The sequence below is a fragment of the Dermacentor variabilis genome, chromosome 6, assembly GCF_050947875.1.
Source record: "Dermacentor variabilis isolate Ectoservices chromosome 6, ASM5094787v1, whole genome shotgun sequence".
NCBI lineage: Eukaryota > Metazoa > Arthropoda > Arachnida > Ixodida > Ixodidae > Dermacentor > Dermacentor variabilis.
The window spans coordinates 54,492,776-54,636,954 of record NC_134573.1 but is presented as its reverse complement, the minus strand read 5'-3'; the positions used below and the strand labels follow the sequence as shown (position 1 = coordinate 54,636,954).

The 144,179-nt window shown below is 46.8% G+C and overlaps 2 protein-coding genes across 3 annotated transcripts; both read left to right on the top strand.

The window, feature by feature from the left end:
- Positions 1-23,702: 23,702 nt before the first annotated feature.
- Positions 23,703-99,704, top strand: LOC142584794 (uncharacterized). Of its 2 annotated transcripts, none has more exons than XM_075695064.1 (14): positions 23,703-25,078; positions 28,210-28,339; positions 31,376-31,537; positions 51,375-51,469; positions 56,223-56,271; positions 64,958-65,070; positions 66,268-66,351; positions 69,915-70,059; positions 74,774-74,856; positions 77,750-77,797; positions 80,470-80,694; positions 86,298-86,549; positions 86,776-86,955; positions 99,354-99,704. In XM_075695064.1, the coding sequence occupies exons 1-14, from the start codon at positions 23,909-23,911 to the stop codon at positions 99,561-99,563; spliced, it is 2,946 nt and encodes a 981-aa protein (XP_075551179.1). In that variant the 5' UTR covers positions 23,703-23,908; the 3' UTR covers positions 99,564-99,704. The 2 variants fall into 2 exon arrangements, with proteins under 2 accessions (XP_075551179.1, XP_075551177.1); XM_075695062.1 differs by having other exon boundaries at positions 64,952-65,070.
- On the top strand, positions 35,162-43,775 carry LOC142584795 (uncharacterized). Its single transcript, XM_075695065.1, has one exon. The coding sequence runs from the start codon at positions 36,106-36,108 to the stop codon at positions 37,741-37,743; it is 1,638 nt and encodes a 545-aa protein (XP_075551180.1). The 5' UTR covers positions 35,162-36,105; the 3' UTR covers positions 37,744-43,775.
- Positions 99,705-144,179: the final 44,475 nt, after the last annotated feature.

The following is a 144,179-nucleotide window of genomic DNA, read 5'->3' as shown; positions in this document are numbered from 1 at the left end:
CACCATAAGCTGTAAAGGTGTTATAGCAAAAGTTCGGTTTCACTTTGAACACACCTCGTATGCACGGAAAGGATGGGGTTCAAGACAGGTACAACAAGAACACAAAATGTGAGGTCAAATGTAGAGTCCGATGTCCGAACCATAGTAGTAAGCTGGTAACCTTTAAACGGTAAGCAGAACAGTAATGCTACGGGAACTGTCATGCCCTTCACAATTGCAACAACAGTCTGAATGTTGAATTGTCTTTTCAATGTTCCATTAATTTCCACTATTCTCATTCTAAATTGGCAAACGCACCTCCATTCATTTACCATAAGACATCTTTAAGAGATCAAACCCACAAATGCTTGTTCTTTCTAGGTAGCTCCAGCAAAATAGCATTTTGTTCAGTCGGTATTGATGCAAGTTTCCAAACACTCCTATCGTGAAATAGCGCAGTTGTCCACCTTGAGCAAGGCAGTTATTAGCTGGTATAATGTCAGAATTTGTTTATCATTTACCGGTAGACCTGCTGATGCTGGTGATAATGTAAGCATGATGCTGTTGAGACCACTGAGAAAGTGTGAAAAGAAAGTAATTATCACATTGTTCCAGCCATCATTTCCTAAGGTGTCCACCCTGCCCCATCGCAATCAACCACTTCACTTCCCAGTATGCATATCTTGCTGATTTCTTTATTGCACTCTTTCTCTGTTGTGTAGGGCTGGTCATATTAGCTTAAAGCACTAGAAATAAATAAATATGGCATCAGCATTGCCGCTGAGAAATGACTGAAGTTAAAGAAAACAGAACAAAATCATACAAGGAAACTAAGGAACACACACGAGCCCCTATTCACAACTCCAAGTTTATTGGTGAAAATACAGGGGCAACACAAGTTGATAAGGAAACTATGTTCACAGAAAAACTGTACATGTGTAACAGAACCTCGTGGGTGCATAAAGAAAAAAAACTAAACGTTAACCTCATCACTCAAAGGGTCCCTGAAACGATTTTAGTTGTGTGTTACCTACACATAAACAGTATCTCTCCTTGAACGGTTACTCAAAAAAGCTTTGACACCATGCTATATAAAGAGCTGAAAGTGGTTAAAAATTTCCTCCTCTAAAGCCTTTCCTCTCCAATGTCACTTTTATTCTATGTGGCCTTGGCTATGTCCTGCCTCGTTGGGCACGACATCGTACAGTGACAGTATTGTTGGCTACTTGCAGTTTACTTGAACCGAGTGTGTTTCCGTGTCACTTAGAGATGCAGTTTTTTTATTGTGGAAATGGTGGCCTCGAAACGATGTTTACATAGAGCGCTTATGTTTTGTACAGCGTGCAGTCGCGATAGCTTACTCTCTGCACTCACCTGCAGTACAAGAATATAAGTGCAATAGGTACAGTGCAAGTTTCTGCCACCACATGTACCCTTCTGCTGCTTTGCTTCGGTTGCTGTCGTCACTGTGCTATTGTTATACATTATTGCATTATTTTTCACTATTTATTTGCCTGCACATCTACAGCCTGGCACATCTACAGTAAACCCCTGCTTTTTTGGAGAAACTATAATTGATACCTCCCCTACCACACACATACAGATGTACTATCGATCAAGAAAGTTTACGAACCAAGGGATCTGACAAAAAGCTGAATATCTCCGCAGCCTCAAAACGCAGCCTGGTATTTCCATTTCCAGCCTCTACTGGTATATGCGAACATTGTGATGTATGGTTTTACTGGCTACTTTTAAAGGCTGCTCGAATATTTAGCGTTTTCTGAGATCCCGGGGCCTGTAAACTTTTTTGGTCGATAGTACATGCGCAGACAACAGTAGCAGACAATCTGCTATCTCAGGCAAGTCTATCATTGGACTCAAGAAACATCTACATGTCTTACATTAGTGTGTTTACTTTTACAGGTACATCAATTACTATGCCTTCATATCCCACTAAAAATGAGGTTAATGGAGAGGCTTGCTTTGTGTATTTTTAATGATGTCATGTGGGAAGCCGATCCACTTCATAAAAAAAGATCACCTGTTTGTTCTACTAGAGGTGGCTCAAAACCTGGGTAGTGGTGCCACTGTGGCATTTAGCAATGGATATGTTTAACACCTAATAATTACACAATTGATGCAGAATACCTAAATTTTATTTCATCATTAGTACACAAGGAGGTCCCGGAGCTGCAAAAACTGTCAGTGGGACCTATTAGTACTTTAACAATACAGTAATTAATACATTATGGTAACATAGGAGTGATACAAATCGGAATACACGCAGTTAAAGAAGCAAATAATCAAATACAAGGAAGGTGCTTACAAATACCAGCAAATGAAATAGATACTGCGTATGAATAAATAAAAATATAGTAATTGGCACGTTATGGAAACATAGGGATGACACATATCAAAGAACACAAGGTTAATGTACCAAAGAATTAAAAACAAAAATATGCTTACAATATGCGAAGTACAAGTGAAATATGTACTGTGCGACAAAAAAACTTAAAATTTCTAAAAAGAACGAAGAAAAGAATAAAGAGAATGGGCGATAGAGAATAAAAACAATACATTAGGCAAATACAGAAGCATTGAAAGTGGTAAAATAAATTTGTAATACAATATATGTTCACAATAATAAGTCTGTAGCCTGTAGTGTCAATAGTAAATATTTCTTGATATCTCTCTTGAATGTTAATGTGGTGCGGCAGGCTTTAATATCTGCCATAAAAAGAGCATTAAACATTGATAATTAGTTTTTATTCGAGGTAGGAAATAATTGTTGTTAGAGGAAAATCCCGTATTGTTAGTGTTGGTAAGAGCAGATATATTACGTGCTGAACGCTTGATGATCACCAGTAGGCACCCTACTGACGGTGCAGTTGCACAAAAATGAAAATAATTTCAGAGCCCTGGAAATGAAGCTTTTTTGCCTACTCGTCAGGTGTTTCACAACCTGCACTGATGGTGTTCTTCTCGAGTATAGCTGGAGTATATATTTGTGCTGTGCGAATATTCAAAATGACAAATGTAAATCAAATAGCTGTTGACCATTTGGCTTGTGTTCAATTGGAGAACACACAATTAGAAGTTATCATATTTTCCTTTCTGTCAATAATAACACATCCTGGAATCTTTAGGGAGAAAGTCAGGTGCATGTGGTGACCATTCTCAAAGGGAACTGCACTTCCTGAGCGGACATATACAGTAGGTAATTATTGCTTTGCTAAGTAATTTCTAGTCGTGCCGTAACGATGCCTCGCCTTTAGACGGCCAACGGATTTGTTTTCTCAACTGGGCTGTAAAAATGATCATTTGGACAATGTGAACACGTTCCTGATGTCATCTTGGTGCGGCAGATACTATCACCTTTCAGTCACTCTCATTTACAAACTTCTCAGTTGACCAGAAGCCTGGATGTGACTGGCATTGCATGTATCAAACAATCTAAAAAACATCTCTTATAGTTCTTTTCTAGGTTTGTTTTCCCCCTCTCAAGTGTCAAAACCCTCCATAGTACCTTTGGCATTGTGTGCTGCTAAGCCCAATTCCGACTGCGGCAGCTGCATTTCCATGGGGAAGAAATGCAAAAACACCTGTGTACCATGCATTGAGCGCACATTGAAGAAGTCCAGGTGGTCAAAATTAATCCGGAGTCCCCCACTATGGTGTGCCTCATAATCATTTCGTGGTTTTTGCGCATAGAACTCCAGACTCCCCTCTTGTATTCCCTGTAAGTGGCATTGATTGCATGCATTTAAGGCCGTACTGCTCCACTGAAGGCCCATATGTAGTAGGGGTTTTCATATTCTGATATTTCTGGATAGAATTAAATATGAATGTTTGAGGAAATTGACCTACTGAATATTGAACAACAAATATGATCACATTTCAGAGAAGCGCGGAGTATTTTTGGAAAAAGAAGAAACTTTAGATGACAAGGATTGACTTTTAACATTGTTCGTACATTTTTTAGTGCTTAGCGCAGAAACCTTAGACTATGCAGACGAGAGAAGGGACACATACAAGTGGTAGTTTCAAGAATGATTTATAGGAGGTTACATTACGGGTTCATACATGCAAGCATTTGCTAGCATTCTTGATAAACCTGACCAGATTGATGTTATATTCCTGTATTGGAGAAAAGCATTTGAGCTTGTTTGTCACTCTAAACTAATTGAGAAGTTCGAAATCACAAATCTTCTGCCATACTTAATTGGCTCAATCTCTGCATACTTACCTAAGCACAAACAATTCGTCAGCATAAGCGATTGCCCTTCCCATGAAGTGCCAGTTATTTCCAGTGTTCCTTAAGACAGCATGCTTGGCCTCTTGTTATTTTTAATATATAATATTGATATTGTAGAACTAGGCTGTCACCCCGTTCAAATAAGTTTGTTTGCTGATGATCTTTTTTATTTAATGAAATACATTTCTATGGGCCCAAATTTCTGTTATTTCAATCTCAAAATTGGCCTTCGCCGGATAATTCGAACCTCACTGGTCAGATTCGCCCCAATACAGGCCTGTTATGCGCTGAAGCATACAGAACTTATTGTGGTGAAGCATACCAAGAATGGAAAAGGGCCACTGTCACAGGACATAGTATGTGTTCTTTGGTTATACAGGTACGCAGTCTCCTGTCACAGTAGGAGCACCTAGCTACCTAATAAGCATACTGGCAGCCATTCCGAGCTGTTTCCTACGTTTCAGTTGTAATTTGAGTCCTTGTTTCACCTTCCATGCGTGTCTTGTATATGAGACCGTTAATGAGGCCTAGTACGTGTTCCTTAATGAAATGGGCCGTGCACGGAGAAGTGCAAAACAATCGTGTTTTGGGAAAGCTAGCGAAAAGGAAGGCAGTAAGTTAAAAAAACTGCGATAAGTCAAGGAGATGTTAAAAGCCAACAAAAGAGTGTGAATCTATCTGAAACACTGAAGGCCTGCCCGTACACGTCTTGTTGCTCATACTGTGACTGGAGACTGCACATGTGCATGTACATAAATTAGGGAACACGTGCTATGCGTCGCAACAATGGCACCTTTCACTGCTTGGTATGGTTCTGTGCATAACATGGCTGTGCTGCAGTGAACCTAACATTAAAAAAAATAGTAAACTGGGCAAGTTGGTAGCTGTTCATGGTTGCAGGGGTAGCGCTAAACTTAAACGTGACCAAAGTTAACTATAAAGACAATTACTGCCAAGTGAAGCAGTGGCATGTCTCGATGTTTGTTTATGCCTTTTGTTTAATTTGACCAGTCTCAATGGTCCCGTCAGGATCGAATTAACGGGCGTGCCACACAAACAGAACTGGTATTGGCACGTAAAACCCCAGAAAGATGATCGAATTAACGGAAGTTGACTGTATATATGGCTCTTGAGTAGAGTCACACTGCCTTAAATGCATGCAACCAATGACACTTAAAGGGAATACAACAGCTTAATTTGGGGTTTTACATGCCGAAACCACGATATTGACACGTGTACTTATTTATCCTTTTATGGGGGACTGCATTTCACCCGCTAACAACTTAATGTTATCGCTCAGCGCAAGAGGCACCTGCATGATGAGTAACTTACTCAAATGTTATTGTTGATTATACCTCTTATGTCTGTTCTCGCCTAGCCTAACCTTGTGTGATTAGATTGTATGCACGACACGAATTGTGAAGTACTTTCTGGAAGGCATGCGGGCACCAGTGATTACCCTGGAACCTTCTACGAGTCATGTATAAACACTCACACGCCTTACATTTCCGATCATATTTTCGCAGATGGCCGACTGTGCTTGCCGCCGTCGTTGTGCTTGACTGTTGCTTGTTGTTTCCGAGCTCAGGTTCGCCCAATAAAGAGTTACTTTCATGATTCACAGCTTTTGCTACTGCGCTCTTCACCGTCACTACACTGTGACAATATGATTATCAAGCACTCCGTAGTGGAAGACTCCAGGTTAATTTTGACCATCTGAGGTTCTTTAACGTGCACTCAATGCACGGCAGCCAGGGGTTTTTGCATTTCGCCCATATCAAAATGCAGCCACTGTGGCCGGAATTTAATTGCGCACCCTTGGGCTTAGCAGTGCAAACCAAAAGCTACTATGTCACCATGGGGGGTTTTGAAACTTGAGTGGTGGAAAACGTGTGTGGTTATGAGTGAATTCTCCTTTCTTTATGGGTGGCTGAAAATGCGGGAAACGGTGCCCCTTCGAACTCTAGCGATACACATTTTTTAAACATATAATAGATTAAATGAGCACAAAAGATTTGCTGCTTTACACGATTTTTGGATGATACGGTTTATTTTACAGTTCTCATGAAGATCATATCAATGAGATTCCACTGTAATTTCAGTGGTGTTCACAGCAACAACAAATTTGGTGAAGTAAGGGACAGGCAGAGAGTGAAGGAGGACTGTGAAATCTATCAAAAGGATATGTTGAGCTAACAATGTGGACTGATTGCATAAGGCGAGCAAGCTGCCGGGAATAGCTAAGCTCGATGTGCAGACCTCACAATTCTTAGGCAAATAAACTGTGCAATGTCTTGTTTATTATTGATGACTGCTCTGCAAGTCTGCCTGAGTTGTCATTTTTTGTATTTATCATAAAGCAGGCACTTTCATGTTTTTGCGGTTGTGTGACACAGAGTCATTTGTTTCTTACAGCCGTCATCTTTTCGGAAGCAGGCACTCCTGCTTGGAGACCTGCAGTGCACGAACTGCAGCATGTATGCCGAAATAAACAGCTATTGATTATTTCAAATAGAACTAATATAGGGCAAGACCCCTTCTTGCTGCACTGTCCTTGCAAATTGCAAAGCAATGATAAGACACAATGTAGAAAGAAACATTTTCTTTTATTTGGCAGACATTAGAGTGTCATCACAAAAAGAATATTGAGCAGCCCCAAGTCAGTCACTACACTAAGCAGCTCCACTGCAATTCACATGACCTAGCAACCCCAGCCATACAACCTAATGATTATTCGTATAAATGACGCTCAAGATCATTCTTCAATTGAATGCCACAGTGCGCTGTTTAGTAACAACAGCCAGTTTGTGCCCCTGCAAGCAGGAATATTAATTCGTGTTTTGGCTATTGGTGACATAACAAAATTTATAGTTTTCTGACCCATCAGATATTTGAATCAGGCATAACTTCTCCAAAGATGTACACCTTGTCAGCGGTACATGGAGGATAATTTGCGGTGGCCAGAGATTTTTGAGTGGGGCTTCGGTGTCAATGGAAGTATAATGTGTGTGCATGCTTCAGTACATGGGAGATTGGAGGCAGCATCAAGGCAACCTACAGGCACTGTGTGAAAAATCTTGAAAGCTATGGTATTTGCTAATGCTCTTCTGCCCTCTGCACTTGATAGAATGCGTTCCAGGTTTAATTTCAATCAGAAAAGGTATTTAATACTTTCTGATGCTACCTTGACATGTAAAGTTTTTGTCATGTAGGATGGGGGGGGGGCGGTTAAACTACAACACAACGTATTTCATCTAGAAGTTTTTCAGCATCCTATTTCATGTGTGGTCCACTTTCTTAAATTTGCCTTGCTGACCTGGCAGTCGCGTAGTCTCGGGCCAGGGATGACTGGATGGGAGAAGACGATGAAGTGTACTGTTCATTGTTTAATATGCGTTTCTGTACTATAAGATGTAAAAATAAAAAGGAGTGATATTTTTATACTTTAAGCATTTTGCAGAGTGAAGTAAGGTTATAACGAATGTTTTTTTTTCTCTAAGATGAGAGAAGATGGCGTTGCTTGCTCATTATGTTGCTGGGATACCCTAGTACCTAGCTCATAACTATTTGGTGCAGTGAAGATCACCAGGTAGAAACCACGTCAATTTGTAAGAGTTATGAATCTTCAGCATAAAAGTAATTTAGTGCTTTATTTTATTGGATACGTTCCCCTTTTGGAAAGTTCTGAGAACAGAATGAAAATTTGCTAAAGGAGCAAATAAGAATTTGCAACAAGCATGCTATCAACACAAGTGATGCAGAAGCAGAATTTAGTTACACTGCATACCAATAAGGACAGTGTAGGTGTGAGAACGTTGCTAATACTTTACTTTTCCACCTATGACAAAGGAGAAAGGGTACTTTAGTAATTCAGATGAAAGCGCAATTCTTATTACACCATCCTTATAATGTTGTTTAATACAACGGTTTACTTGACTTGGAGGCAGCTTTATATGGGGAGCTCCTATCTGAATACATGGGAACAGATAAATAGTTTTTCTCTGAAGTCAGCCCATGCAATTGGATGAGGTTGGTTACATGTACTAAAAAAAAGCTGAAATGTAGAGACTGTTTCAAGAGGCAATTTCCTGTGACAGGAAATGTTGAAAATTGCGAAATTTATACGACTTCTGTATGAAGTTTACAACTTGATACAAAAGCTATAAAATTGTAAACTTCGTGCTTATATCTTCTTAAGCTTACTGACTTTCAGCAATTTTTCCTAAATATTCAAGGTCCTCAACAAAATTGTGCTGCCTAGAATCATTAAAATTTAACTTTCTCTCTCAAATGCAACAAATTTCATTAAAATTTGTCCAGTAGTTGTCTCAAAAGCATTTCTGCATTTTACATGTATTTGAATAAAGAGATTAGAGCTGGCATTGAACTAAAGCGTCCTCCTCAAGGTAAGCGCATCATTTCTGGCCCTAAGGCTAGTTATCAGTCGACACTCTACACTATAAAAGAGAATTGCCTTTTTTACACTTTTCCAGTAATTCCAACTTAGTAGCACGCTTAACTGAATGGAGCTAGGAAGAAGGAAATTTGACAATTTTTAGTTTATGTGCAGAATTAAAGCGTTTGTATGTCACTGAATTTTGGCCTTCATAAGCATTCAAATCCTTGAATTTTCTTTGAATGTTCAATCGAACATTCCGTACAATACCTGAAGCAGCCATCAGGCCACCAAGCAACATAAGGGCAAATAGGAACTTCATGTGGAAGCACTTGAAAGGTCCGTTCGATTCGCCTGCACCACTGTGAACAAGTTAACGGTGGTTCACGAGAAGTTCAGAAATTGTGCAGCTCTATTTCTGCGGTGCAGGCACAGCGCAACACTCGAAACGAATGCCAAGGTGCAGATGCGTGCAGGCGTTATGTTATGCCCGAATAATGTGCACACGGTGCGTAAATTTGAAAGATCCTGAACTACAAGTATGATCGGCTAGTGGGCCGTAACTACAAACCACACTTGTAGACACATCAGACGTGCGTAAGCGGGCTTTTAATGGCGCTCGCGCCCGTGTGCTGGGTTGTCTGCTGCTTCGCACCTGTACGCCTGCACGAAGTCGGCACCGACAGCGGAGTAGGCGCAGCAAAATCATGAACCAGCCCTGCACCTTTTGAAACGAACGGAGTGGTACAGCGGGCGCCATTGCTGCACCGCTGGAACGAATGGCAGGATGCAGCACCTCGTGAATTGGTTCAGGTGGTGCAGGCGAATCGAACGCACCTAAAATAAAGCACGTTCAGGGGCGCTATAGCGTCAAATTATTCCAAACTGTTTTGATTTTAATCTCCTGACGTAAAATTTACGTAGCCACCGGCGCAAGCATCGGGCGGTGACCTGCAGCGTGGTCTGAAGAACCCAAACACTCTTCTCGTTTATAGGTCACCTTTGTTCGCTTTCAAAACCAATAACATTGCCTACACTCAGCAGTTTTTCTTATCACTAGGCTGACAAGAAGCGAGGAGCACGGTCTAGTGGAGAGTGTTTCGATGGGGCCGAGCCAGCACAGTGAAAATAGATACCGCATGAAGAAGGTGGTGCCGGCTTCTCCGATTGGTCCGCTTCGCCTTACTTAGCTTGCGGTGTCCCGTCGAAAATTGCGGCGGTGTGCAACTGAAGGATAAGAATGCCATTAAACGCATCCTCAGCAAAGAAGAGTTGGCAGAGCGAAGCCGTATACGTGCCGCAAGGGCTCGATAACGTTTTACTGCCACGCAAAGAGGTTTATCATGTGCAAATAAATACATGCTCACCGGCAAGTGCGAGTAGCGAGGGCCTGAACGATGAACGGGCAGCTATCTTCTATTCCTTTCGGAATGGGGAAGACTCTGGCTATTCAGAAAATTTTTCAGTGTTGTTCTTCATATTAATGCATTTTTTCGTGTACACGTCACTTTGACGCAGTGAGTTTTCGCGGTGTTGTGAGGTCGCGTGACAGATAGGCGAAGTGGGTGTAGCCCGAAAACATTGAACCAATAGCAGAGGGCTAATGATGAAAAGGCGTCGAATCAGGAGTAATTATTTTTCTTTTGTGCGGTTTAATCATGTATAATCAGTGTGTACACGTAATATCACATGGGGAGCTTTCTCGGTTTTCGTGATCTCGCGTGACAGACAGGCGAATTTGGGAGTAGCCCGAAAAAGTTTTGACCAATCGTGGTGGGCTGATTGCAGAATTGGAATAGAAAAGTTTAGAATCATTTTACGTTATAGCGCCCCAGGACTCTGCAGGAGGCCATAGAATGTAGACTTCCATGCAACATGGTCAACCTCACAAGGCTGACGTAATGAAGTTGACCTAAGCTGATCTCAACTTCCCAACGTGATGCGACGTTGTTTGGCTGTTAAAATTGTTTAGCTGTGGCAATGGCAACCTCATGGACGAACTTGAGGTTGAGCGAGGTCGAATGCTCGGTGAGGTTATGATATTTCACAGCTGCTGATGTGCGCATTTCCTCCTCATAAATAAATATGTGGAAAGTTTTATAATTTTACTGATTTGAAGCGGTAATTATTTAATACAATAGCCCCAGGCAGGAATCTGGAAGTGGGCTTCACCCCAAGCCACCTGAGGCTTCGTTTTCAATATGTATAGACAAGTCTCATCATATGTGAACCATAGGTGTACATTTCTTTTGCTTTACGTCACATGCGTGCCACCACCGCACTTGGATATCTTGCATCGGCCTTGCTTTCAAAAGACAGTGAGTCACGTGCCAAACTTTTTCCTCGTCGAGTATTCCTGCTCTAAACCAACAAATGACAGTTGTTACCTCTCATTCAGTGTTGGCCAAAGACATCTAGCCAGAATCTTGGTACTCAATAACGAACCTAGGCAACTAGGCAAAATTTTTTTTCTAGTATGTTGCCTGTAGGCAACAATCGTCAATAAAGGTTTAATAAGAAATAAATTAAAAACTGAAATACAGTAGAACCTCGTTGGTACAATCTTCACATGAACCGGAAAATAAAGTTTATCATACGAAAATCATACCATCCAACATATTATCCAGCCAAACCAGATTTTCGGGAGAAGAAAAAGAAACTTAACATCCCGAAAATCGTATTAAGCAGAATCGTATCGAGGTTCCACTGCATAAAAAGCAACGACACTGAAACTGGCTGTAGAAAAGTTAGTAAATTACTAACTGCGCTCTGAAGCTTGTCACAATTTTTTCTAGAGTTTAGAAGTCTAGGACCCTGATTTAACACAAGAAATGAATAGTCAAAAACATAATGTCAGCACCCCTTTAAAGTTCAACATCTTGAGACATATTTCTGCACATTGAGAGGTAATATTTACCTAAGCCATGACTCTTAACAAAGCATGTTTCGCAGTCTTGCAGGCAAATCGAACATTAGCAGTGGTGCACCTTCAAATGGTGCAGTCAATTCTATGGACCTAACGTTTGCATCTTGCATACCTGCTCAAGTCAGAGGCAGGAAATTAGGACAACCTACAAAACACTTCAATTATCTTTTTCTGAAAGAGAGAAGTGTGTTTTATCCAGCAATTCTTGACATAGCCAGACTGGTCTAAAGGCAAATTGGCAACTATGTTCCTCATGAAGGCCTGATTCACACAGGTGTAATCGGCCCCATCATAATATCCGCGTCTGTCAGGACAGAGCATTTCCTGGCCGATTTCTCCGCAGAAACAAGACGCTATCGACATTTGCTGATGCTCTAAACAACATCAGTGTCCTATGTTAGAGGAAAGACTGGTGTGAAAACCCTCTATTTTCACAGATACAGGTTCCGTAACATTTGGTGCCGAGACATGACAGGATGGGTCAAATGTGCGTGAACCAGAATTAACTTACATTGGCACTTGAACATAACTAAGAAAAACATTGCTGTAAACAGGTGGCAACACAGGTGAAAAGTTTTAGATAACGATGCCAAAGGACCGACACCATTGCTTGTAATGCTTCAGTAGAAGCACAACGTGAGGTTTTCAAGATCATAAGCTGAAATCTAAACTACGCAAGGCAAGCAAAGCCCGCCTGCCAACGGTGTTCACAGCAGCTTACACGTATTGTCGACCCACGTGACGTTTCTGTGGACAACATACCATGGCGGTTGTGCCAGGATGACTGTGGACGCAGATGGCAATGTGCCCGAAGCATTCTCGCCTTGAACTGGCATTGCAGATGCAGCCGAGTAGCGCCTGCTGCATAAATCCGTCTTGCATCTGGCAGCGTCCGCAACCTCCGTAAAAGTGCTACAGACAAAACAGACGCACCATACATATTTACTGAATATTTACAAAAACTGTAGCAGCTGACAAGGTAGTAGTTAGCACGCGAAGTCCAAAAGTGTTACCTTCTTCATCAGCCTTTTAAAATATGCTCTCTAGATCACCAAACTTTATCTAAAGCAGGAACAGTCGATCGATCCTCTTCAAAGACAATACAGCACTGACATGGGTACTCACATGAACGAGCCCACTTCATGTGTCGACCACTCGAATCTGTTTTAAACACAGGCCTAGTTCCAAAGCCCCAACTGCAGTGCACTTCCTTTCATGAGTTATATGTAAATTAATTTGGGCTAGTTGATGGGTCTTAACCTGAATGCACAGTGCAAAACAAAATATAGGTGGAAGTGACAAAGTGGACAGAACTGTCTTCCAACTATTTCTATTAGAGCATAACCTCCCTATAGCGAAGCAACATATAGGGAACTGACAGTTATAGTGAAAAAAGTGCCACTAATTACACTCCCATAGGCATTCCCATATTTTTCAGTGATATCCCATTCATGCACTGCGTGTACAAGAGACTATTTGAATATGACACGTGCCTTTGGTGTAACTTAGAATGATCAGGGGTTCCCTGTAGTGCGATTCAGTTTAGTTCAGTACATATTGATTGGTTTGATTGCATGGTATTTATATAATTGTTATTTTACTAAATATTTCGCCTACTGCCTAATGTGAAATTTGAGTGCAGCTCTATACATGTTTTCATTTTGCAATATATTAGCTGGCGCGGACAATCTGTCTCGTGTGGCACTTCGCAAACGAAGTGAAGTGTGGCGCGACTGCCTTGCTAATTGGAAGACCACGAGAGCAGCACATGGGTGATATGTCGGCGCAATTCACAGCAGCTCCCGCAGACAGACCTCCGCTCATGCAGTGCTTTGTTTCCATACAGATGATACACACTAGTGTGGTATAAAGGCATCCAAGGTTTTCCTTCCTAGGAAACATCTAATGAAGCAATAGCTCCTAAGAAGGCCACTATCCAAAATAACCAAGAAAGAGCAATACAGAAAAATGTAACAGAAAATCACATCAAACTAGGTGAGAGCACTAAAAATTGACCAACATTCTAGGCCTTGCCATTGAAAAAAGTCTTGCAGCAAGGTCAATAGCAAGGTTAACTGAGCACAAATGATATGCAGGTATTCTATAAAGTGATGTCAAGGCTCAAACACTGAGCTCTGCTCTTCTGCAGGACCTTGGTAATGCACAGTTTAAATGTCATTCTCCTGGCTATTATGGTTTCCAGGAAAATTGGTCATCCTTAAGAGGACAGGACATCACCATAGCACATTTTCAGGCATTTTACTTGCGCTGGCAGACAAAAATTCAGGTCTACTGACAATGAACATTTGCCGCAGGAAACGATAGCAATAACAGTATTTGGCAGGATGTTTAGACAACAGACTAAAAATAGTGGACCAGAGGTGAAAGCAGTTCTTTTGGTGAAGTATTTAACTCAGCTTTCAACAGTGCATTGCTTGCATATAGGGTAATGTACTTGTCATATGTAAGTTTGTAACAGTGTACTTATGATGGAAAATTCTGATCAAAACCACACAGTGGCATGGTGAGGCGAATGGACAACACAGCGGTTTTAAAGCATTGTTTGGTGCTGAGTACTAAGTAGCAAGTTCGGTATACCCGCAATGCAGCCAGGTTAATGTGATCAAAAATGCGGATAAAATGCCAAACCAAGTGACAAAGTATGAAGCAAGACCTATAAAGTTTCAAAGTGCTCTGAGTCGTGTGTGCACCTTGTTGGCAAATGTGTGAACTTTTGACGTAGAAAAAATGTCATTGGAAACAACTTGTCCAAAATAATTACTTGTTTATCAACAAAGCGAGATTTTATCAGACAAGAGTTCAAAAAAGCCTGCCTAAAAATGAAAAACACCAGTAATTCTAACGCGCTCTTACATTGAACTCCCTGTGATTAATCTGTCTATGGCATCTCTAGCATGTCATGCGGACTAGCACCTAGGCAAGAGACAATGCCAGGAACTGCTGAAGAATAGGCGAAGGCAGAGAAAACAGTAATGGCGCGAAACAGACTAGCATTACAAAAATAAAATGCACAAGTTTGATGATAAATTATAAAAAAATACAATTCAGAGCCCTTCCACTATGTGAAGATGGAAGACCGGCTGCAGGTCTACTTGTTGATAGTATATTGAGTTATATATGGTTAATTGCTATATTGATTGAATAAAGACACATACACATAACTTCGTTGTTTTCTTTTATTTTCTATTTACTTTGTCACCATGGTAACCATTGCTTTGTGGTCACTATGATATAGTGCAATTGGTCGCCGATGCTTTCGCGCCCACTCCCGCTTCTGTTCGCAAAGGTGATCCTCACGGGCACGCTGTTCTTCATCGGTCACAGAGCAGCTATCCAACATTACGGATCTGCGGACAAGATGCGTCCGGCTATAGCAGCTGCCCGTCACCTTCACGCCCATTCACGCTGTTGCTCACACCGGTGCTCTTTACATGCATATTTTTCTTCTTCAATATGGACTCCGTGTGTCCTGGCCATAGCAGAACCAAAGTAAAACTGCTGATAACGTCGCTAGAGCGATGGCGACGTCACAGGAAAACGAGGCACAGACGTTGGTGGGTACACAACGACGTTTTATTATTCCACCATCCACTCCGGAGCCACTGAGCAACGCCGGTGCACAGCAGGCTACTGGGGATTCAATTTTGTCGACGCAACTTTTTTCTACACACCCTGTTGATGTACGCACTTTTGGTCAGAACCTAGCCATATACAGTTTCGCTGTAAAAATAGCAAAGGAAACGGAAGCAGACACGTTCAATGCATGACAAAAGAATGCAGCAGGCAAAAAGGTGCGGTTTCTGCAGCCGTTAACGCGAGCCATGACCTTGTACAGCCTGTGGCAACAATATGCAGCACGAGCAGATAGCTCAATCACTTCGCAGTTCTTCTAGCGTTGTAATCTGGAGCAACAGGCTTTCTGTTCAGGAAGCACAGGCAACAACACAGCAGATGTGTTGGTAATATCAAGCTTTGATGCAGACATAGTAAGCTGTGGTGAGGAATGAAGTGTAATCTTTGTTTCTACTTCTGCATGAATTTTGTGGAAGTGCCGGAGGGTCAAGGTGTTATACAGCACTTAATAATTTATGTATGTGGTCTAATAAACCATTGCAAAGTGAATGTGTGGCATCTGCAACAGATAGCCAGGCACTATCATAAAAAAGTAAAATAATGCTGGGGAGTGGTTGTCGAAAGTTTCAGGCTCTGGAGGAGAGACAAAAGGACGAGACTGCATCGATCAATTGGACATAACTGAAGGCATGTGCGGTATGTCGAGGAAGAAGCGGACAGAAAGAGTACAAGGAAACGCATGAAGGAGAACAGTCTGACAGTGTGAAGGCAAGAAGATCACATAAAAAAAATTGGAAGAAAGTAGCAAATGAACGGGGAGATCAGATGCCAAGGGAGCAAGTATTTTTTGCTAGAAATGTTGTTGCTGTTGTGCCTCTACCCTGGTGCTGCAAATGGAAGGTGGAAGAAACAAGTATAGTACAAGTCGAAAAAGTGTTGTTGCAAGAGTGAGCGGCATTAGATCGGTGCCTCATCAAAATGATTGAATTTGCAGTGCTCATCTGCACTCAACAAAGTGTGGTAATCTGTACTGCTGGAAGTGTGTGAGCTCTCTCGAGATGAAATGTGCAATCAGCCAGCTCTTCCAGATTCAGGAAAGACTTAATACCAGAGGAAAATTTCTAGTACTACAAGACGGCAAATTGATTAGGTAAATCATAGTTTGAATGTTTACAGTAGAAGCACCTGCACCAACGGAAAATAGGTTGCAGTAAAAGTTGGACTTCAGAAAGTAAATACGTCAACATTACATCAAGGATAAACGCAATTCCACTACATGAATGACTTGCCTTGTATGAAAACATTGTTTTCACCTTTTCCTCTCCTGTTCGCCACATAAGCATTGCGGATTAAGACGAAGTCTTACTGTTTAGCGCAATGCGTTTGTCACTGGCTGACCACAAATTAATCGCTATCAATGTCGTATAAAGAGCATTAAGAACTTCTCTTCAGCTCCTACTTTGTGACTGATGAGCCGGCTGTGCTTACATAGGTGCGGATCCACCTCCAGGGTTCATCACTGAATTGTATATTTTTTTTTTACAGGAGCATGAACACCTGCATAAATAGTGTTTTTTGACTGACTACACATAGGTTACCAGGCTTTTTATCAATCTTTTAAATCACCTACACAGGCGTACGTTATCCTATTCATTTAGTAAAGAGGGGTAAACATCGACAAAATGATGCAGCTGAAATAGCTTGAACGTTTTCTATCCGCAGTGACGGACAAGATGGCTCGAGCGTTGCATAATGCCGTTTGCCTAAAGTCAGCTTCGCCGCAAGGCACCAACGTCGCGCAAACAAGCATGCGCTGTGTATTGCGGCAAAGTATACCAAGAGTGGAAAGCGGCCACTGTCAAAGGATGTAGTGCGATATACGTGCGCACCTGCCGTCACGTCTCCTGTGGCAGTAGAAGCACGGAGAAGCCGAAAAAGTGTACGGGCAGGCCTTCAGAGCTATTTCGTACGCGGTTGTAGCGATCTGAGCCCCTGTTTCGCCCCCATGGAGCGCCCCGTATATGAGCTAGACATCGTAACAGCCGGGGTTAGTAATACGCGCTCCTTAATTAATTACCCTTGCGCACAAGCACCTCAGAATTGCTAGGAATCTGCACCACGTAGCCAATATCACTATTACTGTACAGTTTTCACAACAGTCTACTGCTATGAAATTGCATGACGACCATTGTTCTTTAGCATACATATGTTCCGTGTTCATCAGCAGGGCGTAGTGTTTTGCCGTGTGGCTGTACAGCTCTCACAACGATCTACGGCTCAGATTGCATGGCGACGCCAGTTTTAGTACTTTCACATACAGAATACAATATGTTCCATTCCCACGAATCTCCAAGTGTGTTGTATGCTCAGTTACATTAAAAACTAATGCATCGGCACGGCAGTTGAATTCATAATCTGTTTCGGTAAACTGTAATCTCAAAATAACGTTCATTCATTCATGCTGAAGTGTGCAGTATGCTGACCTCGCTCAACGACACTTATGAACAATGCATCGGCCCGATGTAATGCTTTGCCACTAAAGTCATCCGAGAAGACACCTCACTTCCAAACGTATCTCCCTGTGACTATAAAAATTTAATATGCTACCCTAGCAAGAAAATACCAACAAACTCACCTCGGACACGGCTTCTTCGTCTTGCCGGCCACACATTCTGTCTGCCAGCTTGATAGAGACAAACGGAGCTAACAACTTTCTTCCCCGTAGTACCTAGGCAAAGAGAAATCTCAAGGACCGAAAGTCCCCACATTTCTCTCTCTCGCAACCTCGCCACCACTGCTCCTCGCGCACGCGCAGAAAGAGCGGAGAAATCCAATTATGATGTGCTCTTGGTCGAGTTTGTATGCGTTCGGGCGCTCGGACGCTGGCTGCCGGCGTGGTAAAGTAGGCGAAGCAGCCGGATCGTAGCTTTCTCGCGCCTTACGGCGATGTAAACAACATCACAGATGTTTCTGTGGGAGCAGTAGCGAACGTAGTAGAGCCGGGGCCGCATATATTGAAAATCTAGAAGCCAGAGCGGCTTAGCAACCGCGGTTGAACGCAAGTGGCTGAAAGGCCGCCGGTGACTTACCCAGCACTAGCGCCGCAGGCGCTAGAAACTCTGCCCGGCGTACCTTCAGACGCAAAGTTCTGACTGGTGTTGCAGAAGTCGCGGCGCGCGGTAGTGCTGGACGTAGCGTCACAAGTTGGCGGCTAGACCTAATTATATTTATTCAATTGTTTTTTTTTTCACTAATTGTAACAACGTGTTATTATTTCGCATTATTGGCGGCGCCTCCAGGACACCAAAGCTTGAACCCGGCTGGTTGAGGGTCGCCGAGGCCTGCGCGTGCCTGGGATGTAAAAGATCGGCTGTCCGCTATCGCCTATAGCCAATTGTTTATGCAAACACCCCTTGGCACGCTCCGGCCTCAACGGTATCAACCCACGGGCCGCCCTGCTTCCAGCTTTGATCAATCACCCCGATACCCCCTTGGGTGCCCTGAAATCCTGCACCGCCTACTTTAACCTCAGGTGCTCTCGTGGGGCCTCCGTTTGCCGGTTACATGTGCCCTCTTGGAGTAGTGCTTGTAAAATATCCAATCTATTGCCGCGACGAAAAAAGCGACCCGCGACTTATACAACACCAGTTGAACCTTGCCCCTTCACACACAGCGATCACCAAACGGGGCCCGTGCCCACTGGCTCACCGCGCGGGCAGCCAGTGGTGGAGCGTAAAACTGTAAACTCGACCGCACCAGTGCACGCGAAAATGCCGGTAAAAATTTTAAATCCAGGCCAGAGATCACGTGAAAGATCGATGATGCTGAACGCTATTCGCGTTTATAGTGAAAGAAACAACAAACATACTAATAGACAGTCAATATCTAATTATGAATTATAATTTTGTCCTCTTTTTTATGTAATAAAAATGCTTCGGTAATTGTGAGAGAAAGTTTGTAAAATAAAATTGCGCTTATTACGGCGCCTTTAGCGGAAAATATTAGAACTAACGTAAGCATCCCGAAGAGATTGTACTATACCGGTTATACTAGCAGTGACGCGCGGCGATTTTTTCAACCTCTGTGGCCGTTTGTTGAACTTGAAAGTGTGCGGGCCCCCTCCGTGCCGGGCCCTGACCGCACTGCATGTCTCGCAGCCAGGCGCATACAACACGCGCTAAGAAACCTCCGTAGTGCCTAGGCAGAACCGTATTATATTCAAGGAGCAAAAGTCCCCAGATTTTCTCTCTCGCACCCGCTCTTACTCGCGCCTGCGCACACACGACTAGCGATCCCTCAAATGAACGTCTCGTGTGAAGCTCCGCCCACGCCCCATAACTGCCTGCCAGCGTTCTTCCGCGAGGCTTTCCCTGTTACCTAAATAAAGCGGTAACCCACGGAGTGCGGTAACCACACAAATAAAGTTATAAGCGCTTAATTTTATACATTTTCACTCGTCTATTCTAGTGAAAGAGTGAAAGCCTATTTTTTTTATTTTACTGAAATAAAACGCTTGCTTCGCTGCAACAATTTCGGTGAATTTTAATTTCAGTTGGCAGTGAAGTTTCACGACTAAAACGGTATCAGCAGCGAAATTAACTGTACCGCGGACTTTTGAAGAGTGAAATGCTCAGGCTCCATACACTTTGTTCGTGTCTCTTCATTGCTTTTGCACACCTCATTGCTTAGCTGATGAATGGCTCTTCATAAACAGCAGACGTTCCGGGGCATGGAGGAAGGAAACTGAGGAGAGGCCGTGCGCCCTCCGCGCGCTAGGAGAAAAGTGTGGAGGAAGTGACGTAGCGGTTCCCCTCCTTTTTTGCTGGTTTTTTATTTCTTTGTCGAAGCGGCCACGCCTTTCGGGCCGCAACGGCGGCTCTGTTTTGGTTCTGTGCGTTCACACGTACATACGTGTTGCTCCGTAGGTTTTGTACCGTGGCAAAGGCGCCCTGCGGGCAGGTTTGCGTTGGTCTCCGTGTTTTGCTGCGCTGCGTTATCTGGACTGTGCTCTCCCGGATGTTGCTGTGGCCAGGTGGGACAGGAAGAACTAAAGTTCGTGAAATGAAAGCGCATGCAACGCTGTACGCAATGTACCGTTCCACGTCAATGGCAACGGACGAAGGAATATCCGCGGGAAATTTTGCCCTCTTTGGCGGAATCATGCTAACGTGCTAACGATTGTTTAGTATTGCTGCGGAGCGCACGGGTCCGAGCAGCACGGTTGCGCGCAGCGCGGCGTGGTTGCGCGAGAAATGTAAACAAGAGAGGGGAGCTGGCCCGATAGGCAGAGCAACGCTATCCGCAAAACCAACTTCCGGCTTCACTTTAGCTTCACAAGGAGTGACGTCAGGGCCTCTCCTGCGTTTCCTCCCTCCGTGTTTCGGGGGAATCAAGTACGACGCCATTTTGAAATGGTCGCATGACGACGACTTTTTCTGCTTCTCTGATTGGCTGGCGGAGTAACAATCCTGCGCGTCCGTGCGCCTTGGTTGCCAATGAACTGCTGCTTTTTTTTTTAAGTTGTATTCTATTATAGAACAGAGCGAACGTGGGTTTTCTTCGGAGCGAATCGGGGCTCGGGGATGCGCCGCCGTGGCCGCACTTACGTGGGCTTTTTTGCTTCGGTTCGCTTCCCGAACCAATGCTTTCAAAAGTTTATTCTCCTTCTCTCTCTGTAAGGAGGGAGAGGGCGCACACTTCGTCGTGCACAACTATGTGCTGCGCCGACCTGCAGACCTTCATCGACAGAGTTTCAGGCAAAGGCGTCGGTGTGTCTATACAAGGGGGACAGTATTGCAAAAGGAATGGGGGGGGGAGGGGTAGGAGTATTAGGTGAGACGGCGCGCAAGCTGGTGGGCGAAAGCTTGCAGTGAACACAAGCATCGCGTCATCGTCCCTGCGGATCACAACTTAGAAAAGCGCTTTTTCGAATATGCGTCCTTGTCACCGACGGCGACAGATGGAAAAACAGAGAAGTGAAGGGTGGGGATACAGTATAGGCGGCCGGGACGAAGATACTAGTACACTGTAACGAAGGCACCCGTCGAGGTTAAAGGGGGGGGGGGGGGAGGGTGAGGCGGGTTGAGGCGCCGCCGTAGTTCCGCACGACGGATATCAACGGCATAGAACCGCGGTTACGGGAAAAATCAAGACAAACTTCGCAGCGACTCAGTCTATAATGACAGAATTATAGTAGGCACGTTGCTTATAAATGTACCGTGTTTGTAATCAGCCAAGCAATTTAAAGATACTGATTTATTGTTAAATTCTAGGCTCTGACTTACTGATGTTTGAACGTGCACTTGTTGATTCTTCGGCATACAGTAAACTCTCAATTGTACGAACGTCGGTTTATCGAATATTTCAGAATAACGAACTTTTGAAAAATCCCCGGCAGTTTTCTTATAGATTCTATGCAAAAATGTTTCACTTAAACGAATTTCGGAACAGTCAATATTTCAGTTTAACGAACTCGCTCAGAGGACCAAGGCTTATTTTTACGATCAGAACCGATGTCCGCCCTCATCAAACCGCCACTCCAACGGCAATGTAACGTCGCTGCCGCTACAGCGCCCCTGAGGCAAAGCGGCGGCGTGGAAAACCAACGGCAACAAGGCATGGCCTCCGAGATTATACGCACAAGACGAGCAAACATGTAATCTCGAAGGCCATAAACAAAGTAACATCGCTGGCGCTTACAACGCCGCCAGAGCAAAGCGGCGATCTGTCACACCATAAACCACGTGGTGTGTGTTTCTGTGTGTATAGTCGTCGTCTCCTTTTGAAGAAGACGAAGAAGAGGAAGCTGCCGAGCCAGTTTCAAGCCCTATAACTCTAGCTGAGGTTGTAGGGTACTTGGAAAGTTGAGAGAGTTTGTGTGTCAACAGCAAGCTGTGCCAGAAGAAGTGTACAAAAACATTGACTCTTTGGACAGTTTTGCTACTTTCTGTGCTTCAAAAGTACAAATGCAGAAAAGGTTACAGATATTTTTCTAAGTGATAAAGGCAGCATCATAACTGTTATGAACCTTGTACTTGTTGATACGTACAAATTCCATTTCACGCATTTCTAACACTATGGATGTCATGTCTTTTCCTCAATGAATTGCACTTCAAACTTTTGACTTTGTATGCCATGCCTTATGTTGGTCTAGTGACTATTCAGTTTAGTCAACTTTCAGTTAAGTGAACTCTTTCCTTCGGTCCCTTGAAGTTCACTCAAGTGAGAGTTCACTGTATTTTGACAAAAAACAGCGCGTAGACAAAAAAGCGCTCTATTTTCGGAAAAAAGGCGTAATTCCATTTAAATTCCATTTAGGGCAAAATGCGCTAGGTTCTTTCCTCCAAGCGTTGTCGCCATTCCATTCCCATTACGTTCCGGGGAATCGAAAATGTGGAACGATTCCGGAGTGGTAACTTCTTTGTCAGTCTTCCAAGTTTCTGCCCCATATGTTAGCAACGGTAGAATGCACTGATTGTACACCTTTCTTTTTAATTATAAATGGTAAGCTTCCAGTCAGGATCTGGGAATGTCTGTCGTATGCGTTCCAACCCATTTTTATTTTTCTGTAAACTTCCTTATCTTGATCAGAGTTCCCTGGGAGTAAATGACCTAGGTAAGCGTACTCCTTCACAGACTCTAGAGGCTCACTGGTGATTGTGAATTCTTGTTTCCTTGCCCGGCTATTCAACATTATCTTTGTCGTCTGCATATTGACACGTGTACATGTTGATCTTTTCCGGGTGACCATGTTTCACCGCTTAACAAATGCTATCGCACAACGCAGGACGCGCCTTCATGTATAGAAAGTTTCTGGAAAGTTATCGATGCTTCTATCCGCTGTCTGTTAGCGCCGAACCTTGTGGTATCTGATTTCATCGCGTGACGCGAATGGTGTTGAACTTTGTGGAAGACACGCGGGTCCCAGCGATTAGTCTGGAACATTCGACGACTGCTGTATAAAAGCCGACGCGCTTGACCCGCTGATCAGATTTTCGACCATCGCCGACCGTGTTCGCCGCTATAGTTGTGCTATAAGTGTACCCTGCACTCTAAGAACAGTTTACACCCTTTGGCTTGCCCCTTCTGCCACACAAGGATAATCGTCATCTGCCTTGATGCGTTTCCTTTCTTTATCGCTGCAAGCCCGGAACTTTCCAGTAACGAATGGCACGCGCGTTATCAGCATAGAACAGTTTACACCCTTTGGAGTGCCCCTTCTAACACATCAAGGCAGATGATTATTCTTGTGTGGCAGAAGGGGCAAGCCAAAGGGTGTAAACTATTCTTAGAGTGTGTTTTTGTGGGCCCAGGTTTACCCAATAAAAGTTAGTTTTGTCCTTCACAGTATTGCTACTGTGTTTTTCAACGTTACCACCACGTGACAATATTAATCTTGAAGTTACGCGTCTACAAAATTTGTCCAAACCGTTTCAGGGACCTTCTTAGGGGGCGCTGTGTGCGGTGAGAGCGTAATCATTCATTGAATCATCCATCCATCTAGGAGCCGCTACGAGCCGCCACGTTTGCATTCCCGCACGCGCGTAGTCAATCCAATCCGTGGAACAAACGACGCCAACAAAGCGTTCGCGTTCCATTTTGTCGTTGGCGTGTCCCGTAGCGTTGAGTTACGGAAAGTTGAACTCCAGCCCTCGTGTGCCTCAGCTACTCGGAGTCCGTGACTCCCCTTGTGCGTTCAAGTAAGTGAGGGCCACGTTGTGGACCGTATCCAGTCGTTTTCAGGCGAGATAACAGTACAATGCCCCCGCGCAAAAACACGGCGCGCCGTGGTCGGCCATTCAAGTTCGGAGAAGGCGGTGATAGGACTGCGTCGCAGGACGACGCTCCCTCGGATGTAGCGGCCGTCGCTTCTTCCGATGTTACAGAGAAGCCCTCGCCCCAGGCTAAGAAGCCGGCTGTGCCACCGCGCAAGGGGGCTGCGCCCAAGCCCAGCCCTGCCAAGCCTCGGGCAGCCGCCATTGAGCCCGCCGCTAAGAAGCGCGCCATCGCCGCCAAGCCGGCAGCCAAAAAGGAGGATCCGACGGCGCGAACTATCAGCGACGCTTCCGAGGCCGATGCGGAAGACGACGGCGCCTTCGAGGCGCTTGTTCTCGATGCGGACGACGACGACGAGGTCCTTGCCGAGACCGCCGGGGACGGGGAGACAGGCGTCGGCGACGACTCGGTGTCCGCTGGTAACGAGGAAGGCGTCGCAGAAAGTGCCGACCAAGGCGCCGAGGGAGGAGACGCAGGGGCGGGCGAAGCCGACGAGGCGCCGGGCGATGACGTGGGTGCCGAGGAAGGGAACGGGGACTACGCCGGCGAGCCTGAAGAAGGCGCAGAAGGTTGGCAAGGGGACGCCGATGGTGCCGACTGCGAAGACGACGGTGCCGCAGAAGTAGATCCTAACGAAGAAGGCGCAGAAGAAGGTGGCGAGGCGGAATACGCGGAAGGCGACGAGATGGGGGATGCCGAGCATCCGGCAGAAGACGAGCTGGAAGGTGACGCCGCAGGTGACGACGCTCTGGGGGCAGATGCAGCGAACGATGCTACGGAAGCAGGAGCCGACGACGGAGCGGAGGCTCTCGAAAACGGCGTATCTGCTGATCCAGAACATGAAGAATCTGGAGATGTTGCTGCAGCGGCTACCGGAAGTGGCGAGGGCGAAGGCGAGACGATCGTGGGCGATCTGGCGCCTTCGGAGCGCGACTTTGTGATGGCCGAGGTTGAAGAGATCAAAGATGAGCCGACGACCGAGGTCACTCGGCTGTGGGACCTGTGCCCCGACGTGGAGCTCGACAGTGCCGAGACCATTACGGCATCGGTTCACGATACCATTCAGCGGTCGGTACGCCAGTTCATCGAGAGACTTCTGCGGGACGCCAAGGAAACGGGCACGGTTCCCGACGATGCGAGCGCCGCCGCACAGGTGAGAGCAGCGTTGATGAGATCTGCTTGTGCCTTGAAAAACAGCAGCTCAAAAGGAACAGGCAGAGATTCTCTGATCCCCGGCTAATTACACCAATGACTGAATAGCTAAATGTAGTGACTTTAGCAACCTACTCTCTAAAACGTTAAGATTATCCAATAGAGAGGAAGTGGTCTTATCTGTGCAGAACTCTGATAACGTCACCCAGTAACTAACAAGTACACTGCAACGAACCCTAAAAGGCATTGGCATCATGATGCACCATGCTGTTGGTGTGTCCATTTACTAGGGGGCAAAAAGTATTGCTGGTGTGTGTATTGACTACCTACGAATTTCCATTTTGTCCACCTTATACAGTAATAGCACTCTGCACACACTAATTGTGATATGAGCAAGTTCGACGATTTTACAGTGTGGCGGCACATGTTTCCTGCCCTAGCAAATTAGCTGCGAAACGTTTTGGAAGGGTTTTGCGCGCAGCCACGCGGCCCGATCCCAAGGGAAGGCCCCCCATAGAAAGAAAACGCGTTCAGGCGCATGCTGTTGCAAACATCTGTGCCGTTCTTGTGCTTGAAGCAGGGTTTAGGCCAGGAATCTACCTGATGCAAGGATGAGTTCGTCCGGTAGTAGGAATGAAGGAAAAAGGATTTATTTCACATTATTGACACTGGCTCCAGATAAATAAGCCTACTCCATGTAGGAGCATAGTAAACAACCGAGTTCACATCAGGACACGTCAGCAATCCCCTCACTGTGCCAGAAGTCTCCGCTTCTTAAACAGTCATCTTCCCTAGAAGAATAGTCTAGGGAATCTGATGACTATATCTCGGCCAATCGCAATCTTTGAATCTGTCACAAGATTCCTCCCATGCTCCGCTTTGCCCACTTTCACCGGACCCTGCCTGCTATGTTCCGTGTTTGTCCTGGAATATGGCACAAGTATGTTGCAATCGGGGAATCTGAGGTTGACGCTGTTCCCACGGTAGCCTTCGACGTTGGCCCCCTTTCATAAATTAGTTCAGCTTGTCAAGGTCAGGTTCTTTGATCTTTGCCATAGTTACCCCCTCCACGGAGGGTGGTAGTGGTTGCCTCGAAGTGAGCTCCTTTGCGCGTCACCATCTGTGTTGAACCTCATCACCGTCTGGGTGCATGCTGATCAAAGCACAGCCTCGTGGGAGACGTCTAAGGAATGCGCATCGCCGTATTGAGGCATAGCACCATGTACTGCGTTGAAACTTGACTGGTAGCTCGATATCATTGCGGTGCTGAAAACTTGCTTGGCGCGAGCCTGCAGCTCCACTTTAAAACAGAAAGCAGCCAGTGCCCCATCCAGCCACTGAATGATCCAGACTGCACCGTGAACCATGTAGTTGCTTGCTGCCTTTCATTGTTGGCTAAGAAATTTAACAAAAGACCTTTGTGTACACTTGGGCGACACTTAAAAACATCACATTGCTAATTAAATCTTCTTCCAGCGTCGGCCCTTACTTGCTGGGGTTGGCAGCGCATGCTTGACTTTGCATGGTAACACTGGGTTGATAAGAGACCGACAGGAGACTCATGGCAGCGATTGGCCGACTGTTCAGCACAGCATGTCTCGAGAGTCCATTTTGTCATACCAGGCCAATGACAATGCAACCGACGAGCGCTAGGTGTCTTACTTCAGTGGACTTTCTTGGTGACAGCAGCGATAAAACCAGCGTGCCGTGCGATGTTCAGCCGCCATACTTTTTATGCTGACACCTTAATTCTAGAGATGCACTGTTTACTTCTGCATCAAATGGGAAACAAGAGACTGCATTTGGTGCAGCAGTGTAAAGAACCACCTTGCTCACTTGATATATATGCACATGCACACAATAGTGTCGGCAATTTCATCCGCATTCTCGTGAGAGAATAGCACAACCTATATATGAGTGCTTATGCAAGCATAATTTTTTTTAATAATGCTTTATGGCATGCACAAACTGTAAGTATGATGGCATGAAAGAAAAGCGAGAATTTGTAATAAATTAACAGCCCCTAATATATGTATCTGTATCTTAGTCGCCGTTGTTTAAGCAGCTCAGCCGCTTATATTGACTCGTCACAAACAGAACAATGCGGCTCATATGCGCAGATACATATGTTTTGCTACATTTTGACATTATTTCATATATGCGATGTACCTGTTCCCCAATAATTGACCCTGACAGAGATCTGTAGCTGTGGATGTAAAGAGGTTCACTGCTTTGGTAAGTCCGATGCGGAAGGCTGCATTCGAAGACTTCAGTATTTGAAATGTCTAAATAATGTGTAAAAGCACTACAAAAAATGAGAGGCAAGTGCAGAAATTAAGCACAACAAACTCCCAAGGCAGCCGCTTCGGCAGAGAGAGCTTGGTGTGCCTTTATTGACCGTACTTTTTAGCACAACAGCGCCCTCAGGCCTGCCCGCCTAGTAGTCGGTGAGTGCTACATGGCTTCCAGGAACGACACTTTGCACAGAAGAAGCCATTAATAATTATTCGTGATCCACAGAATGCACAACCAACGCGCACTAAACTTGGGTGCAGGTACACAAATCAACCGGTGAAAGTCTTGGCACCCTACCAAAATGTTTCCAGGGGCGTACAGCAGAGGCCAGCACAGGAAGATGAAAAAGGCCGATTGAGAATGTAGCCACGTTTTGATTCATTCGTGCTTGCTGAGCTTGAGCTTGCCTGTGGGACATTTTGTTTCAACAAGTGCTTCATCTGCTGGTTAGTGGCCTTGTGCGAGGCACCAGGCTTTGAGCCCGGGTGGTATGTACACAGGGTAAAATGAGTGGTGTGGGAGTGTACGTTTATATTCCAATACAAGCCATTGGTTGATGGGCCATGTGCATGCAAATATCGAAGGCCTGCCTCCTGGAGTTGTGCAGCTGAATAGAGGAAATGCGCACAAAGCCCAGCAGAATTCCGATGCGGTCAGGATGCAAAAGCACCCATGTACGTAGATTCAGGTGCTTTCTATAAAACGTCCCAAGTTATCAATAAATATCTAGAGTTCCGTACCACAATGTCGCTTATAGCCTGTGTGTGCATGTTAAGCCTTGTAACTTGATTGTATCTCAAGCCCCTCATTTGCCCCTCTCTGGTATCTATCTCGCAGGATGGGAAGCCAGTGTATGGCTGCAACCTCTGCAATGTCCAGATGGACCAGCCGGAGCTGTTTGACTGCCACGTAGAAAGCCAGCGCCACATCAAGCGCCTCCGCTGGATGTACTTCATGGGAATGAACAGTCAGTCAACTTGTTACTGTGGTTTTCTTCACATTTGGGAGCATTTATATTAGTGATGCAGAACTATCGACATCTGAGTCATTACAATACTGTTGACAGTAACAAAATTGTTTATAGTACTATCAGGCATTCTACCGACAATACTGTATGATCACGTGATGTGCCACATGCTGCATGTAGACACTGCAACACATATTTGTAAAGTTTCCCTGTCGCTACTTGCGTGAATCGGGTGTTGCTCGTGGTCAGCTGTCAGAAAATTTCTGGTCCAAGAACTTGCAAATTATCGCTCGCACCGTCAATTGTGAATTATTGCTATGCTATCAATTGTATTATCGATAGTACTACTATCAGTGGTTTTTCTTATGCTATTGATAGTTCTATAGCAAAATACTCTAATTATAGCGGTATTGGCAATAATACTATATATTGTATATTTTACACTATCAAAATAGTTGCAAAGAATATTCAATTTACCAATAGTTTTCTGTCACTAATTTATGCCACCACTCAGTATTGTGGTGATGTGTCAGACCTATTATAATGTAATAATATCCTTAACAGCTACTAGACTTCCACATTACAAGGCATCTCATCAGAAGCCAACAAACACTGACACCAAGGACAACATAGGGGAAATTACATGTGCTTAAAAATGAAATAAAGAAACAATAAATTAATGGAAATGAAAGTGGGTAAAAAACGATCCCACAACCTTCGCATACCCAAGAAAGTGGATAGGAAAACGGCGCTGCGGTAGCTCAATTCGTAGAGCATCGCACGCGAAATGTGATGGTTGTGGTGTCGTTCCCGACCTGCGGCAAGTTGTTTTTTCATCCACTTTCATTTCCATTAATTTATCATTTGTTTCATGCATGTGTTATTTCAATCACATGTAATTTCCCCTATGTTGTCCTTGGTGTCAGTGCTTGTTGACTTCTTATGATATGACTAATAAAAATAGGGCCCCTCGGTTAACCCCCTTTCTTCTCACATTACAGTAAAACCTCGTTAAACCGTACCCGCTTAAACAGTAGTTTCGTTTTAAAAGTAGTAAAGTCAAATCCCCGACTCAGCGGCCATTGTACATAATGTGTTTCGTATCCGCATAAACCGTACCAGCTTACTGCGTACGCATCGGTTAAAACGTAGCGTTTGAACTTTTCGTCGCGCAAACACGACGCTGCGCCGTCTCCATCGGGCGGCCCGGCAGAACAACACGCCTCAGAGATCGGAACAACGGCCTCCAAGCGCCCTGTGCGTTTGCGCGTGAAGCCACATCAACATCATTTCGACGCGGTGCCAGAGAGCGTTATGGCGTCGTGCAAGCGAAAACTCGCGTTGTTCCGAAGCTTGGATAAAAAAGACGCCGGGTGCTCAGCATAGAAGAAAAATTAGACATCGTCCGTGCTATCGAACGTGACACGAAGAAGTCGGCGCTGACACGCAACAGGGATCTGCTGTTGACTACAGTGTGTGGCATTTGGAATGCGAATAAGTTGCTCGGCAGCGCTGCTGCGACCGCGAAGATATGTCGGCTACGAGGTTCGACTTTTCGCCATCGTTGCCTCTGTTGTTGCCGAAGTGTCGACTAGCGACAGTGACGAGGACGACACGGAAAGCGATAGCACGGGCGATTCAGGCCCGACAGTGGCATAAGCTGCGCGTTGCGTCAGCCTCATGAATGCAATCGTCGCGACGACAATAGGGGCGCGATAACGTAACTCTATTCCAAATGAAAATTATTCCATACTCCGGCACCCGTAATGAAAAAGGCGCCCCCGGGACTTCTGCAGCACTACTGCGCACGTGCACGGTGAATACGTAACGCCAACGAGGAATCTGCCATGCGAGGGTTTGCCGAGAAGAGGGGGCTGGCTGAAAAGCTGGCACGCAGCTTCAGTAAGTTTGAGGCCGCTGTTGTCGGCGTGCTAGGCCGCCGCGGCATCAAACGAAAATAACGCTTTTGTCGCGCGAAGTGAATAAATACTGCATATTTTTTCCCCTTTCATCGCACTTTCTCTGAGTTCCGTTTTCGACAGGTAAGTGGGCGATCTCATGCTATTCGGTTAAACAGTACTACCGTTTAGTACGTACCTTTCCCGAGCTCCGGCCAACTACGGTTTAACGAGGTTTCACTGTACAAGGCTGGACTCGTACCTTTATGGCCCAGAAAAGATGAGTCCAGTGTTTTGGCAGAGGTTTCGCTCCGCCAAATGAATTTCCCATTGGGTGTGCCGCCGTTCTGTAATGTTCCCGCATCTTAAGTTGCCTTTGCATGTGTTGGTCATTTAAAGTTAGTGGTGCAGAGGCAAATTTGGGAGTATGAAATGCTGGGAGGTATGCAGTTGTCAGTCCCGATAAGAGTGTCACGGCATGGTTGTAGTTTTGCCAGCTCCGTGTAGTCAGCTTCGTCACAGTACAGTTGTGTTATTTGGTGAAGTATGGGAAGCACTGGGAAGAGGCCATTCTCACAGAACATAGTATGTGTCCCTTATTTATTATGTTGCTTTAGCTATGTGTGGCCTTCACTGTTATGTTTTCCCGGCTGTTATGTATTTAACTTCGTACTTCTGGCTTTGAACGATCTGCTGGTTGCTTGTTTTATCCTCGCATTGCCATCTCAAATGTGCCATGTGAGCGTGATTGGCCTAACTTACTGTTTAATTTCTACCACCGTATACTTTTCAGAACTTTAAATTCATAAGACACTTCAAAATACCTAAATTAGTTGTCCACGGGGAGCGTCACTGTCTAATATCCATCCTTATCAAAATGGCGTTCAGCAAGTCGAACCATGCACCGGTCAGAGTCGGTGCACGGTGCTCTCGATCGAGTTGGCTCAAGGAGTGTCCGAAAAATCAGACGAGAGGTTGCAAGGTGTCCGAACTTTCGGCAGTTGTTATACATTATGGTCTATGGGGAGAATGGCGGTGCCACAAAGCAGACCGATTAATCAAGCATGTCCAAATTTTTGGAGTCCGGAAAATCAGTTGGCGACTGTATATATATATATTTTGTCTTTCCATGCCACAGAGGAGCTGAGCAAGTTCCACTGCCGGGTGTGCCACATCTCGGTGCCGTGCAAGGACCACCTGGTGGGCCACCTACGCAGTGACCGCCACGTCTGCCTCAGCAAGTCCCTGAACGTGCATCCCAAGTACTCGGAACACCTGCTGTCCCAGCACTTCCCCAAGGGTGAGTTGTGCCAAGCCGTGCGGGCACTCGACCCGCCCTTTCTTGTCGTCCTTTTGGATGCATGGGTGCAGGTGGCTGGGCGCTATCACTCTCGCGGGCTTGTGCTCACAAATTATAAACTTTTAAAACTGAGAATAAGGTCCCAGCTGAATGACGATAGAGTCGGGGGCATCGGAGGATGGATTGGCATGAATACAGCGCTGTACCATAATGAGTGGTTACGGTGAAGTGGGTATGGTAGGAGCACTAGCCCGTAGCTCCGAAGCTTAGCTGAAAAGAGTGTTTTGTAAATGATCAGCCAGTTACAGGGTGACACATGCACACACACACTGCATAGAAAACTTCTGCACACATACAATGAATGAATCAGTGTCACGCAGCTAGTGGAAAACATGCAGTACAGTAAAACCTTGTTAAGTCGGACTCGTCCTTTGGTTCCGTCAGGATTAGGGTTTATTTAATGCAATGGAACTAATTGCAGTACGACTCCCTTTAAAACGAACTCGAAGGGACCATGAAAATTTGTTCGTCTTATCAGAAGAATAATTGGCAACACAGCCAGGTGCACCCAAATATGTCGCTTTAAAACGGTAAATGAAATAGACTTAAATCTGGGGGGAGTTGACATAAAGCGCATTTATTTAAGGTCTATTCGACTCAGCCAAGTTTCTCCGCACCTTCTGCACCTATTCACCGCGCGCTGCACCTAGGCCTTCGATTCCCCGAGGTGCAGTGGTGCACCCTACACCCCCGTGCACGATTGAACGGGGTGCAAGGCAAGGTGCCGCCGCGGTGCAGTGCACCCTTGAATTCTGCAGCGAGTGGGTGTAGCTCAACACACCATAACTGGCACCCCCTGCACCTTTTCGTTTGTGGTGTCGTGCACCTTTTTCTGAATCGAACAAACCCTTTAGCTGAACTTAATGGAAAACTGTTTTCAAGTGGTACTCTTGCTTCGTTTCATCCAGTCCGTCATGGACATTTGGCGCTTCTGTGCAAATCGGCGAGCAGCCAAAAATGATGTCATCTCTCCTAATGACCTTAAAAACTATTCTGTGCCTTCGTGCTGCTGGAAAAAATTAGCAGTGGCTTAGCTTGGCTATGCCAGGATATACGTAGCGTGAGCTGAGGCACGTCGCTCAGCCTCCTGGCGACGCCGCTTTGCTAGACATGCCCCCCTTTGCTCCAATGTCTCTGCAGCACATTTAGCCTTCTTATGTACCTTCTTCCTACGCTCAACCGCTAATTGCCAGGCTACTACTTGGGATTCGATGAGTTAAGCTTCTCCACTCTTCTGCGCCCCTGAGCAGCAATTTCGCTCTCCTTCTCCACGGATATACCACACTGGCAAACGCCCCGCTATATGCATACCCGCACTGATACCTCTGCGCATGCGCACCAAATGAGAGGCGCTGTCAAGCGGCTCCGACGCAGCGTCAGACTTGGCTACTGCGCAACGGAGGTGCACAGCTGGGCACGCGGCGACACTAGTGCGTCTGCCGCGGTTATGACATCACTCCTCTGGAATGCGCAGACCGGCGAGGCGCGCGCGGCGGCTCCGGCGAGCTAGCTGTGCGCCGTGTGACGTCACTGCTCCTCGCGCATGTGCAGCACGGCTCTCCAGGAGCCACGCGAAACTGCTCAACCTCAGCCAGTGTAGTTCACGCTACAAAAGTTCACTAGGGAGCCAAAGCAGGCATTTGCCGCCTCACAGGTCGTCGGTGCAGGCTTTGAGCTAGCAAAGGTATGAAGGAGCGCACGGCAAAGCAGCGCATCCTAAGTGAAAGTCTAGATTACGTTGAGCGAAGTGGGGAAGGAGAAAAGAAGGCGTCGTGAAGGAGGAAGGCAGGCAGACGTGCACTGGGTTGGCATCCTCCGGCAGTTGCTACAGGTTTCGTTTCCGATACGGACGTTACCGGGTTTGTCTTGTGCACAGTGTAAAATTGGTCTCACGGTAACATCACGCATGCTTGCCGTACGCTGCGTGTGTGAGTGAAAGCGTGTGACGGTGAGCTGACAATAGAGCTCAATATTGCGTGCGTGAAGGAGGAAATGTGGAGGGGGGGGCGGTAGCCCGCCGTCTTCCGTCGCGCACATAGCACTGTTGGGGGGTGTGAAGGAGACGACTGTTGCACTTCAGTCGTGCGGCTTTAGCTTGAACACGATCTGCTATGGGGGCACAGTCAGGTGGGCCTATGGCTCACAGCTTCGCATGCGCTGTGTTCTCGCCGCTCATTTTTCGTCGAAGCAAGAGACTGTGTGAGGTTCACTTCGCTTGCTGCTGCTGCCGCGATTCCTCACGCCAGCATTTTGACGGAGAGCGTGCGCGGTCATCGAGTGTGATGTGTTCATGTTTGCCTGTGCACGCTGTCACTAGGCTTGTTAATTTAGTTAGTAAACGAAGGCGTTATATTTAAGCAACTGCTGCGTATGGCACGGTTGTGCAGGCCCCGTCTTGATTATGATCTGCGATGCGGACAGTCTAGGCGCACCGAGGGTCGATAGCTTTGTATGTGCTAGCAGCACTCGTACGCTTGCGCATCACCCGCATGCATGGAGTGAAACGTCACTGCCTTTTTGTTTCCTCCTCTTGTTTTTGCCTCTGTCCACGGGCAATGTGCACCGCAGGCCTCCAGTAGGGTGCCTTGATGTGCCCGCCCCTGGGCATGGCTCATCGAGGCACCGAAGCCTTTGGCAGCGGTGGTGATCACTCCGAATGTCCGTCTTAACTAAAGAGCACGTCTGAGGCAGTTTGTCCTAAGCAAATTTTTTTTGCATTGAGTCTCTGGAAAACCAAACGTTTTCATGTTCGTTATATACAAGAATTCAACTTGACTGAGCTCGTCTTAACGAGAGTTCTCTGTAATTTGGACGGATTTGGCAGCATGTCAGTTAATTCGGACAACTCTCCGAGCTTAGCGAGCGCGGAGCACCTTAAATGTGCAATGAAACAACGCAGAAACGGCATTAGCACCCACCAGAATGAAACGGTGGAGTTTGCATCGCTGTGAACATTAGTGGAAATCGTACGTGGATGCGTGATTTACAGCAATGCCAGAATGCTTCGTGTCTATATGTGTCGTTAAAGCCTTTATTTTTGTGTTTACAGCCGAGCATAGTACCATGTTGCCCACATGCCTTCATGGCTGCGTAGTCGCCATCAATGATTCTGTCGAAAGCAGCCACAGTTTCGTCTGCAGTTGCAGAAAACTGTAGTTTTGTTCAGACTCGCTGCGTGCGTCGGTTGCATGCCTTTAGAACCGCAAGGTCGCCGCCCTTGATTGCATCGACAGTGGCTGTCGTTTTGTTCACAGCGGCTGAAGCAAACTGCAGTTTTGTTTTTACTCGGTGCAAGGCTGTCAAGGAGGAAGAACACGATCTGCATCACGATGGGCGGCGACACTGGCGTAAAAATAATCGGGATGTTCGCGTGGTAGTAAAAAGTATGCCTCTGAAGACGAAGCTGCGCGCTGCGGCCATGCTGGGAAGAAAGTCGTGAGGCCTTCCTCACGGCGTGCTCTAATCAGTCAAGAGAAGACCCGAGTTGCAGCTTCCACACTGATTTTGTGCAAAATAGAAATGGGATTTGCCGCGGGGATCAACTCGGGAAAAACGACCAAAAAATCGCTTTTTAGAAAGTTGCAGATTTCGAATGTTTGACCCCTTTTCTATAATATTTTCAAGTATTTCCGCTGAAAACGACTGCTAAGTACCATAAATAAATATATACGTAAGGCAATACAGCGAAAATTTCGTGAAAATCGGTGGAACAGTCGCGGTTTTCGAGCGTCCCTAGCTCCGGAACGGCAGTACGCAGCGCGGCCATGCTGGTACCGTTGAAGAGAGTGCTTCTTCGCCTTTTGACTCCTCTCTTTCATTTCCTGATAGAGAGAAGAGCAAGCCCAAAAAAATAAAAAGTCTGAAGGTCGTAGAGCTGCTTGTCACAGCCGCTGATTGGCTTGCTTCGTCACGTGCGTTCTATGAGGCGCCCCATTGGCCGAGTCTGGTAGCGAGCTGCTGCGGCGTCTGCTTCTCCCGTTTCTTCGCGCGCTGGCCGCTGCCTTTGTATACGCGTTGGATGCTCGAGGTACGCTGCCGCTTCATCGCTTTTTTCGGTTTTGAGTTTTTTATTTCATTTTCTGGTTTCGAGCATGACTGGGCGGACGTGGACGACGAAATTCGCTACCAAGCACCGCTTCGGCAGCCGCAAGCGCAAGCCACCGAACATCCGAAGGACAAGTAGGCCTAGCGGAGATGCGTCCGCGCACGAGCTTGCAAGAGAGACTGTCGACGCATTGCCGGGCAGTTCGCGGGCTGTTACAGCCTTGTGTTCCAGTGGTGACAATGCCGAACTGATAACGACCTTTTCCGATGCTTTCGGGCCTTCGACGTCCTGTGAATGCCCCGCGACGTACCCCGATTGTGCCACCGCCGTCACCGAGATGGACGACGAAAGTGCGGTCCAAGCGCGTGCGTCTGTCGGCCGTGAGGACGAACCGTGCATCAGCAACGGCCGCACCATACAGTCGCATCATGAGCCACAATTCATCTTGTAGGAGGAGTTGAATATGACCGCTGCCTCTGTCCGCGTGTCACTTGTTTCGGTGCCGGCAACAGAACGGAAGATAGGGTTGACGGCTGGAGGAGCATGCTCGGTGGCGACGGACTCAAGCGAGTTTTTGCTTGTGCAAGTTGCCGTACTGAATGCACTTCTCAGCAAAACACGGTGCCATCAGTGCTTCCAGCCGGGGAGAGCGGTAGTGCCGGGAACCAGGCTTGGCCTTGCCGTGAAGATGGTTTTACATTGCTCAGCATGCGGTGCTTCGGAAACACAGTGGTCGTCGCCAAGAGAAGAAGGAAGCCGGGCCTTTGAGGTGAACCTGAGGTCCATGCAAGCAATCAAAAGCATAGGGAAAGGTGCCACTGCCCTTACAGACTTTTGGTCTGTGATGAATGTTTCGTACAGGGGGCTTCATCAGAAGACATTTCAAGGGCACCTGAAAGCGAAATTCAGGCCTGCTGCAAGCAAATCTGCAACAAACGCGTGCACTGATGCTGTAGCAGCTGTCAAAAGAGTCTACACCGAAATGGACCCAACATTCCATGAGAACATCACAGTCATTTATGATGGCACGTGGATGACTCGGGGTCATAGTAGCCACATTGGTGTAGGGGCTGTGATTGAATTTTACAGTGGCTTGGTGCTGGACTTCCTAGTCCTCTCGAACTACTGTCATGGGTGCATGTTGGGGCCAAAGCCAGGTGACAGTGACTATGATGTGTGGAGGCAGGCACATCAATGTCAGAAGAACACGGACGTGAAATCCGGCAGGATGGAGGTGGAGGCGGCACTTGAGCTCTTTCGTCGCTCCTTGACAAAGAATGATCTGCGTTACACCAATATTGTGTGCGATGGTGATAGCTGGACGTACTTGGCGCTTTGTGAGGACCAAACCTACGGGTTTATCCAGTTCTCTAAAGAGGACTGTGTAAATCACGTTGAAAAAAGGATGGGGACAAACTTGCGCACTTTGGTCACTAAGAGCAGTAGAGACCAACCACTTGGTGGCCGAGGGGGCCTGACACAAGACCTCATAAAGAGGCTGACCAGCTACTACGGAATGGCCTTGAGAGGGAGCGAGGATGTGAAGGACATGGAGAGAGCAGTCATGGCAACGTTTCATCACGTCACCTCTACAGATGAAGAACCGCACCACGAGCTCTGTCCTGTGGGCCCGACAAGTTGGTGTAGGCATCGAGCAGCAGAAGCAAAACAGGAACCGCAGCCTGCTCACAAGTACAGGTTGAAACCGCATGTAGCTGAGGCCATGTTGCCAGTTTTCCAGCGTCTCTCTGAGCCTCAGTTGCTGGAACGTTGCAAAGGAAAAAAAACTCAAAACACAGCAGAAAGCCTGCACTCCGTGATTTGGTCAATCATGCCAAAGGATAAAAATGCTTCCCTGATTGCTGTAGAGACAGCCGTAAGTGAGGCAGTGTGTCGCTTCAACAGTGGCACCCTTCGAGCTTACACGGAGTTTTGCACCTCGCTTGGCGTGAAACCTGCAGGACATGGACTCCGTCGAGTGGCCGAGAAAGATGCCTTGCGCAAAAAGAGGGCACAGAAAGCCCATGAAGAAAAGCATAGAAGATTCAAGAAGCCAAGAGATGTACCTGACACCTGCAACTACAAGGCCGGTGGTTTCTAGTCGAATAAACATGGCCCAAAACTTCGAACACCTTTTTCTCAAAACTTTTTTCTACCACCAAGGTCAGCTTGCAAAGCCAATATCTCAGCCACCATTATGAATATTTTTACACCGTTTGTTTTGTTACACTCATTGTGCACCACTGCACACAGTGACATGTTTTGTTTTCAAAATAGTTGCTTTAATAATTTGTTATCTTTTGTTTTCACAGTCGATATTTTCATGCAACTGAAGTAGCTGCAAAAGAACGAAAATATAAAAAAATTCTGTTAGGCTAAAAAAATTACAGGAATGTCACTGTGTGGAGGATACATATAGGAGTGCTATCAATGTTTGTTTGAACTCCTAGCATCAATATACAGGTGTGCAGGCATTTTGCAAAAATGAAAGCAGACCAATTTTGTAAACAAAAAAGTACTTCAGATATTGCAGCCATATTTTCACCATATTTTCACAGTTTTGTTTATGTGATATTATTAACATCTGTGCAAAATTTCATCAAAATCGGCTGGTAAATAAAAAAGTTAGCTTTGATCCCCATATCCCCCCTTAATTCTGGCATCTTTTTTTTTTCGGTCCCATGAAATCCGAATTAATGAGGTTTTACTGTATATCCACATGTTATCAAGATAGAACAACTGTCCTTCAGAGAGTAATAGTTACACAAAGTGACTAATTGTTTTCAGAATAGGAAATCTGTCTACGTAGCATGGAGTCTGTTAACACAAGATGTTACAATGCATGGCTTTGTAGTGTTATTCAGTTTCCAGCAAGACAGGGCACCACTGCTGCCGTGAAAGGCCATGGCTCTGCAATGGACCTACACAGGCTGATGACAAAGACTACGGCCACTTGCAAGAACCCTAAGGGGTGTTCACTAGGGGACTTCTGTTGAAGATGAGAAGAGGGGTCATCACAGACGTCGTTTTCGACAAGCCTCCTTACTCTCTCGCCTGCGAGCAGCAAGGTTGCCAGCCGCCACTGAGCAGAAGCACGCACCAAGGCTGGACACTTGCTCCTCCCCGGATGTCGGGGAGCATTTGTAGCTTGGGAAGAAGTGCTTCCTTGGCTCCACAGAGAGGTCCCTTAGGCTGCACTGATTGACAGAAGCGTCATCACCACGTGGTGCGAGGAGGTGGATTTCTCCCTTGTGTGAACACCCTTGTAACGATTGTTGCACACCTTTGGCACTTCAGCAGGATTATGGTGCAGAGTCCCAACTGGGGGATTTCCTCACGATGTTGCTGCAGTTGTTTGGCAGCCCACCATTCAACGTCGCCGTTCATCTGTGTGCCAGATCTGCTCACCATTTCATAACACCAACTGCTGGTGCAAGGGCCAGCAACACTGTGCAGTGATGTACAGACGCCAGGTGCATAAAGAAAGCATCAGATGCACAGCTCTCAGCATGCAAAGTGTGTCATACTTGCCACGTACTTGTTGGCTGTACAGTTGCGAGTTGGGTGCACGCTTCATCTGTTACTGTTGGCAGTCCTTGCACTAATGCAAAGCACAGTTCTCCCTCGTTTACGATGTTCTTGCGGTTACCTATAAGCTACACATATGAACCTGATAAAGTTAGGTTGAGTCAGCTTGTTGGACCAAGGACCAGTTTTCTGTTTCGTGTAAGCTTTGCTAGTGGGTTGAAGCTTTCGTGTCCATTCCACCCTCGGTGGCTTGCCAAGATAACTTTGGGTGTTGCTCACAGTGATACGACACCAATGCTCCGTTCGCCGCACCGCTGCTCTCCACATAGTCCAATGAACGCAGCATGAACAGCCGTTGGATGCTGCAAGAAATGTTCACTTTAACATTGCATGGAGGCAAGGGGACAAACTGAATTTTGACAACTTTGTTTTCTGTTTTGCAACATAGTGCGTGTATCACGTCAAAAAAGTTGAGGAAGAAGCCATGTGGTGCTCAAGTCTCTGTAGCCATGCATTGAATGAAGTCTTGTGAGCTGGTTTTCTCGCACAACACCCACATGGTTCTGCGGAATACTGGTGCTGCGAGTACGTGCGAGTAATAAAATCTGTCGGGTGCTTCGGTATATCCAAAATTTGTTTCAGAGGCACTGAACTCACCTAAAATCATCTTATTTGCGCTAAAAATATCCATCGTAGTTTCAATTGCTTAATTTGTCCTTTCTTTTTCGAGTCGAGGATAGGTTCTTTCAGCTTCTTTCGACTTCCAGATTTTGAAGAGGGAGTGTTCTGTGGTATCCCAAAACGAGTGGCAACATCCTTTTTCCTGCTTGTCAAGACCTCGTGCAAGACACCCGCCTTGTCCTCAAGCAATAGGGCATTGCATTTAGCCCTACCGCTACTCGTGCTTGTCACTTGCTACACAATGCAGGGAAGGGAGCATTGTTAACAGTAAAAACACCGAATCGGGCACTGGTGGAAGGCATCCGCACAGTAAGCAACTATGCTGCTGCACAATCCACCGACACATGTTCCGCGTGGTGCCTCTGATGGACTTGCCAAGTTATGGCCTTGGACATCTCTCGGTGTGTCTCAAAGGCCATGACTAGCTATGTTCGCTGATGCCAAAGCAGAGGCTGTTCTGCTTTGGTGATTCCCCTCTGGCACACGGCACGCGATTTTAAAGGTGCGCTTGCAAAGAACTGCATGTAATTCATTTGACCACTGGCGCCCACGGTAGTTTCTGTTATTGTCTCAGTATTCCTTTGTGAGAGCTGTGAAATTTTCCTATACAGTAAAACCTCGTAACGAAGTTGAAGGGAGGGGTCATAATTATTCCGTTATAACCATTAGTTCGTGATAGCCACTGTCTATTTCTATCCACAATTAGCAAGCAAGAGAGGATGTACTGAGCACCAAATCTCGCAGCAGCCCACCACGTGAAAAATAAAACTGCTGTCGCATGGAAAAAAATGTCAAAAAAAGAAACTGCAAGGAATTGGTACTTTATTTGGGCCAAACGGCTCATCACTGATTGATCAACAGCGCACCAGTTGGCGGTTTACTTCGCAGAAAAAGAGTTCTTGATAGATTTTTGCTGCATCTTCTTCAGGTCAATGATGGCTTTTTCAGCTGCAGCCACTATTTCGAGTCCGTCCTAGCTGTCATCGTGAGCGCCAGAGAAGTGGCACAGCAGGTCTACCGCATCCAGCGTTTCTGCAGGCATCGGTACGTTGGGTTCACCAAGATTAGGGTCCGGGCTCTCATCGACACATTCGTCACTGTTGTCATTAGGCACCCCCGTCACTGCGTATACAATTTCCACCTTCGTTAGCTCTTCCATCGTCACCGCGTCAGCGTCGACACTGACGTACGTGCAGAAGGTGTCGCAGTCGGGCACAGCGCTGGCGTCAAAGAGAGCGTCCCACGACACTGGGGCTTGTTTGCCCACGGCACCCTCATTGGTGGCGGCACCGAGATCTTTGCTGTAACCGCCACTGCTGATGACAAACAAGGTGTACCGGAAGCAATTGGCAATCGTGCTTGCCGGTACACCCATCCAAGCAGCCTGTAGCACCTCGATCGCTATGTACAAGTCAACCGTGGACTCGCGTTTCATGCTCATATTGAGCAGAATCCGGTTGATCACACGCTTGCGGTAGCCCAACTTAAAGTTCGCGATAACTTCTTGGTCGAGTGGTTGCACAACTGCAATGCAGCTTGGCGGCAACAAGCATAGCTCAACATTTTTGAGCACAGCGGCAGTGTGGCGGTCCGTGCAGTTGTCCAGTACGAGGCGTATCTTCCTGTTCAACTAGCCCAGCCGCTCGTCCCACTCCCGCACGCATTGTGCGAAAATTTCTCTTGTCATCCAAGCCTTACGGTTAGAGACATAATTCACTAGGAGCTTTAGTTTGCCTTTGAAGCATCGTGGTGATGCACTTTTGCCAACCACGAGGGCCGGCACCTTTTCCGACCCATCCATGTTGGCACAAAGCAACGCTGTTACGCGGACCTTGCTCTTGCCCCCTGGCAACGTTCACCTTTGAGGGCCAAGGTTATTTTGCGACAGCATCTGGTAGAACAGGGTTGTCTCATCTGCGTTGAACATTTCCTTGGCACTGTATTTTTCTAGCAGCTGTCTAACGTTTGTCTCCACCCATACCACTGCAGCTTTGGGGTCAGCAGACTGCGCTTCCTGCCGCCAGCCGACACTCGCCACAAAATCGTTGTGCCCCATGATGCACGCGAAGTCCCTCGCTTTGCACTGCAACAGTGCCCCACGCACAGGAGGGCTCCTTGCTCTTGCGTCCAAAAACCACTTGAAGACCGCCTCCTCTGCAGCTTCGAAAGCGGGGGCTTGCAGCTTCTTTCTGTCGCCTTTTACGCCACGTGCGACAGCACTGGCGGCATCTTCTTTGCTGCTCAAAATCGTCGACACCGTGCTCAACACTGGGCCAAAATCTTCCCCCGCTTTCTTCTTCACGCCGAGCTCAACGGCTTTCAGCGTAGCCACCTTCTGCTTGATTGATATCATTTTGAACTTCCATTTGCCGTTGTCCATCTCCTTTCTGGCAGCGGGAACTCGCACGAACGAACTGATAGTAACGCTAATATTGTTGATGCACACGGAGGCAACGACAAGCAACAACAAAACTGCAGTCGGCGACGCCCCACGCATGCAGCGGAAGAGCGGGCGGGTCCACCAGTTCCACGGGAAAGGGGAGGCCGGGAGACGCGATTGTCGCATGCTATAAGACATTAGCCTCACTGGTACCCATATGGTCAGTGAATGCTCATTGTGGAAAAAAAAAATTGCCGACGATTACATTACTTCCTAATGCGAAATTTGAGCACAGCTCTTCAGTTCCGGCTTTTGTATATACTGAGGCAAATAATTTGAGCAAGGCAGGTATGTGCAGCTATAACTTTTTAATTTTTCACTTCTTCAAGGAACACTCCACTCCCAATTCTTGATTGTCATGAAGGTAGCATTGTGGTTGTAGAATAGATGGATATATGCTAGACTTGCTGCACCAGTGCCTGGTTCGGTGTAGCGCACCTCTGGACTCTGGAGAGGCGACGGCGCTGGGCCTCTGCTTGGGCAGCTCGTTTAGCAGCAGCAGCAGACGAAGGACTTCCACCGGTTGCCTCCCTCGTGGCACTGAAAGAACTGGCTCAGAATAAACTATGTATATAGGCAGACGGATTATATTAAACATCGTTACAATATAAACTGTCTGTGAGCCTGGGTCAATCCATCTGGTGCGGAACATTTCGCACCAGCCACCGCAAACAGAGTGTACCGTATTTACACGATTGTAAGTCGACTCGAATGTAAGTCGACCCCCCCATATCGCTTGACCGAAAAAAAAGAAAAAGAACCGAGGGCGCATTTAATAACGAAAATTTATTAGTAGCCAACATGGTCACTGGACTACTCGTCTTCACTAGTGCTGCCATTGTCATCGTTGCTGCGGTCCCACAGCGCGTCGTGGTCCAGCGAAATTTCAAATTTGGCAAACGACCGCACCAGGACATCTTGCAGAACAGCAGCCCACGCCAAATGCACCCAACCACACGCAGCCGTCAGGGAGGCTCTTTTGACAGGTCCGGTTGGCGTAATTTCGCAGTCTTCTGCCGCCAGCCACTCGTTGTACTCACGGCGGAGCAGAACCTTAAAATTAAGGCGAAGGTCCGGGCTTGTTTCATGACCATGTCGCACTTCAATGGCAGGGACCGATCACGCATTTCAGCGACGTACGCCGCAAGCTTAGCCTACAGCTCCGGAAAGCGTCCAGACTTCGGCACGTGGGAAATTTCTCACTTGCCGCCACAGGGTGAAAATTTCGCTTCGCTGCAGTCGCCTCTCGCACCACCCGTTTAGAAACATCGAAATTGCGGCCCGCTGCGCAGTGATTTGTTTCTTCGGCGTAAAGGATGGCAGCTCTCTTGAACGCTGCTGTGAACGAGTGCCGAAAGATTAGTGGGCCTGCAGCACTCGTGACGACTGGGGAAGCATAGAAGTAGCACGTAGCCGGCAGTCAAGTGGAGCGCATCAAAAAGTTGGTCAAACCAATACCAATGCCTTTAAACAGAGAAAGAGAAACCCGCGAGCAGCGTCTGCTATTCCATGAACTACCGATACTCCCCGCAAGCGCCGCCGTTCTGAGGGTGCCGCCGCAAATGGGAACAGCGGCGCTTCCATCAACTATCGACACCCCCCCGTGAGTGTTGCATGTACTGTAAGACTCTCAAAAATGTTGAAAAACCCTTCCGAAAAGCGAACAAACACGCGGGAAAGCGAAAAGATACGGGTAGGGCGATAGAGCAAACATAAAATTGTAACTATGTTGTAGCTCTCGTTGGTATCGCTTTTTTTTTGGCGGGCCATGTTCTGGTTTCGATTGTAAGTCGACCCCCCAACTTCATACTTTCAAATTTCAAAAAAGGGGTCGACTTACAATCGTGTAAATACGGTAGCTTCACGCAGCTGCCTCAGTTATCGGGAGGTTGTGGGAGGCAATGCGTGTGGGAGGCAATGTTGTGCGGCGAAGAGGCAGCAGCGACTGACGCGGCTAGCAAGTCAACTGAAGGTGGCTTTGCATTTCAGATTGGGAAGCGCGCACCATGACCCACTGATGCCGAGCTAGAGCTCAGCAACCTTGGGGGCAACTGCGTGCAGTGGCCACCACGGAGGAGAGGAAGGGGGAAAGGAGTACACACAGTGGCGAATGGCGGTGGTTATGCTTTTTGGCTTGGGCAGCAGCACATGATCGATATCAGCCGCCACCGAGCCGGCGCTCTGATTTCCGTCGCACAGGGGGCGGCATTGGAGGAGCAAAGAGAGCAAGGGTCGCGCCGTGCGCGAGAGAATGGCGCAACGAGCATGCGCAGCTGGAGCGGTGCGCTGGCCCCGGCTACGGAGCTGGTTATGGCGAGGCACGACGGTGCCTGTGATACGCAAGAAACGGGCTCCAAAGAGTTGCGCTCTAAATGAAGGTTCGTTAATTTAACTTTGTTAACATGAGGTTTGCAATACATTGGCATCCATTGGAATTTCAAGGGGAATCACGATTGCTTCATTATATCCATTAGTTTGTTATATCCTGTTTCGTTATAATGAGGTTTTATTTTATTGAAATCGCACATAAATACGTTTTGTTATAGTTAGGTTAAAAACTCATTGTGTTCAATGGATGTGAAATTATAAAACCTTAATTTACAGTAAACCCTCGTTAACACGAGCTGTGATCTCCCTAAATATCGGTAAAGTTGAAAATCTTCATTGACTCGGTGTCAGCTCTGCGTATTTTTCACCTCTTGTCTCAAGAATGCCTTTGTGTCACAACTCCAGATATCTTGAAATGTCGACTGTGAAAATGTTGGGGGAAAAGCCACTACACATGTTTCCATACTTTGTGCACAGCTGCGAAATCGCAAAAAAAAGCGGCAGGACCCAAATTCTGTAGCGAATTCCACTTCGTTCTAAACCACCGCTCTTGTATTCTTATTATCCACCTTTCATGGCCGGCCACAATCCCATTCACAATGCGGGCGGCACGTCACCCTGACCCCCTGACAAAGCGCGATAAACGCAAGAACGTACATGTGGCCTCTGAAACATGCATGCTGAAGTGTGCATGGAGGGTCATCAGTTTGCTTATTCGCCATGCTTTGCGTTTCTATGTTTGTGAATTCGTGCCCTGCACTAGTCGCAAGGGAGGAATTTTTGATGCCGTTTCTTATTGCACTTCGTCACGGGTCATAGCGACGCTCCGCCTGCGTTACCAGTGGGATAAGCCAGCCGAGAATGCCAGATTAAAGAGTGGCATGTAATCGAGCGGAAGGCATGGCTGCGGTGTTCTTTTGGCCGGGAACACCGCGCTGGGGCGGTGTTCCCGCCAAATACTTTTATGGTATACATGCAACAGCCTGTGCTTGGCCCTGTGCAAGGGTCCCTGTTGCCCGTAGAGGCTTGACATGTATAAGCACCAGCTTGTCTAAAAAATTTTTGTCATTTTTTGTAACTCTGAGGCGACAGGGCTATATTTGTTATATTGAGGAAATTATTATGTTGCAGTTCATTGTTATCCTAGCTACACTTGAATCTAGGCCAGCTCCTATTCTAAGCCCACTCCCGAATGTCCAAAGGCAAAAAAAAAAAGAAAAAAGCTTACCTTGAATGTAGGCTAAATAAAAAAAGTGAGGACTGCATTCACAAAGTGAAAATGGCATTTATTGAATAATAAACACGCCGAGCTCGTTCTATGTCATGATCGTTGCTTGCTTCTTTGCTGTCATCTTCAAGCAGTAAATGCCATCCTCGTTGCGGCACATTCAAAAAAGAATCTCCTATTGCCCCCTTCAACAACAGACATTTTTTCTCATCTATACCAAAGTCCCGCCCGGCTTGAACATTTGATGATGCCTCTGCGGCTAGCACAACTTTGCGTTTAAAAAATGCCTGTTTAATGCCGTTACGATAATGCCACGCTGCGTGCCGATATGACACAGGTCAAAATGGTGACGCTGCTCGTGTACTTCAGTTGGCTACTGGTGCAGCTCGTAGCAGCTGCGGTACTGACTTTTCTAGATGGCGTTAGCTATGCACCATATTTATAATATTCGATTAAAAACTGCCGCGTTTTTTGAAATCCTCAAACCTAAGCCAACCCTAGAGTTTGGTATAGGACAATTTAAAAAGAAAAAAGAACTGTCAGCTTAGATTCGAATAAGTACGGCGTATTGAAGTTTAGCTACACCAGCCTATGATTTCCTTCCATTCAGTGACCACTTTACCAGCTTTGTTCACAACAGGCGGTTAGGACCGTCTTTCGAACAACTCACACCAGCATCAGCACACTCTATAGTCGTATTGATTACATTGCTGGGCCAAAACATTCCTCAAGAGTTGGTGGCTGAAAGTGACCGTTCGGTGCATAGTCGATGCAGGATTTCTTCACAGCAGCTGGATGGCACTTTGAATGCAGGGAAATATCCCTGCCGCTGAAGTCAAGGGTACATGTTACAGCCTGAGTGGCGCTGGCTTTGTTCACAACATTATCTTTGCGACGTTGTTTGCATCTGAAAAATGTGATGAGGCACCATATTGCATTCAAATCTCCGATCGCCGCTACTCGGTAACTGTGGTACAGGAAATTTCTAATAATTTAGGTTTGACAAGTAGGACATGTGGAAAATTGGTTGTCGCCCAATCATAAACTGCATCTTATCTGCAAAAGTTGTCTTGCCTCAGGAGCCGTTAATGAGTTTCCTTGCAGCTGTAGTCCACAGTGTGTATTTGAAATTTTTACTGGGACGGCGATTCATACTGAACTTTCTTTGATTAAACTTGCATGCGTAAGCTTCTACGGATCTCTCCTTGTTCTGATGGTTTCGGGTGCCCCTAACCAACTCACGGAAAAGCAGTTTGCATCATTTGACTTCCTTTATCTCTTCGTGACTCGCCATGCAGGTAACACTTCCTTACTTTTGCTTAACGCGTTCTTGAGAATAATAACTGTCATACGAGAGTAGCACAGCCTTCAGGTATTTTAGAGTGCGTTCTGTGCACGATTCCATTAGTTGATACTATTTAATCTTGGGAGGAAATTGTGTACTTTTGTGCTGCTGCTGTGAGCACTGATAAAGGTGAACACCTTGACCGGGCAAGGGGGGTGGTGATCAGACATGCAAAGAACAGGCCTGATGACGGCACTGGGTATGTGGGAGGCAACTAGCTGCGAAATCTGTTCTGTGCTTGAGTACGAGCGTCTGATAACTCCAACTGTCATACAACTGTCCAGGCAGTTTGTTGTTTGTCCGGCATCCTGTTCTACACTGCATTTCGTTGGAACTTGCTGGAAATCACTGGTGTGCGGCTCTTGGTAAGAGAAGTCCAACACTGGATTTTGTGCCTGTTTATGCCATGCGGTTCCTACTTCCGTCGCAATCACCACTCGTGCAGTCACATTCACTAGCACTTCGCATACTTAATGTGCTCACAGAACACAGCACAAGGCGTGCGAACATCAGCCAAGCTATATCAAACGGTGGCTGTCCGTGTCTGTATGTTGTTGCCACTGGTAGGCGTGACATCATGCCTGTTGGCGCGCAGACCAATGCGGGTTGACTTGCAGCCAATGCGAGCCTGTCAACCTTTGAATAGGACAGCTATGCGTTCACAAAATATGTGATATGATCACTGTGTTTCGGAGTGATTGTGTGTCCTCGATGCAATTCCGATGGGGTCTTCATCTACTTAATGTGTTTGTTCAGTATTCTTTAGTACCCTGCCTACATGGGGCACGTTGGATGATTGAGCCCAATCAGGATTGAATTTGTCTGTCATGATTGGCTCGCTTATGCAGCTTGCACAATGAAGCCAATCGTGATCGAGAAATCTGATTTCAATTGAATTCGGTCACAGTTGAAAGTGCCCTATGTGACTGGTGCACAACAAAGCCTACTTCTATGGCAACACTCATTTTAGTTATTATTTAAGTTGATTTTTCTTATGTTGCTAACTTTCACAAATGCTGAGCTTTTGCTCATGATGGTGGCGCTACAATTGATTGGTCTCATATTTTTTAAAGACACCAGCAGCCGTTGAGTCTCCCAGGTAGCAGCGATACAACTCGTGCAAGTCTGCAAAATTAAGATACATTCACACCAATGAGCCGCAAATGTCGTGCAACTAAGTTGGAAACATTTGCAATGGTCGCTTGGTGGAAAATCCTATCATCTCACGTCTGTCGCATGCCGCACACGTTCTCAGCTCCGCGACTGGCATCGCAACACTGCTGGACCAATCGGAGCTACAGGAGCAGGACGTTGGAATGGACTGACGGTTATCTGATACAACAATCACAGCGTGAGCAGATGTGAGTGACGGCTATTGCGAGGTGTTGCGGTTTGGATGACAGGCAGGTTGCACATGCCTATGTTTACACCGGTTGCCTTGAGTCTCTTCTTGGTCGCGAGTTGTGGGCAGTCGTGCTACTTGTGTCAATCACCAGTGTGAATGCACGAGCCCATTGGGGAATATCGGAGGCAGTTGACTCGATAACCATTTAAATGTGCCCATGTGACATGTGTATAACACTTTGAAGTGCTTGATATGGGCCTGATAGCGTGCGAGCAGTGATCGGTCATGCCACAATTTGTAGACGTGTGGGTAGATTATGTGTGGGTAGACATGTGGGTGTGGGTCATAGCTATTGGCTTTGATCACGTTTGACATAGGGCTAAGTAGTCTACTACCCTTGCTGTCAAAGTTGCGAGACGCTGAACAGGTGTGAATACAATTAGGTGTGATGTTGCTGCTGACCTTCTTGCAGCTGTAGTGTTATTCTGCTGCAAGGGTGCATGCCACAGTTGGGAAGAGTCCTGCAGTGGTTGGAGAAAGTGACCTGTCAAAGACCCTCTTCAGCAGCCAAGCTGTTGACGGGAGTATCAATAATGACCGATCATTTAAATTCAAGTTACAGGCTGTATTCAACAGCGGTACCGCTGGTCGCCTCGTGTATCACACCTGTTTCCGTGACACGGTCCTCGGTAAAATGTAGGCAGACGTCGTCTCTACCCACTGCCAACAGTTGATTTGGAACTTGGAGCAGAAGGTGCCTACTTGGCATTGATGACGGATTTGTATTATTCCAGCTTGCTACCAGCTTAGAGGCTGCTGTTTGTAGGTGGTTGGGGGTGGTGGGCCAGATGGATTGGTATTTTAGCCTGTCTGGGATTCCTAGAGTGGTGTGTGACTGTTTATACTGTTTTTTTTTTTAATTTTATCTTGCACTGGTGCTTGAAAGGCCAAGCTTGTGCAGTGAAGTGCCATTTGGTATGGCGTGCGCGTAGGCTTGTTGCAACATGGTTTTTTATTTGTGCAGGTAGCTGTTTGGGGAAAAGTATCTTTCTCTTGTTCATACACCATCGGTGCTACGGGAAGAGGAGTAAGCTGTGAAATTAATTGTTTTTACCCTGCCTGTGATGGGCAGAGGCAACAACCTTGACTGCCTGTTATGGTGGCTCAGCAGCTATAGTGTGTTGCTGCTGACTGAGAGATTACTGGTGTGATCTTGAGCTTTTATGGGTGCATTCTAGTGGAGGCACTGCGTGAAAATTCTCACGTGCATAGTTGTAGGTTCCCATTAAACGAACCCTGGCACTTTTGTCCAGCGCAGCTTCCCTTGTAAGATAATGTGCAGTTTTAGGATGCTAGACCTCGAGTATCGATAACCTCTCTCTGTACTGGTTTGCGGAGATGTGAATAGCCGTTTATGGATCAGTACAGGAGTGGCAAAGGTCATTCTCGCATCTGTTTGCCACGTTTGGCACCATTGAGGTATTGAGGCACTGCGGCGTCGTAGTTGCTCTGCCAACATCTGGGCATGAGATGCGAAAGATTTTGCGGTAATGGGTCTTGCACAGTCAAGTCTTTAAATTGAAAACAGATGCTTGGGTGCACTTATGTCTGAGTGATCTCCAGGCATATAAAATTGCTGGGTAGGGCATGTCAACAGACTTGTCCTGTTCGCAGGCTGGCACCACTCAGCCATATACTGTTTGTTGTAGACCAATGACAGCACAATGACCTAGTGTCCTGCCTTCTCTGGAACTTTTCAAACTTCATGCGCTGCTAGATCCTTCAAAAGATTGGCAATCACATATTAGGGTGTCACTGGCCTCCGGAAAAAGCGACCACCACCATGCAGCGATCCCTCTGAAGACTTTGGGATGGGGACTGTAGAACCATGCAGTTCCCCACGTGTTGGAAAGTGGCATGGTTTCACAAGAGGTCTCATTGTGGAAAGAGTTGCCAATTCTGTCCTCTCATTCTTTATTACGCGCATGTGAGAGAGGGCGAAAGCACTTCGCAGTGATCGTGGGTAACATGTGACATTGCGTGTACTTTTTAACGGTTGGTGGTGTTGACAAGTTTGAGTTGGGGAAGATACCACCGTTTTAGGGCTGCACACCACCTTGGAGATTCAGAGGGCGTCGCAAAAGTGCCAGATCTCTGTGCTGGCAAACGTTAGTGCTTGGGAGTGGATGGTGACTGTCTGAGGAGGGCTTGCTGCATGGAGGAGAGGACAGGGTTTGTAGTTGTAGCGCGATTGGTTGCCCGAAGGCCAGTCTGCAAACATTTGTCTTCGATGTAGCGTCCTGAAGCACTGGCAATGGTGTTCGCAGTTGTATTAGTCGATGCTTGTTTGTCTGTCTGCCTGTAGAATAATACAACAGCTTCCCAGCTGTGAGCAGCACAGCTTGGAGAGTAGAGGAATACTGCAGCAAAGGGCTCGTTCCCTGCTGGCAGCTGAGGGTCATCGTGATTGTTCGGAAGCCGCTGTGATGTCCGTCGTACAATGCCCAGGCAGCTTCAGGTTTTTCTTAGCCCTCGAAAGGCATCTCGAACGCTGTTGCAGATAGCATTCTCAGCTGCCGAACTGCGGGCGTGCTGTAGCATGTGGGCATAGGAGTGCCGTCCAGCGACATTCACAGGGGCTCCTAGAGGGCAGCGGTGGGCGCTTATAGTTCTGCGGTCAGGACCCACAGTGTTGCTCCCTGGACCTGGGCTCTGCGATTAGGGGTGCAGAGACCCTCGCAGTGGGGAGCAAGCACACCTGACCTTCCTGACGGCGCCCGGGCTGTGCCTATCTTCCGAGATGCTCATGGTCTTCTCGCTTTTCTTCTGCTTGACAGCCAAGGTGAAAAGCTTGCTCCAGTCACAGCAGCAACAGCAGCAGCAGCAGCCATCTACAACCGCAAGTCAGCCATCGGCCACCGGTAAAGGGAAGGTAAAGCTCGCCACTCGTGCTTTTCTGGGGTTGCAGGGGGCGCGCGCCGTCACATGCGGCCTTCAGGTACCAAGTGTCCACAGTGCACCCCGAAGACACACGAGCCAAGTCGATAACACATTATTCGTGCGTACTTCACCTTGCGTCCCATTGCCGCAAGGGAGTGTGCTCGCTGAACAATACGTCGGGTTCGTCACTGCCTCTCTAATTTGGGTAGTGCATGGGTGCAGGCAGTTTTTTATTTATTCTCTGCCTACGCTGTGAGCTAGGTAAGATCCAGGGTGTTACCTTTTTCTGTTTTTTTTGCTCAGGTTTCAGCAATTCGAGTTTTACAGTGGCTGCGTTGTTAGAAATGACACAATATGTTCACCATTCATGACAACTTGGTGTTGTTTTTTCACAAGCCATTTGAAGGGAATGGTCATGCAATGACAAATACAGCGGGCATATTATTCTCGTCGAAAAAATTTCGCTGTTATTTATGAACTTCATTTTCTACATGCTTTCTACAGCCATTACCACTTACATTCGCCTTAGAAGGAATATGCCTTATACAGTGCATTTGTATTGTGACTGAATGATAGCACTACATTTGCATCATAACTAAATAAGACAGGTTCCTGAAGATTGCCGTTGTTTGCATGGTGTCTGCAGCTATTGCCTCATTTCTGCTTGGCTACTAACAATAATTTTTTCTAGCGTACATTGTCATAGCTTTTATTTAGTTTCTAGCATAACCTAGTTTATTTTTTGTTCTACATTCTGCTTAGAATGTTGAGCCTATAGCTAGAGTGTTATGCGAGTGCGTTTGCTGAAAGCATTTCAGTTAGTGCATTGCCAAAGTTTTTCGCAAGGGTGAATAAAGAATGAAATGTGTTTTGTCATTCAAAGTCCTGGATCTCCGAGTGGAGCGTGGGACATAGTTTGAGCCTTGCCTTTCTTTCTTCTTTTCTTTTTTTGCATGTGCAAAATGTCTGTGTCTTCTATGCGTAACCTTGCAAACCATGAACCTACACACTCTCTCAGCTTTCTGTCGTTCTAATATTTAAGAGTTTCTGGATGAGGATAATGACATTACATGTGATGTGACAAGTGGGGTTTTCCTTCCTAGTCTTCCTTGCAAAGTGCTTGGAAGAGGTTGTAGTGGCAGCAGCATTGGAATGCGTTGTTGGGCAATTTGGTTCATTGTATTTGGAAAGATTGGATACGCTTTGTAGATGATCACAAGGAAGAAGTGCCTGTCCCGTCTTCTTCCTTGTGATCATCTACAAAGTGCATCCAATCTTTCCAAAAAGCAGCATTGGAGTTGCATTAAATCAGTTGCATATGCTTGCATCCTCATGAGTGTTGATCACGACCTACTGTATAAAGAGCGACTTGCGCATCCCGTGGTCGCCTACAGCAGCGCGCGGCCGAAGAAATACCACGTGATCATTGGGTAGGGACCAAGGTAGAGGCCGCCAGTGCTCACCCTCATAGCAACGTCCGAAACGCTACAGCCCTGCCTTCAGGAGCACGGCGATGACGGTAAAAATTCGCAGAGGAGCTGCAGTAAACTCGGCATTTCACATTATTGACAGGGTGCGGCTAGAAAAATGCACGTCGATACATGCGATACATGCCCCAGATAATTGATATCTTCGCTGTTCAGTGCAATTAAACTACTTTGAAGGCGCGGCCGCTAGGATTGAAATAGTGTAATCCCTTGGAGCTTTTTTTTCCCTCATTGGTCTGCTAAAATGTTGGTTAGTGCTGTGCTGCCAATATGGTCTGGTGTGCACTATCTGCGCTAGCCGGGACCTGAGCGCGCCCGCACTTCATTCTAACGTAGGTTTCGCTAGTCCCGAGCCAGACGCAATGAACGCACTACGTACCGCTTTGCAGGGCCCACGTATTCCTTTGCTGCATTCGGCATGTTCACTGAAGTGACGTGCTGTTGAGTAGTTTTAATTGCAGTGCATGCCACAATCGTAAAAATGTGCTGTTATTAACGTATTTATTTACGCCGCTTTACCAAATCATAACGAAAGTCTAGCTTGAAAAATTCCAAGGGCGCTTTATTGTGCCATCACACAGATAGTCTTTACACTTTAAGCACTTTTCTGGAGTTGGACTTTTGAAACGAGTTGGACTTTTGAAACGCGGTGTTGACTATGCTAATCAACACCGCGCTTCGTCTGAATTGACTCCGTAAGCGTGTTTGGAGTCGGCGCAGGTGGCCACTGCCGCGCACTATGCATCGTCGTTTGACGTCCGCCGCAAGCGCGTGTTTATCGCGGAGGCCGACCATATAACCGCTTGCCAGAGAACAGGCATGCGCATTCAACATGGAAGGAGAAGAGAGTGATACTACCGATACAGAGAGCTGTGTTTATGGCTACAGAAATCGCAAGACAATGTGCCCAACAATGATGAATAAAGAAGTTTAATAATCCTGCATAACTTATGGTATATATCAGTGATAATTGGCAATTTGCATAACTACACAAGGCACATGTATAGCATAACCATAAGCTTACCAAAGCATATTCATAAGTGAAACCGTAAGTATAACGTACCATAGGCTAAATCATAAAGCATAACCTTATAAGCTAAACCGTAAGCATATCCATAACTTAAACCATAAGCATATCCATAAGTCAAAGCATATCCATAGGCTAAATCATAAAGCATAACTATAAGCTAAACCGCAAGAATAATCATAGGCTAAATCATAAAGCATAACTATAAGCTAAACCATAAGCATCACCAAACCCTTTCGCTTCGAGATGTCCAGGCTTAAACTGAGCTAAGCCCCAGCCAATTGTTTTTTTTGTTCAGGTTTCAACAATTGGTTCCTAATATCGGTCACGGGGAACTCATGAAATGAAATTCCTCTCGATGGTCAGCCGCTTGACTTTCACAACGGCATGCAGCAGTAAACCATCGTGCATGAAGAAGCTGCAAACGCGAAAGCCGGTGCCCACGGGTCTGAGAATCACAGTGTCACTGAAATAGAATCTGGTAATCAAGATCTAGCGACACCAACAGATCACCAAGCACTCAGCTAATCGACTGTATCGCGCGCGCGCGTTTGTGTCCTTCCGTGCTCTCACAGAAAATGCTTGCTGCCTGTGCGTGCAGCCGGCCACAGGGTTGGGGTAGATGGGGGTGAGCACTAGGGCCACTGTTCGCGGCAGCGGTTTGGAAAACTAAAAAAACAAGCAAAAGCAAATCAGTGGCGCTGGCGCAGTGCCGCACGCGCAGGTCGCCCCTTATACAGAAGGTCGTGGTGTTGATGCATCGCACAGCATGTGCCAGCATCGGGTAGATGTATCCTCGGACGGCTGCTTTCGGCGATATCGCTTTCGTTGTGTGCTTATTGGCTGGTTGAGTAAAATGGGATGAGCTGATTGGCTGGTTGAACACTATGTCACGCAAGGGTGATAATATTGCCGAACAAGAGCGTCCGAGAATACGTCCCACGAAAGCTGACATATTGATGGCATTTCCTGTCTGCTTGCTTCGAGGGCCTGTCAAGACCTACCAGTCAGCCCTGTCACTCTTCGTCACAGTGTTGGACAGGCATTTTCTAGCTATGTGTTGCGCTAAGACTGTCCAATATGGTCTCGCGAAAAGGTCCATTAGTGTAAAGAATAGGCAAGGCATTGCAGCAACGTCTATTGGGGTTTGTGTAAAAGGTTAGCTGCAGTTCCTGCAAAGAACATGGTGTACTGTATGGGCAAGGAATTGCATAAGCATCAGTTAGGGTTTGTATAGTACCCGTGTCACACGGGCACCCACAAACTCCTTTAGGATAAGGGAGCGCCTAAGGGAGTTCGACCTCAAGGATGTTGTGCTTGTGTCGCATGGCCAATAACAAGAAGCCGCCAGAGACCCAGTCAGCGGTGTTTGGTCTTGGTTCAAGTACAAGAATGTAACTTCTAATTGCACTTGTAGCTATAATTAACGTTCTCTCCATCAAAGGAACCATCCGCGTTTACATGCGTGATGCACAACGGGTCAGGCTGGGTCAACCTACCCCATGCAGTCAGGCTGGCTCATCCCGACTCGACACTTGTTCAGTCTGATCGGCTAGTGTTTACATGAACTAGACAGGCATATTTGAGCCCGACAAGCTGGCTCGAACCGATTCCGTCGGGTTCGTGTAAGCGCCCTGAAAGACAAGAAAAACGTGGCGCCAAGCGGCGTAGGCTAAGAGTATCGTGCAGCAGCAAGCATAACTTTTGCTGAATTGTGCTTGAACTTTATTTATTTCACTAGAAACATGCTTAGCGCACGCAGCATTAATTTTAATGCTGACAATAATTGTCAGTTTAACAACCACTGTGGGCATGATAGTACTCCCTTCAGCTGCCAAGGAAGATCGTCTATGTCCCTTGACCAAAGGCTCCGTTAAACTCCCTTAGCGGAAGGGCGACCGTGTGACATCTAGTGCATCTCCCTCAAGATAGACCGTGTAGTTAAAAGGAGTTTGCGGGTGCCCGTCTGACGGGGGCATAAAAGGTCATATGTAGTTCCTGTAAAGAACATGCAGTGTAAGGTGTAATTAAGGCATTGCAATGATATCTGTTGGGGTTCATGTAAGAGGCCATCTGCAGTTCCTGCAAGCAACATATTCCATTTCTTGGTGCTCACAATGTGATGCCTATTCTCGGGAAAGGTGTGTATGACAGTGGAGGCACACATTAGCCTGTCTTTTCCTTTTCTTGTTACTAACTCCCCTTTTGTCTACACCCCCTTGTGATACCAGGAGCAGAAAGGTGCGGATAAGCGTCCTGACAAAGGCAAGGCAAATGCAGGTGAGTCGCAGTGCTTCGCTGTCTTTCTTCAGCCGGACTTTAAAACCTCGAATGGCTGAAGTTTTTAAGTTATCAAAAAGACACCTCACCAGGTTTGGGTACTGCAGGCAGACAAGTGTGGCGAGCAGATTGCGCCATGACAATTGTCTGCAAAGTCTTTCACAGATTATAATATTCGTCGCAGTAGCAGCCGATCGAAACGAAAGTCTGCGTACCCTCCTTAGACAGGACGCTCTCCCCTTCAGCAGAGACATCACAAGTGTCAACTCTGCGTCACCTGTGCTGCCTCTGGCACGCAAATCACCAGCACTGACGCGAGACGCGGTTATACAGAGTGCACGCGAAATACAGAGTGCACAAAACTGCCACCAAAAGTGATCTGTGCGGCAGCAAGGGACAGAACGAGGCGAGATGGCACTGGGTTCATGACGTAAATGTCATGTGGGCCTATCATCTGAGGGTGTGGTAAAGCAGCACATGGTACATACACAACACAGAAAATGGGAATAAACAGACAAAATTGTTTTGTTTGTTTATTCTCCTTTTTTTTCTCTGCCCTGCACTGTGTGCTGCTTTCCATGTTTTAAAAGTGATTGGCCACCAACTCACCAAACTGTTGACTTTGTTCAAGTTGCATGGGCAGCCCTCTCTATGGGCCGACATGATGGAAGAATTTCTCGTGCCGGTGCTGGTCTACACAGTGGTTGAGAGAGCGTCTGCTGCAGGGGAGGGTAGTTCACCTCCTTGCACCATCGCATTGAAAACCTTTCATTTTCGTCTGTCTCCTGTCTTTCTAAACCATTCTTGTAAGTTCTATGCAATACTCCCTTGATGCTGCTTTCACTACTTCCATCGTTTAGCCAAAACTTGCGCAAAAGGCCTGGTGAGGGGCCCTTTGAAAGAAATAACCAAATTGCACTTGATTGTTGATGCTTATTTTCTCTGTGGATGCATTAAAAATGTTTTTAAACATTTGCGCCTCATAGCAGAAATGGTTGTTATAGATGTCTAAGTTAGGCTGGAGGCTACGTATATTATTGATAGACCTTAACCAGATTTCCATACCTTGGGCACCTTGGGCTTATGTACTGTAGAAACTGAGCTCTTTTGTATGGAGAAGAATTGGCACACGCACATGCGCACACACACAGTCTAAGGTGTGCGCTAAGGTATAAACCAATGTCCTAGGTCAAATTGAACGGGTTTAGAGCCCATCAAAGATGCTGAAGAAAAAGTGCTATTGTGACCTGTGAAACATTTGACTCATTAAAAAGAAATGTTCAAAAGAAAGGTTTCCACTAAAGTTGGGCTGAGGACACGCTCCATGTGTCATCTTCTAGGTAAAAAAATGTAGGGGTGTGCAAATATTTCAAAATATCAAATAGTATGTTCCTAATATTCATATTCGATTTGGAAACTAGGTGTTCGAAAATATTCAGAAGGAATCTAATATATTGCCATCTGTGTCGAAGCAAGCATGGTTCTTAGCGTTTATTTCTATGTAATCTGAGAAATTGTGTTTGATGTGCTGAATTTTGCTACAATTTCATGCTGCTGGTGAAATTTTGCATGTAAGACACGCTTAGCCACTGGACGTGTAACCTGTGCAGGAAAGCCAGCCTCTCAGTAGCAAGGAGCACAGGTTTGCAAACAGCGAGGGTGCACTCATTTGCAGGTCCTACCCCCAATCCTGAGCTTATTGCTCGACAACAAATGCGATGAGTGACAACTGGCACAGGGTCAAATGCCTGTGAGCTTTTGGGAAACTGATGCAGTATAATAAGCCACATGTTGGCGAGAACAGACAACTAGCAGAAATTATTCAATTTTCCAAAGCTAACATGAGCCTAATAATACATAATCTTATAGTATAACGGCTTACTAGTTTAACTTTTTTATCGATGACAATGTAATTACAATGTTTCAACATGTAAAACAGCTAATACAGTCGAACCCGACTATATCGAACCCGTTTACATCGAATTATTCTATATATCGAACAATTTCTGGACACGATATAGTTACAATGAGTATATATCGCAAAAATTACGCTTACATAGAACAAAAATAGCAGCGACACCCGATATATCGAACGTCAAGCGGCGGAAAGTGCCCCCGGAAGTTGGCTTTCCCTCGCGGTGGTGGAGAAAACCGGCTGCGCGGCTCCATCCAACCGCTCTCCCTACCGTGACCGCGCCTGACCACGCTGCCTCGGACGAGCCCTCGGCACCCCCCCTGCAAAAAATGATCCTGGCCCGCCCACAGTGCTTGCTCAGACAGCCAATCAGATGCTCTTGTGCCCTCGTCATGCAAGATGGCGAAAGTGCGACTTGTCTCGCTGTTTTTGCGTGTGCCTTGTAGGCCTTCTCTCGCAGTGTTGCCGTGATGAAGCGAAAGAACTTGCCTTTCGTCGTGGAGCTCGCAATCTTAAATCGTGTCGAACGTGGTGAGAAGTCGGATGTCCCCGCAGAGCACAAGATTCCGAGGAGCACTCTCGGCACGATCTTGAAGAATAAGGGGGAGATTAGAGCTAAAGCGTCCAAACTCGCGACCGGTGCCCGTGGCGCCCGACCCGTACGCACGGCCGTGTACGAGTGGTTAATCTGAAATTGCTTAAGCCGTGCCGACTTCCGCATGCTCGGTGATGACCGTAAATTTTGATGAATGCGACGAAGCCGTTGCCAGTGTTGCCGAAGTTTGGAGCGAACTGTCAGAATTTCCTGAAGCTGTTGACGAATCAACGGTGGATGAGTTTGTGAGCACAAATGATGTGTCGTGACCACGGGAGAGCCCGAAAACGAAGACTACATTGCCAACATCGTACCAAGCACAAGTGAAAGTGGGCACAATGAGGAAAGCAACGACGGTCCTTGGCCCACATCCTCCGAAGTGATTGGTGCGCTCGCACTAGTCCGGTGCTTCTGCGCGAATGCGGAAAGTTGCGGCCTCAGCTGCTCAGACTCCTTAATGTGAAAAAGTGCGTGCGTCGCAGGCAGCGAAATTGCCAAAGCAGAAGAAAATGCAGGACTATTTCGTGCGAAACTAAGCTAGTTTAATCAATAAAGTGATTTTATAAATGGTATGTGCTTTTATGACATCCAATTATTTAGCGGGCTTATATCGAATTATGCTCTATATCGAACTGATAGGCGTTTTTTTGCGAGTTCGATATAGCCGGGTTTGACTGTAAACGCATGTGCATGACATTATTCAATATTTGATGCTAAGCATTTGTATTCCGATTCATATTAAAAAATTTTTGCATTTGCACGCCTCTAAAAAAAAAATTATTACAATGGCTAAAATAGAACAGAAAAGCTATTTTCTCTCCAAAATGTTGAAGTCTCAATACTCTTGTTTTGGGAAATCAAGGAAAAGCATTCCAAAGCATTTTTATTGGGACAAAACGTGTAAAATCTTACAGAAGTGCACCGCCTTGGATTATTGTGGAATGAACCTTGTGGAAATAAAAAGCCTTGGGAGCGCAAAAATTATAACTGAAAGTACAATTTCCGGGCCAATTTTCAGCCTTTAGGTGCACCTCTTGCAGTCCCAACCAGCACATAGTGTGTCACCTGCTAGTTGTAGCACAAATGTGCATAAGTACAGTTGAGCCCCGATTATATGACTTTCTCGGGACCGCGAAAAAGCATCGTAAAATGCGGACGTTGTAAAATCCGAACATAAATTATGCTTATAAATATACTACTTATTTCGCGCGACAGACTTACGAGCAACTTCAATGTAAACTACTCAAATGCTCTGCAGGGCTTGGAAACCCAAATTACCAAAAAAGTAAATGCGATAAGAATTAATGCTGCAGTACAGGCACCAATCACGCTTTGTTCAAACGAACCTTTATGGCACCCCACTGCCCACTGCCGCGATTCCTGCCAACCGGCGCGAATGTTAAAAAAAGTCTGGAAGTTTCTTTTGGACCCTTGTTTGATCCGTGAACCAAGAGCTTTCGCTCGAGTTGGACAGCATCCAAAAGGAGATCCTCTGCGGTGTTACGTGAACAGATGAAGTTTCGGATGTCGTCAGTGTGCTACGTGGTAGGCACAGGCACGGCATCCGTGGCGTCGTCCTCGTCCGATGTCGCAGTGGTGTCGGCACTAAGCAAAGCCTCCTCGATGGCATCATCCAGCGACACCTCGCCGTAGTTCGCAACATTGTCGTCGGCCTCCGCGTACTCTGCAAAGGTCGTGGTGACGTTTAAACCCTCAAAATTGTCGTTGCCAAAGCCTGCATTGGCCTCGAGCGGTGTTGAGGTTGTTGCGTCCCCAGCAGAGGAGGCAGTCTCTCGCTTAAAGCCACGGTGCTTGAACGAGGTAGCGATTGTGCTTTGCGACACTGCGTTCCACGAACTGGCAATAAAATGCATGGCGTTGAGCGCAGTGACGTTTCTTTCCGACTCGCTGCGCTCCATAGCCGCCAGCCGACACTGCACTGACCGCTTCCCGTACCCTTGCTTGACGCACTTAATGATGCCGGCATTCAGCTGCTGCAGCCAGCCTGTGCAGTCGCGCGGAAAAAAAAAACAGCCTTTATGTTCCTCAGGCTGGACGTATCGGGTGGGTGGCATGGTGCGTTGTCCACGAAAAGCAATGCTTTCCTCGCCGTAGCACCCATTTTGTTATCCAGCTGCTGCAAAAAATTGCTGAAGAGCAAAGACGTCATCCATGCCTTTTTGTCAAAGTTGTAGCTGCATGGCAGCGTCTTCAAGTTCTTCAAGCACCGTGGCTTTGCAAACGTTCCAACAACGAGCACGGGTAGCCTCTTAGAACCGTCTTCGTTAGCACAGAATGGTGCTGTCACACGCTCTTTACTATGATTGCCACCATGACAGCTGTCACCCTTAAACGTAAGGGTTTGCTCGTGCTGCATATAGTAAAAAATACCGTTCTCATTGGCGTTGAAAACGTCGCAGGGCTTGTATGCAGCACTCATCTCCGGCAACGACTCTATCCACTTGTTCATGTCGAAACGTCCATTGAAGTGCTTTCTCTGCAGAAGCGGCTGTACACAATCCTGTTTCGTTTGTTAAAGCGATCCAGCCACCCATTCTATGCCTGAAAGTCGTCGATGCCCAGACGCAATGCCACAAGGTCCGCCTTTTCTTTTACAATGGCGCTGTCAACGTTGATCGCAGAGCTCCGTGCTTGATGCAGCCACTTGATGAGAACATTTTCTAACTTCTCATGCTGTCCTTTTTTTGCCACTTTCCGCTTGAGCCCGAACTTTTTGGCATTCTGCAATATCACCGCTTTGTTTGCCAGGATCGTCTTAAGCGAAGATTCGGGTATCTTAAGGGGGGATGAGGGTCTTGAAAACTTTTTTTTTATTTCTTAACATATCTTTCTGAAAATTGGCATGCAGATATATCTTTGAATGCTGATCCCAAATATATATTCAGATTTTATATATCTCATCTAGAAATGAAGATATTGCAAAATAATTTATCCCACATAGGTCTTTTCTTACGGGCCATTATGATAATTTCTTAATTAAAAAAAACTAGTTTTAAAGAATAGCTGTCATTTCCAAGGGCCCACTGCACATCCTAAAGCTAAAGAAAATTTCAAAAAGTCATCATATAGGTCATGAATGAATAACAAAGTAGGAAGAAAAAAACAATGTGGGAGTAGTTAGCTTACATCTGACTTAATTGCTAGTCTATTGGGTTTAATGAAAAATGGAAAGCTTTAGGATGTAGCTGAGGTCTTACTGAAAAAAATGATACCTAATTCAATAAAATCAGTTGATGCAAACATTATGAAAAGTTCTGTAAGGCAAAGGCATTTGATCGAAAAAGGAAAGCTGAGAAAATTGCATTCAAAGTTTTGCTTACTCTACCACTTTTGTTTACCTATCACATGGAAAAATTTCATGCTTTAGCATGCAGCCCAGTCATTACTGAACACAATAACACCAAACTCGCAGAAATCTGTTCATGTAAAGATTATGAAAACCTCTGTATTGCATTGGCACTTGACAAAAAAAAAAAAAAAAAAAAGCTCAGAAAGTCACTTGCTATTTTCTTTGGATCTGCCACACATTCACAAAAGTCCTGGGTAGTAGTCCTGGGTTCTGTCAGGCTTGTGCTTCTTGGCCATCCTCTTCTTCACCTTTTCAGCATTGTTGTGACTTTTATCAGACCTGCAGAGCCTCTGTTTATCTTTTTCAAGGCTCCTACGAATGAGGTAGCTCTCAGGACTGTAATCAAGCTGTGCTGCAACAGCTCTGCTCTTTCACTGCTCTCTCTCACTGCACTTTGCGAGTTGGAGAGTGGCCATCCCACACTTGCTGCAGCTTGAGGACGCAAACAGCTTCTTTAGCACAGAGAGATCAACGATGATGTACTCTGTGCCGCGATCGTCGTCTTCACTTCCTGTGTCGACGTTCATTAGCTCGAACTTGCGGGAAGTCGCGGAATTCTTCGCCAATGAAGTTTTCATGTTGTCTGCGTATTTTTTCGCGCCCCGCGCACTCCGCCTCCGTGAAAAACACTATGTCGAAGCGTAGAGCACGCGAGCTCGCTTCAGCCGCGTCCGTCGGCACCGAAGCGGCGTGCGGAAACGCCGAAGTCGACGTTAGGCTTCGGTCAGCCGGCTCGGCCGCTTCCGACGACACGGAATCCGAAGCGACTTGCTGCGTCTCAAAAGTTGGCATTTTCGACGGGCTTAGTCCAGGCGCATCCACCGGCACTGCAGAGACTTGCGGTAACACCGAAGTTGATACCGATCGGCAATGTCCAGCCGCGTCCACCGGTGAAGCTAGCTAGCTAGCGTCGATGGGGTTTGTTCAGCCGCGTCCTCCGGCGAAGCTGTTGTTGGCGAGCTCAGTCCAGCCGCATCCACCAAGGGCACAGCAGCTTGCGGCATCACCGAAGCTGTAGTTCTCGACGATGTAGCGCTCTTCTTATTCCATGCGCGTCTCTTTTTGCTGACTGCTTCGAGTGCTTGCTTTCAAGCGCGCGTCTCGCGCCATCGTGACACGCGGAACATAGACACCAGCCACGCAAAAGCAAGAAATTCGTGGTTAAGAGAAGCGACTCAATAGCCAAAATATCTACAAGAACGATAAAGAAAAAGGCAGAACGAAAAATACTAGGAAACAAAGAGGAGCGCGAAAAATGACGTGCATGCAGGCGAAAGCAGACGACGCGGAGGAGTCGAACAACGCGGCCGCGGGGCCGCGGCAGGCGAAGCATGCGTCAGGGCCAATCAGAGGGCTGCCCTCGAGGAGGCGCCCGTTTCACCCAATCAGCGGCTGTCTCGCGACGATTTCCCGCTTGAGAACGGGTGCCGATCGCTCCGCTGCACGAGGGTCTACAGCGTGCCGAGGGGCGCCAGAATGGAGAGCGGGAAACCAGCTTTCAAACGAGACCAAGATGGCGTCGATCGGTTCGCGTCGCGCGGAGCTACGGCAGCTTGAAAATGAGGCAAACCTTCGCGCTTGGCGTTCAATTTCGGCTCACCGACGTTTCTAAATTGCCGTTTTTCTTATACTTCGAGTAGGAATTGAGCCATAATATATTGTAGAGGCATAGTTGGGACATTAAAGACTTCAAAAACGCAATTTTTGAAAATTGCCATTTTTGACCATTTTTCGCGATTTCAAGACCCGCGTCCCCCCTTAAGGTCTTGAGCAATGCTGGATTTCGTGGCTCCATGCCGCTTTTCCGCTTCCTCGATAATATTAAGCTCATCGCCGAGTGACAGAACTGTCCACTTTCGGGACAACATGCATCGCGTTGCTCCACACAACTCAAAACCTCCGCGGAACGCAGGTCGCTAGGATTACAACGAAGAACACGTGCGATAAACCTAGGCCTCTCCACGCTACCTTGTCGGCAATCTGCTGCTGGGAAACTGGAAGGAGAGAGACGGTTCGCCAATGCGACGAGAGGCGACGCTGCCGAGAAGAGAGGGAGGAAGTGATTGTGGAGAAGGAAAAATGCTATTTCAGCACAGCTAGCATCGCGGGCGGCTGGTGGTGCGGGAGAGAGAAACGAACGATGAGACGAGGTAGGGAAGAAAGGGGCACCGGAGCGAACCGGTCAAGCAGTGTCAAACGCTCCGCATGCGGAGAGATGGAGCGAGGAAAGAGACCCGTGGCACTTTTCTTTCGTCTGCCGTTCTGTCTCGCGCTTCGCCAGGGTCGTCGTATAATGCGGGTCAGGCATAAAATTGCGTCAGATAACTGCGGTTTTTAATGCATTGCTTCTATTGGGGCTTTGCCGGGACTGCGCTAATCCGTCGCAATACCGGTGGACATATAAGTGGGGTTCCACTGTACATGCTAATAAGTGATTTGACATGAACTTGCGTCCACAAGTTGTAGTTGTAATATGTGAAGTAGTTATTCTGAAGCGAGCATGTCTGACCCAAAGTAAATGCACTGAAAAACGTGTGGAGGGAGGCTTTTGTGGCTGCCCTACCTGCGTAGCTTCCGCAGTGCTCCCTGTTGTGTATGGAACGGAACATAAGCCTTGATTGCTCAAGGAAAGCATAACTGCTATCGCTGTGGAAAAATGAATGCAGTATTGTGCCATTCTAGCCTAATTTAGTGCCTTGCCTTTGTTTGGTACCCCGTTATCAAGCTGTGTGATTGATCTGCATTACTCGTGAGTCACGTGGTCTTTAACGGTGTCGGCGCCTTTTGCATCTCGTGGTAGGAACAGGCAGTGGACAGCAAGGCAAGAGGGAGCAGTCGCCGCCTCCCATCAACTCCAACTTCATCTTCCATTGCGAGCTGTGTGAGGTGATCGGATACAATGAAGACCAGATTCAGGAGGTGAGAGAAAGGGCACCATTGTGATGTACCATATTTACTCACGTAATTTTGTTTGTGTGTTTGTGTGGCGGGGGGGGGGGGGGTTGCAGCACCCTATTTCAGAAGTTGGTGCGCAATATCTATTCACTTTATTTTTGTGTGATTGCCGCTGCAGTTGACAATCGCAGTGACAGATTGTCTCTCTTGTTCTTGCCTGGTTGCTCCTTCCTAAAGCAACCTTGAATGCTCGTTTTCGGCGGGAAAGGGAGAGGGAAGGACACGTTTTCGAACGGGACCAAAATGGCCCTCCGTTGATCAGTTTTCGAAACTGTGAGCGGTACAAGATGGGGCATTTTTGGTGCGTCTTGCAGATGAAAATGAGCGTCTCGCGTGATAAATACGGCGTCCTTTTGCCCAAAGACTCATTATTTTGCGTTAATTTTTCATCTACAAGCGCGTGACGACTTCTAGATTGTGAAAATAACAAAACTGAATACTTTACTTTCTAGCAATTTTTTTTTCGTCTCCAAGACCCATGTATCCCCTTAAACGGTTATCACACTGGGGACTCCTTGCAGCGATGATGGGTGGGGCCCACCTGTGATTTGTTTCCAGTGAGCTGCTTCTCCCTCCCTGGCAAGCATCTAGGTTGCGCGTTGCCACCGAGCAGATGTACACGTGAAGGCTAGGCACTTCTCCCTCCCTGGCGAAGGGGGGCGGTGCAGCGTGACGTAATGGTGACGTGGTGCACTCTCCCTGCCGCTGGGAGTGGGTTTCTCCCTCATGTGAATACCACTGCTTAAGCTCGGGAAAACTGAGTCACCTGGTACGTGTTCGTCTTGAAGTTTGTGCAGCACTCATAGTTGGACGAAGGACAAAGTGTTTTTTTGTGATGAGTTCTATGTGTTATTTTACTTTCTTCATGTGTTTTCAAATAAAAGGCACTTGAGGGAAAAAACTACATATCGACTGTACTTTCTTTGTCCAGCTGTGAGTGCTGCACAAACTTTAACATGATATATTAAGCTTGTTTATGCGTTTTCTGATCAATTGGGGTTAAGGGAGCTCTCACTTTTCTTTTATCTAAAATGGCTCGTGTTTTGGGCCATTTCCATAGCAGTGTTGTCGTAAACAAAGTGTAATCATTTGCCTCTCCCTTCTCGAAATGCGACATTGATATCTGTTCTCACTTGCATTTGCCTGCCTTGCCTGTGACAGCACTACAGGGGCAAGAAGCACCGAGCCAAGATGGCCGAGGAGCTGGAAAAGCTGTCCAACAAGAAGCAGGACACCACGAAAAAGGTCAGGACTCTTCACAGTGTTCAGTGAAATGTTAACTGCAACAGCAGCATATGGCTCCTCCTTACTCGATGGTCCAGTGCTTGTGGTAGACGTTCATTTGTTCGGTATTCTCAGAGCTGCCAACTAGTCTGTTTCGGCACCATAATATAATTTTTTCCCTTTGTTTCACCCTTGTTGGCATATCTTCCGGGTACAGCTTGCTGTTTCCCATCTGTAGTGCGAAGCAGGACAGCTGAAACACGATTGACAATATTTTTCCTACCTGCCTCATTATGCAGACTTCCCGTGATACTGTCTCCTCCTCCGTAAAACTAACACACGATGGCAGCTCATGCTGTGCTGTGCTTCTCGGTCATTTGGGCATTGTGCGGTGTTACTGAGTATGGTGGCCAGGAATAAAGTTAGCGCCACTTAAAGAGTGGCCCCTGCATTTAAGGGGGGACACGGGTCTTTGGGATAAAAAAAATAGCAGAAATAACTTGACTTTTTGAATATGATGTTTCTGAAATCTACAGCCCTTTTTACACAACCAGACCGAATTTCTAAACCATTCGATCAGTATTTTAGCCATAGCATTGCTTCATTTCATTGATACTAGCAAAATTTGAGCCGAAATTAATACTAAAACGGCACTTCTCCTGCGAAACGCAGCTGCCATTTCACACATAGTAGCGCGGACATCTTGATCTCATTTCAAAGAGCGGTCTTTTTTCTTCAATTTCCCGCCAATGCAGGCTCTATGCAGCCATTGGATTCCTTCAGTTACCGTGCCAAAGAAGTGTCCCAGCGCGCTCTTATTTGTTGTTGAGTGCGCATGACTTGAGGGCGCGATACGATTGGCGGAATTCCTTTCTCGTCGCCTACTCCCCGCTTCAGTCGGCCGTGCACCATCTGTCATATTGCCCTAGCATCAGTGTCTGCTGAGCGATGGCCCTTTTGGGAAGAAAATTCCACACGAGGAACAAGTTTGGTGGAAGAAAGGTGCGACGTACATTGATTGAGAACTGCAAGAAGCGCTCCGCAACCCAGCAAAGCATCGAAATCGTGGCGCCCACGGGCGCTATCGTCGATCTGATCGCCGATAACGCAGAACTAGGCCTAGGCCTAACAAGCCCTTCGCCCTCATCATCTGCCGGAGGTACCGAAGGTAGTGTGCGTCACGACACGAAGTTCCTGCAGCGCACAGAAATAGAAGAGGACAAAAGGAAAACGCAAGAAAAACTGCAGCGCCTCTCATCAACTCCCGTGGCGCGCCCCGTTGACGGGACTGTGTTTACCGTTATCAGTTTAGATGCAGGGAACACTATGCTTGCGGTGGCCAATTGCAACATATGGTAGTGGGGGCTTAAATATAGTCAGAGAGAAGCATGAATACGGACTTGCTGTCAAGTTGCTTCTTACGTGCGTGAACTGCGGTGTGGTGTCGTCGAACTGAAGCTTGCCGCGCGTGCGCGGTGTACAAAAAGTGAACCTGTTTGCTGTGAATGTTCTCGCCGCACGCGCTATGCAGGCAACTGGAAATCGCCAAACAGCCTTGAATGACGTGTTCTCAATAAGGAACATAAGCCGTTGCGGACTTTACACGAAGACATGGCAAAGGTACGTCAAGGGAAAGCTGACACTTGCAGCCGATCGCGCGGCCCGCAACCTGACAAGCGAGTGTGCGCGGTCGGTGCACGATCTTTACACTGAATTGGGCCTTAGCAATCCCGGAAACATCGAGGTGTGCTGAAGATTAATGCAGGCAACTACAGAGCGTCGGCGTCTATACTCGAAGAGCTGAGCCTCAATTCCAGCAGAGTAAGCAATGACCGCATGAATGAGAAAGATCAGCGGCGAATGAAGGCTTCAGCTCGAAAACATGAATCGAGCCTTGAAAAAGTGCCACACAGGGAACAGTTCCCAAGCTATCTGCCAGGGGCATACTAGCCTGTTGTGGCTGGTATTTCATGATATTCCTGAATAAATGAAGTTGTGTGTGTTTTTTGCAATTTTCTCAAAATGAGCTTTTCATTCACCCTGCTCGTTTGTGGCGACAATGTCTCAAGATCTAGGACAGCCTAGAGCTGCAATTTTTTTTGTATATACAGCTGAATGCATAAAGCTTGAAGTGCTGCAAGCAGATTCTTGTTTTTCATTTTCGTATAATTTTTGTTCTTGTGACCTAGTAGCCATGGTGTAAACAACGGACTTTCATGAACTGCTAAATTGCTAAATATTGTTGGATTTGAAAACTGCTTGCAGCATTTCACTCCTTAAGCATTCAGCTGTCCACTCATGCATTAATTATAGCTTTCTGTCCAGAGTTTTTTACCTATTGTCTCCACAAATAATAGTAGTGTACTTTCCATAATTACTTGACCTATAAAAAAGTAATTACACTCTTGAAATCAGCTTGAAAAACTGAGCAAGTCTATGTATTTTAATTGAATTTGGTCTAAAAATAAGTATGATATCTCTAATCGCCATTTCCCCCCTTAACACATAGTATTTCCACTTTTTGTTGCGCAAAGACGATGGTACATCGTCTCCATCGGACAGCCAGGCCGAACAACAAGCCTCAGAGATAAGAACGGCCTCCACGCACCCTGTGCGTTTGTGTGGGAAGCCATATCAGCATCAACATCGTTTCGGCGCCGTGCCAGAGAGTGTTGTGGCGTCGTGTGAGCAAAGACTTGCATTATTGCCGAAGCTCAGATAAAAAAAAAAAGATGCCGGATGCTCAGCATAGAACAAAAATTAGACATCGTTCGTGATACTGAACGTGACACGAAGAAGTCGGCGCTGGCAAGCGACATGGGACTACTGTTGAATACGGTGTGTGGCATTTGAAATGCGAAGAAGTTGTTTGGCAGCGCTGCTGCGACCACGAAGAGATGCGGCTATGAGGTTCTACTTTTCGCCATCGTTGCCTCTGTTGTTGCCGAAGTGTCGCGTAGCGACAGTGATGAGGGTGACACGGGAAGCAACAGCACGGGTGATTCAGGCCCAACAGTGGCAGAAGCTGCGCTTTACATCACGTCATGATTGCAATGGTCGAGGCTAGAACAGCACCCTGCAATGAAAAAGACGCCCTGCGACTTCTGCAAGACTACCGCGCCTGTGCACAGAGAATATGCAATGCCAACGAGGAATCTGTCATGCGAGTGTTTGCCAAAACAAGGGGGCTGGCTTGAAAAGCTGGCTCGCAGCTTCAGTAAGTTTGAGGCCGCTGTCGTCGCTGCTAGGCCGCTGTCGTCGCTGCTAGGACGCCGTGGCATCAAACGAACATAACACTTTTGTCACGCGAAGTGAATAAATGCTGCATGTTTTTTCCCCCTTTCATTGCACTCTCTGAGTTCCATTTTTTACAGGTAAATGGGCGATCTCATGCTATTTCGGTTAAGCAGTACTACCGTTTAGTACGTACTTTTTCCGAGCTCCGGCCAACTACGGTTTAACGAGTTTTCACTATACTTCAGAGGGGCTAGTTGGCCTTCATGTTGACTGGAAAGCTTCTCAAGATTCCTTGTTGACCGGCTCCATGGTTAAGTGTTGACCGGTAATGTACTTTGCTCTTTTAGGCACCTGCAAAAGGAGATGGCAGCGGTTCCCAGGCGAATAAGGAAAGCCCCAAGGGTCCTGCCAAGGGTCCTGCCAAGGGCCCAGGTCCCAACAAGAAGGGACCGATCAGCAGGCCACAGCAACAGCAGTTCAGAATGAAACAAGGTGTGAGACTCGGCTAGTTGATAATCCGTTATTACCCTATTACCGTATTTACTCGCACAATGATTGCACTTTTTTGTCAGAAAAATTTACGCAAAATCAGGAGTGCGATCATTACGCTGGTTAAATTTCCTGCAAAAAGAAAAAAAAAATGTTTCTTCCCGCGTTTCCTGTGGGACACCAAAACAAAAATGGCGGCCGGCGGAGCAAGCCGAACGCGCTGAATACGATTCTTTTTCTTCTCGTGAGTACATTACATGCATTGAAACAGTTTGTACCGTATCAGTAATGAATAATATAGTTAATGTCGCAAGTTTGCGGCAATAACGTAGCCATGTCCACTTTGAGGGGACAGAAACAGATAGGCGTGCTTAGCTGCCAGTGACATAGAAACACATGGCCGGCATGCCGAGGGAACTGCGGCATCTGTCTTCACTACTATCCTAATACGGCACGTTTCCGCTAAGGGTGGGCGAATATCTTAGCTGTGTTACAAGCGTCTGCGTATGAAAAGGGTACACTTTTAATGTATCAGTGTAAACATGGCTACTATTGTTGCCGCTCGCGATTTGTTGCGTGCCCACGAGTGCAGATGAGAAGATTCGAAAGGCGCATTTGTTGTTGTTGACCACAACCATTATAAAGCCTACACATAATAAAGGCAAGTTTCGTTGCAGCTTTCTTTTAGTCATGGAAGTGTGGAAAGTGATGAAAGTAATGAAGTGAGGCATCTACTTAAGAATGTTTGGTGCATGCAGACCACTTGGTTTGTCTTGAAGAGTCGTTCCCGTAGCATTCGACAGATAGTAAGCGCGATGAATATTAGCTAAACTTTGTACACAACGTATCACTGCGGCAAGTTTGGGGTGCGATCATTACGCAGGAAATAAAAAAAAATCGAATTTTGACGACAAAATTCAGGGGTGCGTTCATTACGCTAGTGCGATCATTATGCGAGTAAATACGGTATATGAATGTAATGCAACCGCGATTGTAATGTGAGAGTCGAGTTCGAGCAACAAAATTATGAAAAAATAGCATTACAGTCGAGTAATTATGGTATGTACCCAGCACAATTGCGGACAGAGTGCTGAAGAGAAAGATGTGATGAATACTAGCGCATCAGCAGTTTAGGCTAGTATCACGTGTGCTAGGGTTGTTTGTACATGTGTGTGTGTGTACGATAAAAAATTTGCTGGTTCAACTTCACTCCTGATCATTACAGACAGGGTTGATCAGCAGTGACTATAATGTACATTGGCATGCAAATGAAACTGGTTTCAGTTATGCCCATATCAAACCTGGCTTTGTCACGGACAACCTTACTCCTCAGTACAAGAAACTGTTCAGCAAGGCTTTGCAAATCAAGGAAGAATAACACACAAGTCAATAACACAAGTTTTGTTATGAATATGTTCAGTGCTGTTAAATTCGTACAGTCGATATATAATACAGATTGGTGTCTCATTACTTCAATAAATGATGTTGAGTCATCATACAGCGCTTTCCTCTCAATAAAATTTGGGCTAAATTCGTCAAATGCAGGTCACCCACTTAAAGAAACATCCAGGCAAGTACAAAGAATACTCGGAAATACACCAACTTTACAGTTTGCAGAAAAAGGAAAGTGAGTCAAAGGGGCTATCATTGCAGCTATCCATGGCCAGTTTGTTTAAGCCTAAACTTCAATCGTCATCGATAAAAGCACAAGAAATGACTAAGAAGATAGCAGCATTCATTGCACGCGGCCTGCAGCCGTACAGCGTGGTCAGAGAAGAGAGCTTCATCAAGATGATGCGCTGTGAAATTCCGGAGTATGTCGTTCCATTGTGGAACACCTTTTCATGAAAGGTCATTCCGAACTTGTACGTGACGAAGAAAAATGACCTGAAGAAGCGCGTTAGGGATGTATTTGACAACGGCGGTGCCGAGTGCTTCACTTTGACAATGGATGGGTAGACATCGAGGGCCGGCGACAGCTACATTTGTGTTGGGGCCCACATGGTGGATTGCGACTTCAAACAGCACGCATACGCCTTGGCCTGCAAACCAATGCCACAGGAGCATACTGGAGAAAATATTCAGTTTCTCGAAGACGGGATGAAAGAGTGGCGTCTGCCGGAAAACATCCCGACTTTTGTCATTACTGACAACGGCAGGAACTTCGTTTCAGCTGTTGCCAAATTGCAGTGGTCAGGACTTCTGTTTTGCGCATACCTTTCAGCTGTGTATAAATGATGCCAGAAGGGAAGTGGCAAGTTTTTCCCAGCTTTGTGTGAAGTGTCGAGAGATTGTGAGTCGCTACAAGAGAAGCACGCATGCACGTGCACGGCTCACGGGCATTGAAAAGGACATGCACGTGGTCCAGAATGAAGTGATTCGAGGCGTGCCCACACGCTAGAACAGCGAGTACGCCATGATGGAGAGACTCTTCACACTCCGTGCTCCTATTTTCGTCGAACTTTGCAAATGTGATGTGGACAAATGGAACTCGAAAGAATGGAAATTAATGGCTGCAGCTGTGAAAGTCTTGCAGCCCCTAGAGCAAGCAACGACCGAGTTGTGCACAGACCGGTACCCTACACTTTCCCAAGTGATACCTCTAATGCATTGTACAGAAGTAGTGTGTGTCTGTAGGTGACAAAGCAGAATTTGCAAGGAGCCTTCTGCGCAGTCTTGCAACAAGGTTCCCTGGCTTAAAAATGGCACATGTTCCAGCAAATGCAATGCCAGTTGACCCTCGCTACAAAGACGTCTGCTACACTGAAGAGAGCCAAAAGAAGTGGGCAAAAGCCACACGTTCAGCTGCAGCAAATGAGTTCATGCCAGCCCAAAACGATTGTGCCCGGACACGGAGGAGTCTTCAGCTAACACTCTGTGGAGTGTTAGCTGGAAGGAATGCACATGAAAGGGCTCCTTGCCAAGTGGCAGACTAATTGGCTGCCCCTGTGCTTCCCAGGTGAGAAAACCCTTTGGAGGGGTGGAAGAGCCACGGCAGCCAGCTGTACCCAGCGTTGCTGTTTTCAACAGCAGGAAATGTTAGCAGCCGGTGAGAACTGCTGCTCCCAGACCACGTGAAGCAGCTGGTATTTTTGTGTGAAAACTTGTAAGGGCAGTAAAGAAAAACAATGTGGGATTTCTGAATAAAATTCAACTGTTAACAGTTGTCAATTTCACAAAATGCTGTGCCTACGCGTGTTCTAATTCGTTAAACAAGTTGTGTAAATTAGTTGGGTCATGATAGAAATGCTCATTTTGAAAAATAGTTGATATATTATTCGAACTATGTGATTGGATATTATTCGACCAAATCACTATTCACTTCGAATTTGCTTCGAGCCTTGGATTCACTATTCGCCCATCCCTGCAGAGCGCATGTCTGGGGTGGCAGAGTTTAATATATTCATTTTACGTCCAACCCCGTTCGAAATAAAAAAATTTGAATTACGTGCGATTTTCCAGGTGGTATCGAAAGTGTTAGATATATGCAATAATTCTATACATCCGTGTTTGATATGTCGAGGTTTGACTGTATTGCCATTGAGGAAACGAGTTGTGTATGAGGAGTGTACTGCAACGGGACTCCTCTTTCGTACTTCTCTAAGAACATTCCGTGCCACTAGCGGCAGCGCCGCGAAGCCTGCGCAAGGCCTCCGAAATGAATGGCGTGCCGGTGTGTGCGAATGCCAAGAAACCCATCCTGCAGCTGCCGGGCTCCTGTCTCACGCTTCTTTCTAGACACTCTGCGCTATCTAGTGGCGCTGCCTAGAAGTTCACGTGTGGCCTCCGAGATGACAAGCATGACGCCCCGGTCCATGCGATTGCCGAGAATTGTTCCTTCACTTGCCGGAACGCAGTGCCACATACTCGGTGACCGAAAAGTTAGCGAGAAGTTCATTGAAAAGCGTCGACACAACCAGTGCATTTGTGGCGCAACCTACGAAAGCGTCGAGTTGCTATCCTTGAGGAACCCTTGTGACGTGGTTTTGGAGGAGCATTGGAGAAATTTGAGGCATCTCCTTTTTCTGTCACTGTAGAGCGGAACATTCCCAGTGACACATACGCAGTTACCCGAGTTGGTGTCAAAAGCATTCATAGAAGGTAGGAAGGAAGGAAGGAAAACATTGAAGAGCAGCACACACACGTACTGGCCCATACCCACTGACCCAAGACGTCATCAAAAAGGTTCATTAAAGACCAGTACAGACCAATTAGCACATACGCAGCGCTCAAAGTCGGCGTCAAAGTTGCGTTGAACAGCGGTGTCTACCCAGTCCCGCATCTACCGCGACCCGTGTCGGCATTAAAGGTTCGTTGAAGAGCGGCACGTGTGTGTACATTGTCACGTAGTTGGGGACCCAGGTTGGTCCGACGGTTGGTCTCGAGACCTGCTTCCTCTGCACACCACCCTGATGCACTACGCATTCGACCATGGACTGCCCAGAGACCAAGCTAGACAGGAAAACAGGTAGATTGATAGACTGATAGATAGCCTCCAGAAAGTGCGTGAAGTACCCTAACAATGCTAATGCATTAATAAAGTTCACTTGGAAGTTTGTACTTGCATCAGACGTTCCTTGCCGTCCTTTGTCTGCAGTTTCACTGTACACGTCACCAAAATAAAAGGTGCACGCTCGCTTACCACCTGGTGTGCCTTCCGTCTGCATTGACGTATCCGCGGCGGTCGTGTGGCTGTTAACGCAGGCTTTCCTTGCAGGGCCCAAGTTCGGTGGTGGTGGACCCACCTACACGTGCTACGTGTGCAACGTGGTGCTGCACTCCACTCGGGACTACAGCCAGGTGAGCACAGCCTGACCGGCTTTGTTGGCCACCTGCAGGGTTTTTCGGTTGGCAGTCTCCGTGGTCTCTTCTTGCCAAGGGACTTACAGCCTAGACTAGTGATTTTTTTATTGTGTGAAACTGTCTTTGCGGTGGTACGGTAAATTTGATGGTGTGGTTGGGCTCTGGAGAAAGCAGCTTGGAGAGGGGAGGTGTGTTGGTGAGAGGGCGGAGGGATGTTGTGAAGAGAAGGGTGTACTGCACCGTGCGCCGCCGTGGTGGACTAAACCTGCGCTTGGTTGGCAGCAGAATGGCTGAGTCATGTTAAGTTGAAACTGCATGACTTGGCATTTTGTGCGACTGACGGTGGGTTGCAGTCCTTGTTTCAGTGAAGGTGGCGGGAAAATTGCATTGCTCCTAGTTTCTGTCGCGGGCATGAAAAATTGTCTTGCATCGTGACACCATACGCACTTCCGCCAGCAACCATAGAGATCGCAGTCATGTTATACAAGGCGTGGTTCTCTACAACCCCATCAGGTAGCGCTTCTCTCCACACATCTACAGTCGGGGAGTTACGGTGGGATTGGCAGCAGGGCGATGGTGTCGACCTTTTGGCTTCTAGTGAAATAGATGCTGCTAAAGTCACTGATGTGCATTCTTTCTGCCAACTATTGAATAGTTTTCTTCTAGTCTCAGCAAGTACAAGCAGAAAACTTACTTGTGCAGTTCATTGTTTATCATAGAGTCGATGAGGCATTCTTCTCTGCAGTTTGCAACGAACGTTGCATTTTTTCGGCTGTGATCACGGAGCGCAGACGCTAGCACGATCTCTCTAATCTTCTTCAGCATGCTTATTACAGGGGTGGCGTCAGGTGGAATGACTTATGTGATTCGAAACTTAGAGCAAATGTTTTATATGTGGAGGTGCTCTTCCTTACGAGAGACTAATTTGGTACCTATAAAGAAAATCAGACTTAAATGAGGTTTTATTATTAATAGACAAGATACAGCACAAGGGAACATTATAAGGAGGAGGTCCCGAGGTCAAAGACTATAATGGGACCTCCTGTACAGCGTGTAAGTAAAAATATAAACAGCAACAGTTGCAACAAATGGTGTAAATTTACCTTAAATTGTGAACACTTTTCGAGGCTCTTGTGTCCCATCACAGCTATACATTGTCGTGAATCACAGCACTCTGAACGGAGAACCTTGCTCTTTGCAGCTGCAGCCTTGTGCAAGATGTTGGTGTTTTCAATGAAATCAGATACGGGTGCCTCGAGCGAGCGTGACAGTTGCAGTGTACACGGCAATAAACGTGAAAAACAAACAAAAAAGAAATATTACTCTTTGGGAGGCAACATAGAGCTTCTTTTCTGTTGGTGGTTTTCTTGGTTTCATTGCCTCTTTTGCACATGCCACTCTTACTATACGGTGCTTTGGTGGTGCGTGGCAGCAGAATCTGTAAAATGGCAACAGCACGAGCTGAGAGCCAACAGCTACGTTTTCGTGAATAGCTCACGAGTTGACAACTAATGAACTGATGTTTCTTTTAATTTTTTGATTGGTGGAATGGTTAATTTTAGAGCTTTCGCTATAATGACTTTTCAGAATAACGAACAGTTTGCCACAGTCCCTGGGAGTTCGTTATACCGAAATTTCACTCTAATACAGTAAAACTCTATTCGATAGATTTTTCAATAGACTATGAAACAAAAAAGAACAGCTGGGAAAATGCTAACAGTGCGGAATGGCTGCCAGTACAGTTGTTAGACATCTTGGCACTCGTACTGTGATAGGAGATGGTGCGTGCGTGCGTGCATAGTTAAGGGACACATACAATGTTCTGTGACCTCTGCCCCTTTCTGCTCTTTATATGCTTCACCATGTAATGCGGCTCTATTGTGGCAAAACTGGCTAAAGAAAAGCATACGATTATGCAATACAGATAGAACCATTGCAGACCCCAAAATAAGCATAGCCCTGCGTCTGACTTGTTGCACACATGGTCGCAAAGTACTGATCCCACGTTTTCTTCCTATATTATAAATAATATATATATATTATATATATATTATTATATATACTGATCCCACGTTTTTATTTATATTATAATATTTATATATTATTATTTTTATTATTGTATTATTTTATTATGATTATTAGAGAGGGGTTCTACATAAGGGGTGGGCAGCTTCAAAGAAGGTGCTCGATGGCAGCCTTGAACTCAGTTGCCCTGGAGTGGTGCGCCGCTTCTTCGGGCAGATCATTTCAGCCTTTGCTGTACGTGGGAAAAATGAATGCAGATGGGATGATGTGCGCGCATGCGGGGGGGTATACCGATGTTGCTATGTATGAGAGCAAATTTTCTTCTGCACATCCAAGTTTATGTGACCACCACATTCAAATACAACGTAGGATGTGGGAACATAGCAGAATGTTGACATATCAGATAGGAACGTAATACATAAGTCAATTGGATTAAGGTTGGGACTGCGAAAATGCGATGTTGTAGCCGGGAAAATGCAACAATGAGGAATGTGTCAACAGGGTTCTTTCATAAAAAGTGTTGCTATCCCAGAAATATTGAAAAGGAATGAATATTCAACAATAGGAGTAGTGAATACTCGAATCGAGTATAAAGCGAATAGCAAGGACTATTCTATTTGCATTCAAAATTTCAAATATTTGTACACTCCATGTCTTTATACTACATGTCTTTCTTTTTTTGAGGACAACTTGTGTGAGGCCATACACTGCATCTGCTCGAGCTTGAATTGTGGGGGAAGGGGGAGGAGCGGGGGAAGAAGAGGTCAAGAAAGCTTTGCTTTCAAACAGCAAAATGTTGTCCTTCCAAAAAAAGTGAGAGAAAGTGTTCTCACCCTGATCATTCCTGTTTCCTGTCCGCATGCAGCATTTCACCACCCGGGCGCATCGCATGGCCACAGGTCTACAGGCATCGGTGAGTTACCCTGGCATGTTCAGTGTGTATTCTGTGGAACCTTGGTTTAACGAATCTTCATTTTCAATGTTTGCAGTTGTACCTAACTTTTGTGATATTCCTAGAACTCTTCCTTGTAATGCAGATCATTGTTTCTCTCGATTTAGTTAAAGGAGCGTTCAGAAATGAAAGCGGCACTTCACAGTCGCTGTAAACCCTATTGCTGTTTACAAATAGAGACCCTGAACCGCTTCCGGTTTCACCCTCTGATGTTAGTCTGCTAAATTTAGTGGGCAACAAAAGATAATGGTGAGTAGCAAAAGTGCATTAAATTGGAAACCCAGAGATTTTCAACACTTATGCCGTGTACACAAGAACAGTTCTGCCAACCAAGTTTGCCGTAAATGATGCAAGAAACTGATACGAAATGATGCTTTTCATAATCTCTTGTCCATAGAACACCATTTATTTAGACCCCCAATGTAATTAAATGTGTTTGTATGCAATTGCAATACCGTATTTAATCACGTAATGATTGCACCGTAATGATTGTCATCAAAATTGATTTTTTTCTTTCCCATGTAATAATCGCACCCTGAACTTGTCGCAGCGATACATTGTGTGCCAAGGCTAGCTAATAATGATCACGCTTACCATCTGTCGAATGCTATGAGAACAACTCTTCGAGACCTACCAAGCGGTCTGCACGCACCCGCCATTCTTAAACAGATTCCCCATTACATTCCTGTCATCACTTGCTGCACTTCCATGAAAAGAAAACGCTACAACCAAACTTGCCTCGGCTTTATTATTTGTAGGCTTCATAATGGTTTTGGTCAACAACAACATAAAGGGCGCCTTTCGATTCTGCTCGTCTGCACTAGCGCGAGCGGCAACGATAGTGGCCACGTTTACACTGATACGTTAGAAGTGTACCCTATTCATACGCCGACGCTTGTAATGCAGCTAAGATATTCGCCCACCCTTAGCAGAAACGTGCCGTATTTGGATAGCACTGAAGACAAATGCCGCAGTTTCTGCAGAATGCCCGCCATGTGTTTCTATGTCACTGGCAGCTAAGCGCACCCATCTCTGTTTCTGTCCCTTCAAAGTGGACATGGCTGCGTTATTGTCGCAAGCTTCCCTATATTAACAATATTATTCATTGCTGATATGGAAGAAACTGTTTCAATGTGCGTAATGTAGTCATGAAAAGAAAAATAATCGCGTTCGGCTCCGTTCGGCACGTTGCTCTGCCACCATTTTCGTTTTATTGTCTCACACTGACAGTGGCAGCCGCCTGCTTGTCATGATGAAAAAAGAAAACGTTTCTTTTCGTGGGAAATTTAATCTGCTTAATGGTCGCACCTCTGAATTTGCATCAATATTTTTGACAAAAAAGTGTGATCATTTGCGAGTAAATACGGTATAAGGAAATTTAGCTTCCGCTGCAAAGGAATGCCTAGACAATAAATGCAAACTTCCGTGGACACAGATGGTCAAATTGTTGAATTATAAAAGGCTGTTTGAAAACACCTCTCAGATCACACACTATGCAATAAGAGAAACCATCGAAGTGAAGCTGCATGATGTTACGTATAAAGCCCAAGTGTGATAAGATAAGTGCGAGTGGAAGTGTGCGAGGGTGAGACAAGAAAGATGGTGGCTTCGCGAGAGCTGCCTTCTCGTGCGAGCAAAGGGAAAGAGGAGGAGGGCAGCGAGCTCATGATAACGCGATCAAGTGCATGCGAGGGGCGGGGCAGGGGGTGAGTTGGCATGCTGGCACGCGTCTTGGTCGTGGCTGTAAGTGTGGCTGAACGCGCACGCAGCTGTGCACCCTGCTTTAGAGGTAATCTGCCACGTGTGGAAAGAGTGGGCATGCCGACATGGCGTGCCATCGTGCAAGCTGTCTTCCCGCACATTTAATCTTGGAGGTTGCGTAATCTCGAGTTGCGGTGACTCGTTGGGGCGAGAGGCTGATGAAGTATGCTGCCGATGCTTTTCATGACAGTGTCAACTCGGTGTGGGTGACAATATCAGCCACGGGGCCGGAGTGTGCGCAAAAGTGTGGCTGGCTTCGCTTATTCGTACCGCCGATGTGAGCATATCGTCGACGTGGCATGAAATGGTATCGTTTGTCACCGACTCCCAAATTCATTAAAATTGTTTTCTCATTGAAACTCGCTTTTCCGATTGCGGGATAACTGGAAAAATTCTGCGGCTGCTTTCTATGCAAGAAAAATTGATCGGCGACTCTACTTATTTCCATTAAAGGCCAAATTTCAATTCAACAAAAATCGATGTAATGAAGCAAATTGTTGATTTTACCTACTTCGCTATATCGAAGTTTAACCATTTTGAAATCGCATACAAACACACTTCATTATATTGAGATTCTGAATACATGGTGTTCTATCAACAAGAGGTTATAAAAATTTCAATTCTTCGTTATATCAAGAATTTCGTTATATTGATGTTTTAACTGTATGTGCAAGCTACTATGTATACCCTCTACTGTTACGGCAGAAGTGTGTATATGAAGTTTGGATTGCCCTGTAGGGTGAATGTATTACTCCAGTGGCAAGTGTAATGCGGAGTATTTTGTGCGTGTTGCAATGGCAGGGCAGTGCTGATTTTGGGACGAAGTGTGGTTGCCTTCTGCACAAAACCCGCGTTCCCTCATTCTTGACCAGGGCCCACCATTTGACCGCAAGCGGCCACGCTCTCCGTCACCATTTTCACGGCCACCGGCGTGGTCTCCACCACGCATGCGGTCTCCTCCACGAGACCTCTGGTCAGGCGGCCCACCGCAACGGAAACGGTCCCCCGAGCCCTTCCTCGACCCCATGGCCCGGGACCTCTTTGCACCTCCGTCTGGGCCTGGCGGCTCCTTTGAGCCGGGCTTCCGAGGCCCTCAGGTCTGTCCTTCACACCTCTCGAGTCTACCAATTTTTTTTGCAAAGTTCACGAATTTGGTTTTTTTAAAAACTATTTTACAAGTGTTACATCAAGCTTTACGGAGAAAAGATTGTTGAGAAAAATGTTCTTGTCAGTTCATGAGCCTTCCGTTCGAAGTCTACAGTCGAAACCCACTGTAGCGAAATCCCGCAACAACGAAATTCTTGCAACAAACACCTCTCGTCAACGAAATGTCACTGTATTACAACCTTGCATCAGCGAAATTAGCCGGAACGTAACCCCGCATGCAGTCGACGACCGATAATTCGGACTCCACGGGAAACATAAATAAGTCAGAACTATCGAATGTCTGAAAAAATGAATATACCCAAAAAAGATCACTTTATTTACGTTGTAAGGCCCGTGTGCGCAGAACAAGTGGTCGATGTGTTGCTGCACGCACTTTCACTTACGTGCAACCAAGCCCGCCTGTATTGAAGCGAAAAGCTTCACTACGCTGGTCAACACGGTGCTTTGCACGAGCCAGCGTATGTCAGAATTGGCTCCGTAAGCGTGTTCGGAGTCGGAATTGGCTCTGTAAGCTTGTTCGGAGTCGGCGCAGCTGGCCACTGCCGCGCGCTATGCGTCATCGTTTGACGTTCGCCTTAAGCGCGTGTTTATCGCGGAGGCCACCTATATAACCGCTTGCCAGAGAATAGGCATGTGCATCAACATGGAAGGAGAAGAGAGTGATACTACCGACACAGAGAGCTGTGTTTATAGCTGTACAGAAATCACAAGACAATGTGCCCAACAATGATGAATAAGGAAGTTTAATAATCCTGCATAACTTGTGGTATATATCATTGATAATTGGCAATTTGCATAACTACACAAAGCACACGTATAGCATAACCATAAGCTAACCAAATCATATCCATAAGTGAAACCGTAAGCATAACCATAGGCTAAATCAAAAAGCATAACCATAACTTAAAGCATAAGCATATCCATAAGCTAAACCGTAAGCATAACCATAGGCTAAATCATAAAGCATAACCATAGGCTAAATCATAAAGCATAACCATAAGCTAAACCATAAGCATCACCGAACCTTTTCGCTTCGAGATATCTAGGCTTAACCTTAGCTAAGCCGCAGCCAATTTTTTTCTGTCAGTTTTGAGTTTTGCTCTACACCAATGCAAGGACAGCAAAGGCTTGAGTCATATTCGCATGTGGAAGGCTCCGGAGCAAACATCACATCATCGTTAGAGTCGCTGTTTGATGGTGGGAGAAGTTGCCTAATTATTTTGCCATCATTCAGTTCGGCACACAACAAAACCACACTGTCCACATCTGCAAAGTCTGCGAATCTAACGGCGGCAGGAATCGGCACACCGCAACCCAGCAGGTCATCAATGATACCCGCATTTAAGCTTGTTGTGGTAAGCGGCAGTTTAGCCTCTGCAGTTGCGGAGTCTGGCTCATTAGGACTGTGACTCGAGACGCGTTTGGAATCTGACTGCGAGCGCACCCTTGGTGTCATTTGACGCAGCCTAAAGCCCCTCCATACACGTTTCCGCCGACCAGGTTAAGTACCGCCAACCTGCCCTCCTCCTTCCCGCACCTCTCTCACTCACCCCCTTAGCTTCCGGCGTCAAGCAGAACTTACGTAGCTGCAGCTTCCTGTTCCGAGTGGAAGTGACACTTTGTGTTTTTTAGTGTTGTTTACTTTCGCGCGGCTGGAGAGGCTTCGGTTGAAACTGTGAATGCGATTCCAGCTGCGGTTGAAACTGTGAATGCGATTCCATCCGAGAACCACCGCCTACTGTAACCAGCGATCTGCTCGTGTTCGCTGCTTCGCGTCAACCTGCGACGGGTTGTGGCACGAGCGACAACGTACAGTGGAATGTAGTGCCTGGGCGCTTGGAGACCACTGCCGTTTTTCGTGCGTTTGGACAACAGCGACCGCAAACTACTACTTCAGCGGAATACAACTTGTCCCCTTTGCATTCTCCTTATGGTGACTGCCACAGCTCTGCTAAGCACGCGCGGGCGTCTCACCATCGTCCAACAGCAGTCAAAGCGGAAATTCCCGCAGCGCAACTCCAGGAAGCAAAAACGCCGGAACCGGAAATTTTTAAACCGGAAATTTTTAAACCGGAAATGGCGGAACCGGAAATACCGGAACCGGATTTGGTGTGAGGGGAAAAGGCGGCGCACAACAAAGGTTGTCGCTACTTAAGAAAGCGGCGGTGGCGCGTAGATGCAGGGGCTTTAACGCAGCCTATCTATAACGTCACCAGAAAGACTTGCTGGAGCCAGCAGAGCGCTGTCTAGAACGCAAACTAAACAAACAAGCACAGCATGGCAGAACGCTGTGTGTAAGGCAAACTCAACAAACAGAATGGGTATAGCGGGCCATACATTGGGGTGTCGGAGATGGATGTGGTGTTCGCGTTGTTGATATGACCTTACAATTCAGGCAAAAGCCTCCAAGATTGGCACTTGCAGTTACCGTATTTACTCGCATAATGATCGCCCTTCTTTGTCAGAAAAATAGACGCAAAATCAGAGATGCCATCATTACGCTGGTTAAATTTGCCGCTAAAAGAAAAAGTTTTTTCTTCCCGCATTTGCTGTGGGACACCAAAACAAAAATGGCGGCCGGCGGAGCAAGCCGAACGCGATTTTTTTTTCCTTCTCGTGAGTACATTACGTGCATTGAAACAGTTTCTTCCGTATCAGTAATGAATAATATCGTTAATATCAGTAAGTTTGCGGCAATAACATAACCATGTCCACTTTGAGGGGACAGAAACAGATGGCCGCGCTTAGCTGCCAGTGACATAGAAACACATGGCCGGCATGCTGCGGAAACTCCGGCATCTGTCTTCACTACTATCCTAATACGGCTCGTTTCCGCTAAGGGCGCGCGAATATATTTAGCTGTGTTACAAGCGCCGGCGTATGAATAGGGTACACTTCTAACCTATCAGTGTAAACGTGGCTACTATTGTTGCCGCTCGCGATTTGTTGCGTGCCCACGAGTGCAGACGAGAAGAATCGAAAGGCGCCTTTTTTGTTGTCGGCCACAACCATTATAAAGCCTACACATAATAAAGGCAAGTTTGGTTGCAGCTTTTTTTTTTAGTCATGGAAGTGCGGGAAGTGATGAAAGTAATGAAGTGAGGCATCTACTTAAGAATGTTTGGTGCATGCAGACCGCTTGGTTTGTCTTGAAGAGTCGTTCGCGTAGCATTCGACAGATAGTAAGCGCGATCAATATTAGCTAGATTGGCGCACGACATATCGCTGCGGCAAGTTCGGGGTGCGATCATTAAACGGGAAATAAAAAAAATCGAATTTTGACGACAAAATTCAGGGGTGCGATCATTATGCGAGTGAATACGGTAAATCTCAGAGGCACAGAGTGGTGGTCAATGCAAGGCCTCAGAGATTACTATGTGGTGTGTAATCTCCGAGGCCATACTTAATGTATCGTTGAGTTTGCCAGAGGAGATAATGGCGGTAGAGTTCGCGAATGCAACACCCACAGACTGAGTGTGGATAATCGAATGTAGAGGTGGCGGCTGTCCAAAATATTGGTCGTCTTTACACGTCAAGTCTGTGGGGCCATTGGCGGTGCCGCGAACCTGTCCGAATTAGCGAGCATGTCTGGATTATTGGTGTCCGATTTATTGGTCGGTGACTATATTGCCTACACTTGCAAGGCTACCAGGTTCTAAAATGTGCTCAAAGCTTTGCACTAAAATAGCTAGCCTCACGTGTGTGCTCGCGTGAGCGTACGCTGTTTGTGCGCAACGAAGTATGGATGGAACAGCAAAGCATAGACGGAACACGTGGGATGATAACGTTTCTTGACCGAACTTCTTGCATAGCTTACAAAATGTTGACTACTGTGTATGCAACGGAGTACAGGTGCGCCAAGGGCTGATAGCTTTGAGTGTGCTATGTTCTCAACACTTAGTTGTGAATTTGCTCGCTGCTGCTGCCTTGACAGTGAGTGTTTGCAGTCATCAAATGAGATGTTTTCGTGTTATCCTGTGCACGTCTGGCATCATGCTTGTTAATTTAGATACTAAACAAATGGTAGCAAGTTTATACTGCTGAGAGAACCACTATTCTATGTCAAATAATTTGTTAGCGGAATGAACGCTTCTTCCCTTTTTGGCAAAACTGCGACATTTTTAAACTGAGGGCGCCAGCCGATAGCTGCTGAGGGGGCAGTAGGCGCAGTCAGCTATGGCATCTACGATTTACGGCACCACGCGACGCCGCTCGCTAATCTCAGATGCGGTGAGCCACACCGATGCACAGCTCTCAGTGCACTGTGCGCCACGTGCAGTCGAGCTCGTAACTGCGCTATTGTGGTCCGACCTGCTTGCGATTTGTTCAGGAGTGATTACTGACGAGGTATTATCCACCAGGAATATTTTGGGAATTTGTGAGCGTATTTCTACCGATTAAACTTTAAAATCTCGGATTAATTAAATTTGTCTAACGAGGTTGTTCCTTTCAAGTACAACTTCGTTATATCGAGTGTTCGACTGTACTATCAATGTAATCTTGGCAAAGCCACAGGGATACACAAAAGTGATTGTGTCGCCAGCCAGAGGATATGAGAGGTAGGTAATCGCTTTTGCGCTGTAGGCTAGCCGAATTTTAACAGTTGCATTTCATTCTGCGATGCATTTCCTGTCAGTACTGTCATTTCGCAGCAGTGAAATTCTCACGACAGCGAATTTTGCATTCTCTGCCGATTTCGTTGTTGCGAAGTTCAATGGTGTTATAGTTTGCTGGTGCTTTGTGGGTGACCCTTTGGTTTTTTTGCTGTATTATTTTAATCTGGGCTGATAGTTTCTTTTTTCATATATGATCATATGCCAAACTCTAAGGTCGGCTTAGAATCGAAGATTTTAAAGAAATGTTCCAGTTTCTAACAGTAATCGATAAATATGGTGCATAGCTAACGCAATCTAGAAAAGTCAGTATCGCAGCCACTACTAGCCGGGCCAGTTGCCAACTGAAGTAATTGAGTGACGTCGCCATTACAACCTGTGTCGTATCGGCGTGAGGCATTATCGTACTGGCACCAAGCAGGCGATACCACTACAGTACCGCTTTCAAACGAAAAGTTGTGCTAGCCGCAGAGGCATCGTCAAACTCTCAAGCCGGGCGTGGCTTTGGCATCGACGAGAGAAATGTCCATCGTTGGAGGGGGCAGCGGGAGACGCTTCTTGCGTGGGCCGTAACAAGAAGATCACAGCGATAAGAAAGGTAGCGACAAGGCTAGCTGCGACAATATAGAATGAGCTCGGGATGTTCACGTTCATTAAGTGCTGTTTTCATTTTGTGACCACTATCCTCGCTTTTTTATTCTGCCCACATTCGAGGAAAGCATTTTTTTTCTTTTTGGCTTAGAATAGATTCTGGCCTAGATTCGGCTAAGTTCGGTAGCTTTATGAGCGTGCTGTCACAAATTACCATATGAGTGTTCAACTCTCCCAAATCCACACGTACAGCTTTTCTCCCATTGAACTTGCAATCAGCAAAGGTGGACCGCTGTCGGTTGATGCGAGTATTTCTGCTGCCACTGCAGGCTGGCATGCTCGAGGACTACGGTGAACGTCGCGGTCCCAGAGGTGGCGGGGGCTCGGAAATGCCCGATCCATCATCCGTGGCTGCCACCTTGGAGACCATGATCCAGCTGCAGCAGCGGCTGCTGAACATGACAGGGCCGCAGGACTCGGGCGGCTACCATGACGAGGAGTTCAAGGCCGTTGCACGGAACCTCCAGGACATGGACCTGCAGAAGAGCCTGCAGCAGCTCAGGCAGAGCCAGCGGTACAATGTGAGTAGTGCAGCGTGTACTGCCTGCCGTAGGACTTCCTGCAGGGATTGCTCTAGGGACGTCTGGTGCTGCAGTCGTTCTGCTTCCACGGGAATTATGGTTAGCGCATGTACAGTAAAACCTCGTCAAACCGTACCCGCTTAAGCTTAAGTACTTTGTCTGTAGCTGATTCCTCTCTCCCCCCCTCTTTTTTTTTCTCATGTTTGTCTCGCTCTCTTGGCGGCAGGTTGGTCCCTCCCCACCGCCGTATGGGGGCGGCAGCACACCCACGGGCACTTCACGCAGCATGCAGTCGGGGCCCTACATGGACAGCTCCCCACCACCCTTCCGTGAAAGTGGCTCCAGCTACCAGGGAGGCATGGGGGACGGCTTTGCTGGCAAAAGGGGACCATACGGCGGAGGAGTTGTGAGTGGCCCCAGTACAGCTGTGCCCCTCTGTGCCCCACTGTCTATACAGTTTCCGTGAGAAAGGCACTCGGCTAGTGCACAGTGTCAACAGGACAGGTGTCAGTTGACGGGTGGCAACGGACACGGCTAAACAGAATCCATAGCTGGCAGTCAGTTCCTGAGAGTGCACAAACCTTTTGCTTGCTTTGGTTTTTCGTAGTTTCTCTAAATATTCCCACTCAGGAACAAGAGAGGAAACATAAGGAGTGCCGTTTCCTCTGGTGTATGGCCTTTATGTACAGATTACCTGCTGCAGATTCACTAATTGAACTTGTATAAACCTTTATCATATTATACAAAACTGCAAGAAATCTCAGTAGCTGAACTGGAGCATTTGGTTTACCTTGTGACAGTTGTAGTTTCTTTTCCTTAAGCGCACCGGTGTTGGGGGCATTACATAATGGCTGTATCATAGTTACTTAAACCGCTCCAAAAATTGTGTGCACGTTAGAATTGAGTGCGACCTAAATCTGTGTTACCATATCGCCATTGGCATTTCAATATGGCTGCCTGGTACGCGCTTCGAGCCTAGCTGCCGTAGCTTCCTCCACTTGCTGCGGTACTTGTGCTTAGGTTAGTTCACCATCTGTCTTCCAATTTTATGCGTTTCCTCTATTAGCATGGAAGTTCCGACTGCGAAGACCCGCCCAGTTCATCACGATGCCACAATTAAAAGGAGAGCGATCATGTTGGTGGAGACGGATGGAAATCGAGCCGCATGACAGGCCTTCACAGTTCGCGAAACTTGAGTGTGGGACTGGCGCAAACAGCAGAGCAGATCTACTCCGGCGGATGCTGCGAATGGCGCGGCCGCGCAGCCACCATCTTCAAAGCAATCTGCCGTGAGGACAGAGTCTATGCGTCTAGGAGCACCACACTGTGTTCTCATTGCTTAGTTCACGTTGAAGCGAGAGGAAGCACAAAGTTCAATTCGCTTGCTCCTGCTCGCACTTCCTCACCCCAGCGTTCTGATAGCGAGTTTCCGTGGTCCTCGTGTGAAACGTGCTCATGTTTGCTTGTACCCGCGTAAAACCACGAGAAGAAAAGCACTAGCTTGGAAAACATACGATCCGAAGTAACTAAAACATATGACAGACTTAACTATTGTTGACATCTACGTAATGGGAAGCATTGTGCGGATCATTGTGGCACGAGATGCCGACAAGCATCGAGCTGGTGGTGCTGCGCCGGCCCGAGACTCGTTTTGGTTTTCTGTTGTGGGTTCTTTTAAGGGGGTGACAGGAAACCAAAACGAAATCGAGTAGGTGAGCGACGCCGAATGCTGCCAAAGCGAAATGTGATGCCCACATCGCGCTGCATGTGGGCATCAATCTCCGCCAGCTTGGGCGGAGATTTGATTTGCTAGTACCGGGGCCAGAAACAGTGGCCACCGTCGTTTTCACATGAGACGGGTAGCTATATATAGTTCTCAATTGCGCGCCTTGCGCCTTTTCTTGTTCACATAGGACCTAGAGGCCGAAAAATGCATGTGATCGCAGTCTGCAGCAAGGAAAGGTGGTGTGTTTCAGTTATCGCCTATTAAAAGCATGCGCTGTGCTTGCGACGGCACCATGTGCTGTGAAACAGGTAGGCGAAGATGCTTATCGGAATAGGACTGGCGGTAATAGCTGTGAATGCCATGTGCAACGACACCGGTGAAGATTTGCTGGTGCTGAAATGAGAAACTGAGTGTGCAGAGGCATTCTCACGTGAGACGGGTGGGTGAGTGTTGCGGTGAAGCTGCCATGGTGGGTAGCTATATACAGTCTGTGGGGTTCTCCTCCGCGCGCTCTTGGGACAAAGGAACGACAACACAGTAGTGCAAACAATCACAAGGGCATTTATTGCACCTTTCATAGATCAATGCCTGCTAGCCGAGTTGCTATCCACAAAACATGCCGATGGGCGCGCGACAAATCTAGAAGTCCGACTCACCGTGACCGGATAGCGAGTGAATATGTTCACCCCATGCTGGATCCCAACGCCTGGTCGTTCGCGTGTACGGTCACGCGAACAGTGGCGCGTTCGAAGGCGGCCACGCGAGACAGTCTCGCAGAAGCTTGGATCGGCGAATGCGCGGCACGTCTGAGCTGCTTGCTGTCCCGCTGCCAAAGAGAGAGCGCCTTGTCTTACCCGCACCCAAGTAACCCCGGGGTGTAGCAGCGCAACACTCGCACCATCTCTCGCACTGCGGTTGTACCACTCCGACTGCCGCGGGCACCAGGCCACGCGGCGAAGCCGCACTGCAGGAGCTATGCGGGAAAACAAGATGTCAGGGGACGCGTCAGAGTTGCGCATCCCCACAAGTCGAACCTCAATACAGTCAACGACTGATTTTTCGGACCCTCTAGGGAACGTAAAAACGTCCGAAAATTCAGGCAGTCCGAAAAAATGAATGCATGCAAAAAAAAAAAAAAAAATTCACTTTCTTTTTTTATCGGATCTTGAGGTAAAGGGCGAAGTACCAGGCTTCCGAAACCCTGCCAAAGCATCAGTGAAGTGGCTATAAAAACAGGCGTTCAAAAACTGTATGCAGCCGACTGCCGGTTTATTATGTACATGTGCATTGTCGGGCGGCCGGTGTTATTGCTGCATTGGCTTAAAGAACTTGTTGATTGTTGTTTGGACGGCGTTCCAGTTGCATGCGATCATATTCGCCTCGATCTGAGCAAGGGTCTCGTCAGCACTGTACACCGATGAACGAGTCAACAGTGCACGCGTCAACTCTGCGCTCGTAGTCGGCGCAGGCACTGGCTCCTCATTTTCAACATCGGAGTCTTCTGAATCCCTTACAACCTGACGGACTATTTCCTCGTCAGTCAGTTCCGCGCAGAAGTCGAGCTCGTTGTCAGCGTCAACAAACTGTTCGAAAGTTATTTCCGTGGGTATGGAAACCCCAGCAGAGCGGAGGTCGTTGATCACGTCGTCCATTGACGCCGAACTCCTTGCTCACGCCAGCTTGGGATCGGCCGCTCACGACTTGCTTAATAATGGCAGCTTCTCCATCGTTAACCGACGGTACTGCTTTCTGCGCTTCGATGCCATCGGCGAGGACGACGAAGACGGAGTGGGGGCCATCGAAGGCAAGTGAAATCCTCAAGTTGCGAACAGTGGTGCTCGCTGACGAGCGTCGAAGCACCTAGGCCTAGCGTCGCAGAGCACACTTGAACAGCACAACCACACACCACGCTAGCCAAAACGCGGCTGGCGTAAACAAACGAAATGGCGCCGCTCCGGAAACTCCGCCGGAGGCGGAAGTGCGCCGATAAACATAGCCAGCGTGGCCAGACCAAATCGGTGTGTGACGGCTAGATTCGGCTAGTTGTGGTTCAAAGCAGTGATATGCTTCGGCTGCAAGTCGATTTTCTTCGCAAGGGCGCTGCGCGAGGAGCCAAAGGAGCTTCCGTCGCGTCAAAAAGTCCGGAAAATTGGACGGCGGGGGGTTCGAGTGTCCGAAACTTCAGATGTCCTTATACATTGATTCTATGGGGCTCGTGGCGGTGCCGCGAAGACGTCCGAAATATCAGGCATGTCCGAAAATTTGGGCGTCCGAAAATTCAGTCGTTGACTGTATATTGAGCAGCGTGGTGGTGGCGAAATAGTTCAATATAGCCATTATTCAATATGTAAAATCACGTAAAAAATGCATCGAGATCTTCTGCAAATGAATCAATGAACCGAGGGTGCAGTTGAGGATCGTTGTTTGGAGTGCGCATTCGGTAACGCAGTGTGCAGTTGGCCTAAGCCGCACTAACTTCGTTAGCCACGAAGTCGTGTGGTCTAGGCCCATCGTGCATGGCACAACCAATCGTGCACTCCGAATAATGATCCCCGATCGCGCCCCAATCGCAGCGCAGTAAATACTCACTTGAAGCTTCACACAAAGTATTTATTTATTTGGCTGAAAGTCCTGCAGCAGTGTAGCCTGCTTCTTATTGGCAGCCGTGTGCTTAAACACTGAGTCCTCAACATACTCTAAAGAATCCACAAGTGATAGGCCGGTGCCCTCTATTGCGTAGCGCCTAGAAGGGCCAAGGCAGCTACAGCCCCAGTTGAAGTCGGGAGTGGGGCAATATCAGCGCTTGCAGGATCAACCTCGGCAGCATCTTTGTTTGGCCGCTATCTCTGCTGCAATCGCCACATCCGTCAATCGAAGCATTTTGAAACACTGTCAATAACAAAGTATTAACTGGCGTCTGCTAAGGCATCTGCCAAGGCGTCTATGAGTGAGCCCAGTGAGCGTGTACTGTCGCACGCCTTTGTGGATGCAAACCGCCAGTCCTCGCAAGGTGTGGCACGTGCAGAGCACGGCACCGAGGAGGAGTCAGTGCGACAATTGCGATGCGTCGTTGACGTCCAACTAGCCAAGCCGCCTCATGTGTACACTGCTACACTAAAAGTTCGTTAATTCACTACTCATTAATTTGAAATTTCGCATAATTCGAAGTAGCCACCGCGGTCTGTCCAACAATGTATTGAAAGCAATATGTAACACATCCCGCTTATTCACACTGAAATTCGCACTGCCACTGATAATTCAAACTCCGCATCATCGTGGATGGGGAGGGTGCTAGTGCGCGGCAGCACGCTGGCGTTGCCGTGCGGGTCGCGCAGCTTGGCTTTTTCGATCCGTCGCCGCACGTCGTGTTCTTTGTGTACGAGCGTGCGAGGGTGAGCCGGCGAACGCGGCTCAATCTCGCGTGTGCAAGAGGGGAAGGTGGGGTGGAGCACGCCCTCTCTTGTCGCGCACGAAGCAGGGGGCTGAGGCGAGGGAGGGATGGGAGGACGATCTGCGGCAGCTGCTGCCTACAGCGCGGCCATGCGGGCGCTGCATCTTGAAAGCAATCTGCGACGTGGCCAAAGTGCGCGCCCACGTGGGCCTCATCTTCAAAGCGATCTGCGATGTGTGCAGAGTGCGCGTAGTGCCGGTAGCTTCATATGCGATGTGCTTTCTATGTTTCGTTTGCGTTGAAGCGAGAGCTGTACGAACGTCAATTCGCTCGCTGCTACGGTTGCGTGTCCTCACTCCAGCGTTTTTCAGCGAGTTTTCGCGGTCATCGAGCGAGATGCGTTCATGCTTACCTGTGCGTGCGTGACACGGTGCTTGTTAATTTATTTAGTAAGCGAATTCTTACAAGTTTATACGGTCGATAAAACTATTATCCTTACTTCGTATAGCTATCTACTAATTCTCTATCGCAATCAATGCTTCGCTTTTCGCGCGAGTCTGTGACTTTTTTTTTTCTCCGCCCCAGTCAGCGCGACGAACGCGCGGATGGAGCAAAAGCCATCTCGACGTCAGGCGCGTCGGACCGTGTGCGGTCACGTTGGCTGCTCCAGTGCTTTGAAGTATAAACGTTCACGCCAGCGTGATGTAGCGTGTGCGCACCACGTCAGACTATATACGCGCCTTAACCGAGTGATTTTTTTCTGACTTTCATTAGTTTGAATTTTGTATAATTTGAATTTTCATAGCATCCCTGCGGAATTCGAATTAATGAGCTTTTACTGTACGTTGAGATGGCGCCATCGATGTATGCAGCTATAGTGCACAGCAGTTGGGAATGCCCATCGTGCCATCGCTATCTTTGAGGGTGTTGCAAGAAAGCTTGCCACCTGTCAGCAGAGCGCAGATGGTCTGGGTTGGCAGAGTTCGATATATCCGTGTTATGTCTAACCCCGTACAAAATTAGAAATTAAAAATACATGCGATTTTCCAGGTGATACAGAAAGCGTTCAATATATGCAATAATTCAACATATCTGTGTTCCATATATCGAGGTTTGATTGTACTGTTCTCGATCGCATACTTCCTCACGCATTTTCTTGTTTACATGGAATCTAGCGTCCGGGAAACGTATCATACATTCGCAATTTTGAGACATACCGAACATTGGTGCCGAGAAATCGCATTTTCCGGGAACGTATGAACCGGTAAAAAAATGAGCTAACTCTATTGGGTCGTTTTTGTGTTCTCGAATTCGAACGTTGGCGCTAGAAAAACGTACGTAATGGGAATGTATTGACAGCTGTACTTGTTTGTCTATATCGGGCGACACGTTTCACCGCCTAACAAATGTTATCGCACAGCTCAGGACGCACCTGCATGTATCGGAAGTTTCTGGAATGTTATCGATGCTTCCATCTGCTGTTTGGGATCGAACCTTGTGTAATCTGATCGCATGTGTCCGTGACGCGAATGATGTAGAACTTTGTGGAAGGCACGCGGATCCCAGCGATTACTCTGGAACATTCGACGACTGATGTATAAAAGCCGACGCGCTTAACCCGCTGATGAGATTTTCGACGATCGCCGACCGTGTTTACCTCTGTCGTTGTGCTATAAGTGTAGCCTGTTTTTGTGGGCACAGGTTCGCCTAATAAAAGTTAGTTTTGTCCTTCACAGTACAGTCGCCGACCATTTATTCGGACCTCGCGGGGACTGCGAAAATCTCCGAATAAACAGGTGTCCGAAAAAGCAGATTAAGAAAAAAAAAATTTTATCTTTATTTCCACGCATTTATTCGGGCTCGGCAGTAGGCTTGAAGAAATCGTGAGTGCGCCGTTGCATGCTGTTCCGTTTACGCGCAATTAGATAAGCCTGAATCTAGGAGAGGGTCGTACGGTCGTACAGGTGGCTGAAAGCACAGTCACTGCTTGTGCACGCTCCGCATGCGACGGCAGCGTAGCACATGGTGCGTCATCTTCCGACACGGAGTCATCGTCCGACGGTGCAGCAGAAACCGAATGATCTCGCCGTCGTCGAGTTCTGCGCATGTCAGTACAGCAGTGTCAGCACCTGTGAAACTGTCAAATGAGACTGTGTCCGGAATCGCAATGCAACTACTGTGCAGGTCTCGGCAGAACATTTTCCGCGTCAGTAGGGAGCACATAGGAAGGCGACACATCTTAGGCCTCCCGGCATCCGCTTGCCGGCATTCCCCAGCGCCATCTGTGCGGGCACTGTCGGTGCCATTAAACACTTGACGTGATGTTTCCGTACGCCGCGTTGGATCACCGGAACCTCGGCACAGCCCACAAAGCAAACACCACCGTGCCGACACCAGTCGCACAAACGAAAAACGTGGTCTGCTCGCAGCATCGTGCGCAAAGAAGCAAATCAGCTGCTAGATTGTCTTGACATGGCTTACTAAGCTGAAACCGGAACAGCTGTATGGCCTCTCTATCGAACCAGGCAGAAAGGATGATGATGAGCGGGGATTTCCAGTAGCGCCACTTCGTGGGCAAGCAAGGAGGCTCCGTTCAAAACAAAAATGGCATTCAGCAAGTTGAACTATGCGCCGGTCAGAGTCAGTGCATGATGCCCTCGATCGATTTGGCTCAAGGAGTGTCCGAAAAATCAGGCGACAGGTTGCAAGGTGTCCGAACTTTCGGCAGTTGTTATACATTATGGTCTATGGGGAGAATGGCGGTGCCGCGAAGCTGACCGAATAATCGGGCATGTCCGAATTTTCGGAGTCTGGAAAATCGGTCGGGGACTGTATTGCTACTGTGTTATTCAACGTCACCACCACGTGACAGTATCAACAAATTATTATGTAGTTTGTTAGCGAATGTTTACAAGTTTATATGGCCAAAAAAAACCTTAGTTCGTATAGCTGTCTACTAATTTGCAAGCGCAGTCAGTGCTTCGCCTTTCAGGCCAAACTGTGACTTCTTTTATTCGTTGCAACTTTAGTGCATTTGGAGTAAATGTTTTTTTTCCAGATGAGAGAAAGCTGTATTTCTGTATGAAAGATTGAGGTGTATGGTACTGTAAAGGGCTTTCCTCTTTTAGGTCGCGACAATCGGGTGGGTCTTACAATTGATGGCAGTTTTTTCCTTTTTTTTTTTGTCATGCAATCATTTACAAGAGAGAAATGTAATGTGCGTGATCCACACACATTACAATCGAAGGGGCGTTAGAATCGAGCAGATACGGCGCCTGGTATACCCGCCCAATAAAAGATCTGCGTGCACCCTTACAGTTAGAGCAACTTGTTGCTACCCAAAATTCACTAATACAGTCAACGACTGAATTTTCGGACACCCAAATTTTCGGACATGCCTGATATTTCGGACGTCTTCGCGGCACCGCCACGAGCCCCATAGAATAAATGTATAAGGACATCTGAAATTTCGGACGCTCGAACCCCCCGCCATCCAATTTTCCAGACTTTTTGATGCGACGGAAGGTCCTTTGACTCCTCGCGCAGCGCCCTTGCGAAGGAAATCGACTTGCAGCTGAAGGATATCACCGCTTTGAACCACAACTAGCCGAATCTAGCCATCACACACCGATTTGGTCTGGCCACGCTGGCTATGTTTATCGGCGCACTTCCGCCTTCGGCGGAGTTTCCGGAGCGGCGCCATTTCGCTTGTTTGCGCAGGCCACGTTTTGGCTAGCGTGGTGTGGGGTTATGCTGTTGTGTCAAGTGTGTTCTGCAACGCTAAGCCTAGGTGCTTCGACGCTTGTCAGCAAACTCCACTGTTCGCAACATGAGGATTTCGCTTGCCTTCGATGGCCCCCCCCCTCCGTCTTCGTCGTCCTCGCCGATGGCATCGAAGCGCGGAAAGCAGTAACGTCGGTTAACGATGGAGAAGAAAGCCGCCGTTATTAAGCAAGTCGTGAGCAGCCGATCGTAGGCTGATGTGAGCAAGGAGTTCGGCATCGGCTTCGCTCTGCTGGGGTTTCCATACCCGCAGAAATAACTTTTGAGCAGTTTGTTGACGATGACAACGAGCTCGACTTCTGTGCAGAACTGACTGACGAGGAAATAGTCTGTCAGGTTGTGGGGGATTCAGAAGACTCGGATGTTGAAAATGAGGAGCCAATGCCTGCGCCGCCTACAAGCTCCAAGTTGATGCGAGCACTATTGACTCTTTCATCGATGTACACTGCTGACATGACCCTTGCTCAGATCGAGGCGAATGTGATCGCATGCAACCGGAAAGCCGTCCACACAACAATCGACAAGTTCTTCAAGCCACTGCAGAAGTAACACCGGCTGCCCGATTATGCACATGTACAGTCAACAGCAAAAGTTTACAGGATGTGGTTTCCCATTCAAATGTAAATTCCTTCACTGTTAAGGTATGACACTTCGTATTTAATGAATCTCTGTGTAGGTTGCGAAGGCTGCTACATGCTGGAACATTTAATTCGAGGCAGTGTGACCACGCTTCGCGAGAACTCACCTTCTTGGCAGATCCTGCGTCTCGTAAACTTTTGCGGTTGACTGTACATTATAAACCGGCAGTCGGCTACAGTTTTTGAACGCCTCTTTTTATGGCCGCTTTACTGATGCTTTGGCAGGGTTTCGGAAGCCTGGTACTTCGCCCTTTACCTCTAGATACGAGAAAAAAAAAAGAAAAAAAATGTTTTTTGCATGCATTCATTTTTTCGGACTGCCTGAATTTTCGGACGTTTTTACGTTCCCTAGAGGGTCAGAAAAATCGGCCGTTGACTGTAGCACCTGCGATTAACAGAGTGGCACTGACAAGTTGCGAGCAGCAGCTTACTGATATCCCCTGAAAAGATCCACTGTATTTCGGCTGTACTGTGGTACTAACTGGCAGAGTGCATTGATTGTAAAGTAGCAGGGTGCATACAGGCCCTCGAAAACCCTTGAAATTCAAAAGTATGTTTTCAAGGGCCTTGAAAGTCGTGGTATTCTACTTCTCCCTTGAAAACCCGTGAATTTTATTAGTAATACAGTCCAAGATAGATTTCGTGATCTGCCTTCTATGGTGTATCAGCGTGGACCCAGCAAACTTGCTATTTTAGAAACAATGATACACTAAAAAGAAAAAATAAAGCCACTTCCACGCAGTTAAAGCTTTCCAAACAGCGAAGCTGGTGGTTGTCTTCTCAAGTTTGAGCTCGTGCTTAGCGTGATTTTCATAAGTATTTTGTCCCATTGTCATCGTTTTCCTAGATTCGAGCTTGAGTTCCGGATGGTGCACACTCTAGTTGCATGAGCTTGTGGTCAAACTGCAGTGTGTCGCGCACCTTGCAGCTGTGGCCGCACTCACGGTCAAGGAATTGTCTCTTGAACCGTCCATCACACCCTGCTTGGGAAGAATCTCTCTGCATTGACGTCTCTGCTCAGCCTCCTCTTCTCGAAACTGGAGGTTAGCTTGCCTCCACCGGCGCTTGGCTTGCGCTTCCTGTTCTCGATTCTCGGCGGTAGCGGCTTCCCTTGGCTGGCGCTTTGCTTGAGAAATTCGATTAGTTCAGTCTATTCTTTGCGTCACATGGGAGGCCTGGGTATGTGTGGTTCGCAAATTTTTGCCGAAACAACACCGGTCGCGGGATGCCGATGCCGAATTTTCTGTAACACGGGCTCCTTAATACTGTTGCGTTAAAACGTTATCCGTCGCACCTGCCTGCGTCACATGCGTACCTTCGCGACATTCTCCTTTGATCCACGCACCCTGCGCAGCACAGATCCGCATGTGCAGGCTCCGGAGTACACGACACATCATCTTCCGAGTCGGAGTTGCACTTTGACAGTGGGGGAACTTGCTCAATCGTTTTATCATTGTTCAGTTTGCGCACGACGACACCGCACTGTCAATGTCTGTGAAGTCTTCAAATGTAACGGCGGCAGGAATTAGCACACCACAGTCTAGCAGGTTATCAATGATGTCCACATTTAAGCTCTTTGTGGTACGCAGCAGTTCAGGCTCTTCAGTTGCAGAGCCGGGCTCATTCGGACTGCAACTCGATTCTAATTCAGAGTGGGACTGCGAGGACACTGTTGGTACCATTTGACACGAACTGTCGATAACTTCATGAGAAAGACTTCTTGGAGCCAGTACTAAATGAAACAACGCATAATGTCGGAACTCTATCCAGAAGGCAAATTGAATGAACAAGAGCAGGCCATGCACATTGGTGCCAGAATAGGATATGATGGATCACAATGTTGATGCCACCTCACAATTCAGGCAAAGTCTCCAAGATTGGCATTTGCAGTTAAATCTCTGAGGCTGAGTACTGCGACCAAGGCAAGGCCTCAGGGATTACCATCTAGCATGTGATCTATGAGGTCATACTTAATGCCTCGTCGAAGTTGCCAGAGGAGATAATGGCAGCTGAGTCGGCATACGCTATAGCCGTGGACGGAGTCTGGTTAATTAAATGTAGAGCGGGTGGTTGTCAGAAATATCGGTCGTCCTTACACATCAAGTCTGTGAGGCCATTAGTGGTATCGCGAAGCTGTCCAGATTATCAGTGCCCGAATTATCGCTCAGTGACTGTGTAAGTGTACGTATAGTGTTCTAGAAATGTGATAGTAAAAAATTGCTACGTGGCATGCCACTCTGCTCCCTTGAAAAAACTTTCGCAAGGTCTTGAAAGTCCTTGAATACATAACCTTGAACTTGTGTCTGAGAGCTGTACAAACGCAGAGTAGACTTCTGTTAATGTGGGCCTGGATAATTTAATGTTTTGGTTTATTCGATCCTGGCAGAAGGTTTCAGCCAATGCCCACGCATTTCTGTGGAACGAAATCTTTGTTATTTTGATCATAAAATTGGCCTTTGCTGTGTAATTTAATTTGTCCAGTCAGCACGCATGTGCCTGACCCCAATAGCGACCCCTTTAGTGGCAGCGTCTTTCCTAGCAGAGCCTCGAAGACTGATTGCATTAAACACGTCATCTCTTGTAGAAAACGCGTATGTCCTACCTGCCCTAGGAAGATTTTAAAGCATTAGCTGTGGATTACGAGTGTTTCGTTGCGATTTACCCTATTCTAATGTGCGCCTTATTTTTTTGGGGGGGGGGGGGAATCGGGTGGTAAATTGCCTGGTGGGGCAATCGGACACGATACCTAAACAGCCGTCGCAACGATCGTATGCTTTGCCGTATGACACGGATGTATTGCGGCAAAGCTTAATTTAAAAACCCTGCAGTGAAGCTGCCATCAGAAAACCCGCCGTCATTCTAAACAGTTTCTTTTGCTAAAAGATTGGGTGTGTGTTAGATTTATCCTTAGTTTGGGAGCTTTGATGTCATTTGTGCATTAGTTTTCAACTTTGGACACATAGAAAGGACGCATTTGATGTGGGGGTGCATTAGAACCGGGCAATACTGCCAAATGAATCAATTGTGTTTTGTCGTTTTTTTCTGTATCTTGTTTAATTCAACCCACCGAATAACTTGATCAGTTTCTTTGGTCCTGTGATGGTCGATATAATGGAAAAGTGCAGCACAACAAAACAATGACACAAGGAGAAACGAAGATGAAGACAATCAGTATAGGGATATCATGGAAGGGGACCGTGCATCGTTCTTTTTCAGGATTAGACGAGGACAAGTTGCCGCATGTTCCTGTTGTTTATCTTTCCCAGGATTCCTATTCACCTGGTGGAGATGACCGGAAGGGCTCCTACGGCATGGGCGGTTCCTTCGGAGGTGGCGGTCCTGGTGGCAGTGGTGGTCCACGGATGAACGAGTATCGCAAGAGCAGTCTGGGCCCCACTGCACCAAGGCCGACGGGCTTCGGCCTGCCACCTTTGAGCCACATGCGCGGGAGGGGCGGTGGCGCCAGTCGCTACTGAGCAGTGCTGTTGCCCAGCCCTTTATGTCTCCGGCCTATGCACAGCATTTCCTCCTCTCCCCATGGCTAGAAACATTGCTTTCTCTTTGCTCTCACCTGCTGTACATATAGACATCACCTCAATAAAAGCCTTGTGGTGTGCTTTCAGTGGTAAGCGTGTTTCTGAACCATTGTGGAGTGGTGATGCTGTGTGAGCCATACTATGTCCACAGTGGTCAGTCCACCAGTTTGGTCACCATCTTGGGAAAAAATTACAGGCTAATGTTGCAACAGGACTATGCATTGGAGGTATGCAAACATTCTATTTCGAATCGAGCATGAATGTTTGAATAATTCTATTTGCTGATCAAATATAGAATATTTGATTTTTTTTGCATATTGGTGCCTTCGGTGAATGACCCTGCTGTGGTCGGTGCCTTGACGCGTGCAGTGTTCCCACGTCACACGATCTCAGTCGGTACAAGTTCACTCAGGTTGACGATACCGATCGAAGCAAATGCAAAGAACGGTCTGATTAGCCACCAGAATCTTGCATATTTGATGCTGATGTCATCGAATATGCGAGTTCAGTGTACCTGGTTTTTGGTGGAAAATTTTGTGTGCTACCGATTTACATGATCATCACAGATCTGTGAAGTAGTTCTGCATGAATTGAAACTACCCACAGCCGTGAGTGACTGGAACTTGTTGACACTGTTCTGCAACTTTCTAATTTGACCCGCCGTGGTTGCTCAGTGGCTATGGTGTTGGGCTGCTGAGCACGAGGTCGCGGGATCGAATCCCGGCCACGGCGGCCGCATTTCGATGGGGGCGAAATGCGAAAACACCCGTGTGCTTAGATTTAGGTGCACGTTAAAGAACCCCAGGTGGTCAAAATTTCCGGAGTCCTCCACTACGGCGTGCCTCATAATCAGAAAGTGGTTTTGGCACGTAAAACCCCAAATATTATTATTATTAACTTTCTAATTTGAGTTTTTTTCCTAGCTTCGTTGCTTCAGAAGTTGGTTAATTAATCGGGACTAATTACGGAATTAAGCAAAATACAAAATATAGCGTGACACGCTACTAAGTGAGCAACCGGCATTTGGGCTCGTCTTGGTGCGCATGGGCGTATTTATCGGCTAAAGTTAGCTGAAACGCCCTGTATGTGTGTGTGTGTGTGCGCGCGCGTGTGTGTGTATATTATATATATATATATATATATATATATATATATATATATATATAAACGTACGTACATGTGTGTGTATGCGTACCGAAACTCGAGCACGCAGGCGAGCTTGGCATGCGTGCTCGCGGTAGTTGCCAGCTGGTCGACCGCGGACGGCGAACCCGAACGCAGCTTCAACGGCCATCATCTAACCCTTACGCGTCATTTCTTGCCCGATCACTGACGATCCACCTACAGGAACATTCGCGACGGTTTGGGAGCCGTTATCGCATCGGCCACACCATTGGCCGCAGTCTAGCCCAGTATAGGCTTATTTGGAGCTGCTTCGTCGGGTGTCTGCTACCAAAGCAACGGTTACCAAATCAACGCAAGTCTATTCACAGCGGTCACGCGACCCTCGGGAAGCCTACAAAACTGCCTCGCCAACAAAAGCGGGTGCGCGGGATGACCGTCAGTTGGAGGTTCGCGGCCATCCTTGCGAAATACCGTGCGTTGGCCCATCGCTCCTAACGCCATTCGTGTGTAGGTGCGCGACGGCCTCTTCCTAGCTTTGAGGCAAGGCTAGCTATGAATTTATGACGGGTTTGGAAATAACTTTTGACAGTGCGCTGACCCCGCGGGTGCAGACAGATTTACAGACAGCCGATGAATGCGCCCGAAAAGGGAGTGGGGGGGGGGGGGGGGGAATGGGACACATCGCACTAAACTGCGGTGGGTCTCCTGATTTGAGAACTCTACCGTCGGCGCCGACCACGGTCGACATGTGCGGAGTGATGCCGATCGAGTGACGTAATGCCCCCCCCCCCCCCGCTTTTGTCTGTCGTGCAGATTGGCCTTATACCGAGCTAAAAATAACCCACATGACCACCTGCCATACAGATGAAAAAAAAGAAAAAAAGAACCCTCCTGTTTTCTGCAAGAAAACTGGCAAGCAATATTTTCTAAGCAATATCAGATTTCCATTAAGCACAGTATGGTCAACTATGCCATTGTTATTTAGACGAACTTTGCCATTTGTTCAGCTTCAGAGGGAGAAACAGATTTCATTGATAAAAAGAATTTCCATACATTAGTATACGAAATTAGTATACGAACTGAGTCATCAGTACAGGCGTACTAGTTTGGTGTTCCCTTTAAGAGTTCAGCAGAATATGTCTCTCAATTCATAGGTACACAAATTAGTGATAGCTAGCATTCTTATAAGTAATGTGATTAGCCTCCTGAGCATGCGCACCGTGTAATTAAGGGACAAAATTTGGAAGCGCAGAGATTTGTGTTAAATATTCTGATATTCGATTCGATATTTGGCTTTCTTTTTCTTGATTCGATTAGAAATGTATCATTCAGCATTCGCCCACCCATACCACGCATTGTCATGTGCGCTAGCGTGATGCACTGCGAAACAAGCAGGCTCGCAGCCCAGCAGCTACTGCGAACGTTCATGCAATCTGCAGCTGGCCTCCCGGCGTCTCTAGATATGTGAGCCGCACTGCATTGTGATGTAATAAAGACATGGTTCTCTTTACCTGAGTGGACCAGCTGGCTATAAAATCTGTATAGCTGCACGATGCCTCTGGCATATGTAAGTTAGCACAGTGGCAGGAATGAGAGACGGTCCATTGTGCCCAGTGCAACGAGACAGCAAGTAGCTGGCAGAATGTTGAACTTGTGCACCTGCCATTTGGAGGTATGCCTGGTCATTACTCATTCATTCCTCCTGAACGCTCACGCAGGCCAGAACGACGGCGAACATGTCTGCAAGCGGTGCTCTATGAAAGAGCAAAGTGGATAACCATGTGTTCAACATCGCGTGCCGAAAGGCTAAGGGGAATAAACTAGGCCACAACTTAGTGACTCCAACTCTCTAATATGCGATGGCATGCTAGAATGTAAAAAAAAACATTGACGTTTCCACTGCAGCCGCGCGGGCGTTCGTCACGGGCAACATTGCGCGCTCTCGTTTATCAAGGCAACTTTCTTGTACCTCATATCCCTTATAAACTTGCCCCGATCGCGTACACTCGGCACACCTCGAATTTTCTGTTACGCACCTCCAAAGTGAACGAAGTCTGCGAATAATACTATGATGTGCGACCCACGGTGGACATCGAACCTTTCTTACAGCGCCGCTTCCCAATGATCTTAAACGCTGTTAAGCCACGATCGCACTCGTCCGTATCTCGTGCCTAAGTGGTTCTCTGAAACGTGTGACGTGTGCGTCGCGTGCCACTTTCTCGCAGTGTTCCGTCGTGACTGCTAGTGCTTTGCGTTAGCATGCAGCCTGCCCGGCCTTACCCCATCCCTCTCTCGCCCTCCTCGTCAGCTCTCACGTGCGTGCCACTGTCCCCCCCTCCCCCCGACAAATATTTTTGGGCTACGCCACTGCTTACAAGGTGTGTGTAGTTCGTTGCTGTATATCGCAGCAAAGCATTCTTGGAAAAGTACTTGCCAATTAGAAGATGACGTCGTTCGAGAATGAGGACCGGCCACGCGGTAAAGTCATAGACACAATGAACTTACCATGGAGCTTCGCGTGTGAGGCTTTAATTCCACCGCGGCCCGCCGCGATGGCTTATTGGATATGGTGTGCTTCTAAGCACGATCGAGCTCACGGCTTTGATTCCTGGCCATGGAGGCCGCATTTGAAGGGGGCTAAATGCAAGAAAGGACTCGTGTATTGGAGGAATGATCTCTGCGGTCGAAATTGATCCGTAGTTCCGCCCTACGACGTGTCTTGATATATGTTTGACGTAGTATTTCTGCGGAAACCCGCAAGGTGGAGAGAAGTAATTAATGAAGGGAAAATCTGAGATCCACCCGTTCGTAGCAATTGCTACAAAGGAAACCCATACGGGTTCCTCGAAAGAAAAGCCTCAGAGTTGAAGAAAAATTCATGCTGGTCCGGAATTCGAACCCGGGACCACCGCCTATCCGGGTTTCCTTCGTAGCAATTGCTACGAACGAGTGGATGTCTGATTTTCCCTTTATTAATTACTTCTGTCCACCTTGCAGATTTCCGCAGAACTACTACGTCAAACATGTATTTGCTTCGTGTTGTCGACAAATTCGACTTCGCCCGGCCATCTGCTAGCCGCATGGTTAGCTCAGATGGTAGAGCGGCTGCCCCGGAAAGGCGGTGGTCCCGGGTTAGAGTCCCGGACCAGGACGAATTTTGCTTCAACTCTGAGGCTTTTCTTTCGAGGAATCCGTATGAGTTTCCTTCGTAGCTACTGCTACGAACGGGTGGATGTCTGATTTTCCCTTTATTAATGTCCTGATATATGATCAGATTGTGGCTCTGGGGCTTAAAACACCGAACTTAAATGTTTAATTTGAAATTTTATAGTGAGCCACACTTGTAGTTCCTTTATTAGCCGCTTCTTCAAGCAGGCCTCGATCCATCGTGTAAATGTAGCATTCTCTCTCGCTCTCACTATTTGTTACAGACTTCATTCGCACTTGCGTCACGTGTACAATTGGAGTCGCAAGTCATATCGGATGTGTGAAAGCGGCGCTGTCGCGTGAAATGGGGTGCTTCAGTGTCCTCGGCGTAAAACAGTTACTGCATCGTACAATAACTCTAGCATAAAATGCTCGGCTGCGCCATTTTTTGGCCTTTTACGAGACCTGCTGTGGAATTTTTCTTTTTTAATTTTATTCTTGCACTCCGCGCCTAGACACCGCGGAAAATAATAATAATAACGTCATCATGCCAGGTTCTTTTAATAGAAACTAGATCAATGCAAATCCTTCGGGAACCATAAATTGCAGAGACAGTTCGGTGCAGTTAAAAGCAGCCGGCATATTGGTGGTGCTGTTGGCTTCTTATAAAGCAAGTGTGAAAGCTTGGACAGGTTGGCGCAAATCAACTTCATGAGCTTAAGCACATGTGCCCCACTGGCAACTGTGCATTTCTGCCTTTATAACCGATTCTCCTACATTACACAAGAAGCACCTGAGCTCTACCGTACATCACACAAGGTGTGCGAAAACATTGTGTGCGCTTCCGATTAGGTTTCTGAGCGTTGGTGGCAACAGGCTCGGTTTTCTGGCATCATAAGGAATAAAAATAACTGCCTTGGGGAAAGCATTGAATATATTTTGAGTATTTTATAACATATGAATCAGCGTGGACATGTACGTTATAAGGAATAGTACTGAAGTACTAGGATGAGGGTTTCGATGCATGTATTTTGGCTGTCTAATGTTAAGATATAAAGAAAAAATACTGTGATATTTTGACAATTATAGTTGAGATGAAATATGAGCTACGACACAGCAGCCGTGGTGGAACTGGCCCCTGGACTACAGGGCTACATTGAACCACGAAGTGCTGGTTTGGTAAATACCAGTAATTGGAAAGTGTTTAGCTCTTGAATTTCTCGTTTGTCGGCGCCGCTGTGCGCTCTTGGGGGCCCTTTTTAGCACGAGAACTATGTTTCAGCTAATATTAAAAACAACTGTAAGCAATTTCTTTCTGGGGGGGGGGGAGGGGAGGAGGGTTACCTTTTTTTTAGCGTCCAACTACTGTACCAATGTTATCGATCAACTCAAGACGCGCCTGCATGTGTTTCTAATATCCAGTATGTTGTCACGGATTCAATAGCGAAAGAGCGCTATCTTATGAAATTGCGCAAGAATACAAAATTATTAGAGAATATAATTCGAAAACAAGTTCACTTATTAATGCAGTGTAGTAAAAAGGAAGTACCTCCACGGTATAGCTATGGAGGGCGCAAATAATGAACAGGCTAAACAATAGTCTTGTAGTTCTGCAGTAAACTGGATAGACCGTTCGTGCCTTGGCAACAGGATAAGGTTGCTCCTGACGGCAGAAAGTCTAGTGGGCAGTTAAGTTGGCCAGTTGGCTTTCACCACTTAGAAATTCCGCAAAGGACGTGATGACGCCACGACGACACGCCACTGTACGCCAACAAATAAAGACAACTTTTTTAAAGTTAAGCTTTCTATGCTTCTTCCTTCGAATTTCCCACTGGTGCTGTTACTGTCTCACGCCGTGTCGGGGGAAGATTCAGAGCGTACATATACATGGAAAGAGCATGGAAAAGAGGAAGGGCGGCGCAAGAAACTCGTTTGGACTTTTGCATCGCGTCGCATGTACATAGTGCACTCTGAAGCTCCCTGGGCGACGTCACATTAGCCTCTTGAGAGCTGTTATTATTCGTGACCCCCCGCACAAGTCAATGCAGAAAGTGCAACGCTTACCCTTATCCTAACATGCAAGTCCTGAAGAGAGGTATACAGAATGGTAGAGAGGGGGCAGGGAGAAGAGGTGGAGAATGGGTAGAACAGGGGCATTCGCGAAACGAGTGACTAACACCCTTGCCATTCTTCGCTCGCTGTTTTCATACAGTGGGGAAGGACGGGATAGATAAAAGACGACGAGAGAAGATAACGAAACTTTACTACTATAGACACGACAGCGGTTGCGGGCAAACTGAAGGCACGGTACTGTACGTTTCTGCTATTTCTAAATATTAAACACCATGCAAATTTGTCAAGTGGACAACTGACACAGCGCGTGCCGACGCACAGCCGCAATTAACTACCGTAGGGTATCGCTAAGACTGCTGAAGTGGTCGCACGTCAAATCAACACTTACGTGCCCGCCGCGGTAGCTTGACGGCTATGGCATTGCACGAGGTCGCGGGTTCGATCTCTGCCGGAGGAGCCAGATTTCAACGGGAGCGAAATGCAAAAAACAGTCGTGCACTTTGATTTCGGAGCACGTTAAATAACACCAGGCTATCAAAGTTAATCTGGAGTACGCCACTACGGCGTGCCTCATCATCCAATAGCATTTTGGCACGTGGCACATAATTTGGCACCATAATTCTGCCAACACATCTGCCTCGATGCAATATGCCATGTGAAGCAATGACAATACTAAACCCTATCACAGGTTACAAACGATTGCGCACAACAACGCCCCAAGCAAACATCGCTCGATGTATGTTGTGTACTACGCCGACAAAGAGCAGTAGTGCAAGCAAGGTAACTTTTGCCATCGATAAACTGCTCTGGTATTGCACTATACGCTGAAGAAATCATACTTCGCAGTCAGCATTACCGCTAGATAACGTCATTCAAAACAAACAACACAGATAGCTTGGCTTACATCGATTCGCACAGTGCGTGGGATCCGCATAATCTTTAGGCTATGAATTTATATGCGTAAGAATGGCGCTCATTCATGGAATATTTGCATTCTCAGTGAGCAAAAGCGGCTGTCGTGTCCACGGTGAATTAATTTGAATGGTTTCAATCCCATGGCCATTATATCATTGCCAACTTCGACGGGATCGTATAATATATATATATATATATATATATATATATATATATATATATATATATATTGTGAGACGAGGTTTAGGCAGCCAGTCTCTTCTTTATTCTCTCGAGTGAGAGCCCCACCACCAGGGTCCAAAACGGTGATGATGAGTATGTACAGGTGAGAATATGAAGCGTATGAATAATGCTCACACTAATTTCCCCGCACGCGCAAGCGGCCAGCCAGGCCGTGACTTAGCCAGGAGGGGAACGCCGAACGAATCGTTTTAGGCGCGAAACGTGAACGATCTCCGAACCACGACAACGATGGTCGGAAGAAACGTCTACGGGAGTAACGCGATAGTTCACGGGGGATGTTTGTTCGTTAATAATATAAGGTCCAAGAAAGCGGGATTCAAACTTCTCGCACAAACCGGGTGTACGAATGGGCGTCCAAAGGAGCACTTCCTCTCCAGGACGAAAGGAGACGTCGCGACGAGAGATGTCGTAACGTTGCTTGCGGTCTAGCTGACTGACTTCTGTGTTGAAGCGAGCACGATGACGGCATTCCTCAAGTCTCGAGACGAACTGTTCGGGTATACTGGCCGAGGTGTTAGCTGGGGCATTGAAGAAAGCGGCGTCGATGGTGAATGTCGGGGAACGGCCGTAAACTAGGTAGAAAGGTGAGTATCCCGTAGTTCGTTGGATAGCGGTGTTGTGAGCAAAAGTCACGAAAGGTAAAAGTTTGTCCCAGTTGTCGTGGTTTGGCCCGATATACATGGATATCATATCTATTAGTGTGCGATGAAATCGCTCGGTTAAGCCATTTGTTTGTGGGTGATATGCGGATGTTGTCTTATGAACTGTGCCACAAGCTCCGAGTACTTCTGCTAGCATTGTTGACATGAAAGTCTTGCCGCGGTCGCTTAACAGTACAGGAGGTGCACCATGGCGCAGCACAATGGCATCTAGAAAGAAGGTGGCAACGTCGGAGGCCGAACTAGAGCGTAGAGGAGCGGTCTCTGCGTAACGTGTGAGCTGGTCAACAGCTGTCACGACCCATCGATGACCCGCTGGCGTTATGGGCAGAGGGCCGACTAGGTCTATCCCAACGATGGCAAACGGTGTCTCGGGACATGGAATGGGCTGTAAAAGCCCAGCAGGAGGCGAAGTCGGACGTTTCCGCCGTTGACACTGAACGCAAGAAGCGACGTACTTGGCCACAAAGGTAGACATGCCTGGCCAAAAGAAACGGCTCCTAACGCGGTGGTATATTTTGTGGAATCCCAAATGGCCAGCAGATGGGTCGTCGTGCAAGGCTTCAAGGACTTGTGTGCGCATCGAACGTGGAAGAATAGGTACCCAGCGGTGTCCGTCGGAGTTGTATACGTAGCGGTACAGCACATCGTTGTCAAGCTTAAATAGTCGCAGCTGTCGACGTAATCTGGCATTTGGTGCAGATGTAGTTCCGCACAGGCGTTGGATGATGCTGTCGCAGTAGGGGTCAGAACGTTGACACGAAGCGAGGTGAGTGACGCGACTGGAAGATAACGTGTCAGTAACCGATAGAGGTAATAACGGTAATAACGGGAGTGACGACTTAGTCTCATCATCAAGTGGCGAGCAATGCGGAGGTGTACTCGAAGCTAATAGTGGCAGCGGGCAGCGAGAGAGAGCGTCGGCATCTTGATGCTTTTTCCCAGACTTGTAGACAACGTCAAAATCGTACTCTTGTAAGCGTACCACCCAGCGACCAAGTCGTCCGGACAAATTTTTGATTGACGACAACCAGCATAAGGCGTGGTGGTCGGTTATGACCGTGAAATGGCGTCCGTAAAGATATGGTCGAAATTTTTGGATTGCCCAAACTACTGCGAGACATTCCTGTTCTGTGATCGAGTAATTCTTTTCGGCAGGTGTTAGTGCGCGACTGGCATAGGCAACAACTCTCTCTCGTGAGGTGGCATCACGCTGTAAAAGTACAGCACCGATCCCATGGCCACTAGCGTCGGTGTGCAAGCAAGTTGGTGCGTTCTCATCGAAGTGACAGAGGACAGGGTCGGTGGTTAATGCCTGCTTGAGGGCTTGAAAAGAAAGTTCGCATTCATCTGTCCAAGGAAAAGCAGTGCCCGACGTGAGCAACTTGTGTAGCGGCGATGCCACGGCCGCAAAATGACTGATAAAGCGGCGGAAGGAGGATGCCAGGCCCAAGAAACTTCTTAATTGCTTTTGATTTTCAGGGCGAGGGAAGCGAAGCACGGCAGCAACCTTTTCAGGATCCGGTCGAACGCCATGTTTGCTGATAAGATGGCCCAACACTGTGATGTTCGTTCTGGCAAAAAGGCATTTCTTTGTGTTGAGTTGGAGTCCAGCGTTGGAAATGCATGTGAAAACTTCGTCCAAGCGCTCAAGGTGCTGACGAAAAGTTGTAGAAAAAATAACGATGTCATCTAAATAGCACAGACAGGTCTTCCACTTAAGGCCACGTAAAACTGTGTCGATCATGCGTTCAAATGTTGCAGGGGCATTACATAAACCGAATGGCATGACGTTGAACTCGTAAAGTCCGTCTGGTGTTGCAAAGGCTGTCTTGTCCTTGTCCGCATCGTGCATGGGGATTTGCCAGTATCCGGATCGGAGGTCTAGACTAGAGAAATATTCTGCACCCTGGAGGGAGTCAATGGCATCGTCAATTCTTGGCATCGGATATACGTCTTTGCGCGTGATCTTATTAAGGGCTCGATAATCGACGCAGAATCGTACAGAGCCGTCTTTCTTGCGAACCAGCACGACAGGAGACGACCAAGAACTGGAGGATGGCCGAATGATGTCTCTCTTGAGCATGTCATCAACGTTATCCGCAATGATTTTCCGTTCTGCGGAAGACACGCGATACGGGCGGCGGCGTACAACCGAACTGCCTTCGGTTTCGATGCGATGTACTGCGACGGAAGTGCGCCCCAGAAGCTTGGAGTGGACGTCAAATAAGGCTCTGTGTTTGTGCAGGAGTGCCAGAAGGTCTTCTTTCTGCGCAGCGGTCAAATCGGGATTTATCGCGGCCGTTAAAGCAGCGGTAGCAGTGTGATAATCAGTTGTGGTAGACAAAGGTGGTGATTCGGTGTGAAGCGGTACCAGCGAAAGAGGTTCGGTGTCAGTAAAGCATGTCACAGTAGAGTCCTGGGAGAGCACAACTGGCGAAGAAGTAGGGTTATGAACAGCGACTAACGCTCTACCGTCCTGAAACCGTACTAGGCTAGGAGTAAGGCTAAGCCCACCAGAAATGCAGTAACCGCTCGGTGCAAGGAACACATCACCATTAATAATAGTGTCGGAAGTCAGCGTCAGAATATGCTCATTACCCGCGGGAATGAAACAGTCGGTAGACGTGACAAAACGCAGGCTATGAGCATTGACAGCGGACGAAGATTCAGTGTCCGTCATATGAATAGTTCGCTGACGGCAAGAGATGAAAGCTGAGGCGGGGGACAGGAAGTCCCATCCCAAAATCATCGCGTAAGTGCACGAAGATAGCACGACGAACTGAATGTGGTGGAGGATGCCATCAATGAAAACGCGCGCAGTGCAAACACTGGAGGGCTGAACAAGAACTGTATTAGCACAACGAAGGGGAGGGCCATCATACGGTGTCTTCACTTTTCGCAATCGAGAACACAAGTCAGCACTAATAACGGAAAGCGATGCACCTGTGTCAACCAAGGCTTTGATTCGGACACCTTCAACACACACCAGAAGTACATTTGACGGGCGCTCCGGAGGAGTTTCACGTTGTCCAAAAGATGCAGCTTTCCCTCCTGAAGCTGCACCATTTAGTTTTCCGGGCGGTGATCGGAGGACGAAGTAGCCGGTCGTAGAGGGGAAGAAGAGCGCCGCATCGGTGATGGAGAGCGACGACGCGGGAAACGCAATGAACCGGCAGTGTTGAAGTCCTGTGGAGATGGGGAACGTCGTGGATAATAATCGTAGTCAGAACGCCGACGTCGTGGTACAGGGCCAGAAAACTGATCCCTTTCAAAGCCGTCATAGCCACGTCTTTCATCGTGCTGACGGCGTCGGCAAAACCTGGAAATGTGGCCACGGATGCCGCAGTAGTAACAAACCGGTCGAGGTGGGCTCCATGCGTTATAAGACGGAACAGGCGATGGTCTTGCAGTGATAGGATTCAGGGACATGTGCGGTGCAGGTGCCTGTTGTGGTGGCTGCTGGGAGGGTGGCGCTATAGAGGCAACCTGAGCGTACGTTGGCGTATGGATAGGGCGCGGGCTCGTGATTTGCGGGCAGGTCACGGCAGCTAGCTCTTCCCTCACGATATGGCGTAGGCCGCGACCAGGGGGCATCAGATGGACCTCAGGAGGGTTTGACGAAGCTTGGGCGTGCAGTTCCTCACGGATGATGGAGCGAATCAAAGCACGTAGCTCGCTGTCGTTGGACGCCTTGCAATCAGACGTGTCAGGGTGTAAGCGGAGCATATGAAGGTCATCGAGACGCTGACACGTACTGATGATGTCGGCGACGGTAGTGGGATTCAGCACTACAAGAGCATTGAATGCCGCAGTCCCAATGCCCTTGAGCAGGTGGCGCACACGGTCACTCTCTGCCATCGAGGTGTTCACGCGGCGGCAGAGGGCGAGGACGTCCTCTATGTACGAAGTGTAGGACTCGCCTGAGTGCTGTACACGCTCAGCAAGCTTCTTCTTAGCGATATCGGAGCGGACAGACGAGTTCGCGAAAATCTGGCGTAGATGGTGTTTAAAGATGCTCCAGTTGACCAAATCGAGCTCATGATTGGAAAACCAAGTTTTCGCAACTCCGGTTAGGTAGAAGGCGACGTGAGCAAGTTTTGCTGATTCGTTCCAGTGGTTAAAGTCACTCACGCGCTCGTATAGCTCCAACCAGTCTTCAACGTCGTCGCCTGGAAGCCCAGCAAAGAGCGGTGGATCCTTCTGAGGGGTGGTGACTGTCCAAGAAGGGGTTCCCGCAGGAGTAGCTAGGCAAGGTGGATGTCGTGGTACTGGTCTGCTGGTCTTGCGACATGGTTGAGTGCAGTTGGTAGAGGCGGCGACCCGAGCGGAGCTCCAGGGATGTAGCGTAGGTGAAGCTGGAGAGAGACCGGGAGCGAGAGGGCGAAGGAACCGGACAGCACACTCCACCACTTGTGAGACGAGGTTTAGGCAGCCAGTCTCTTCTTTATTCTCTCGAGTGAGAGCCCCACCACCAGGGTCCAAAACGGTGATGATGAGTATGTACAGGTGAGAATATGAAGCGTATGAATAATGCTCACAATATATATATAGTCGTCAAAATGGGATACAAGTGACAGGGAAATCAGGAGGAGGATGAATGGCAAGAAGGCACAAGCTTGCAAGAGATCTCAGGGAAATAAAATGACTTTTTGAGCAGCGTGGTCAGGAGGCCGTGCTATAGTTTAAACTTCTATTAAAAAATCCCCCAAATATGAACAGAGGCCGACAAAACTGCAGGCATTTCGGGAAAGGTGAACCCGCTGGAAATCTCAGGACAGCATTGACCTAATTTTTAAAGATGACCTAAAAGTAAGAAGCCATAACGTTGACAAGGTAGCCAAATTTCGGCACAAATAGATTGGCTGTTGAAGCAGTTAAGCTGAAACGCGATGGTGCGAAATAAGGCGAGAATGTCGGCAAGTGTTGAGGAGAGGTCAACTGGTTCCTGTGGTCGAGGCAAGCGCCCAGCAGCTGTCAGACGACTGCACGTATAAGCAAAATGCCTGGTCGTCAGTAGCGTGATTCGGGTCTGAAATATTGCGCGTGGATTCCATCACATTAAATACAGCTCACTCTACGGTTTCATTATTGGACGGCTGGTACCGATTCTCGCGCTATGAGGAGAGGAACAGATTGTTTCACGTGCCGACTGTCACCTTCCTCGAACTGCCATCATCCTTTCCCCTCCGTAATTGCTTAGTTTTTATTTGGTTAGGCTGCTAATCACGAGGTAGCGGGATCGAAGCCCAGCCACTGCAGCCGTTTTTCGATGGGTGCGAAATGCGAAAACGCCCGTGTGCTTAGGGTTAGGCGCACGTTAAAGAATACCAAGCGGTCCAAATTGTTCCGGTATCCCCCAATACGGCGTGCCTCATAATGAGATCGTGGTTTTGGCGCGTAAAACCCCATAATATATTATGTAACGGCCGTTAAGGATGTCCTTGGCTGTCGCACAACTCTTGAATACAAGTAAGTGTCAGGAGTTGTGCGCGAGGTCTTTGAGTATATGTGGGTAGCCTTTATGGCGTTCGATACTGGCTTGTCTACATTGCGGCTACATTATAAAGGCGGACGGCAACATGGTAGACAATATGGAGAACAGGCAAATCCCACATATATTACTGCACAATAATTTTAAATAGCAGTCTTCCATCACGCACATGGATAACCATGGCAGGAGAATACTATAGGAACTAACTGCAAGTGCTGCATATGTCGTACCCAAGGGTGTACCTGGCCTGGTGGCGAGTAAATGTGACGTAATACTGCGAGCAGCGTCGGCCATAGCATGCTTACAGACGACCACACAGAGACTGCTCAATTCTTGTGTCGTGACTTTTGCGTCAAGGTGCAAAACCAACATATCCATGTATATGTCTCAATACTTAAGCATATATTGATTTGCAGCTGCTGCGGTAGCCCACGAGTGCGGATAGCAAAGTCGCTAGGGAAATTATTGAGGGCACGTTAACGAATTCGATAGGTCAAAATCAAAAGCCGTCCACGGCGGCGTCTCTAGTAGAAGCTGTGCGATGTTCGGATGTTAAGAATGTGTGCCGACTGAAGAAAGGCTGCCACAGAGGGCTTCTGACGGTTACTCTAGCTTGAAAAAAAAAAAGAAAAAGAAAAAAAAAGAACCGTATCAAAAGCCCAGAATCAATCATCGCTCGTCGCGACTAAACGCCCTAAGGATGATAAGTCATTCGCAGGCGACGAGCGGCTACGCTTTATCAAGAACACTGATACCGCCGGCGGGACAAGCATTGTGGCGAAGTTCAATGCGCAGAGATGGCCTTTAATTATTTTATTTTTGTTTTGTTGACGTCATCAAGTGTCACCGCAGGAAGTTTGAAAAGTTTAGGGACAGTACGCCACCACGTGGTGGCACTTGTGCGTATTAAACCGTCGTGTCCGGAAAATCTGGATACGGGTTTTCATCTGAAGCGTCATCCAGCAGAAATACGGTAGACACCTATTAAGGCAGAAAGGAAGGTCCCGCGAAAATGCGTCATATCAGAAGTTCGCCTTACAGAGTCTATCCCCAAAACTCATTTATCTAAGTTCGACGGGCAGCTTGTGAACTTCCTCAGTAAGTAGGCGTGAACCATAATATATGCTGTATAGAAAACCAGGCGTTATAACAATAAAGTAAAAGAAAGGAAGAAAAAGAAATGGCATTTAACAAAAGACACCTATTGGATCTGCTTAATACGAAATATTGCTTTACGCACTTTTAGTAAATTAAAAGAAATTTTAGCCGCTACCTTGTAAACCTTTGCGGTTTCACAACAGCTAAAATCTGATCAATCTTCCTAAAAAAATTCCAGTGTTCAAGGACTCGAGGCCGTCACATAGGCTGGCGTGCTTATGGCCCCATTCCGCCCAAGTCGCCGGACATTTCGAATAAAGTTTTCACTCACTGACTCACTATTCGTGTTACTGAAACGAAATGTGCCAAAGAATTCTTGGAATTACCAGCTGCATCATGTGGGAATCACTTGCTGTTTCTTGAAGCGCTTGGGCAGACACTCCGCCTAAAATGTAACCGCAATTTTGTGCTTAACTTTTGGCTCACTACACTATAGGCACCTGCAGGACTTTTAGAAGTTGTTGTTTCTGTGGTGCAAGCCCCACAAGTTTCCACGCAATCATCAACAATAGAATAGTTGTTAATGCCCCAAAGAAATCCAATTTGCTTTCGCACATGTAGCTAGCATAGCTGCCGCCTCCAAATCTCTCGATCCGGTCCTCTCGCTGACCCGATCGATGTATCAGCACAGGCGTTTTTAGCGGGGTGCAAGGGGGGCACTTGCCCCCCCTCCCCCTACTGTCAGAAGGGGAGGGGCAAAATGCGTCATTTGGCCCCGTCCCTCCACTGTTGAAAGCGGGCACTTTTGACTGGACACTGGAAAATCGAAAAAAAAAAACAAACAGCTGAGGCCAAGTTTTTTGTGTGAATGCATTAGCCACATTCTTTTCTTTTTTTACGCATCCTCTGTTTGGACAGCGAGGATTGTCTTTCGTTCCTCGCGGCGAAGAGCTGCAGCAAACAATGAACGGGGGGAGCCATACACAATGACATTGTATGGAGCAGACTGGCGCTGGGCAGTTGCCGCCGCAAAAAAATTGACGTTTCGCTTCTTCCATCATGCCCAGTTTTTTGGGACAGCCTAATCATATCTGATAACACAAATTTAGCTTGCTATATTTACCCTGAGGGCGCGGGACTGTTATGTATTGTAACAATCCGCGCCCAACGATGGCCTGCCTTATGACATTAAATTTTTGGATTATCAAGTACCGGCACTATTGAATCTAAATATATGTAAAGAGGCTGTAGAGTTTCACTGTGTAGTCACGAGTTATCCTAGATATGTTGGCGAAAATTACCTTTTGGTATATCGGCAGCTGGGCGAGTTGGTGATCGATAAGTTTGGCAGCAGTTGTCCTGTGCGGTCTCGGTGCACTTTTGTGTTCTGTTTTTGTTTTGTGGATCATGCGTTAAAAATGAAGCACTGTCGAACGTGGAGAGCCATTAAAATACTATTACAACACTGCCTCAAATTTTTTTATCGGTATCTGTCACTTCTGACGATGTCTGTTAATTTTATTTTTAGAGTGTTTGAACATCAGAGTTACACTAGCTCAATCTCCTTGACAGAAGCAAAAAAAAAAAAAAGGTAGAGTTTTCATATGTTCAAGAAATAGGAGCAACTTTTTGGCTGAACATATTGAAAGTTGGAACTGTCTAGGTTACTTATCTCAATTAAAAGTATTGAATAAATACCTGCTTTGTCCCAACCTTTATACGTTGAACAAGGTATTTAGTTGCTTTTCCTTCTTTCATCAGTAAACTATGTGACTCACGGTATTTATAGTTTGTTTAAGTAGGAATCGTATTCTGCGTCACGAGCGATAAATGTTTAATCTGTGTGGGTTCATTGCAGCCTTTGTAGAAAGTTACTAATTATAGCATCCCAAGTTGTTATACTGTTGTTACTACAAATTTTTCCCAGGCTCCTAAAACAACGCACGATGTACCAATTTCGAATCCGGTGAAAATTGGGAGAATTGTTAGTGTAATGCACTGCGAAACTTTCACATATTTGTTTTAAATGTAACGTTGCAAATGATTACTGAACCATCGTTTTTCCCCTACTTTTGTTCGCCATACGAGGCTAGCAGTTTGTTTGTTCAGTGTCTTCGACGAACTAAACAAGGCACCTTGTTCATATCTGGGTAGAGTTAGAGGCACGGTTCGTGTACTGTCTAGGCAACGTTCCAAAAAGATGGGTTAAATGCGCCTTTCTACGACAGATTACGTATGCATGCGGTCCGGAGCGTTACAAGTGTCTGTAAACTTATAGCGCTGCCCTGGCATAATGACGATTGCAACCGAGGTCAAATTTTGCTAACATATGGGGAACGCTACCCCAAGTTTGCTTGTATAGTTAAATGCGTGTTGATGAAATACAGGTTTCGCAACAAAAAATATTTACGAAACTGAAAACATCTTAAGCAGGCGTTCGAAAGCGTCAAGCTGCCGTAATGAGCTTCGTTTCCATATTCCGAAGAGCACTCTGCATTTCACAAACTTTATATTTAGAAGGAATGGGCGCAGCATAGGTGGAATGTGTGGCGAAGTAACGTTTCTGGCTTACTTCGGAGCGCAACGAATAATTATTGAACCCTCGTTTATTGGTTCGTTTTTTTATGCGTGTTACGTGTATTGTGTTCGCCTGGCGTCCTCAGCGAAGAAGACGAGTCGGCTTCTGCATGTTTGATGACAGTGAAGTTCAGTGTTTGACGGAGGCCCGTCTGGTCGGGATGAAACATGGTTAAAAGGTAAACAAAAACCCGGGGCACTTCGCCGACCAAATAAAGATTTAAAAGAAAATAAGACGTTTCGGCTCCCACACAGGATCCTTGTTCACAGGTAAAATCCTGTGAACAAGGCTCCCGTGTGGGAGCCGAAACGTCTTCTTTTCTTTTAAATCTTTATTTGGTCGGCGAAGTGCCCCGGGTTGTTGTTTGATGACAGTAAGGACGAGGTAATCGGTGGACTGTAGGTAAAGTTCAAAGTAGGTGGGTAATTGAGGCTGTGGTATTAAATTACCAATGTAAGTGCTCCAGCGTTATGGCTATGTCTCACGAACGGGGCACAACTTAATTCGCTGCCCGGGCATAACTACAAATGCCACCCAGACCAAATTTAGGACGAATGGGTGGAACTTTAGGAATATCTCCGTGCGAAGTTAAATGAGTTGGATCAAACGCAGTTTTTGTAAACAAATGTCTTAATTTTTAGGTGTGATATGACCGCCATCAGCTGTGTTTCTCGTAGTCCCGACATAGCTATACGTTACAACATGCTTGTATTTCGTGGAAATGGGAGGGGTGCCCATGGTATATGCCATGACTGAAAAGACATCTGCGTTCCTGGTCCGTTGCAAATTATTACTTAACTGTCGGTTTCTGCGAAGTCCTCTGTGAACTAAACAGGGCACTTTCGTTATATTTGGTGAAAATAAGGGCCGCGTTAACGGTAATGTGTAGGCTAAGTGCAAAGTGAGAGGACAAATTACGACATTTGCAGTAAATTACGAGTGCAAGTGATCCAGAGCGTTATCAATAGGGTTTGTGAAAAAAAGTTGAATTTATCTCGCTGCTTCGGGAGATCCGGAAACTTAACCGTGATAATAATAGCGCCAAGGTGACCAACAGTTGGTTCATCATGGAGCTCATGTAGGACCGTGGAACGCAGATGTTTGGGCACAACGAGAAGCAGCTCAGGGCCATCGGGCTGGACGTAACGGCGGTAAAGTGTGCCATTCAAGAGGACGAACGTGCGCAGTGACGCGTCATTAGGTGTAGATTCGAGACGGTGAATGAGCGATCGCAAGGAAGAATTTGTTCTCCTTGTTTTGTTCGTCACCAATCTGGGGAAACTTAGACATTGACGTGATGCGGAGGCTAGGCTCGATGTATGATACGTCTGGTGGGTCAACAGGGTAGCGGAACAAGCAGTCCGCCTTCAGATGGAGGCGGCCAGATTGTAGGAAACTGAGTAAGAATACTCCTGAAGGCGCAGCGTCAGGCAATAAGTCGTCCAGTAGGGTCCTTCAATGAAGAAAGCCCACTAAGAGCGTGGTGGTTGGTGACGACACGGAAAGGTCGGCCATAAGGACGGAATTTCGAAACCGTCCAGACAAGGGCAAGCCATTCTCGTTCTGAAATAGAGCGGTTGCCTTCAGATTTCTAAAGGAGACGACTGGCGTACGCAATGACACGATCAGTGTCTCGTTGGTTTGTGGCCGAAACGGCACCCACGCCGTGACCACTAGCGTCCGTGCGCACTTCGGTGGCATCAGCTGGGTCAAAGTGTGCAAATAGTATCTAGAAAAAATAGGGGGGATGCTATGCCATCAACTATGTTTAATGTTCTGGTGAAGTAAATTAACGACAGATTCGCCGCCATCGAGCAGAAGTGTCAGCAGTTAACGAACGCAATACAGCAAATAACGCGGCAGTACAATCAGCAACAATCATGGCCGCTCCAGCGACAGCAACAACTACAGCAGTGAAGGGTCTCGTGACCTGTCACTGGAACTGTAACGGTTTCGCTAGCAAGAGGGCATCCTTGCAGCAACACATAACACAAGTAGCACGCGAGCCCGATATAATCATGATACAAGAGACTCGCACTGATGCGGTATTGCTACCCGGTTATCGGGTATACGCCAAGGGTGCGATCTTGTACGCGTTCCAAAATAGAACGGAGGTGGTCCGTTTCATCGAGTCGCACACGATTGGTCAATTTGAACCGCGACGAACGCCATGACGTGAATTGTCACGTGAGCCGTGACGTCTTGCTGCTGTCAATCATTCCGTGTCGTCTGCTAACGGACGAACGCCACGGAACGGAGGCAGAGTCCGTCCGAATCGATGGAACGGATTAGAACGGCTAGCAGACGGCTTGGATTGGATTAGAACGTAAGCGCTTGGGGACAGTTAGCATCTTTCGTATCTGGTTCAATCCGATTCCGCGCTCCCAACAGTTGGAGAACATGGCGTTTGTTTTCTCTGCCGTGCCTTTTCGTGTCGCCTGTGCGGCTGCTGCAGTCGCGCAGAGACGACGACCCGAGGTAGATGATGCATGTGAAGACTTGATGGAAGAAGAGTTCCGGCAGTATTTTCGTCTGTCCAAACGAACAGTGCGTGGCTCGTGCGACGAGCTTGACCCTATCATTGGATGCCAGCGAGCCAGTCAGAAAGGAAGGTGTTGTGCGCGCTGCGATTCTTCAGCACAGGAAGCTTCCAGAGGAGCGTTGGTCGCGAGGAGCACGTAGGCATGGCACAGTCGGCCGTGAGCAGCACCATTCAGGAAGTGACGGAAGAAATCATTTCCGTGTCTGCCTGGAGAAAGTTGGTGGACTTTCCATTCGCACCATCTGCCAAGGATGAGGCAAAGGCGGCGTTTGCGCGACGCGGCGCCATTCCAGGCGTGCTAGCGTGCGTCGACGGCACGTTGATCGCCATCATGAAGCCAGAGGGACTCAGCCCGGCCGACACAGCGAGCTTCATGTCGAGAAAGGGTTATTACGTCCTAAACGTTATGGTCGTAAGTACCGTTGGAATGTTTTACTTCAAACTGTGGTCGCCATTTTTACTCGCCCATAGTAGCAATCGTTCAGTTTATTGCCCAAGCTGGCATAACTAGTAATGTAACGATTAAAAGAGGACATGCGGGGAACTGTTTACGAGCTCGTTGAAGTCCGACATGTCGGGAGTAATGATGAGTGCCATGTGTTTGTGTGCATAATCCGTCTGCCGTCCCAAAATTGCGTTTTAAATGGGCAGCAGTCGTAGCAGAAATTGATACACTGTAGGGAAGACACGATGGAAGCATTTTGAACACGGAAGTACTTACATCCATTGCATGGGCTGGCTTTGGCTTGTATGGGTGCTCTTGCGCAATATCGGGCCTCAAGTTTTCATTTAGCTATCAATTAGTGCGAATCATAGGCGTCCACACAAGGGGGGGCGCATTGCCCCCTCCCCCCAATTGCAAGACCCTGTGCACGCCTATGGCTGAAACAGTCTGCTACTTGTACCAGCGTGCATGTATTCTTTTCTGCATATGAATGGCAAAACGGATTTCGAGCATATCTGCAGCGCTATTTTGTATTGCTCCCCATTGCAGGTGTGCATTGCGGAACTTCGCATTCTTGTTGTGGACCCCCGGTTCCCTGGTTCATGCCGCGACTCTTGGTTGTGGCAGCATAAGCCACTGCGTGCACGCCTAGCCGCACAACTGCAGCCTGGCGAGTATCTGCTTGGTTAGTATTCGTAATGCGTACCCCTAACTAGGGCAGAGCACTCAGCTGTCACTTTCTCGAGCCATGGCTGCTTGTTCCAGTACCTGGCAGCCATGCTGGCACCACCTCTGAAGTCCACTACAACCGGGAGCACGCATCCATGCGCAATGTTGTGGAGAAATGTATCGGGGTGTTGAAAAGCAAGTTCCGCTGCTTGCAGCACTTTCAGACATTGCTATACAGCCCCGATAGAGCATCGCGAATAATTTATGCATGCGTTGCTCTCCATAACATTGCCTTGGACGTGGGCGACTGGACCTTGGACGATTATGATGGGGAAGTGCCACCAGCTGAGGAGCCGGAGGAGCCAGGAGACATCCAGATGCTGGCACAGCACGACGTGTTCCTCAGAGGAAGGCAGCAGCACAGCGCCGTAGTCAACTTTTTCTGAAGGACACAGGAATGGTGAGTTTTCATAATACATAATTTATTTATACAAATTGCAGTGCCCTTAGGCTATCACAGGGCTGTGGTTGTACAGCGGACAATACATTAAAAAATTTGTATACACAACGAGTGCACCTCCATACGGATGGTCAAAGTTCCAAATCCACACATCCGACAGATTATGATAATTTAAACACAAACGAAGTACACTTATACAAAAAATCCTTTAAATAGAATGCCACAGCCGCGGACTCGGAAACAATTGTACCCTCGTCACTATGCAAGAGCCTCCAAGGCTGCCCCTTATTAACAGTAGTACTCGTGAAGCAGTCGTAAGGCCCCTTCATTTGTGAAGAACTGCATTTGCTGCTGCTCCCAAGCTAGCATTGTTTTGTGCAATGTGCACATCACAAAGTGCTTCTTTCCTCATGTAAAATTAGAAATACGACGCTACAACAGCTTGTATGTGTTGTGTGCATCCTGTGATATGCCACTTTCTGTAGATGCAGCAGTTGTTACTTTCTACTCATGTCCAAACACGTGTTTGTTTTGCCATAGTTGGTGGTTACAGTAATGGGAAATTGGCACATAGTACTTCTTTCCTAGTGGAACATGAAACACGGTAGCAACGTGAAAGTGCAGCCTTTTCTTTAAATATCACATGAAATATGAAATTGAAACATCCCTTGAACCATCATTGTTATGACAGACTTGATGGAAGCAGTACATATGATTGGCGCTCTGTGCTCATGTTCACCATCAGCAAAAGGTGCGCAAAATTTTCATAAAGTACACCAGAATGAACTCAAGCGCCGCATCCTGTGCATTCGGACGCTCAGTGTACATTGGTAGGAGCCAGGCAATATGCTTGCTAGCCATCTCTTGTGCTAGGTGTATCAAAACTTCTGTGCAAGCATGAATACGCATGCGAGGCAAGCAATTAAAGCGTAATGAATGCGGATTCAAACACAAACAAAATGTAACCCTGAGTGTAGTGACAACATTACACTCGTCACATCATGTCCAAATGGGTAGACGTAAATTAACGAAAAAGCGCAAAAAATAGATACGTCAACTTTATCACACTCTATAATGACAAGTACATCACAAACCTTGTAGTACAACATGCTTCAGGTAGCAAAGCATGTGTCAACATTGCCACATCAGCATCACACAATTAGTTTTCACTACGGCACATAAAACTTGCAGTTACATTTACGTGACCTTGCAAGAAAGTATGGCTTTCACAGGTATGTCCGTTCCCTTGTCAGTGTTATGAGTCACTGACTAGAAGCATTCATTTCTCGACAGCAATTGTAGTGCGACGCTAAACAACAGGTGAATCATAATTGTAGAAAGGTGAGTGCACTTGCCAGCTGTGGTGAAACATATTACATAAAACATGAATAATTGGCTCTACAATCTCACAGAACCCAGAAAGTGTCACACGTGAAAGTTATTCTTGCAATGACTCCCTTGGAACGAAGACTAGAGGAAACCAATCACTGGAGTGGTGCAATGATGATGGTCATATTCATTTGTGAAACTATGCAACTTAAGGAGTGACTAGTTTGGTGCTTTGAAAAAAGAGCACATTGTAGTTGTTGCACCTTAGCCTCACTATGCCGAAATGAAAATATCACAGTCCAAACATTATGCGGTAACGCTTCATACTGAGTGCAGTAAGCTACAACACAGTGAAGCAATATAAATATCACAGTACAAAACCCATACACAGAAATCGACAAATATTTGTAATGATTCCAGTGTGAATGACTAGGCGCCTTCGAAATGTGTAAATAAAGAAAGCACGCTGCCATTGCAGCTGGATAAGCATAAAAAGAAAGAGGCAAATACCACAGAACAAGAAACGGTGCACGCTGTTACGTTTCGCCTACAACGCGCGGTATAGCCGGCGCGGATGCAACGGACGCCGGGGCTTCGTTCAAAGCGGTGGACATTTTGGCCCGTTCAGCGCCGCCGATACGCCTCCCCGCCAAGCGCGTCCAGGCATGTTTGAATGCCACGTGTCTTCAAGTGTGCGTGTGTGTGTGTGTGTGCACGTTGGTGCCCACGCTTGTCAAAGCGCGGCAGCCGGGGAGAGGAGCTCCCTAAGTGTGAAGCGAGGAGGTCTGACCGGCGCCGGCCCGGCGGATGCGTCACTACACTCGTCCCAACGTGTCTCTCAGCCTGTCCGTGCCGCGCATCACGTGCGCCTCTGACGAGGCGTTCCTTCTTCCCTTCGACTCCGAGAGTATAAGAGCAGCTGCTCCCGGACGCCGAGAGAGGCTCCGATTTCTTCAGTTGAGTTACGTGCTCTCCCGTCTCTCCACTTCGGTCGACCTGACCGCCCGCTCTTTTGCGATGCTAGAATAAACAAGTTGTTCTGTTACCAGTCGACTCATGCTTTGCCGGGACCTTCGGATGCTTCCGGTTGTGCCCCAGGCGGCCAGGCCAACGCTACCCTTGGGGCTTGCGACCCAGGTGCAACAACGGGTGTCAGCGCTGAGATTCCAACAACGCATTACACCTTTCAACCAAAAAATCCTCCTGTATTACTCATAAAGGAAACTTAAAACATTAAAACTCAAACAATAAATAAATAAAACAAAGGGACCTCATGAAACACAAATGAATAAAATGATATTGAAAACGATAAATTAATTTCTGTCTTGCTGCAGGTGTGCAGCGATGTCTTGCGCAATGGCGCGCACCTGCTCCAGGATCCCCTCCTGAGCTGCTGCCGTCCGCTCTGCCGCGATAGCCAGGCGGGTGGTGGAGGCTTCGATTCTCCGCAGCACCTGGAATGAATAATCATGGTGGAACTGTGTGCATGCGTTGCTGATTACTCGCAACCAGCTCACGGCTGGAAGCTGCTGTTGTGAAGAATTGCAACGTGCACAACGATTCCATCTCTGCTGAAGAGCCACTGGCCTGATGGCATCCTTTGGCAGTGTCAAACGTCGTGTACAAGCTATGCCCTCTTCGTTTGGACAGACAAACACCTGCTGGAACTACTCTTCCGTCATCTACTCAAATGCATCTCTCACCACCAAACAGCCCTTATCAGGGCTAACCAACCTTTTGCCCGGCGGCTGATCGTTGGCAAGACAAGATACCGAGCCCTCTACACAACGCATATTTCTTGTTTACATCCCAATCTGATTTCTTTTTCAGATTCATGATTTACTTATAACAAAGCATAAAGCATATTTAAGTCCTTCACGTAAAATGACATCAAAGGACCTACCAACCTGCAGCATCTCGTCGCCCTGTTCCACGCTGCGGGCGCATTGCGACGACATCGTCGTCAAGGTACCCACCCGTCGCGGTCGATGTTGACGTGGTGGCCGAACAGGGCGCTGCAACGCTGAAAGCATGCAGCATTTTCTACAGTTGCACTGCATTTTATGGTACGAATAAAATTGGCTATGACCATGTTATGGCTTATTGGGCTAGTTCAATAAAATACGAGAGCTCATTTTCTTTAACAGCTTGAGGATCAATATCTTACCAGGTGCAGCGGCGACCCTTTCGGTAGGTGACGCACCGCGCGGTGGATCCTTTGCCGCTGTAGAGTAAACACATTAAAAGTTTACAAATTGCACACACATTTGGCGATAGTTAAAACACTCATTCCTCTTATGCTTGCGTGTCGCTGTGCTCCTCACGCCCGCAGCCTCGTCTGTAGCTTGGACGACGACTTCCATGGCGGAGGTGGGAATGTCATCCTGCTGGAAAGTGTCATCAGCGTGTCCCTCCACTACGTGGCTATTCGTTACAATGCCTATATTACAAGTTTTCGTACTACATATTTGCGGAAATATTCTGCAATTATTGAGTGCTTAATGATCCCATGTATTACCATCCTCGTTCACTTCCCTGAAGGCATTTTAATTCTGTGTTGATCACTTAATCCCCCTTTTCCCGAAAGCGCAGCCAACTGAGACTCTAGTTGATTAACCTACCTGCTTTTCCATTCTCTCCTACGCTATTTTCTAGTTCACCAACGGTGTCGCGTTCCGCTAAAGATACCACTTACAGATAATGGCAAACTTTAAACTGGCACTGTTCAGGAACCCATGATATTACGGCGGCAGTGTGCTTACCTCTTGGTAGGGGAGGTCGGTCACGCCGCGGAGACGGACCGTCCCGGTCAGCTGGAGGACTCGGCCACGGAAACCGGGTGGCCGCCCCCCTCACGCGCTTCTGAAAATACACGCCAATGTCGAAGGACAAATCGCCCAGACCATTGGACGGTCACTCACCTTTGATCTTGGGCAATTGCGGCAGCGTCGCGGTGGGCCTCAAAAACTTGCTTCCGCCACCACTCCTGCCACTGCTCAGTGGTTTTGACGACAGGGCCTTCCTTGTTCAACGTGTCGGCCAGCTGCTGCCACAGCCGTCGACGGTCGCCAACAGTGAAGTACTGCCCCAGCTCGCTAGATCTTATAGCCAGCTGTGGATGCTGCTCTATGAAGGCGACCACCGTCTCCCTCTGTGCCTCCGACACACGCGGCCCCTTCACCGGTGCTGCCACGTTTAGCGCCATGGCTTCCAGTGCTCGACTGAATGACTGAACAAACCGCTTCAAAATTCGCGCCGTGTGCTTGAAACGGGGTGGTGGCTAGCGCCATCACTAAACGTTTCGCAAAACTGCGACACCACCTAGCGCCATTTGAAGACATTAACCGCAATATTTTGTTTCAGTCGTTTCGCATTCCAAAGTGAATCTTTGAAAAGCAACACCAACACATTTTGCTACTCAGTCATAATAGCAAAGTATTTCTCAACATGTTGGAAACGCTTCTCAATATATACGGTCCCCAAGCAGACGTCAAAAGCGTGACGCAGGCTTCCACTTCGCTCATTGGCTGTTTGCTTCCTCTCGTTCTCGTGAACATTGCGGACCGCCTATTTCGTGACGTACAGAACGGACCGCCTCCGTTCTATTTTGGAACGCGTGCAATATGGCACCACAAGCCTCCGAAGGTCAGTGGCGGTAGAGGGATATGCACATTGGTTCGCAAGCACTCACCTTCATTGAGCACGAGTTGCATGACAGTAAATTGAATACACCCTCATCGAGGTTGTTATGGGCAAGAAACAAAAAAACAGCACCTTTCTGCTTAACGTCTACAGTAGCCCTTCACAATGAAAGCAAAAATTCAAGACGCTCCTTCAAAGAGCCAGCAACCTGGCGGGGACTCACAGGCTCGTCGCCTGCGGGGACTTCAACGCGGCGCACCTGGCATGGGGATATAACAAGCAATTGGCCAAGGGGCGAGACGTGTTCCAAGGCACAATAGACCTGGGCTTCACCCTCATCACAAACCCGACTGATGCTACGAGGATTGGGAACTCTTTCTTCAGGGACACGACGCCGGACCTCACGTTAGTGAAGAGCGACGAGAAGGGAAATATCTCATGGCGCAACACGGTGTCTGAGCTCGGCAGCGACCACTACATCGTAGAGGTCATCATAGCGGAGGAGGTCAAGGCCTCGGAGGACACCGGAAAACATAATTTTTACGGATTGGGGTGCCTTCCGTACCCTTTTACCAACGGAGGTGGAGGAGATCGATCACATAGAAGAATGGTCCGTCCACATCGCTGGGAAGATCAAGGAGGCGACCAAGATCATAGAAACGGATGAGCAGGTCGACAAGGTTGACAGCCGACTGGCGCACTTAATCGAAGCAAAGCAATCTATCCTAAACAGATGGAAGAAGCAACGACTAAATCGGCGCCCAAGGAGGAAGGTGGCGGAGCTGAATCGCGCCATCGAAGTCCATTGTCGGGTGCTCTGCACGCAACAGTGGAACGAAATCTGTAGCGCTGCGGACGGGCAGATGCATTGCGGCAAAACCTGGAACTTGATGCGGCATCTGCTCGACGAGACTCAAACAAAATCCCACCAACGCGACCGCGTCGCAAAGATAAATCACAGAGCAGTCAAGGAAAACGGGGAAGCCGAAGTAATCAGACGCATAGACAGCAAGTACCTCCCGGTTACACCCACGGAAAAGCACTCCGAGTATGCCGGTCAAGCCAACGAGAAGCTCGACCGCGACATCAGCGTCGAGGAGGTGCGAGCGGCCCTGCACGAACTAAACAGCAAGTCGGCGGCCGGCCCGGATCACATCTCGAACAAAGCGCTCAAGAACCTCAGCGATGCGGCCATTGGGAACCTCACCGGTTATTACAACAAGTGCTGGAGGGCGGGGTCACTGCCCCAACAGTTGAAGGCTGCCAAGGCCATCCTCGTCCCCAAACCAGGCAAGTCGCCGAACACGGACAACCTCCGGCCCATCTCGCTTACGTCTTGCGTGGGCAAGGTGTTTGAGCACGTCCTCGTGTGTAGGTGGCAGGACTACCTGGAGGGGTCGGGAATATACCCCACCACGATCATCGGGTTTCGGCATTTTCTCGGCACCCAAGACGCAATGATTCTGTTGAAGAAAGATATCATTGACGATGACACCCTAACGAAAGGCAACAAGGCCATCCTGGGGCTGGACCTGCAGAGCGCCTTCGACAAAGTGAAGCACTCTGCGATCCTAGCCCAGGTGTCCAGACTCAACATGGGCGCAAGGACGCACAATTACATCAAGAACTTTCTGACGGGGCTGACTACCGAGCTCTGCGTCGGCGATCTACAGCTGCAAGAGAAGAGGCTCGGCAGTGTTTGGACCCCCCAGGGCTCGGTCATCTCGCCGTTGTTATTCAACCTCGTTATGATCGGGGTGGCCAAGCGACTCTCTGGAGTCGAGGGGGTCCGGCACACCGTCTACGCCGATGATATCACGCTGTGGGTTCCGGGAGGCAGCGATGGTCAGATTGAGAGCACGCTGCAAGAAGCCGTCGACACGATCGAGGACCAGCTAAACGGTTCCGGTTTGATCTGCTCACTGAGCAAGTCAGAACTGCTGGTTTTACCACCGAAGTACGTCTGACATAAGAAGAGCGAACCGATGGATTACGAGGCCATCAAGATCGTGACGAGGAACGGCCAAGTGATCCCGGAGGTCGACAAAATCCGGGTGCTCGGCATGATTATAGACAAGCGACGGGGCAACGGCGAGACAATTTGCCGCCTTACAGCCAAGATCACCAACGCAATACCTCTCATCAGACGGGTCGCCAACCGCAAGGCCGGGATGAAGGAGGAAACCTTGATTTGGCTTGTGCACTCCTTCGTAATCAGCCACGTCACCCACGTTGCAGCCTTCTACAACTGGATGCAGTATGAAAAAGAATAAGATCAACGCCCTGATACGCCGAGCTTACAAGGCGGCGCTCGGACTATTCGAGTGTACGAACATCAACAAACTCCAGAGCCTGGAGGTACACAATACCCTCGAGGAAATTGCGGAAGCGCAACGGATCGCCCAGCTGGAGCGGCTCTCTGTGACCGAAGCCGGCAGGCGCATATTCCAATACTTGGGCTTCACGCCCGGGGCGATAAGAGCGAGCAGCGACGTTCCTGTGCCGGACGGGACCAGGCGCCGGGTTCGGGTAGTCCCCATCCCGAGAACCATGAAACCGGAGTTTAACAAGGAGACAAGAGTGGCGAGAACCAAGCCCCTCACCGACTTTCACGCCAAGGACGAGCACGCAAGGTTCATGGATGTGGCAGAATACCAGGGAGACGGCGCGGCGTTCGTAGCTACCGTCATCGAGGCGTCGTCCGGCGCGACGAGGGCAGCGGCGAGCTTACGGGTCCGAGAGGCGTGTCATGTGGAGGAGGTGGCCATTGCCCATGGCCATTGCCGACCCCGGGTCCCAGACGGTGTTGTGTGATTCGCGAAGTGCACTGCGTAATTATACCAATGGCAAAGTGCGTGGTGAGGCTGTGCGCGTTCTGTGCTCGGCTGACCTGAAACAAGAGAATAGGTGTGTTAAAATAAAGTGGTTCCCAGGGCTCGCGGGCAACGATGCGTCGGAGAATCACGATAACCACAACAAGACGGCACACGCAGTGGCGTGAGCGCTAACCAACCGCGCAGCGGCAACCGACCGTCCAACGTGGTGTAGTGCCAAGGACGGCATGACGACGTTCAACGAACTTACACAGTTTCACCGCCTGGCTCGAAGGACTTTCCCACCCCCGCACCCGGGGCTGAGCCGCGTGGAGGCGCTGCTGTTCAGACAATTGCTAACTGGTTCCTTTCCCACCCCAGTGTTAATGAATCATCTGTACACGAAAGTATATTATTATTTTATTATTTTTATTTCACAATACCGCAGGCCAGAAGTGGCCCAAGCAGGAGGGGCATGAAAACACAAATCATGACAGCACGTACATGCAAAAAAAAAGAAAAAAGAATTACATTGCATGTGACATACAGCAGTATCAAAAATTAAAAGATGACAGAGCAGAAACGAAAGCAATGAACATTGAAATTTCCCATAAGAAAATTGTTTCCTTTCTACTGAAGAAACAAAATTTGAAGGGCCTGTTCCACGTCAGGAGATCGAAAAACCGATTCAGGAAGCGCGTTCCAATCAGCTATTGTTTGAGCGAAGAAACTGTGCTTAAATGAGTTTGTTTTAGCAAATATAGGCTGTAATGAGTGCTCGCTATAATGGCGGTTCCTTCGAGTAGTGGAGTGCCTGGGGAATGAGGGGGCAGCAATACTAAGCTTTCCTGCCAAAATTTTATGCAGGAAAGAAATGCGGTTCAGTTTTCTACGTGTACTAAGCAACGGGATATTATTGTCCTTCATAAACTGTGTTGGGGAGTCTGATCTTCTGTATTTATGACAAATGAAACGTACTGCCCTTCTCTGAACGAGCTCTAATTGATAGATGCCTTTCTTAGTGTGGGGGGTCCCTAATTGCGGCGGAGTATTCAAGTTTGGACCTGAGGAAAGTTTTACAAGCCATGAGCTTAATATGGCTAGGAGTATGTTTTAATTTTCGTTTCAAGTGGGCATGCGAGCAGCACGCGTTGCACTATGCCTCATGCGCAACTTTTCTTCGCTACACAGATTTTCCTGATGCTGGCCCTTGTTTCACCTTCTGCGCCCATCCAAACTTGCCCTACCGTGGGAGAACGCGTCGATGCTGTCCAAGATCAAGAGCCCGTCACCGGCACGTGTGGTCTCCATAATCTTCCATCCTTCCTGGATGTACCACTAGATGGACACCGCATCGTTTCTGGGACGACATCACCGGCTGATTTACCGCCCTTTCCCAGCCCCTTCAAAAGCAGCTTGCTGATGAACTACTCCTTCAGTGGGCACGCGAGTAGCACTCGTTGCACTATGCCTCATGCGCAACTTTTCTTCGCTCCACAGGTGCGTAACAATTTGACCCTGTATGCTAAACGGAGTGATAATCGCTCACTTTTGCTGCTCCCATGCCCACTTGTCTTATATGATACTATGTGTGATTGTCTCGACGTGGCGCTGTAGTTGTTGCAATGCGGTGATGTAGAGGAAAACCCGGGGTCTCCAAGGGTGCAGAGGTCGGCTCAAGATGACTCTGCCTCGAGTAGTCTTCCCGAATCCCAGTCTGATCAAATGGGTACCGTGCTATTAATGCTAAAAGACATAAAGAAGTCGACAGTCGAGCTTACGAAAGGTCAGTCCGAGTTGAAATAAGATATGAAGGATGTGAAAGCCAGCAAAAACGCAATCGAAGGCAAGCTAACTGATATTTTCCGCCGTCTTGAATCACTTGAAGATAAATCTGAAGCACTAGACACATTTTGCAATGATATCGCCATACTTCAAGAGAGCGCTGAATGGTCGAAAAAGGAGCAGGACACCATAGTCTCGCGCTTAGACGACTTGGAAGACAGATAAAGGCGGAATAACTTGGTTTTGCACGGCATACCCGATTCCCATGAGTCATGGCTGCAAACTGAACAAAAAACTGTGGATGCCCTGTCGTCAGCGATGGGAAATGCCTTGTCACCAAACTCGGTTGAACGGGCGCATCGAATCGGGACTTTGAATTTCAAATACGAAATGTCGTCCGGTTATAATGAAAGTAACAAACTTCAAAATTAAGGAGAGCATACTTTCGTCGCGCAGCCAGCTTAGAGGTAGTAACATTTCAGTAACTGAGCACTTCTCGCCTGCCACAAGGCTCGCTCGAAAAATGCTTCTCGAATTTTGTAAAAACCAGCCCAATTCCCCCTCATTGAAACTACGTTTTAACAAGCTTTTCATTGATAAACAATGTTTTATGTATGATTCAACAAGTGACAGCGTTAAGCGAGTTAAAAGTAGTCTTCTAGATCACGCAGGCGCACCTGACAATCTGCGTCATCATCCTGCTACATAGCAGTGCGCAAAGGGCAGTGGCGTATCTTTAACACCACAAGTCTCCGTGCTTGTTGCAAACGCTAGAAGTGTGTTTCGCAAACGCGTGGAACTAGAATCGCTCATCGAAAGCTGTAATGCTGGTATCACTGTATTTGCAGAAACGTGGCTACAACCCCATGTGCAAGATTGTGAAATCTTTGACTTGTCTCGATTTCGTACCTTCCGTTGCGATCGCACTAATCGCAAATGTGGAGGTGTACTACTCGCTATTTCAATATCCCTGCAAGGTCATCAAGTCCACTCATACTGTAACCTGGCAGTTGTGTGCGCGAGCGTTTGATATCTCTTACCGTAAAATTACGATTGTTGTCTGCTACCGCGCTCCATTCTACCCATCCACTTTCACCACTGAGCTTCACGATGTGCTTAACGCCCTTACTTTGCGGCATCCTTCGAACCCCATTATATTATTTGGGGATTTCAACTTCCCCAACATATACTGGACTACTGAACCTCCGCATTGTTATCCATTTTCTTCGCAAAGTAACGACTTTCTTGACCTCTGCTCTTTGTTTTCCCTAACACAATCAGTATTAGAACCAACGAGGATCTCGGAAAGCGCTGCTAACCTCCTTGACTTAATATTATGCTCTCATCCTGACATAGTTACCAATGTTTCATGCGTACCGGGCTTAAGCGATCACCTGGGTCTTTCTTTCAACATATTATCTCTGTGATAAAACCAATTGTTGAAAAAAATAATTTACGACTACGATAGGGCAAACTTTGTCGATATTAATATTAAATTAGCTCATTTTCTTGATCCTTTCCTAAGCTAGTTTGATGATAGCACGGTTGATGAGAACCGGACCGTTTTCAAAAATAAAATACATGAGCTCACCGACAAGTTTATTCCATCAAGTGTAATATCGTGCAATGTTAAGAAACCGTGGTTCAATTCCAAGTTAAAAAGACTTTCCAACCGAAAAAAAAAGACTGTTTCGAATAGCGAATAAAAGTTCACTGGAATTGAAATGGGACGTTTATAAGGAGGCAAACAGTACTTACACAGAAGCTATTAAACTTGCCAAAAAGGCATTCCAAGTACACACTTTGCCCACAATGCTTGCGAATGACCCTAAAAAGTTTTGGCGTGTTATTAACCCTTCCAAAGATAATTCAATCACGTTGATTGATTCCAATGGTGCACCGGTACCCGAAAATGTATGTCCCCATACTCTTAACTCTGTGTTCTGTAACAACTGTATCGTATGTAGTAACCCTGTGCTTCCAACTCTCGAGTCTTGCAATTACCCACCTATGGACTTTATTATCATTGAACCTCTTGGGCTCGAAAATGTAATTAAAGGTCTAAAGTTTTCATCATGTCCTGGTGCTGATTTGGTTAACGCGAAATTCCTGAAAAATACTGTTGTTTATTCATTTGTTCTGCTTTCGAAAATTTTTCAGCAATCCTTGGATACCCATCGGCTACCTGCAGATTGGAAGGTCGGGAAGGTGGTCCCACTTCATAAGTCCGGTAGCAAACATTCGCCCCTCAACTACCGCCCCATTTCCCTCACAAGCATTCCTTGCAAGGTTCTTGAACATATTCTGTACTCACATTTAGCAAAACACTTACACAATAATTCATTTTTTATAAAAGCACAACATGGTTACCGAAAAAATTTGTCATGTGAAACCCAACTTCTTTCTTTTACTCACAGCCTTCATCTTATTCTCGACAAAGGTTCTTTCGCAGACTGCGTTCTCTTTGATTTCGCCAAGGCCTTCGACAAAGTGTGTCATAAATTACTTCTATTTAAACATAGTAAACTTATTCTTGATCCTCACCTGTTTGCATGGCTTGAACATTTTCTCTTTAATCGGTCACAATATGTTGTGTTAAAAAATCATATGTCCCCGTATAATCCTGTAGAGTCTGGTGTGCCCCAAGAATCAGTTATAGGCCCTCTTCTTTTCTTAATTTACATTAACGATTTACCCGATGACGTTTGTTCTAGTATTTACCTTTTCGCAGATGAGTGCGTTATCCTCCGTAAAATCTTGGACAAATCTGATCACAAATTCTTACAATACAATATAAACGCTATCTCTAACTGGTGTGACGTATGGTTAATGCAACTTAACGTAACTAAATGTAAATGTGTGCGTGTAACTCGCAGCAATATTCCTTCATCGAACTATTACCTTAACGATACTCCCCTGGAGGTCGTAACCTCCTATAGATACCTAGGCGTCCACATAACCTCGTCACTTTCTTGGTCGTTGCACATCGACAACGTAATTAACAATACTAATCGCATGCTAGGTTATCTTCGCCGAAATTTTTCTTCTGCTCCTACATCATTAAAATTAATCCTATACAAAACGCTTATTAGGAGTAAAATGGAGTACGCCTCCTCCATCTGGGACCCGCACCTCGAAACCCTTACTCAATCACTTGAACTAATCCAAAACAGTGCCGCACGTTTCATTCATAGCAATTACAGCCGTACATCAAGCGTAACTGCCATGAAAAGCTCTTTGCTGCTTGCTCCTCTCTCAGCCCGGCGTAAGTGCTTTCGCCTTGCTTTATTTCATAAACTATGTTTCTACAATTCGTATCTAGGCGATAATCTTATATCATCTCCTACCTACATTTCCTCTCGCATCGACCATGGCCATAAGGTGGGAATCATTCAGTGCCACACCAGAACGTGTAACGAATCATTTGTTCCTAGGACCTCTCAGGAATGGAACCACCTTCCCGGCGCAGTTTTCGCAATCAAGGACAACTCAAAGTTTCGTTCGGACTTATCAGACATCATTACTCCCGGATACAATTAACTAATCAAATTTGCTGTTTATTGCTGCTTTGTTTATTTACTTGTGTATGTTTTTTACCCACTCCCCTCTGTAATACTTCGGTCTTGAGGGTACAATAAAAGAAAAAAAAAGAAACAGAGCTTCGACAATGCAGTTGAAACAGATCTCAGAGATATGAGTGCCCCAGGTTAATCGCTTGTTAAGAGTTATTTCTAGATATTTATATTGTGAGACCTTGCTAATGTGACTGTTGTGGAGGCAATATTGGTAATAGCTAACATTTCTTTTTCGTGTGACTCGGAGAAGCACACTCTTAGGAATGTTTAAATTCATGTTCCATTCCTCACACCAGTGACATATCTTAAGCCAAGATTCTTGGAGCAATTGATGGTCTTCTATTGATGTTATTTCTTTATATACAACGTAGGCACCTGCGAACAATGCTATTCTGTGGAATTACATTCACTAAATCATTTATATACATTAAAAACAGCAAAGGTCTTAAAATACTACCCTGAGGAACACCGGAAGTAACAGCAAGCGATTCAGAAAGGGCACCATTCACATCAACAGGCTGCGTTCTACCACTTAAGTATGCTCTGACCTATTCTACAAAATACAGCGGAAGATCAATCAACTGCAATTTATAAAGAAGTTTTGAATGCGGTACCTTGTGAAAAGCTTTCGCCATATCCAGAAAAAAACATCAATCTGTCCCGAGTTATCCAGTGCGCTGAGAAAGTCATCAACCGTCGTAATTAGTTGAGTAGTGGTTGACATGCCCTTCCTGAATCCATGCTGAAAAGGTGATAGGATGGCCTTTTCCTTTAAAAGGTCATTTATAAAGCGGGCCACGATGTGGTCTAGGAGTTTGAAGGATGTAGAAATAATTGATACCGGTCGGTAATTAGTCACGAATAACTTGGATCGGTACAACACAAGCCTTCCTCCAATCCTTAGGCAACTCACTGGTTTGTAGAGATAAGTGAAAATTTAGGAAGATGCTCCGAGATCTGGTCCGCGTAACGCTTTAAAAACCACTTGGAATGCCGTCAAGACCATGACCTTTCCGAATATTTATTTTACAAAGCAAACACGAAACTCCTTTTGTGGTAATGACAAGAACCTCGCCAGGACCGATGGACCGTTTCGGTGCATCAAAAACCATATCTGAAAGGCCCCCCAAAAACAATTTGAAAGTATCCAATAAAGAGCTGGGCTATTTCCTTCTCATTGGTAACGAGGTTCCCATCATCACTTTTAATTTCTCTTATGACCTCTTTTTGATGACCAAAGTAATTCCAAAACTTGCAGGGATCTGTTCTTATGAATGAAGGAAGAGTAACCTTAAAATAATGGGATTTAGAAGTTGACAGTTTCTGTGCTAGTTCATCTCTCAAAATCTGCAAATACTGAGAAGATGTAGAACGATGTCGCCGAAGACGTTGAAGTCTCCTCTTCAAATGAATAATATCACGACTCACCCTAGGGTTTCGACGCTTATTTCTCATTTTCCGTTGAGGTACAAAATTTTTGATACAAAATAACATGCCTTTCTTGAGGCGTTCTCATAAGCTGTGTACATCACCCTCATTAGTACGCAGCTGTACATCATCCAAATAATCAATAATAGAAGCGTCGTCAGCGCGGTCAAAATCATGGACGTAGGCAAGAGACAAATTTCAAGTACTATCAACGCAATTGGTATGACAAGAAAAAGAAAACAAATGGTGATAAGAAATACCAGGCTCAACCCTGAGTTCACCATTAGAGAACAATTCACTGACAAAGAACAAATCTAAGACAGCATTTTCACGGGTACAGTCGCGTAAAATTTGGTAAAGGTTTAAAGGTAACTTGGTGTCCATAATTACATCACCAGAGGCGCAGCTCCTGTAAGCTAAACTCCTCCAGTCCAAGACTGGTAGATTGAAATCCCCCGTAATAATCACATTGTTTCCACGCTTGGTTAACAAGTGGTCATATAACCTTTCAAGAAATGTTAATTGAGAATCAGGAGCACACTATATTGCGCATAATAAGAAGGTTAGGCCCCAACATGACACATAAAAACAGGCTTTCGTGATCCGGAATTTGGTCAAGAACAGTGACCTGGACAAATGACTTCACAATAACGGCGGCACCCCCGCCCCTTGAAGCATGATCCCTTCTAAAAATATGATAGCCTGGGGGAATAATTTCATCATTACCTATTTGATCATGTAACCATGTTTCTGAAAGAACAAGAATGTGCGGGTCATAGGAAAGGAGTAGTAGTTCAAGGGCGTTAGTATTATTCTTAATACTTCTGGAATTTAGAGACAATAGCCGTCGTTCTTGCGCTTGGTCCTGCAACCGCTATCTTTCAGAACTATCACCTCTGCTGCTAGGTGCTGGCGCCCGTATATTCGATGCATCATCCCACACGTAGTAGGCGTTATCAATTCGCAGTTTGTCGTGAACAAGTGAAACCTTCTTGCCACCATTGCTTTCATTTTTTGCACTATGCCAAAGTAATTTACGCTTTTTGACTGTTTCAGCAGAATAGTCGTTTTGGATAGACACGCCGGTTCCCATTAGCGTTCTAACATTGCGCCAAACGTCCTGTTTTTCAAAGTAACCCTGAATGTACAAGATAACTGGTGAATTCGCAGCTGGGCGACCTAACCAGTGAATGCGCGCCACTGAAGAACAGGTAAGTCCAAGTTTATAGTGGAAAATATCGTCAATAACTTTATGACGCAATGTTTCTTCATTCTCATTTTCGTCTTTTTTGACACCAAACACAATCAAGTTGTTGCTTCAACTTTTATCCTCTTGGTCAACTAACCTTGCTTTGCACAATTTGAGTGTTTCCTGAACTACTGCTATGCTTTCATTCAGGTGCTCAATTTCTTGCGTCTTTGCTGATATTTCCTTCACCTTTTTGTCTAGTTCATTCACGCGCATGCCAAAATTTGCGACAGATTTTTCTTTATGTTCTAGCCTACAAATCACATTGGCCAGATCACTGCGTATAGCTTGCTGACCTTCAACATGTTGCTGAAGCAGTTCTGGTACAGAGGGACCGGGACCAGGGTTTTGCTCAACATCTCCTCAAAGCAGTAGCATCAACGTATAGAAGCACTCAGAAGCAATGACGAAAACCATATGGGGGCTTGGCACAACTACAAGACACCTCTCGTCACTTCTGTACAGACAGACACTACCAACCTGGTCAGAAAGCAGGAAACGTTGCATTGGAGACATGATCTCCGTCGCTTCGCCGAGCCCGCTGCCGAAGTATCGCTGAGGACAGTCTTTTATAGGCCATGTTGGTGACGTCACTGTCGCAGGAAATTCTTGGAGTGGTACACTGCGCATGTCGGGCAGCAAGTCCGTGTCCGATAAAGGGCAGCTTTCACTGATGGAGCCATCTTTGCTGTCGTCCGATCCAAAGTGGCGACACGTGCTTGAGAATGTTGACGTACCAGCAGTGGCGAACAGGGCAACCTGGACAGAAAGCAGCAAACGTTGCATTGGAGACATGATCCCCGTCGCTTCGCCCAGCCCACTGAAGGATATGTGAGTGATTTGTGGTGCGTTTGCCAGCGGGAAAGGGCCACCCTGACGCACATTCTATGGGATTGCACCAAGTTCCCCGACGAAGCTTCGACAAGTACAACGATTCCGCTGTGACTCGCGGCTGCGGCGGAATGCGACGACCACGAAATCCAAACCTGGGACGTCCATCAGGTCTCGGCGGCTCTTGAAAGACAAAGGCCGAGCGAAACCGACAGAACGTTGCCCCTCAGGGTGACCGACCGCGGGAGTAACACGCGCTGGAGTTGAGTAGAGGCCACCCACTGAGAAGACGTCAGGGCCCGCGTCGCGGCGCCATTTAGTCATGGTGTCGTTCTGCAGGCGACTAAATAAAGTTGTTTCTCTCTCTCTCTCCCTCTCTCTGTAACAACAAGAGCTCGAAAGCCTTACAAGCAGGTAACGTTTCAAACGGAACCGAGCAACCTTTTTAGTCCCCGGGTGACGTCATTGATAAACCTCTGGAACGTCTGAGCAGCGTTTCTCAGCCCAAAAAGCATGCGGACCTACTCGAAACGCCCGAATGATGTCACAGTTTCAGGATTTGGGATGTCCGCTGGCTCGACAGGGATTTGATGGCGGGCCTTCACTAAACCTATCTTGCTGAATGTTACAGTTCCAGCTAGGCTGACTATGAAATTGTGAATATGAGAGAGCTGATAGCAATAAGAAACGGTGTGCGCGTTGGGCGCGGGGTAGTCCTCGCGCGGGGACCATCTCCCGAGTCACGCTTTGGTACCGTGTGGACAGCTGAACTCCTACTTCTAGACGAAGGACGGATGATACCCTGTTGTAGCATGTGGTCGAATACTCTCCTTGTGGCGTGAAGGCGGACGCCAGCGAGGCGTCTGAGTCGGCAGAACGCTGGGAGGAATGTGGCGACAGCATGATGCGTGACGTTATGACGAGGTGGCGGCTCAACGATAGCGGCGAACGCAGTTGCGATTGTCGAAAATTTGATCTGCGGGTCAGACGCATCGATTGTGTTTATGCATAACTCATCAATAACTCAAACGTCACCATTGGTGCTCGCGTGCCTTTCAGTAAGTACCACAAGACTATTTGCGTCGTGCAAGCAATCTGATCACGCGGTTTGGCAATAGCGAAGACAACTGATGGAATCTTCGACAGCAATCGAGAATGACGTAATAGTTCTGCGGAAACCCGCAAGGTGGATGGATGGCTGGATGTCTCATGTCATCCGCGTATCTTAATTTATTATTATTTTCAGTCTTTTTAGATTTTTGGGATAAACGTAGGGGAGAATGGAAATAATCTCCGGGTTCCAATACACTGAAGTAAGGTATGAGAGGGCTATACAGGGTGATTATTTTTAAACTCTACAGAATTCTTAAAAATCGCCTGTGGCAGGTAGCATAATTCTTGTCCTTGAGCTGTATTATTCGAAGAGGCGGATATTCATCATTATCATCATCATCATCATCATCATCATCATCATCATCAGCCTGGTTACGCCCACTGCAGGGCAAAGGCCTCTCCCATACTTCTCCAACAACCCCGGTCATGTACTAATTGTGGCCATGCCGTCCCTGCAAACTTCTTAATCTCATCCGCCCACCTAACTTTCTGCCGCCCTCTGCTACGCTTCCCTTCCCTTGGGATCCAGTCCGTAACCCTTAATGACCATCGGTTATCTTCCCTCCTCATTACATGTCCTGCCCATGCCCATTTCTTTTTCTTGATTTCAACTAAGATGTCATTAACTAGCGTTTGTTCCCTAGCGCGGGAAATAGAAACACATATTTAGCTAATTAAAAATCAATAATCAACTTCCTAATTAATTACTTTAGGGCACAAATCGCAATTCACGAATAGTATCTGGTGATCTTGCAAGATGTATCCACTTGAAGTGTCTTTCCAGGATTAGACCAGTTTCGAGATATTTCCCGAAATGTGGGACGAAATACAAGGGCGCTCCAGTTACTTTAGTGCTTCAATACATGAAAGAGCATTTTGTTAGAAAAATGAGTGGAACAACAGTGCATGTTTAGGGCAAGTTTGATGGCACATATCTCCAAACTACAGTTATTCTGGAAATTCATTCCAAGTGGACGCACCTTGCTAACTAACGGGCTACAATTCGTAAATCGCATATGTGCCATAAAATAATTAATTCAAAAGGTAATCAGTGGAGTTCTGTTAATTAGTTTAATGTTCTCCTCTCTAAATAATACAGCTCCAGGACTAAATTGATCTTATTTAGAACAGGCTATGTTTAAAAATGACATAACATTTAAAATTGATCAGCCTGGATATTGGTGTTCTATTTGGATACGAGTTTATTGAACGCATTTGTAGAAACAAGAAATGGAATTTCTTGTTTGATTTCGTAAATGATTTCGCACTCTCTGCCGATCCCAGCATAGTCAGGATGTAGAAATGTTAGGTAGGGTAAAGTAGCAGTGATCATGGGTTAGTAAAGTCTAGGATTGCTGTCAACTTGAATAGAGAAAGGGCACAATTAACAAAGAAGAAACAGACCAACACTAAGGGTAAGAATAGACGAATTCAGGCTAGTGCTCGCAAACAAATATGCAGCTTTAGAACAGGAAGATGAAGATACCTGGAGATAATGAATAGGGGTGTGCGCTTAGTGATTTCGGAGACCAAATCGAATGCGAATCGAATAGGGCCACAAGCGAATCAAATATCGAATACGTTTCGAATGGCTTTCGAATAATGAATAGCCGTTGTCGCAAATAATATAAAACGATGTCCACATTCCAGTATTCCTAACGTTATCAAGTTCCTGTCATTACATACTACATTATGAAGCCTTGTTTATTAAAACAGAAATGAAGTATTAGGAGCAAACAAGTAGTTTTTTTCGCATGCACAGGGCCCTTGAGAGAGTGCGAATGATCGCTGTACAGCCTGTTAAGTACGGCTACTTAACTGGGGAAGCCTCTTAAGGAGCCATACTACGCAAGTTCTCATTTTTTATTTATTTATTTATTTATTTACAAATACCGCAGCCCAGAAGGGCTATTGCAGGAGTGGGTGAATATAAAATGTGAGAAAGAAAATCACTATACAAAAGAAGCATATGTGAGTAACATGACTAAGGGGAGCATTCAATGGCATCCCCAAATTCTCTATGTGGTAAAGAACGGATGGAACCAGGCAGGTCATTCCAGAGTTCAATTGTCCGAGGAAAAAAAACTGTATTTAAAAGTGTTGGTGCGAGCAAGAAAGACGGATAAGTTTAAGTCATTGTTGTTTCTCGTGATTAGGGGCTTTGCACGGGTCAGATATGTGTTAAGGGAAGCATAATGTGGAGAGTAAAATAGAGAGTGTAGAAGTTTCAGAGAATTAATGCGACGACGGTGGGAAAGAGGGGTTAAACCAAGCATATTCAGATGAGATGACGGTGAAAACATTCTATCATAACGGCGGTATATGAAACGAACCGCCTTTTTCTGAACAGAGTCATTTTTGTGGATGTCCGAAATTTTGTAAGGGTTCCATATGGTAGATGCATATTCAAGAATAGGTCTTACAAGTGTTTTGTATGTAATGAGTTTAGTTTCTTTGGGGGCAGCACGTAGAGTTCGGGTTAGGTAACCAAGTTTTTTTAGTCCTTTGTTGCAAGTTGTTAGAATATGTTCTGACCAGGATAATCTAGGAGTGAAAAGGAGGCCTAAATACTTATATTCATATGCGCGCAGCAGGAAAGTTGATTTATAGGAGTAATTGAAATATGAGCAATTAATATGCTTGTGAAAGGACATGGCGACTGTTTTCTTGAAGTTAACGTTCATTTGCCAGATTTCGCACCATTCACAAAAAATTATAAAAGATTGATTCAGAGTGTTATGATCGTTAGGTGAAGAAATGACATTGTAGAGAACGCAGTCGTCAGCGTAAAGCCGAATTTTTACTGAAACAGAGCTTGGAATGTCGTTAATATAAAGCAAAAAAAAGTAATGGCCCCAAATTAGAACCTTGGGGCACACCGGAAGATACTGATGCATCAGGGGAGTTGAATGAATTAAAAGAAACATACTGTGAACGATCATAAAGAAAACTACGGATCCAGTCAACGAGAAGAGGGTTATTAAGGATAGAGCTTAGTTTATGTAATAGTTTAGGATGTGGTACAGTATCAAATGCTTTGAAGAAATCAATGAAGAGTGCATCTAATTGATGACCTAAATCAAGAGCAAAAGTGATGTCATGTGTAAATTCAGTTAATTGGGTCACTGTGCTAAAACCACTACGAAATCCATGCTGAGCGCTGCATAAAATGTTATTAGACTCGAGAAAAGTGATAATGTGTTTACAAATTATGTGTTCAAGGAGTTTGCATGTATGAGAAGTTAACGAAATGGGTCTATAATTTAGAAGAGATTGTTTCTGCCCAGATTTGAACAATGGAATGACTCTAGCCCGTTTCCATGAACAAGGAACTGTACAAGTAGATACAGATTTCTCAAAAGTCAATGTGACGTATTGACACGTCCAAAGCGCATAACGATGAAGGAACACATTGTTGACATTGTCTGGACTACCGCCTTTTTTGGTGTCAAGATTTAAAATAAGGTTCAGGACTCCTTGCTTACATATTGTAAAATAGTTAATTGCACAGGACATGTTAATTGTCGTAGAGTAGGGAGGAATTACGCCATTGTCCTGTGTGAATATAGACTGAAAATATTCATTGAATGCTTTAGCAATAGGTCCAGGATCGCTTATTTCGGCATCATCTAATAGAAATGTCTGGGTGGTGTTCTTCATTGGCGAAATTGAGCTCCAAAATTTTCGTCCGTTATTTTTAATTAAATTAGGTAGAGTGAACTGATAATAAAAGTTCTTAGCTGCGTCCATTTTTTGACGGAGTTCTTCCTTCATAAAGCGGAACTGGTCATTTGTTTCGGCATTCATGTGGCGCTTCCGACGTGCTCTGGCTTCTCGACGCTTCAAATGCAGTATTCCCCTTGTCATCCAAGGAAGGTCTAGATTTTTCTTTTTTGTTTTTAATGGGACATAGCGCTCTATGCAAGTATGATCAATGTTTTCAAAATGGGATACTATAGCATTGATATCACTGGTAGTGCATAACTGGGAGAATCTGTCGAATGAAATGCTTAATGTATCAAGTATGGACGTATCATCTGCATGATTATAATCGTAAAAACTGGTATATTCATAGTGGCGCCTTGAAACTGAAAGATTAATAGTAGTAATAACAGCTTTGTGATCGGAAATACCATCCGTAATCTGACACTCAAAGCCACTTGTAAAGAGCGGTGCACTTAGGAAAATCAAATCTAGTATGGAGGACTCTCTAGTAGGGTTAGATACAATTTGTTTCAATCCAAGGGATGGTGGAAATTCAAGCAACTCTCTAGAAAGAGGGACGTTATCACCACTTATCGATAAGAAGCCCATGAAACGTTAGGTACATTGAAGTCACCCATGCAGATTAAATTTGAAGAGCCAAAACCGCGCTCTTGGATGAACGCATTAAGGATCATTATTTCATTTGAGGTATGTCTGGGAGGTCGATAAAACACACCAATGATTACATTTGTTTTATTAATGTGCACCTTACACCAGACCGTCTCGATTTCAAGTGGGGATTGTAGTACAGAAAACTTTAGGTCAGAGCGCTATGTCTATGCTATGCTATATGTCTATGCTATGCCCACGGGGTTGAAAATTTACTGTACTTTTGCTCCAATTTTATGTTTTTTGGGTGTAGCTGACGTTTTAAAATATTCTTAAAGCATTCGAAAAATATTCGCATTTATGAGAAGTGACTTTTCGATTCGAAGACCGAATCAAATAGGGCACTATTCGATTTGCTATTCGCAAGTTTTCGATATTCAGGCACCCCAAATCATGAATGAAACCATGACTAGGCTGATTTTAGAAGCAGCAGTTGAAGTGCGAGGTAGCTAGGGCACCAAGGCAACCAGTATGTAAGCTCTCCCGACTAACAAAGGACCTGCTGAAGAAACGACAAAACATGAAAGTGTCTTACTCGACACATCACAGAATTCGCTGAATAGTAAAAACTAATTAACGAGAAGAAAGTAAGCGATATTCGAAAGTATAACGTAGGAAAGATTGAGGAAGCGGTTTAAATATGGTCCCAATCATGAAATCTGTCAGAAGGAAGCTAGGAATAGGACAAGACAGCATGTACGCAGTGAATTATAAGCAGGGCAATGTCTTCAGCCATTTCGATGATATAGTAACTATAGCAGATTAATTCCATACTGGCTTGTACAGTACCAAGAGCAGCCACGCCAAAGCCATTGGAAGTAGTGATGAACAGGATACAGCGGCTCCTTCTTTTACTAGAGATGAGGTTAGAAAGGCCTTTCAAGACAGGTCCGGGGAAAATGCGGCAGGAGAATATGGAATAGCAGTCGATTTGTTCAAAGATGGAGGAGATATGCTTGGAAAGCTTGC

Excerpts from the sequence above, each read along its gene's own strand:
- LOC142584795 (XM_075695065.1), top strand. The coding sequence starts at position 36,106 with ATGACCGCTGCCTCTGTCCGCGTGTCACTTGTTTCGGTGCCGGCAACA.
- LOC142584794 (XM_075695062.1), top strand. The coding sequence starts at position 23,909 with ATGCCCCCGCGCAAAAACACGGCGCGCCGTGGTCGGCCATTCAAGTTC. Across the intron at positions 80,695-86,297 it reads CGGGCTTCCGAGGCCCTCAG|GCTGGCATGCTCGAGGACTA; the intron begins GTCTGTCCTTCA and ends CTGCCACTGCAG. Across the intron at positions 86,956-99,353 it reads GACCATACGGCGGAGGAGTT|GATTCCTATTCACCTGGTGG; the intron begins GTGAGTGGCCCC and ends TATCTTTCCCAG.